The sequence below is a fragment of the Scaptodrosophila lebanonensis genome, unplaced genomic scaffold, assembly GCF_003285725.1.
Source record: "Scaptodrosophila lebanonensis strain 11010-0011.00,11010-0021.00 unplaced genomic scaffold, SlebRS2 tig00000163-arrow-arrow-pilon, whole genome shotgun sequence".
In the NCBI taxonomy this organism is placed as follows: domain Eukaryota; kingdom Metazoa; phylum Arthropoda; class Insecta; order Diptera; family Drosophilidae; genus Scaptodrosophila; species Scaptodrosophila lebanonensis.
In genome coordinates, this window is record NW_022060598.1 from 764970 (window position 1) to 908762 (window position 143793).

The following is a 143793-nucleotide window of genomic DNA, read 5'->3' on the forward strand; positions in this document are numbered from 1 at the left end:
TATATGCGGCAATTAAAGTGCTCGCTTTAAATGGCATTTTGTAATGCCAAAAGGGAAAAAGACGCAAGTTGTAATCATTTCGACCATGACGAGTCCGAGCCGCTGACTTGCGAAACAAAATTTCAGCAAAAAAAAGAAACAAAAAACAACAACAAAAAATGAGCAACGGAAAAAAGTACTGTATACATATTATACAAAAATAATCAACAATGGCAACAACAACGACAGCAACGATGTTGGCTGGCAACAATGATGAGCTTGATGGCGATGATGATGGCGACGATGCTGGCTTACACACACAAACACACACACAGACAGACACACATCCAGGCGTGCGTACATACATACATATGTATATTTGTATGACTGGCAGCAACAGCAGCAGCGATAGCAACAGCGACATTGGCGGCAGCTGCAGCGGCAACGGCAGCAACATCGACCCACACATAAAGGGAAATGGACGTGATGGTGACGATGTTTGGCCTAAGCGGCACGAAGGCACAACGACGGCGTTGTAAACGACGAGCCAAAGTCAGTGTGGAGCAGCATTTTGGGGCTTACAGTTCAAAGTATTGTTTTAAGGATTACAGAGATAGCGGCGCGCAACTGCAGCGCCATACGCCCCATAGCAACAAACGCCGTCGTTACCGTCGCCACCAATGCCTTACCCGTTTGGAAATATGAAAACCAACAGCAACAGCATCAGCAGCAAGAGCAACAACAACAGAAAGGCAAAAACGGCAAAGAAAATAGGCAACAACGCGCAATGCGCTGCGTCGACGGAGGGCCTTTGCTCTGCACTCAGGCTGCCACATTTAACGAAGACTAATTCATTGCGAGCAACAGCAACAGCGACGGCAGCAGTGGCTGTGGCAGCGACTTCGACAGCGACAGCAACAGCAACAACAACAGCAGCACCGACATATGCGAATCTTTATACTCCATTTTGACGCTCACACTGTGCTGCTGTCCGCTGATTGGTCAGCATGGCAATCCAGCTTGCAAGCATGCATTAGAGCGAGTCAGCTATACTGTTGGCATTTCAAACTGTGCTGCCTTTGCTGCTGCCCTTGCTGTTTTGCTCGACCAGCGGCTGTCAAACTGTATGTCAACAGTTCCTCCCATTTTTGCAAGTGAAGTGGCTCTGCCTTCTCTTCTCGCCCCTCCGTCGCTCTCTCTCCCACTCCATCGATTACGATGTCACATCGACTTTTCGCGCCATATTGCGCCATATTTGTTCGCTTTACTCCACTTTGGTGTGCGGCGTTCACAGCATTGCCATTGCCTGAAAGCGCCTAAAAGCGTGCACAACGTTTTGGCACGTTTTGGTCATTTTTCTATCGTCCTCTCTGAGCCGCGCGTCTGCGAAAAATATTAAACAGTCGGCCGTCAACATTTCTTGCTTGCGTGAATATTGTTGTTGTTGTTCTTGTTTTTAATTTGTCTCTGCTGTTGGCACAATTTTTTGAAATTTGTCGCTGTAGCTGAGATTAAGTTTTAGAATTTTGTATTTGTGGGAGGACTGGCATCGCATTGGTTTCCAAACAGCAGTCCGCCTGCTATGAGTTCTATAAAGTTTGCAACCATAGAATATATTTCTACAAATCTGTACACCGATAAATGGGAATTCATAAGCGATCTTCAATAAGATTTTGTAAAAAGGATATTTTAATATATATTTATATTTTTGATACGATTTTAAATTATAGTACTCGTATACATATGTAACACAAAAAGTCTATTCTTTTAACACAAATATTTTAGATTTGTGCAAATTTCACTCCAACAGAAATTAGTAATTTGTAATTCACACTAAGTACGGGTAGAGGGAGACATTGTAAGCCTATATGAATTACTCAAAAACATATGATCTAGATCAGAAGCATAATGGCTATTGTTATAGTGTTACTAGCCTATCTGCTCCAATAGGGTTTTCCAACCGCAGTGGCTAGAAACAGATAACAATGGCTCGCAAATAAATTGCTGCTTTTATTCTGATACACACTAAGATTTGTAGGAAATACGTTCTTTTTGGACGAATTTTTTGCAAGTAAGGGATTTTAAAGTTATGAATAATGACCACAATATATGCATGTATGTACATACATATATTGTATGTGTATTAAGTGAAATGTTCCTTTTTACTGAGGCTATATATTTACTTATAGGGAATATGTGTTATATTCTATTTTTTATGTTCATATTTCACATATTCTATTTATATTCTTAAGTTATCTTTATAAGGACTATATCTAATAGTCTGTTGAATCGAACATTTGTCCTTTGCATGTTACCATATATTGTGCATATATTATCGTTTAAGCCCTAAATAACCCGCTTTCATAATTTATTTATGTTGCCATTGAATTTCAAGCGTGCTGATCGCAGACAGCCCCAACATTGAAGCGTCAGTCTCAATGGACAGCGCTGTCCCTCTGACAGTTTGAGAAGTGCTGCCGTCTGCGCCTAAACGCCATCGATTTGAAGCTTAGGCGTATGTTAAACGCACGTTCAATGCACTCAAAACTGTGCCAAAAAGTTAAATGTATGTATGTTTGTATGTGTGTAGGTATAGGTACTTTTTCGGGTTCAAGTTGAAAATCAAGTGCGATAATTTGCAGTCGCACTTTCACTGAAACGCGTCGTGTTAAACGCGCTGGAGAGTCGCGCTGGCGACGGCGACAGTGGCGGTGACGGCGACGGCGCAACTTGCAAGTGCATTTTTAATAAAAAATTAGCCTGCCTTTGCCTTTTGCGTTTGTAATAAATTCAGGTTGGTCCTGATGCTGCCTCTTTTTCTTCTTCTTCGACTTTTTCTTGATGGCAAAAGCAAAAGTCGACAAAAGCCGGCAACAGTCGCCGTTGCCGCCGCCGTCGCCATCAATTGGAGAACTCCCCAGCGTTGCGGCAATAGCGGTGACGCCGACAGCGACGTCAATAGCGGCAGCGGCACGCTCGCCATAGCTAGAAGGAAGTGTGTCAGACATGTTCTGGAGAATAAGAGCGCGCGCGCGACGTCAGAAAAAGTTTACGTATAATGGAATAAATGTTGTTTCATTTTTACGGGCAAGCAAAAGCTCAGGAAATTTGGCGCGCGGCAGAGCGAGCGAGCACGCAGCAACAACAAAAGCAACAACGGTAACAAAATATATAGCGAGCCTTATTGGATCAAGAAAAACATGGCATACAAATGGGAGGCACACATACGCATTTGTGTATATTTGTGTGTGTGTATATGTGTTTTTGGCTTTCATCAAGCGCAAAACAAACGCGTAGCTTTGACGTTGACGTTGGGTACCAGCTAACGAAATTAAACAAGCAAGATAAAACGGGATGGCAAGATGGGTTTTGGCAAGTGCGCGTGCCGAAGAGAGAGCGCAACAACTTAACAGCATCTCGTTTTGTCACATTCTAGCAACGGTTGTCCTTTGGGCGCGCGCACACAAGCCCACACTTACACGCACACACAGGCATAGACGAGAGTTTCATTATTTTTCAAATTATTAGTACGACTAACGATTCGTGGTCTCACACATGCACATACACACATAAACGCGTATGCAACAAACCACCAATCGTTCGCGCACAACCCGCAATTGTCCCACAAGCCACCACCAGCATCAGCAGCAGCAACAACAACAACAATAAACATGCCATGTCGTTGCTTTTGCAGTCGACGTCGTCGTTGCTGACGTTGGCGTCGGCGGCGGCGGCACCAAGCACATGATCCTTAATTTCGTTATAATTTTGTATGTTGCCTGAAATTGTATATCATTTTAAGTTTGATCGGCCGCGAATACGTACCGTCGTGCGTGCGTGCAGCAGCAGCAATAGCAACAACAATAACAACGATTTAACACAAATAACAAGCACATGAACCAGCACCAACAAGAACAACAACGCATACAACAGCTAACAGACAATTCACAATGGTGTGTGCAGCAGCAACAACGACAACAACAACAACAAAAGCATAAAAAGGCAATTTTTCTTGACGGTTTTGTGGTTACACGGTTGTTTTCAGCTGCCCGCATCTTCTTCAACATCGTCGTCTCTTCCGTTACCGTCTCCGTCTCTGTCATCGTCAGCATCGTGTCTTTTTTGTTGTGTTTGGTGCCGCCGTTGTCAAAGTTTTGCCGCCGCTGTCAGCGCAATACAAACAACAAGCAACAAAACACAGTCGCTTAAACGGCATTAGACATAACGGTACACGTGGCGCATTCTACACACAAAAAGGCAGACAACAACCGCATCAATTCAAATGTTGTTGTTTTCAATTATTCGTCTTTCTTTTGTTCATTAATTAATTACCTACAAATGTGCGGCGGGCGTTGAGTGTAAAACTCTTTTTTTTCATGTGCTAATTTCCAGTGTGTCCACACCAAAAAATGTCATATGCTTACATAAATAAATATGAATGCAGTAGACCGTCGGCTAACAAAGCAGTTGAGCAATGAGCAACAACAACAACTAATACTACTACTACAACAACAGCAGTAATAGCAACGAAAAGCAAGAGGAAGAGAGTGCAGTGCTTTAAACGTATATAAGGCTAACAAAAATGTGTGAGGCCAGGCAATGATGATAAAATATTTGAATTAAACAACGAATTAAACAATTGATTTGACTGCAGCGCTTTGCATTTTATGTTTGACGCAACAAACAATAAACAATGAAATATAATAACATAAATAATTAAACATATACATATATACGTTATAGTAGTGAAGTTTCGCAAATTTGAAAGCTAAACTTATTAAAGGACGAAAAAAGAAAGCAATTTTCTTAATAATTCCTTTAACTATATAGTTGTGGTAACGGCGTGTGTGGCTGCCAACGTATCGGCAGTGCTTTCTTCTTTTTCTTCTGGTTTGAACGAGAACGCGCGCTTAGCACGCGTCACAGCTTCCAGTTGGATTATTCAATAGACTTTTTCAAAACGTATATCGATACGCAGCGTTTTTACGCCGGCCACAAATTGGATTTCAAACATCAAAGTTGTGCCGGCGGCCCTGGTTCCGGTGGTGGTGGTGGTGGAGGCAGCGGCGGCGGTAACGGCGGCACTGCTGCAGGAGTCGTCGGCAACACAACGAGCAGCAATCCAAATCAAACGGCTAGTAATACAAGCAACAACAACACAAGTAACGGCGGCAACGGAGGGAGTGGCGCCGGCAACGGTTCCAACGGCTCCAACTCAAGCGGTGGCCAAGCGCTGAACCACACACACACACACGCACACACACACACACACGCGCACGCACACGCTCACGTGTTAGCAGCGCACGCGGCACACACGCACACACACCCACACCAACTGCACGCATCAGGAGCCGGCGGCGGTTCTGGACTTTTGGGAGCCACCTTGCCCCAACAGCAACAGCAGCAACAACAACAGCAACAACAACAACAGCCGCCAACACTACAGGCTGCAGCACCACCGCAAGCGCACGCCGTGCAACAGCAACAACAGCAGCAGCAACAACAGCTGCAGCAGCAACAACAACAGCAACAACAACAACAACTAGTCACACTAAACAACGGCAGTGGCGTTGCGCCCACACTTCTAATTGGCAACGGTCCGGGCTCGTCGGGTACCGGTGGTGGTCACACAGTCTCCGCTGCTGCTGCCGCTGCGGCCGCTGCAAACGCAGCCGCTGCTGCCGCCAGCTCTATTCCGCACGTGGCGCCACATAGTCTGGGTTTGAGTCCACAGTCGAGCGCCGACTCGCAACAGTTCAACATTTTTCCGGCCATTTTCAGCCGGCAGCTGAATTTCTCGGCCGCTGCGGCGGCGGGCGCTTGCGGGCAAGCAGGAAAGCTGACGATGGACGAGCTGCGTCCGAATTTGGTGGGCGGGCTGCTGGGCCTGCAGCAGGGATTGCTTGAGGATCATGCCAATATGCAGCATGGCGGTGTTGCGCAGGACACCAAGTTCATGTCCTTCCAGGACAATCGACTGATGGGCATTGGCAGCTCGGCGCACGAGAATCGTCTGCTCAGTCTGGCCACATCCGTGCAGGATACACGCTCTCCCATCACCACGCTTGACAAATCGTCATCTTCATCGCTTAACCATCAGCGCAAGTGCAGCAGCACGCCGGAGGATTTTAGTGCTCTCTACTCGGGTCTGCCCACCCCGGGCATGGACTCCTCTTCGCATCATCACACGCCGGCGCATACGCCACCATCACGGCTCTCGGATCACACCATATCGGGTGAGTGTTGGACAGTTTGTCAAGCCACAATGGCCATTAAAGGGAATTAGCTCTTAACCCTTTAGCACTGTAGTCCTTTGTTTCGTGCCCCCTCGAGCCCAGTTCCATTGTCTGCCCCTCACACGCGTTGCAGCTTATCGCCTGTCAATTGACACTCTCTTTTGTGTTATCCTTTTTGTGCTTGCTTGCCTTCTTTTCCGCTAACCACCTTGGCCACTCACTCATCAACGGCTTAGAACGATTGTTTTGACCAGCAGGCGTTCCATGATTGTTCACTCAGCTGGTTTACAGTTTGCCAGATCGCCAGACTGCTGCCCCTATCTAGCTTCTAAATTGCAAAGATTTTCCACCAGGGTCCTTACCATACGTTAAAAGCCAACAAATGTCGATGAGGCTGCTGCTGTGTTTTTTGAAATTTGACCATTAACGCATGAGGGGTTTCAATCTTTCATAAGTCGCATAATTTGGGAAGACTTTTAAGTTGAAAAGTGGACATTTTATTTAAAATCAGGTGCTTGTATAAGTTAGTGAGCTTTTACTGAAATATTTGCTCAGATTTCTCGGAGTGGTCGCTCCAAAGTATGCAACAATTTTATGATACTAGCACTATTGGAATGATAATTCAAACGCTTCCATATTGTCTACAAACAGATCTTTTTAAAGCAGTGAAGGGATAGAAGAAATAAGAACACAAAAGAAATTCTTAGCATACCTGCCGGTTTCCCCAATCGGTTGGGTCGTCTTGACCAGATGTAAAGAAACAGAATAGTAGAGAGGCGAACCAACCTATCGCAATTATACAAGTATTTGTATAGTCAAGTCTCTGCATTCTAAACAGTTGCCGTTTACTTGAAATCGGGTCTATACCATATACGTTTCTAGATTAGATCAGATGGGATTGAATTATAATGAATTTGTTAACAGATTCCCATACTTAATGGCAATATCAGACGATCTACTCAATAACAAACCCAGATTTTATTCAGATTAAAGGTGGAAAGCTATGATCAATCGTTATAGAAGTTTTTCTAATTCACAAATTTGTCGAAATCATCTTCAGATCACCTTCCAACAGCCTTTACTAACTGGCCATATTGAATATATTTATGATATTTAAAACCGATTAGAATATTGTAATGTATTCAAATCATTTCACACATTTGTTATCAACAGCTGTTGAAAGTCGGAACATTGGCAACTAAGGGTTTTTACAATTTCGCAAATTAAATTTAATTCCGTTCCATATTAAGGAACAAAAACGATTTTGTTTATTGTTTTATTCTTGATACGAAATTGTCATGTGGAGCTAACTAATGCCTTAAGTCTAATATGTGTCTACTGAATTCTTCTCTTTAGTATTCAAAACAATTAAGTTGTTGATCTATCATTCCTAATAGCCATTTGCTTTTAATCAAAGAATGTGAATACGTTCCAATGCAAATTATAATAAAAGAGTTTGTTTAAAGCTTCAAAGGCGCATAAATAAAAAGCGAATTTCTATCAAGACATAGCAAATGGGTTAGCTTTACATTAATCGGAGTAGATCAGTCACAGGAATTGCCTTCAATTGCCCAAAATTTCAACCAATCATCAACCAATTCAAATACGTTTTAATAAGCAGTTCAAGGATAGGAATTAATTGTTTTTAGGAAATAAAATCACCAATCCATTCCATTTTCCAATTAAATCAAATCATCTCATTACACCAGGCATCCTAAATAGCTCGAGCATTCATCAAAAATAATATTAGGTCTGATATTTATTTCATATTGCTAAAAAAAAAAAAGCAGCAGCGAATCTTTCTTATTTAATGTTCTTTAATCTTCAGTTCGGAGAGAGTTTATACAAGTGTCGAGCTCGGAAATGGGTCGGCCTTTTAGAAATCACTAATCACTATTTAGCAATTTTGGGGAAAATACAAATTTCGTATAGCTTATAGACAGCTGAAATATGCTCAACATATAATAATAATGTCCTTGACATCTTTGATTCCCTGTTCTTTGATTCCCTGTTCAGATTAAGTTATAGTTTAAGTTATTCAAGAATTTGAATATAAATCAGCTTTGGAAACTGAAAGAACTATTCCAGCAGGGTTTGATGTGAGAAGGAATGTATTCAGAACGCTTTAATTTGATTTTAGTTTTGAGAGGTTCGATCAGAATCAAAACCTAAACAGCACAACTACTATGGATTAGAGTGTAGGTTATTTGATTCCTGTCCATCGACCATATTTCTCTATCAGTATAAAAATACGTTTTTGTTAAAAATATATTGCTTCCAAAACCCTATGAAAGGCTGGAAAAAATGCTAACACTACCTTCTCATTCGTTAGTTGATGAAATTAATTAGTCTACTGTTTCAATAATTCTCTCAAACAGAGAGAATTAGTAACAATATGTGTAGACTGTTTTCATCCTAAAATTGTCTACAAATTTGTGAGACGCAAATTTATAATGTGTACTCCATAGTAATATATAGGATTCATTCAATTAAAATGAAATCAAATGGAGAACAATTAAAAAACAAATCAATTTGGCTTAAGTTTTAAAGTCAATCTTGAAAATTGTAAAAATTGTCTGACCTTTTGGTATTGCAAACAATTTATTGCTTTACAATATTGGCTTACTGACAATAGAAAAAAAAGAGGAAAAGAATGTGAAATTTTGGTAATTTTAAAAATTTCGGTAACAAGCAAAGACTGTAACTTTTAAGAAACCAATGATTAAAAGTTCACTCCAATTGAAAAAACATATAGGATACAAAAGCTAAATTAAGCTTACCAATTTTCAGAAATTTAAGAATTGCAAGCACAGAAGAATTGTTTTTGAAAATATAATCTATCTATATAATCTACAAAGATTGTATTTCAATTTTTCCGCCTAAAAATAGAACAAGAAAGTATGTTGAAGTTATTAAATTAAATATAATTCTGGAAAGAGATCCATAAACAAGTTTAGGTCACTTTCAGTTTTGGAGTTCGCTACCAATTATGCAGAATCGAAATTCGTCAATAAGGTTTTGATATCCAACAAACGTTTAAATACGTTTAAATACTTAGGATCTGTTTTGTTTTATTTTGAAATTATAATTTAAATAATATAATAATATTCAGAATAACAATCAACAATAGCGATTCCATAACAATTGAGCATAAGCGGATACTGTTATAGATTTAGGGTAATTTCGGTTCAACGTTAGGGCATCGATATATATCGCCTAGATCTTTCGTTTTTCACAATATTAAGAGAATTAAGCAAATTCCATTTAAGAGGCTTAAGAGTCTCTCCTACAATGCAACTAACATGAACTCCAATATCTCCACAACGTTAAGACTTGATTTGGGAACAAGTATACTTTCTCTACTCTTTCTCACCTCTTCGTGGCTAGGAACAGGCATTTAATAGTGATAGCTTATTCTAATCATTGTGATTCTAAAGCTGGAAGAATACGAACTTATTCGAACTAAAACGTGACACTAGCCGGAGGTTAGAAATGCAGGCTGGTTTTATTCAAAACAAAATTGAGAGAAAGGTCTCTGCTACGAAGGTACTGATTTGAATTCGATAAATTCACGCACACATCGATTCAAGCGAAATGGAATCGATAATAGTAGTCCTGGAACTGTATTGAATAAAGTTTCGCTTTCGAAAACCAGAAACCAGCCAGAAATGTTCGAAACAAATGCAAACCAACACAACAAATGTTGTTGACCTTATTTGCCTCTGTAACAACAACAACTGTCCACAAAAAAAACAACAACAAGTAAATCAGAAATTCAAGGTCAATTGCATTAGTGCAACAAATGTCAATTAGGGAGTGTGGGCGGCAGTGAGGGAGACAGGGATAGGGAGCGAGAAAGGAAGACTTGTGCGCTTACTTAGCATAAATAGTGGAGTTTTTTCATTCGCTGGTGTGGGGAGGGGGGTGGGGGGAACGCGGCTGTGCTTTTGGTTAACGTGTTATTCAATTAGTGCGACAACCAAATTTATACACATACTTATACATAGACGAACAAATTCTCTCTCACACACACACACACACACACACACACAGATTATTTATGTATTTACATTTAGTTTAAAATTTTGCCTAACGAGCTAAGCGCGCCAATTAAGCGGCCAGACAGACAGACAAACGGACAGACAGGCAGGCAGGCAGACAGACTGGAAGGAAGACAGGAAGCAAGTTAATGGGCGGAGCAAGGATACGTATAGGACAGGTTAGGTCAGGTGCCTACAAAGGCAGTAGTGCCTTGTGACCTTTGCATGTGATTTGCCGCCTTTTGACGCGGCCAGGTGCGCCCCGAAAAATGCCAGCCAGCTCGATTAATGTACCAGAAATTTGCATAAATTATCCCATATTGCATATTCATGGAGCGGCACGAACGGACGGCGCGTGACCCAGCTGGCTAACCCCAAGTCGCAATTTTGCACCACAAAATGGCTGACAATGGGCGGTCGCCATCATCATCAACATTTCAACATCAACAAAATCCTTGGCGGTTGGAGTTCCGCCAACGTCTTGTGGCCGCAGTGTGGTTCACGCTTTTGGCTTTGCTACTAATTATGCAACATTTTCGGGTCGGGCTGTGTCGGCCTGGCTCGGATCAGTTCAGTTCAGTTCAGTTCGGGCCAGGTCAGGTTAGGTCAGGTCAGCCGGATGCGGTTAAACGTTTCATGCATATTAAAATCAGGTCGCTTTTGAAGCGGACGGCTCTTGGGCGCACCACGCACAGTGATTTTCATTTCATTCAAATACGAGTATAAGTAAAAAGGCATAAACGATTCACATTTTCATTCTCTATGCATTTCAGCTGAAGGTGCATTCAAGAAACTCAAGCCGGAACCAAATAGCGGTCTGTCAACGGTTTCCGCCGGTGTTACCTCGCCCGGAAGTGGACTATCCTCGCTAAGTCAGCATGCCGGCCATACTCCAACCACAGCATCCTGCCCAACACCAGCTAGACGACGACATCGAACCACATTTACACAGGTCAGTTACCGTTAAGTGCCTGTGCAATGCACATGCCCAGCCCCTAGAACTATCCCTATACCGATCCCTATCCCTACTACCACCACGCCTTGTTCCCGCCCCACACAGCTCCCGATGTCCGTCACACCGTAGTAGTTAGTCAGTTTAGTCGTTCAGTTTAGTCGTCCTGCTGCCTCCTCCACTTGCCGTGTCCCATCAACTGCACATAGTGAGAAATTTTAATTAGATTTTGTGAAGGTTACGCTGGTAATTAAAACTTTAGCATTCTCAAGTTGTACGACAAAAACAACAACAACAACAACAACTAGAATGAAATTAAGAATAGTCTGCGTCTGGTAACTGATGCCTTAGACACTGCTGCTGTTGTTGGTCTTATTCTTGTTGTTGTTGTTGCCGTTAGCCAGTTAGATTAGATTTGATTAATCCGGCTGCATCAGATTGCTGTCCCACACCCCACCAACAGTTCATCAGCAGGAGAGATTAAATATTTAATATGTAAGTCGCAGACTTGAGTTAAGGACCAATTAACTTCTATAAAGAAAATCTAGTCAATTATTTAGAAATAAAATACTATTTTATTTCGCACTAGTATTGTTAGCTTTAACCGATCCATTAGTATATATTTCGAGAGCATAAATTGATAATAGAGCCTAAAATAAAGTTGCAAGTCGATTTAGAAGAGCTTGCTTTGTAATAAAAAGCATTTCTGTTTTTTCTTTTTACCAGTCTAGAATTTGAGAGTCAACGCTTTTTTTATAACCCAACAAGTCATCTACTTGTATTATTTAGAAATACTTTCCAGGAGCAGCATTTATTACAATCTAACTGATCTGAGCAAACTTAAGAATAACTTTGGCACCAGATCGAAATCGTACAAGTAAATCAATTGATTTTATTTAATAGCTACTCGATTTAATATTCGACGTATCTTCACATCGTTAGGGCACCAACTACCTTTCGCCAGCAGCTGTAATGCGAAACCCTTCTTCTGACACTTCAATTGTGTTTTTAAACGACATTAATTCAGAAAAAAGAAAAAGAATTTAATTCAATACAGTCGACTATTATTTTTTATATTTGTTATGTCAGAACTTTCGACTGGGTGAATCGATTTTGACGAAGGAAAACTCTTCTATATACCTAGACATAATAATACGAGCATAATTTAAGAAATATGTTTGTTTACAAAATACTTTTATATGAAAGGCAATATGCTTGACACTAGCACATCTCACCTATAACCAGTTACAAACCGACTCCAAAAATAACAATAATTGTTCCTATATTATTGTAGAAGAATGCGCAAATGTTTGTTGTACTTTTTAGTGCAAATTAATTTGTTTTGGAATAGTTCAAAGTCGGTTTTTTGTTTATTTAATACGTCTTTTTTGTATCTTGGAAGATGATGGCATATTTCCAATTTTATTATAAAGGGCGTAAAGTAAAAGTCAACTTCTGTCAGTCACTGATTTTAATGCCTGAATTATCTCTTTTTATGACACAACAGAAACACGAACTCTGCCAATTATTAAGCCCTTAATTTATTTGGGGCAGATCATCTTTAATCGACATGGTGGGTTGAAGAAGAATTGCATCTGAGCATTGAGAGCAAGAGTATTGTAAAGTTTTTGTTCTGATTATGAGAATATCCGATATTAAATATGTATTTACATATATGTTTTGCCCAAAAATAATGGGGGGATGGATTATGGTGCAGAGAGCATCCCATTAAGTGGGTAATCGAGTGTGGCGATTGTTGAGCAAAGGCGACTCAACCAACACTTCCTTCCCACTACAACACACTCAAGAGGAACAACAGGAGCGGCGAGAGAAATACGACTTAATTAGCCTAATTTAAATCCGCTTTATTTCAGGAACAATTAGCCGAACTGGAAGCTGCATTCGCCAAATCGCATTATCCAGATATATACTGTCGCGAGGAGCTCGCGCGTACGACAAAGCTGAACGAGGCGCGCATACAAGTAAGTAGTCGTAGTTATACATGCTTCTCTATATACTTATATAGTAAATATATACATGAATATAATATGTATATAAGTACATATGCATACTCTATATATATATATATACTCTATATATATATATATATATATATATATATATATACATTAATGCCCTTCAAACATACCCAAGTCCCATGGAGCCGCGCCCAGTTGGGCTCTCAAATTATTTCAACAGTTGTTTGCATTTGGGCCAATGCCTCAAATGGCTTTGAATGCTGCTGCTGCTGCTGCTGATGATGATGACTGTGATTGTGATTATGATGATGATGATGATGATCTCGGTTAGCGATTAGCGCCTGATTATTCCAAGCGAGTGCTTCACATTCGGGTGTCGCGCTAAAGTGCTCTCGTGGCGGCTACAAACGCCAGCCGGAGCGAGCAACCCTCGGGGACAACCAGGAACAACCAGCCCTGGTGCTGCCGGTCCATCACCATCCACATGTGCGTGTCTGGTGGGCTTTCGAGTGCGCCGCGGTAATAATTAATTTATAGTTTTATCATGACTGCGACTGTGAAACAAGTGTAGTGTGTGTGCGTGAGTGTGTGTGTGTGCGCGTGTGTGTCCTGGCAGGGACCGGAACAGAACGGAACGGCAGGGGTTGGCTTCACTTCAGTTCACAAAAAAGTTCAAATATGCATTGCCTATATCTAGTGTTTGCGGTGTAGAATTACACGTGGCAGGAGGGAAGCAAATACACTAGGATGTAAGAAATGTCAAACGCATGAACCGAAGAAAGGAGTATTGAAAAAGAAAACCAAGAAAGCCAAAACTGAATAAAATGTAAATTCAAGCGATAGAGTATGTATGCGTATTTAAAGAGGATAATCCTTAATTCCAGCACCATTAGTCTGCAAATATGTACTACATAGAGGAAACTTGGTTTAGTTAGAAGATAATCTCATTCCTTAATGCATTCCTCAACTAGTGCTTTATTTGGATCATAGTCTTTAGACTAGATAGTATTTTGTGAAAGCTATGGAAGCTGGCATTGATTGCACTTCGTATTAATTACAGCATTCTTCCACAATTTTCAAGCATTCAATATAAAATCTTTAGGCTTTAATACAAATTTTAAAGCCCGTGCGAAACAGTGTGGACCCAAATCAATAAACAGTTAACAACAACAATTAAGAAACATTAATTTTAGTAAATATTTCATTTTCCTTAAAAAGGAAATTTAAATGCAGTTCTATAAATTATGCCTTTGCATGCCTTAGAGCCATGGCCTTTGTAATTCATAGACCCAAAATTCATGTAGAAAGAAAATGGCGATTTAGTTATAATCCAGTCAAGAGCAATCAAAATATCAAGCTATGAAGCGTAAATGAGTCAAGAGATACTAATTCTAGATACTACGCATTGTTCAAAAAGATTGAATAAAGTTCAGAGATAATTTTATTAAGAAATAAATAAATAAATAAAACTAATAAGCTACAAATTAAATAAATAAAAAAATTAATTTTTCAAATGATAAAAATAAAAAACTATAAAACGTAAATAAATAAAAAAAACAATGTGAACGAAATTAAAAAATAAAATAAATAAATATACATAACAATAAAATAAATAAAAATAATATGATCAAATTTTGCGATTTTTGATTAATTCTATATTGCAAATATTAAAATAAATAAAAATAAGAAAAAATAAAACTAATTAAAAATATTATAAAATTACGAAAATAACACAAAAAAATAAACAAAATTGAACAAATTAAAAAAATAAATAAATATAAAATAGGTGATCATAAAGATTTAAAAAATTGATTAAATGAAATGCTCCCAAGTATTATATATAGTCTACGACGTCATAAAGATCCAATGTATGTACGAAATCTAATAAAAAAGAGTCTTAGCGCTGCAGCTACTCCATTTCTTCAAATCAAATATGTTTACTTTTTCGAATTCAATTAATTTAGATGGAATTGAAATAAACCCAAGTTAAATTCCACACGATTGAGATATTTTATTAAATCTAGTACATGTACCACTAGTTTTGAACTTTTAAGGCCCAAGTCCAAACGGGAATAGGCTTATACCAATAATTCATTAACGAATGCGAACAGAACAGAACAGCGGTTACCCAAACAATCCTTTGAATCATTTCATTGCACTTAGCCGGAGCTGAACCTATCTGATGATTGTGAGCTGCCCAAACAACGGCTCAATGATGATGATTGGTGAAAGATATGGTGGCAGCATATCATGCAACTCCATACGTTGCATTCTCACTTATCAGCGATGCCATTCCCATTCCCATTCCCAATCCTATCCAACTGCGTCTCAATTATCACAACTCTGTGCACGATCAAATGGCAGGCAGGCGGGCAGGGACCTGCTACAGGGAACAGGAGGGATGAGGAGGCGGCACAGGCAAATGTCGCGTTATTAGCGAGCAACATAAACCATATTTTTCCACAAATGTTCAAATATTTATAAATTCGAGTAGATGTGTGCGCGCCACTACCCCCCCTCGCGGCCACAACCCTAATGATACGAGCATATACTCGTACATACTACCTTTTTTTCTACTGCTGTTCGTAATTTGAAGAGTGCGCTTGCAACTTGACTGTGGCACTCACTTAATAGTGCAACAACAAGAACAACAACAACAACAGGAGCGTAACCACGTCTATTTCATAATTTGCTTGTTGCTCTGGTCCCGCACCCCCTCCCCCCCTTCTCAATTCCGTGCTGACAAATTTGTCGTGTATACATTTTATTGCAAATTTGATGCTCGTCCTTGTTGATAATGCACAAGAGCCAAAGGCAGCGGCATGCGGATAATGGTGGTGGTAATGAGGACGGTGATGACGATGATGAGGATGATGATGGTGCTGGTGCTGGTGATGGTATGGGCGTGAGCGACATTGCTTTGCACATCTGCTTTGAAAATTCATAAAAACGACACACGCACGCACACAAATGTTTGCTTAAGAGCAGCACTTTTCATTGCATATCAACAGGCGCACCACGCACAAACGCATTAGCACTCACTTGTTTGTTCTCCCTCTCCCATCTCCCCTCTCCCCCCTTCTCACGAATTTTACATCTTTCCCCAAAGTAACTTTTTATTTCCGAACGCTTGATGGATAATTAGAATAGTCATCCAATATTGTGTTCAGGTGCTGAATATATCAACTGAAACCTATTTGAAAATCAATAAAAGTTTCTTTAAAGAATGAAACCCAACAGCAATTTTCTGGAATTTTCCATTTACCCCCTATTTAAATATTTCAAATTTCAATATTTTTGAACTTAAACTTAAACTGTACCGAAAAGCAACTGTTTTTAAACTTTCTTTAAAATCAAATTTGTTGCCATTTTTGTAATAATATAATTTCTAATTTATTTCAAATGTACAACAATTCTCTTACTTTTTAACAAATTTGTTGCTTAATGGTCTTCAGAATGTACGGCACACATTGTTTTGCAGCTCTCCCTCAGTCAGTTATTTACAAATTCTTTTATATTCTTAGCTATTTGTCCTTTGTTTTTTAGTCCAATATCTCTTTTCTCCTCTTAAACAACATACATGGTTGACATTTTTTCGCTGACAACAAAGCTAGTCTGGGTCGCTTAATTGGTGAGCATATTGTGCTTCATAGAAAATGTGGGAAAAATGGGGTTTTCTATCTTGTGGATTTATGCATTTCAAGTGCCGTTTTGCCAGATAAAAACATTCTTGAAAATTAAAATTGCTTCGATGGATCGTTTGCATAGAACTGTGGGTCCTGTAGTGTATCCGTTTTCACACACGTTTTCCCGTCCATTTTATTCAACTAAATAAGCTACTGCATAGCCTTCAAATTACTATTTTCTCAACTGCGGTTTTTCAGTTTGGTTGATACCTTTTGTTTTAGTATGATTTTATATGATATCTTTAATTTCAACTTTCAATTATAGAGAGACTGGTTTTAAATTTTCAGCCCTAATGTTGTGCAGACTTTATCTTATCAACACCTTTTATTCGACTTGAAGGAGTTTAGAGTAACTGATTTGGCAAATCCCTAATAGAATACAAATCTTTATGCTTAGTAATAATTTTGTAAGCTATTTATGCAGATGTTAAAGCGTTTCACTAATTTGAAATTTAAAATGAAATTAAATCTGTATAATGGTGCACAGATTAAATTAAATTAGACAATATACGTATATGTCCCTTCTTACGCCCCTTTGTGCGACAATACAATCTTTTTATTTAAACTGAATTACAAAAATGAGCAATAATCGGCAGCGGAGAATTTTTTAAAATTTTTTTTTGCAATAGGTTGTCTCTTGATTGCTAAATTTCTTCAAATTTGACGGAATGTTTCGTTTTGAAACATTTGAAATGTAAGAACTACTTCCAGCTAGCAGTCAGCAAAAAAAAAAGATCATATTTAATCAATTTTGATATTCTAACACATGCTGGATTCCATTTTGCTCACTGATTGATTAAAAACTTTTAACGTCATGCCTATGTCTGATTCAAGCTTATCACTAGAGACGCCAAACACTTGCTAGCTGCTCTGTTAGCTTCGATTCGATTTGAGAGCATTGCGGTTTGCTTAAAAGAATGAGAGCATGAGAGTTAACAAAAGAGTTAGACAGCTCTGGATTGATAGGCCGATCTATGTGAGCTATAAAATGTGAGAGGTTAACAGCCAGCTCCAATGGCACTCCGTATGGGAAAGCTGCGCCGAAAAGTAGGCAATGGAAACTGTTTATGTCTGGCCACTTACGAGTATCACAAAAAATGAGCAACTACGGTACGCTGGTTGTGCTTAGTTTCGATATTGCTGGCATAAACAGATTGCATTTGCAAAAATACTGACATAAACAACAACAACAGCAACAGCAACAACAAGAACAAGAGCAACAGCCGCAGCAGTATTGGCATTAAATTACTAAATAAACATTGGCTGGCGTTGTCGCCGTGGTATCGTTTAGTTTATAAACAATGCTGTGATATGACACAAAGCCTGCCTTGGGGAGCCTAATATTAATAATAATAATAAAATCGTATGTGCGTGTGTTGCGTTTTTGAATTTGCGGCGCGCCCAGCCCCCAAGCCCGCCGCAGCCCCCGCCGCGACCAAACCAATTAGTGCAGCATCAAAGTGACCAAAGCAGCACTTTCTAGGTCAACGCACCGAAGCGAAGGTATTTATGAAACAAAGGCAGCAACCACAGCAACAACAACCACAGACGAAGTGAATTGAAAAAGCCAAAAAGCAAAAGGAACAAAAAATTTATATAAAAAAATAAATACAAAAAATGATAGGCAGCATTTGTGCTGTGTGCTGTGTTGTGCTGTGCTGTGCTGTGCTGTGTTGTGTTGTGTGATGAGCGTTCAGCGACAAAATTTGATTAAATGCTGAAAGTAAATTAAATTTGAATACGTTTAATTTTCATATTTCCGACGCAGCAGCAACAGCGACAGCGACAACGACGCGAGTATCTTTGTATCTATCGCTATGCGAAGTTATAATTTGCATTCATCGAATTATCTAATGTTGCACGACTCTGTGCGTGTGTGTGTGTGGTTGTATTTATGTGTGTGGTGCAGTCTGTTAAAGCTGAATGTGTGGCTTTAAGAGTGGCGCGCGTGTAGGCGTTAAAAATGCTAGCAAAGTTTTTATTATTGCTGCTCTTTCTTTTCCAAATACATATGTATAAATAAATGTGTATGTTTGTGTGTGTGTGTGTGTGCCATCAAATGGATCCTTAATTGAGTTACTATACGCGCACACAGTACACAGTACACACACACACACACACACAAATACAGTTCAGTCAGTCAGTCAGTTTGGAAATTGAACGACAGACATTCGAGCATTTTCAACCCTCAGACAACAGCAAGCCAGCCAGCAGACCAAAGTCAGCTCATGGTTAAGAGCATTTTTTAGCAGCACTACACCAACATACACACACATACACACACACACACACACACACACACACACACACACACACACACACCAACACACAGACAAATGGCAACCAACCAAATGAAACCAAGCGAACGACCCAAAAAGTGGGCGCACACAAACAAACCCACCCCCCACCCAGTCAGTGAAGACGCAGAAGCCAGTATTTTCCATTTAAGCACCCACACACATCCACATCCACACCCACACCCACATACTCAGCCACGCACACACACACACACACACATAGCCATAGACAAAGATAATAATAATGATAAAATAAATACAAGTCGCTGAGGAAAGCACCAGCAGCAGCAGGAGAAGAAAGAAATGAGCAAAAAATAAAATAAAGCAGCAGGCAGAGAAAACAAAGTAAAATGACAGGCAGGCAGTCCAAGAACTACCCACAAGCTGCCGCTGTTGCTGCCTCAAGTTGTCTGCGCCGCCATTACAACTGCCTGCCCCGTCCCCCCGTACATTTCTTTTGCGCCTTAAGTAACTCAAAGCAAGCTCATGGCAGCTTTCAAAATGTCGGAAATTTTTACACACACACACACACACACAACGCTCGTCACTCCCCCCACACGCCTGTGCGCCTGCCTGTCCTTGCCATCCAGCACAGCACAGCACACAACACCACTCTACCACCCCACCACCCCACACCACCCATTGCTTGTTGTCTATGCCAGACGCGAGCTCGAGCGTGCGGGCCTTGTGCGGCTTTCATCTTGGCAATTTCTTTTTCGCCCGCCAACCCCGTCGCAATCGTGAGGACCATCTTTAATAACGTCTAAGCAGCAACCCATCGCCATCTTGCCATCTCGCCCTGCCCCCCACCTGCTCCGCCAATGCCTCCATTCCTGAGAACTCTCAAGAAGGTTGCTGCATCAAACAGCGCCGACGTCTTCTCCTCAACATCATCGCCGTCGTCAACTTATTTTCAATTTCAATTTTGTAGATTTTTTCACTCATAAGACGCACACACCCAGACCCAGACCCAGACTCAGACCGAGAAGCAGAACCAAACCCCAAACCCCAAACCCCAACACGGACCCGTCGCCCAACCTGAAGCTACAGCTACAGCTCCAGTCCAGAACTGGCTGCTGCCTTATTTTTATCTTATTTTGCTTCTTCTGCTTGCCATTTCATTTTTGCCCGCTTGTTTTTTCCTTCGCCTTCGCCTGCGCCTTCGCCTTTGCCCACCGTCGTCATCCGTTTCTGCTGCCTCCGCCACTTCCTTGCAAAGGCCAGGCCAGGCCAGGCCAACTCGCAAAGTATTTTCAAAGTGAAATTGCCATTGCGCTTCTCCATACTGCCTGTGTCGGAAGGCAAGTGGCGGAGGAGATGGGGTGGACTTGGGCTTGGATGGGGGGGGGGGGGGGGGGAGTATGGCTTTCTGCTCCTTAAAGTGCTGACAAATTTAATGTCTAATTGTTTCGCTTATACTATGTCATATGTATCTATATACGCATTATTTTGTTGCAGGTCTGGTTTCAAAATCGTCGCGCCAAGTATCGCAAGCAGGAGAAGCAATTGCAAAAGGCATTGGCACCATCTGTGATCCCATCGTGCAACGGCATGATGCGGAACATACAAGGCTATAGCGTTTCCCGTGGCTATCAACCGTATCCACATCACAATACCATGAACCGTTATCCACAGGTAGGTGCCAACACACACACACAAACACACACAAGCACACATCTTACTAAACACACACACACACTTTCTTTGCTCCCCTTTTTCAGGATCTCTTTCAAATGGGCGCCAGCTCCTACCCGGGCATGACTCAACCATTCTCAATGGCGCATGGCACGAACATGGGCTCAGTTGGTGTGCGTCAGGACTCAATGGGTGAGTAGTAGTTGCGAGGATAACCCTCGATTCATAAGTGCTAATAGCTAAGATACACAGGACACGTATTAATTACTTACATACATCGGCTATTTATTTTTCATTTCTCCCTTGATCGAGAAAGCTGTTTTGTTTGCCTTGCTGCAGCTAGAGAGCCAAATAATTTGCACACAAATTCCATTCGATTCCATTCCATCGCATGTGTAATGATAATTCACCCGTTCGACCACGCACTTAAACATGAAATTTTTATACAAAAATAAATCATGCTTTATTATTGAAGAAATAATTCTAATTCATGTAAGTTGTGTTGTCGAACGTCAATGTGTGTACAAATTATTTGGCTGTCTGACCATAGCCTTGGCTAGAATTGAGCAGCGGATCCTGCAAGCTCCGATGGATTACACATTCCTCACTTCATTTCCACACACATACTCGTAATTATAGAGCTCGTCGGGAGCCGTTGCTCAACTCTAAAGGGGAATCTTCACTTATGCCAATCCTTTATTTAAATCACACTATATCTGGCCTTCACCCAATAGGCTGTTAGTCTTTCAGTTCACATTGTTTCGTAGAATTTTTTTTATTTAGAGTACACTTCACAAATTAAGTCGCACTGTTGCTGACGGCTCAACTTTTTGCCAGCAATGCTCCCCAACTAATGAAAGTGCATCGCACAATCGAGTCCAGGCTTTGCTTGACAGCGATCAGGCATTGAGCTTTTGCGGAGAGCGCTTCCGAAGAACAATTGCCGACGCTCTTCAATTCTACAGCTTTTTGCAAAGCAACTTTAAGAGTCACCCAGAAGCTCTTGAAGAAACTCTCGCAAAGATAGGGCAGCAAGAGGGGCTTTTGAAAGCCTCGTTAATTAATTCAAGTTTCTGTCAAATGTTATTATTATATGTAGAAAGTTTTCGATTTGTGAAAGCTTAGCTGTTTAGCTAAAGACTTAAGTCAGTCGATGCAACAAAGTTTGAGGAAAATTCTATATAAAAATATATTCATTCTTCGTCTTCTTCTGGACTTCTTACACCCTATTTTTCCAACAGCAAGATCTTTTCTAAAACTTGAATGCCTGACTTTGTCTTACTATAGGAACTGTCTAAGCATCTTAAGTTTGGCAAATACACCTACCTTTATGCTGCTTAGAGAACATATTTCCTATTTGATTATTATAAGACTAAGCTCATTCAAAGATATGGCAGATATAGTTGTTTGGACTGATCAAGCACTCCAAGCCTATGCCAACATTATCTCAGAAGTTGTTATTTTGTACTCACAATGAACCCCAGCTAAGCCAGAAATCTCAGCAATCGTTTTCAGAATCTAGAGCGCTATATTGAAAGCCATCGCCAACATCTGAGCAAAAGTCTGAGTCTGGCAAGGAACAAAAGCCTGCGCTTGACCCGATATTCCGAAAGTTAACATTTGGATAAGAAAATCGTAATAAAATGTAGCAATAGTCGAAGTTTAAAGCCTATGCCCGGTCAGAAGTTTAAGAAGTTTGAAAATGACAGAAAATTTGTTCAGAATTCGAACCTGAGTCCCTTTTTTAAGCTAAAAAACTGAAGCCATCTCCAAGGGCTGAACAGGGGACTGGGCATTGCTAAAACCTATTTAACATAGTCTATATAGCATAGTCTGATCCGAAACCAAAAAAGCTTCTGCCAGAGAATTGCATTGAGTCTTGGCGAACTCCGAAGGCTGCGTAGAGAATTGAGCTTGGCTGGATATTTTCGATGCTGTGGCCAAACATTGAACTGAACAAGAGTCAGACAATGAATATTAATTTCTAACGCAATTGTTAAAACATAAAAAACAGTCTTGACTCACCCAGAAATCCCAGCAGTCGTAAACAAACTCTGACCAAAAAGCTAAGAAGGTGAAGGTGTCTGAAATATAAAAAGCTAAAGCGATAAAAAAAAGAGGCTACACTTGAAAAATTTTGGCTCATGGATTATTAATATTAGCTAGTGCCGCAATGGACTGAGCAAAGAATTAAGGCTGATACGCCACCAAAACCTTAAAAGCTAAGGGGGAAGGAAGTTTCTTAGGAAGTTTTGACCGAAATCTCCAAAGAAGCTGTCCATACTTGATTAGAGTCAAAGCTCCAAACACCGCCTAAGCTCAGTAAGAATTCTCAGAAGTTGTTAAAAACAAAACCTAAAGATATTATTCAGAGTATCGCTTTAAAACTCAAAAGCTGTCGCCAAACAGTAATCTAAGAAGTTGTTGTCTGTAAACGGCAAAAAGAGCTAAGCTCGGCTTCCGCCCGAAATATCAGAAGCCTGTCATTAGAGCCGCGACTAATCGCCAAGGTTAGCGAGAAGGTGACATGAAACATTCGTCCTCGAAGTCTTTCCAATAGCAACAGCAGTCTATAAACTATAAACAGCAGTGAATTGTTTCTTTTCACACTCGTGTTCAATGAAAAGAGATCATGACTTGTTTACGGCTCTCATATTCATGTTCAATTATTTATTAATTGGATTAGTCAGCCCCGGTGTGGTCGTGCCATTATTTACAGCAGACGCTGATATTCGATTCTATTGCTTATGTTTACACTGCGAGTGCCTGTTTAGCTGTTTGGATGTTGGCTGTTTGGCTGTTGGCTGTTTGGCTGGGCATGGCCATTGGGTCGCTATTGAATTACCACCTAGCGGGAATGGGTGCGAATGCGCCGTAACGGCTCCGATTCTTTGAGTTGCGAAAACAATGAGCACGACTGTTGTAAACATGGCCCATGGCTCAAGCTTCCTAGCCCAGTCGATGCCCAGTCCAGTTGGTGCAGGGGGGTGTCTGTCTGTGTGTGAGGATGCCAAGGATGTGCATAATCATAATCAGGCGCGTCTTGCCGGATATTATCAAAAATGTAGCAGCCTTCTAGGGGCAGCAACAGCAACAGCAACAGGAACAGCAACGTGCTGCGCCAGAAAATTCAGCAGGTGAAATGAATTTCCGCTTCGGCACAAATGTCTTTAAGACGTAAGAAAATATTCTTAATCAACAGTGGCAGGTGCCGGCTGAAGTGGACCTGCGATTGTGTGTGGCGGAAGTGGGGCCAGATATGTGTATGGGTGTGGGTGTGGGTGTGTGTGTGTATAAGTGTGTGTACACACGTATATGAAAATTTCCGCAGCACGGAAATCAAATCTAGAAAATATTATACAACAGTTCCAACTATCCAATGAAATGTGTGTTTTCTCCTTCATTCTATTTCATGCTCTCTCCTCTCTCTCTCTCTCTCTCTCCCACTCTCTTTGCAGGCATGTCGCCGGAGGACGAATGGTATAACAAAAGCCTATCCGCATTGCGCATGAATAGCTCGCATCATCCAAACTTATCAGCGCCAATGCTGCAATACCAAACATAATCAAAAACCTTTGACGACTTCTTTTAAAAATTCAAATATCAGCCAAGGGGGCATATTCTCCATTATTCTGATATTCGAAGTTTTAAGAGCGAGTGCGTCAAAATGGTGCGACCTGTGTCTGTGTCTGTAACTGTGTCTATCTGTGTGTGTGTGCGTGTCTGCCTCTGTGCGTGAATGTGGAGTGCGTTTGTGTGCGAGTGTATGGGTAAGACGTCCTTCTCTCGGTCTGTCGTGGCCTTTACGCCACTAATTGTTTAATTTGTTTAAACAAAAACAAAAGCCAAGCCAAAGAAAAATGCACGCGATTTTTGCGCAATACAAATACCTAAATCTATGATTCACTTGTATATATACACGTATATACACATATGCACATATACATATGTACAAATGTGGCGTAGACAGGCACATAAATACTAGTATATATATATACTTACAAAATATACACAAACACACACTCATTGTAAATGAAAAGGAAAATAACGTAAGTCTTCAAAAAATCCCTCCCACAGCAAATTTGCCTGCCTACGTCACCAAGTATATATAGTATACAATACATCCAATAGATGCAGCCTAGGCTAGTGATGAGAAGGCAACAACAAGAATAAAGAATAAATAATGTAGAAAGCAGTTCATGTTCTGGGCGAGCAAATAGGTATGTCGGTTTAACTGATGGCACTTTTCAAGCTATTGGAGCTGGACTCCTATCTTTATCTGTCATATGCCAATTAAGGAGCTTCCCAAACTATAGTATGGCAATTGATTTAAGGAAATGAGAAGGGCACTCATGCAATTGTTGCATAACTTTTAGGGAGTTCTTGAATATGCTTACATTTCCACAATAAATGAAAGGCACAGAAAAGTACGAAAGCTTAAGCTTTCTTCTGCAGGAATTTTCACATTTCTTCAACAAACATTCCATTCACTGCCTCCATTAGTCAATTTTGATCGCATTTATGCGTTGCTTCAAATTCTTGTGATAAAATTATAAAAATACCTATCGTTTTGTCCGCGACTGTAAAATTTCAAGCCAAACAACTAACCGCCATTAACAAGAACTCTTCACAGCAATCATTTAAGCAATGGCGTGACAAACATTTTTTATAGACAGCAGTCCATGTAGTGGCGAAAACACTTTCTGAACTTTGAACTTGAACTCGAATGGTCAAGACTGCAATCGAAAGTTATTGAAAGACACTCTCAAAGTTTATAGACAGATTTCAAATCAGTTTATTTAGTTTTTTTTTATCCTGAGCAGATTGTAAGCATGGAAAATAAAATGAATATTTCCTTCCAATAAACAGACTTATTTCTTTAGACACAAAATTGATTTCGGAAATTTTATATGTTCGACTCACGGCGCTTCTATCAGGATTTAAAATATTACAAAAATATTATTATAAAGAGTCAAACTTTCAAACTGCAAGCCGACTCCGCTGTATAATACTTAATAATAAGAGAGTTTTTACATTGCCTTTAAAGTTTAAACCACAAGCACTACTTAACATTTTTTGTGGCTTTTTTAGAGACTTACTTACCAGACTATACAGCATCTTGATGATGATGATATGCAGCTTGAGAATGGATATAGAAACAATCTTTTTACTTGAGGTCTTACTCTTTTCATAGAATTTGATTTCTCCTTAAAAATTCAAAATGGAATGCTTCATCTAACTATGGGAAATATTTTTTAAAGACTAATTAACCAGACCAGCTTGACAAATTTCCTTCGCACTCGAAATGGATGTAGAAACAATCTTCTTACTATAGGTTTATGAGAACTGATTTTTAGAGCCCGATGCGAGAATGCTTATACAAACGGTCTAGTTTTATGTGTTTGTTCTTTAAGTACAGATGGCTCTAATATTTGTAGGCAGTCTTTCTCTGCGCTTCTCAAAGCAATATTTCGGCTCGATATTAATTTTTGGTCTTAAGCCCTACTTGGGCTCAGAGTATATAGCGCTTGAGCGAATCAGCAGTAACTTAAGCCATCACTAAGCCTCTTAAGATGCGATTTGTATTCCAAAGATTGCGTGCAAAAAACTATTCGGACTTGGTATTGTTTCTAAACTATGGATGGGTCGTCTGGTGTGCTTATGTGTAAGACTTGTTGATACTCTTCTGCATGGGTTTTTTTTATTTAGTTTAGTTTTATTCACACATACGAGTATATATATATATATACAATATATATTTTTTTTTAGATATTAAAAGAAGTGTTTTTTATTACGAATAGGCTCGGAGGTAAATAAATGCAAATTGAATATAAATAACGAAAATATTTATATAGCAACTAGTCATAGCGAGTAAGTAAACTATAAATTGAGATTTTAGCGTGACACAGTAAAATGTATTGTATGATATATAAATGCTATATATATATATATAAAGATATGTGCATACATATATGTATATGTATGCAACGGCCTACCATAGCGACATAATTGTAAGACGGAAGGAGGATAGGAAGCAGGTATTATGCAAACGCATCCAAAACTCACTTTTTGGTTCGCTTGCCATTTAGCCACGTAACGCAACTAACTTTTGAGTTGCCCGATCGGACTTCAAATGCCTACCAACTCTAGCAATACGCATAAATAAAATACATAGTACTTATATACAACGTACATAATGCATTCGTTCATTTCTCGCATGAAACACTCAAACAACAAACAACAAACAAACCAACATACATACATACATAGCTAAATAACCAACTGGAACTGCAAATGCAACATCAACAGCGACAACAACAACAACAGCAATTAATGCTACTAAAAGCTACCTACACAGGGCTATCGAACTCCTCTACTATATTTAAACTTCTGTAAACTAAATGTAAGATGATTTTTTTTAGCTACACAATGCATTAACGAGTTACACTTTAGTAATTAATTATAATATAATTAGACTCGAAAGAGAAATGTCGACAAAAACTAAAAACAAAAAACAAAAAACGAAAAAACAAAAAACTATACAAAACCAAACAAAGCCCCAAACCCCTCTACAAATAAATAAACTATATATGTATATTAAAATGGAAAAACAAAAAACCAAAACATGTTTCAAATTATGCGCAAACCACAACAACAACAACCACAACAACCAAACAAAACTAAATAAATGGACAAGATATATAAGAAAGAAAACTGCGAACCTCCTCAACATTATTATTACTTTCAAGCCCAAGTCTCAAATGCGCACTAACTCTAGAAAATCTCAGAAAATCAACAGAGAGGTAAGTCAGTAATACTGTACTATTATTGAAGAGGGTAGCAAGTAGGGAAAGAAGATTGGGAAGATTGGGAATCCACATTAAATTTCGCTACTTTTCCAACTAATGACATCGGAATCGTCGGAAACTTTGATGCTCCACACCGAAAGGTAAGCAAGCCATACTGCTAATTATTAGTATTATCTGCGCTAGAGCGAGTGGGGAAATGATATTTTCTGAAGATTGAAAATATGTAGATATTGTTAAGATTTTGAAATTTTGCAACTTATTCAACTGAATAAAACGTAATCGGAAGACTCTGGAAAGGTAAGCAAGCCATGCTGCTAATTATTAGTATTATTGAATAGGGTTCTGTGCTAGAGCGAGTGGGGAAAAGATTCCATTTTAAATCATCGCAACAGACACCTTTTCTGAAGATTGAAAATAGATATTTCTAAGATATTTAAATTTTGCAACTTTTTCAACTGAATAAAACGGAATCACCAAAAGGTAAGCAAGCAATACTGCTAATTAATAGTATATTTGAATAGCGAGTGAAAAAACAATTTGATTTGAACATCAAGAATTGATATTTATTAGATTTTCAAATTGAGCAAAAGTCTCAACTGATTCTAAAAGTTAAATTATGATTATTGTATTATTAATGAAAGCAGAAAAAGTCTTCAGAAATATGTCGCATATTGTTCTTCCAAATTGTAGAAAATGTTTGGAGCCAAAAAAAATTTACCCAGCTTTGGGCTATCCAGAAGTCATATTATCAAAAGGAAGTAACTCAAATTAATTGCACCTAAAATATAACCTTGTTATGTTATGGAAAGAAGTCGGGAAATAAACCTCTTTGAGTTCGATTCGCAAAGATCGCTCTTTGAATAAACAAAAACAAAGCCAGCTCTATGCTGGGCCTTCTCTCTCTCTCTCTCTCTCTCTCTTTATATCTGTCTTTATCTAAGCAACGATTTATAAAACGATATATCTATTTGTTGTTTTAATGTAAACTTTTTTAATAACTAATCATAATAGTTGGGGGAATTTTTTGAACTCACCAGCCCCGAAATATAGATAAGTTATTAGACCTACAAGCAATTAGCTTAAAGAAAAAATTATAAAAAAAATAAAAGTTCATAATGATCAACAAAACAACCAAATTTTGAACTAAAAGCAAAAAATAGTAGAAATATAAATACACAAGAAATATAGAAGTAACAAAAATATTTCAAATAGCAAATCAGTTGTAGTTTCCAAGAAGTGTGCTTTGACATACGATTCGTTTATGTCTAGACAAGTTTAGCTTTCAATTGTTTAGTTGAACAAAAAAAATTGGTGCGTTCTGTAGAAAGTTTTTTATAAATACGGGCTAACAGTTTTAAGCAACATGGCCAGAAAAGTTTGTGCAGTTCAAGTTCTGCAAACACTTTTGAGTGCTTGCGAGCCGATTTCGCGCGGCCAACTGATGTCGATGTTCACAGCGGATCCTGTGGATGCAAGCGTAAGGAAGGAGTTGGACACAATTCTGTCAACTTGCAAGGAATTGGGGATGGTGGTGGAAGTTGACGACTGCTTCTACAACTCCAAGGTGGCACAACTAATTATTGAGCAGTCGAGCTCAGAGGACGGCAGCTCAATCCACAATAAAGGAGATACCGACTAATGGTTGGGGCGTGTCGCTTCTATGTGTTAATTCTGAAAACACTTCCACTGTCCTTTCATTTCAGATCCGTGACATGGCTTCGCTCGTTTGACCAAAAAGCTTCATCAAATTGTTATTCAAATTTAATAAAATCGTAAGATACTGACAAGGTTTGAGTCTCCTTGTGGATAATGGGGAATGGTTATGCATAACCATGGGGAATAGAAAGAAGTTCCCTTACAAGTATATACAATATTCATGGGCAGCCAAGTTGGTTCTTACAGATCTCCGGGTATTGGAGATTATTTTGAAGAGCATTTTTTTGACCTGTCAACATCCTGCTTTATAAGTTTTTCAATCTCTTATAGTATGAGTGTCCATGACTTATGTGTGTCAGTAACTTATACCAATTAAAAAGCGTTAACAATGCTTTAACCAAAGGATATTTTCTAAGTAATTCTAGAAATCAGTTTTAGTTATCTTAGGAAAAGGCGTTTAATAAATCTCTTTCAACTGCAATTCCAATAAGTTCCAATTCCAAAAGGTTTCCAACCAGTAGCGTAACATTTTCTGTCTCTGTTTCGAGGTACGAGTATATTGAACTATTGATCCGGAAATGCTTTTAATGCTTAGACTGTACCTTTTTTGAAATATTTTTTCATTATTATGATAGTCCCATTTAATTTCTTGTTAATGAAAAATACGAATGAAATATTATTTTTTTGGTTGGCCCAAATTCTGCGAAATCGGAGCTTTTGGTTGGGGTTCTCACTCAACCCGAGCTAAAAAAACTGTAGAGATTTGTCAGAAAGCTCTGTACATCCAACATCTGCGCTTACTGAGATTTTCGCCTAGCCTAACAAATACACCTAACTCTGTTTTTACACGGTCTTTTTTACACGATTTTGATATAAGACGGTTTAAAAATTCGAAATTGCAAATACATATATTTCTTTAGAGATAAAGAACCAAACACCTATTTTTGCATATGATCAATGTCTTTTTTTCCACGGTTGTTTTTGGAACCAGTCCACTGTGTAAAAACAGAATTAGGTTATCTTTTCTTCTTGCTTTGATGCGTCCTCATTACACTACAAGTAGTATGTATATACATAAATTTAAAGGAAGTGATTTATCTAGCCCATTAATGATGCCAAGAAGACTCTTAGAGATGGCAAGCCATATCCAAATTTTAATTTTGAATTGCCCATCATCTTGTTTCTAAGGAAGTGGGGATAGAAGAACAAGCTGACTTGTTGTATAGTATTTTTATTTCAGGTGTTATTATTATTCCATTTTAATTTTGAATTGTCCATCATCTTGTTTCTAAGGAAGTGGGGATAGAAGAACAAGCTGACTTAACCTTAATTCGATCTCTCCCCTTTGTTTATTATGATTTTACGGCTCGCCTTTCTTCAGTCTCTCTCTCTCTCTCTGATAAGAAAGAATTGTTGTTGTATAGTATTTTTATTTCAGGTGTTATTATTATTCCATATTCATTGCGCTGGATTGATGGCAAACATACACAATTACATCAATTTATTGAACAACTACAAAATACAAAGGAACAACTGACCGAAAAGCAACAATCTCGCTGCGATTACGAACTTAACGCGTGTGTCGTTCTTTTGGGGGAATACGGGGGGGAAACAGACGCTCGCTCGACAACACCACGATCTTGAAGCCAAACGACACTATCTTTACGACGTCGACTGCGACTGCGGCTGACGCTGGCGGTGCTGGCGATGTTTGCGATCTGAGCGATGTGTGGTTTGCTGGGGTTGGGGTTGTTGTGGAGGTGGTTGTGGTTGTGGTAGTGGTGGCTGGGGCCCATCATCCTGAGACGGAGTCATCCACTCGAGCGGCAGGCAGCGATGTAAGAACGGCACACAGGTAACAAAGTATGCCAATCTGTTGATCCAGGGTGGTATTTCCTGGCCGCACAGCACGCGGGTGAACGTATTGGAGAAGTGATTGCAGTTGTTGTTCGTCAGATGGTAGCAGTCGCCATGGAACTGATGTCCCAGATCGTCGACAATGCGATGCACCTCCTCACAACTCAGCTCCGTATAGCCGATGCTAATGCTCTCGCGATATTGAAACTGTTCGCCCAACTCGTTGCGATTGTTTCGGGGCGCTATTTCGAATATGCCTGTGACTGGATAGCGATGGCCGCCATAGGCGAACTCGGTGTCATAGACCTGCACACCCGAATGGAACACGCCCAGGCCTAGGGGCGTTGTGTAGTCATTGATGCTGAACATGTCATAGACGTTTAATACAACCGGCTCCTTGCCGACCACATTCAAGGGCAACAGCTCATCGCGACAGCTCTCCTTGGATGTTGTGAAGCAGCTCAGTATGGGAAGACGGTGGCAGAACATGTTTCTATTCGCTTCTCCTTCTTCTTCCTTTTGTTGGTATTTGGAATGTGGAATCAGCAGCAATGACCATGGGCTAATGGGTTGGAGATGGGGAATTACAGAGCTGAACATCGCACCCGTGGAGCACGACTTACCCTCCAGTTCCCCTTTAGTCTGTTATTAGTGTACTTGTGGCTGTTGCACAATTTTGACTTAAAATTTTATTCGGTTTTCTATTTGTACTCGTCTGACTGACTTCCTGACACAATGAACGATTGACATTTCATGGCAAAGACCACTGGGGTGGATGCCTATATCAATATGCCTAAGACAATCCACGACCGTTCCAGCCCTATACTCGTATTCTATCTCATTCTATCGTCTTTCTGTGGACATGACGGTCGCAATCGACAGCCGTTCCCCCCACATGCACTCACTCAAGCGCTTTCCAAGCAACTGAAAGCTCTAAGCGCTGTCCCTCAAAAGAGCTCGTTCTACGCGACGATCCGATTTAATGCTCTTTCGCTGACCAGCGAGCGGACAGTGCCTGCAAACTGTATGCTCTCTTGGTCATTAAAAGTATTAGCAACAAAAAGCTACCGCCTCAATCAAAATCTCTTAAGCGTGAGATCAACTCTACGCGAAGGTAAGTGATCGAACGAGATCTGACTATATAGCTGGCTAAAGGATTTATCTGAGCTTTAAGCAATTCTTGATTTAGCAAGCACTAGACTATCCCTTCCAAGCTCTAAAAAGTAAGACCAACTCTATAGCTAGATGAAAGATCAAACGAGATCTAACTGGGTACGCAAATGTAGGATGGACATATCTAATCTTCGGATATAGCTTTAATCAATTCTTGATTTAGCAAGCAATATACTGTCCCTCCGAATCTCTTAAACGTGAGATCAACTCTATATCTAGATGGAAGATCAAACAAGATCTAACTGTGTACGCAAATTGTAGGATGGATTTTTGATTTAGCAAACACTAGACTATGCTTTCGCATCTCTTAACCGTGAGATCAACTCTATACCTAGATAAAAGATCCAAATTGTAGGATGAAGGACATATCTTATCTTCAAATATAGCTTTAATCAATTCTTGATTTAGTAACCCCTAAATTATCCCTTCAGGTCTCTAAAGCTTGACATCAACTCTATAGCTAGATGAAAGACCAAACGAGATCTAACTGTGTACGCAAATGTAGGATGGACATATCTTATCTTCGAATAAAGCTTCAATCAATTCTCAATATAGCAAGCACTAGACTATGCCTTCGAAACTCTAAAACGTGAGATCAACTCTATACCTGGATAAAAGATCTAACAAGATCTAACTATATAGCTGGCTAAAAGATTTATCTGAGATTTAATCAATTCTTGATTAAAGTACGGGGCTCAAAGAGGAAGTCAGATCATTGTAGTGTGTGCTTTCATTAACGTAGTTAATATATATATTTTTTATTCCGAACGGAATCGTGCTATATGTGACTTCTTTATGTACAATTTCAACACTATATGGTATTGTTTCTCAGTGTCTTTAGTTGCGCTTCACCATGCCTAGAGCGACGATCTCCTCGTCGGTGAGAACACCGCCCCGCAACGTATAGATGAGCTCTTTGGGCTTTTCCATGAGTATCCGTATACGCTCCTCGGATATTTTGCGATCGTTTTCGGCTGCCATGGCGATTATGGTACGTTCCAACTGTTTCTCCTCCTTATAGGTGGCGGCGCGGCGTTTCTCACTCTCCTCGACTATGGCTGTCACTTGGGCACAGGCATCCTTTTTGATTTGGTGCAGGAGCTTCTCGCGCGCATCTTGCATTTGATATTGACGCTCAAAGAAGCAGGTGCTGTCGTGGGGGATCATCAGGTCAAGCGCTTTCTCCCTCTTCCTGTGGAACTCTCTTTCCTTGCACAACAGGATCAGCTCCTGACGCACCCTATTCTTCTCCTTCAGCTTGTCCAGCGTCGCATGGTAGAACTCGTGATCATCTTTCTCCCGATGCTCGCGCACCAGCAGATCTGTAATGAGCTTATCGCGCACATCCTTCTCCTTCTTGATCACACTGAGCTGAGAGCAGACAACAGCGCTGTTGGCCTTTCGGGTCTCCACGCATTCTACGCGTCGTCGCAGTGCCGCCTCCTCCTCGGTCTTTGTTTTCTCGTGCATGGCGTCCAAGAGGCCGACTTCGGAGCGCACCATCGTCACCCGATTCGACTCTTTGATGTTCTTCTGCATAGCCTCAAACTCGTCAAGGGACTGCTTGAGGGCTTGGCGATGCTTGAGTTTACGCTCGGCAGCCTGCATTGTATCTCTGGCGAGGCTCATTTCGTCTCTGCGTCGCGCCAGTTGGCACTCCTCCACTTCGGCCATGCGTTGCAGGCGTCGACGGGTGCGATTGTCCTCCATTTGCTTGATCAGCTGACGGCGAAAGGAGTCAGCCTTGCTGCGCAGCGCGATCTCCTCGAGTCGCATCTCCTCGTTGATGCGCTCGCGCTGTTGGCGGGCCTGTTCCTTCTCGCGAAGGTACGCGTTGCGGCGCTCCTGCACAGTGGTATCTGCCTGGTTTCTAATCTTCAAAGACGTCTGGGCGCGCTCCAACTCGAGGTCTAGGGCGCGCAAATTTTGACTGCTTTCGTGCATCTGTTGACGGACGCTCGTCTCAACCATTTCCCGATTGCGCTCCACCTTCATAGCCTTGGCCACAGCGTCGTCCACTTGCCCCTCCTGTAGATGGGGAAAGACTTTGCTGTTGCGTTCGGCCGCCAACTCCACCACCTGCTTCTTGACAGTACGGAAGATAGTCTTGATGGCATTACTCGGGTCCTTAACCAAGGGATCGGCGGTTGGATCGGTGTCTGAAGAGCCAAAATTCAGAGGCTTCATACGCCTCAGTATATTGTCCACCGGCTCCTGCTCGACGGTGGCAAACATGGAAACGCCCGGCTCGTCCCAGGCCCCATACTGGATGTGTGGCACCTCCAAGAGCCGCTTCGGATCCTTGACGTACATTCTGCAGCCAGAAACCAAAATTCCAGCAAAACGTGAAACCTAATAACCTAATAATAGAAACAAAAACCCTGAAATGTGTACTATGGACCGTATAATACACGTCCGACTCAGCGTCTCTTGCGTATCTTTTTCTGCTTTTGCGCTGGCAAGTCGAATCGAAATCGTGTGTTAACGTAACGAAATATGTTGATGAACTGATAATGTGTCTCAGAGAAACTTCAAACTGCTGACTTGTTATTTGAAAAGCAGGCCACTGGGATGGAAAGGAATAATAAAGTGAAGCAACTAAATTTTAATAATGATGAATAGGTTTTCAGTAACCCATTCAGCCAAAGGAACAATTGCGTGATAGTTGCCTCAGCTGGGTCTAACCAAGTAGAGGCCTTGACTCTCCACACCTAAGCAGAAAGAATTCGTCGGAATCTGTAATATACTAGCCAATGATCTCCTGAGTCGGTGAACACTAATTGTTAACTTATCCTTTGAGGTTCAAGTCCACTTAAAATATAGTTCGTAGCCTGCATACGAAAAATGCTTAAAGTCTAGACCAAAGCAATCTAAAAAGTTATCGGCGGCTAAGTACTTAGATAGTCGCTACTCTCCATCAAGTACTCCAGCACTTTTGACTATTAACACATTTATGGGAACTTTGGAACATCCATGAATATGGACGCTTCAGAACTCTATCACCATATCTCCTGCCACAGAGCAGTTTTACAATTTTGTTCATCAATTCGGATCAAATAGCCTTATAAAGAATGAATTTTAATTCTCAAAAGACTCTTTAATAGCTGTATGATACATACATATAGTCAGTAATTGTCCAAGAGGGATTTATGATTGGAACAGACAATAAAATATATACAACTTAATCATAAATGCACCTAAACAATAAAAAAATATATAAAATCGTTTAACGACAGACATTTTATATTTTTATAGAAGTCTCCTGGTTGGTTAGTTGGCTACAGATTGTCAGATAAACAGACTTAGTCCATAAAAAGAAAGTCCAGTTCCATACCTTAATGAATAACTTTTCATCTCATAGAGTTCTGAAAAATAAATAAATACAAGAATTCGATGAAATATTGCAGCTGATGTTTATTCATAAGGAATGATTCAACAAATGTGAAGAGTTCAAGTGAGATATCGCCTGAATATAAACCTGAATGTTAAGTTGTTTAGCCAAACAGCTTCCCTACGATGCTCTCAATTTAATTAAAAGAAAAAAAAAAGTTACTATCCCAGTCTAGAAGTAAATCAAAGAAAGAGTTCTGGTGAATGATCTCTGAAAGAAATAAAGAATTGCTCTCGTTCCCGACCAGCCACTTACAAATACCTAAGCTAATTATTAAGGCTAAGTTTAAAAAAATTGCATCGTTACTTACCTATTTCTACTTGTATTTAGAACCAATCGAACTGATTTGATTCTCCTTTTTGGATAGACTAGTATGTGACATTTATAGTAGGATCAGCTCGACAATCAGAATTCATCCAAATCTTCTAAGCCAATGGGTTCTATGTGTTCGTAGCCGATTTAATTTTCAACCTCTACTGAAAATACTTTTGAAGTTCACAGTTCAGGTATGTTTGGCTTTTAGTGTCAACCTCAAACATTTCTCGGAAAGTATATTCATATTTCTAGAAAAAATTGTTTTTTTTTTTCAAAAGAAAAAAACAAAAAAAAATATTTTTATACTCTTTACAAGTATTCATCCTTCATCCTTCCATCTACGATGTGGTGCTGGCGCGAATGCAAGTTGGAATTCATGTTCCGGATTCCGGCAAATGTGCGCAAAGTTATGTTACGGCGCTACTATTGGGCCACATGGCTATGTGCCGGCTTGGAGTACGCGCTACTGAGCCTATTTTTGTTGGTCGCCCTGTTGGACAGCGAATATCCGGGCGACTGGATTGCGAATGTCTTCCAGGCGACACTCTATTCGCTGTATACCTGGGCGGCGATGCAAGGCGTGGTTGTGGGCGTGGCTTTTTACGGGATACTGCTCTTTAAGGCGCACAATCTACGCCCGATCTTATATCGCACTCGATTCGAGCGACTGGTTGGGGAATTGCCCCGAAAATGTTTACTACTCGCATCGGTTATCTACATGGGCGTCTGCAGCGGCTTGCTTTATGGCAGCTTCCTCGAGGATGGGATGTCCTTTTTGCACTATTATGGCATAGTTTGCGCCTTAATTTATTTTATACGCGTCCATCGCCGTTTCCGTAACTTTGTGAAGCTGCCTGTAGTGCGGTTCGACCAGAGCCACACATTGCAATGGATATGGTGGAGATCCTTTCAGCTGGCACTCCACGAGAACTGTGTATCTTTTGGCATTCTGACCATCTGGAACTGGGACTTGTTTTGGGAGAATCCGCGCGTGTCGCTTTATGCTTATGGGGTGGGTGTCCTGATCACAGCGAAGCTGCATATTGTCCGACAGATGTATGAGATGGTGCTGTACCTACAGCTGCCGCTGGTCCTCCAGAACTGGGAAATCGAAACGAAGAAGGGCATATCCGTGCCTGCAATGCTTTCACAATTGTTGCACCGATCTGTACGCGGGCTGTTTGGGGAGCTATTTGATTGTGGCTTGGAGGAAACACGCCAGGAGTTAGGCTTAGCCGAGGCGCTAAGCACCAATCTTCTGTACGGATTTCAACTGCAGGCGTCTAAGGACTTTTACGACATGATGTCCTGCTGCGAGAACACAAGAAGTAAAAACATTTTTCAATTGGATTGCGTCAGCCGATGTCCTTGGCTGCCAGTACGCGACCTTATCTTCGACATGATTGAGGATTTTGTCAAGAAAATGGAAATCTGCTGCCCCCAACCGAGTTGGCCGAAAAGGCAGAGATCTCTGGCCGAGATGTTGCGTGAGAGCGAGAAGCAGGCGCGCTTACATCTAGGGATGCGTCCCCTAGTCCCACCAATGCCGAAACTATGCCTATGGAAGCGCGCCCCCGACCAGGAGCCCCAATGCGAAAGCCTGAATGATGCACCGAATTCCCGGTACAATCTTTACGAGTATCCGCAATCGCTAATGTGCTGGCTGAAGCTGATCCTGGAAGTAGTCATCCAGAGTTTCATTAACTCGGTGCCCCCCCTAAGAGCCCTATTCGTGGCCGATATCTGTGCGCCAGTCAATTATGAGCTACACTGTGCCCAGCCGTTGCGCTGGCTCTTGCAGGGACTCGTCTGCGTCTGTGAGCGTTCGTTGCATGAGGACAAGTACGGGATGTTGCAGAGCGATCTGAAGAAGATATTCGACCTACTCCTGAAAGTTGAGCGACAGCTGATCAATGCTCGCGAGCTGACAAGACCAAGTTTGCAAAACATACGTCCTGCTAAACTGGATAGGAGCTACTATCTGCTGTGGATCGCTGCAGAGCGCAGTCTTAACAGATTGCTAGAGACATTCGATCCTTATTTGAATCACATTTTGGACATGGGGCTGCAGCAGAAACTCCGAGAACGATCGTTGAATTCTCCTCTGACCTAAGATATTAATGAATTGCGTTAAATTATTTTGGTTATTTGTTGTCGATTCTATATAGTATACAAATTATAATTTACATGTTCTCTTCTCTTTTTGAGAAACTGTCGCTCTTGGCGGATGCTTAGGAACATGACTCGCAAGGAGTTACAATCTGCTTCCATCCATACTAATTGGAGAAACTATAGAGTCGCGTTGCGAGACTTGAAGTTAAAACTGGGGAGTAGAAACTTTATCTAAAATGAAACGTTTTTTTTCTCAATTAGATACATTATTTGTATTTCTTTATTTTGTTTTTTATTTTTATTTTTTGACGTTACAATTATTGCAGTTTCGTTACATACTTAATGCGTTGCTTGAAAAATTCATATTTTAGATCCTTGAAATGACAAAAAAAAAAATGAAAAAAAAACGAAATCCTATGAATATGGAAATGAAATTGGAGATTTCGCTATCTTGCTGTTTCATAAACTACAATTTCTTCTGAATTATTTATGCACATTGTTGCAATATAAAATGCTGTGCTGTGATTTATTTTATTTATAATAATTTTTTTTTGTTAACTTTTTTAACCAGACAAACGTACAGCATGCTTGGATCTTCGCTTATTGATATTGTTATTAAATTTTTTTTTATATAATTCGAATTCGAATTGTGGCAACTTTTTATTGAGCGTTGAGCAAACTTTTTAGGTAGCTTGAGAAGGCTTGAGCTGCCACTGAGGTATTCGCCAAGCGTCTTTCTTTCTATCTTTCTTTCTATTCTTCTGTGTTTTTGCATTTTTTGGGGAAATCAAAAAATAAATAATTTGAAAATAGTCGTGAAGATCGTTTGAAATCACTTTTCCGCAACTGCCCTTCAACCAAAAGAAACTTTGTTTTACCAATTATTGCCATGACAGCTATACGATATAAAGACTCCGATTTTGATAAAACTTCAGAATATCATGAGACACTACAAAAACCTCATTAATTCTCAATTTGGTTATGATATCGGACTACGAGTTACGTACGAGTTTTTAGTACTATATGATATTGTGGACCGATTTGAATGAATCATTAGAATATTATCATAGTTGGCAGAGTTGCTTCAGATATCTTCAAAAACAAAAAAGTGAACCCACTAAGATTGACTTTTCCTTCGATCGTTCCTATGGCAGCTATACAAAATAATGAGGCTATCTATCATTTGTAATAAACTTGCTCTGCATTTGGATAAGACACGTCTACATACCAAGTTTGGTGTCCTTAGTTGTTATGGTGCACGAGTACTCGATGTTCATACAGACGTACATATATGTGCCTATAGTATGGGATTTACCACGTCCGTCTGTGGCTGGTTTATGCCTTTTAACGCTTCGGGTACAGAGTATATAATGAGCGGAAAAACAAGATTCGACGGATAGTACATCTACAACTTAAGGCATACAGTAAAATAAAATATATAGATGGAATTAGATAATTATGTTGGTATGCTTGTCTTCACAATTCAAAAACTCAAAACAAATTTTATTTTTTTTTTTTTTTTTGATTCTCTCAAAGGTCGTAAATTAGCTCAGTTTCTTTCGTTTCTGTTTGTTAATAGCGGCACAAATACAAGTATGGGTGTTGTTTTTTGTGGTTGTTGTGTGTGTGTTTTGATTTAATTCAATTTCTTTGATTTGCATTTCTTTACAAGAATCTAACAATTGTTAACAATAAACTTAATAGATAGCATAGACACCTTGCCGATTTCAAACAGTTAATAACAATTGCAAAATTTGCTTAAGCGTAATGACTGAAAACAGTGCTTCGAGTTAAAAGCAAAAACTATGCATTACTTATTACTACAAAAAAAAAATTAATTGATTGATAACTTAAAACTGTTCTCTTCACCTCATTCTTCTTATGTGTTTTATATAAGTAAGTGTTTATGTGTTATTTATTTCATTTCTTTTCTTTTGTTTGTTTGTTTTTGTCGAAAAACTCTGTATGCTTCGGTGCTATAATGAATTAGTTTTAGAACAAGAGCGATAGAGAGGGAGAAATTGTGGTTAAGATAAATGTTTGTATGTATGTATGTATGTAGTCGTAAGTATATAGAAGAAGTTTGAATGCAGGTTAAGGCCTATGTGTGGCAATTGTTGTATTTTTGTATTCCTCTTTAGTTCTATTGCGGAGTGCTGACCACTCCCTTCATTTTCTAAATCGATGCCAGACTATATAGAAATTTCGTTTATCGATTATCTCAGCTTAATCGTCTCTCTGTCTCTCTGTGTATATAAATGTTTAAATGCATTTGTGCCACATACTATATGTATATGTGTGTATGTATGCATGTGTATATGTATGCTTGTTGAGCTTTAACAATATTTGGTTTCATTTTTTTTAAATATTTGTATTAATTGTTCTCATAGATTATATAAACAAATTTAACATTAGATGCTTCTGCATTTTTTGCCTTTTTTTCTTTTAGTTTTCATTAAATGTGTGTTGCTGGTTTTGTCTTTTGCTTTTAGATATCAATAAACATTTCATTTAATATTTACCTATATATTTATATAATATAAATATCAATTTCTTGTTATATTCAGTTAATTTTCGATTTTGCAATTGAAATCTTTGGCTAAACAAATGAATGCAATTTCTGTGTGATACTTAAAAATCGTCGTTTTCCTATGCATGCCTGCCTATCAAATGTTAACAAATTTTATTTAAGACTATATAGTCTTATATATATATATATGTGCTATGACTTTTTTCCCCATATATCGTTAAATGTATGTATGTATCTTCGTATTTTTTGTTGCTGTAAATCTAGTAGTAGAGCTCAATTGGCCAGTACTACAACGTCCAATTCGCAGAGACACTTAAGAGCTATGTTCATAAGATAAATTGATGTGGTAGATGCAAATGTTACAGAGCACTGAACAGAATATATGTAAGTATATATGTATACGACGAGCCTACAATACAATACAAATCGATGTTTTAAGACTAATTTCAAAAGTTCAATTCAAAACACAATTGCGTGGCTGCGTTCGATTAGAATTCAAACTTACAATGCAAACCAAATTTGTATCTTTGGAATTAGCGTTTGACTAGAAATTTAGACATAAATCAAATGCAATAACATATTATAGTTTTGAAAATATTCCAAGGATTAACACAATTTTTCCAAAGACATACATATGTATGGTTTTGTGTAAGCGAGCATTTTGTTTCGAATGCACAGCCTAATATTTTTTCCGTTTTTTGTTCTGTTCTGTTTATGTTTAAAACTAGACAATCTAAAAATTCGACTGGCCCGTAATGGACCTCACTAGCAACGTTTCACAATTAAAATGGTTGGTTTAGTTAAATGATCTCTATTTTGGATTTATGCTTTGAACAACTGCGGAAATTCGTTTGCTATTTCGCGCACCAACTGCTGATCCGAGGCGCTGCATTCGGTCTCCTCGCAAAAGATTCGCGTGAAGATCTTCATGAGGTCGTGTTTGCGATGCTGATGCTCCTGATAGTTTGTATTTCGCAAGATGCGACGACACAGCTCCAAATAGCAGGGACGTGTCTGCCAAACACAATTCAAGTATATTAGTGTGCAAACAGCAGTGATTAACACTAATATTGTACTTACCGGGCTGCCTGCATCAAGATCCGACAGCTGACGCACCACAATATCTATAAGCACCTTAATGTCGTTCGTGTAGAACATGCCCGCCGTATCCGGATGGCTGAAAATGTCTATAAACATGCGCAGCACCGTATTCATATGCTCATTGGGATGTTTAAGCATGCGCGTGGGATCATCTGCAACAGACAAACGACAAATACAGATTAGAGATCTGTTCCACTGCCCTTGAAAATAAGTGCAACACACCCTCGCGATTCAAGAGTAACAGCAGCTTCTCTGTGAACACCTTAGCCGTGGGTAGGTTCTGCATCGCCTCGATGATGACGTTCACCGTATGCTCGCCGAACTGCTGATTGAATGCCAGGATCAGGGCAATCACCATATCCACCAGCACCTCCGGATTGTTGCCCTCGACTATTTCGAGCAGGAAACTTGCAAAATGCACTCCCAAGTAATCTACAAGCAATCATTAATTAATAATTATGTTAAGCAAGAGGTACAATCGATCACATACCCTGATGATTAACCGGCATTGCCTGGCCTAGCGAGAATATTATCGTTAACATATTCACCAGCTGCTTAAAACGATCCAAATTCGAAAAGTGGGTCTTCATGTCTTCTACCTGCAAAGAGAAACGTACGTTAAGGTTTTCGTAATAACATTTTCAGTTCAAAAACTCCATTCTATTTTGTGCTTAAATATAAAACATTATAGAACATAGTGGTAAGATGAGATATATTCATAAAAACTACAATGATTTCGACCTTTGACTAGCCTTTTTATACCCTATGTTCGTAAGGTAAAAAGGATATACGTATTAGGTTTGTGCAAGGTATGTATCAGGCAAGCACATACAAGTATAGACATGTCCGTTCGTGGGTCTAGAACTGAAGCATCTCCATATAGCTGTCTAAAATCGCGTTTCACAGATCTCCCTTTACTTTAATCCCCACGCAACAACAAGTTAGAAGAGCTGCCTTAAATATTCAATCACCGCTAAGGAAGGGGTAAAAATACTTACAATCTCTAGTGGCAGCACCGAAGTCAGCAATATGTCCACTATAATGTGGTCCAGATGACAGGCAGCAGTGAAAGTCTTTAATAGCAAGCGTTTGATGGACCAGCGCGTCTCCATTTGATAATACTGTACGAGGTTGATGAACATCTGATATTGATCGCAGGACATCTCATAGCAGCTGATATTTTCGTCAGCATTATTCTGTAAGGCACAACTTAGATTTCGAGTGAACATTTTCTTTAGTGTTGACTCACCAATATCTCGACTAGCTCCTCGAGAAACTGTAAAATGTCCTCCTCGTCCTCATAGAGCATCCAAGTGCGCTGCTCCGTATCGTTCTTGCAGTCGGCCAGCTGGGAAAACAAATACTGCAGACGCTTCGAGTCGTGCGTGATGCCCAGCAGCTCCTTGGGGGTGGCCACCTTGCCGGTGACATGGACAGCCACAGCCTCCAGGTAAGGATTGATGGCACCATTGTATAGCTGTTCCAGGCTAGTCAGCACCACGCGCAGTGCCTCGCAGGAGAGGTCAAAGCTAAGGTTTGTATTGCGACGCAAAGCGTCTACAATCTGATAAACATCTGAGGACTCCACTTTGAGCTGAGCACTCGCATGGAGGCCACCACGATGCGAGGGACTCTCAATGCTGTCCAGAGCTTGGCTATTTTCGGCACTGTTGGCAAAATCCCCATTGCCATTGCAACCCTCGTCGCTGCCATCGGATTTGTCGGGTCCACTGTAGACAGTCTGGCTGAGGAGTTCGCCGGGAGCGGCACCGTTGCTGCTGCTGCCATTGCCCGAGGATTTGTGAACGCTGCCGGTGGTTGACGCCGCCCCAGCGGAACGTCCGCCGCCTGCGCCGTTTTTATTATGCGCCTGATGGCGGCCATCAGTGGCACTTAACTGACTAGTCTCCTTGTAGGTGGTCACCACATCTTCGCTGGTCGTGGTTGTGGTTGTTGTCGTCTCCGATGGCTCCGATGTAATGCTGTTGTCCTGCGCCACATCACTGGTCTTGGCAGCGGCAACGGGCGGCGCTGGCAGTGGCAGTGGCTGTTGCTGCTGTTGTTGCTGCTGTTGTTGCTGCTGCTGTTGCTGCTGCTGAGGCGTCTGTATCGTGCAGCTGCTGCTTTGAAGCTGCATGGTGCCCATACTGGGGGACTCCGGCATGGCTTGCGGCACGCTGGCGCCCACTGCGGGACTGGACATGCTCTTTCTGCTCATGTCCAGACGTTGCGAGGCGGGCGGACTGTGCTGCTGCTGCTGCTGTTTGTGGCACTTGGTCAGTTGCTTTTCGCTATAGCTGTGCGAATAGCTCAGTGAAGAGTCGCCATCGCGTTCCGAACTCTCCTGCAGTTCAAGTTCGAGTAGATATTGGTGTAATGTTTGGGTTTTGGGGTGGACTTACCGCATATAGCTTTTCCATGGTGTGCTTCTTTTCACGCAAACGCTCCAACAGCTCATCTTTGGACATAATGCCATTGATCTCGAGCTCATTGCACTTCTCCAGCGACTCAATGGACGAGTTGAGGAAACTGATGAGGAAATCATGTTCCACCTGTGTGTGCAAAGCAATGAAGGAAACATTACATTCTGTCTAACTGCTAACTGTACATTTGTCCTTAGAGCGTGTAGAAGTGTGTGTGTGTGTGTGTGTGTGTGCACACCCTCGAGACATGGCGCACACTTGTGGCCCAAGCACTTCAACTACATTGTGCATGGCAAAATCCTAAAGGCACTTGAAGTTGACGATGATGTCGATGTCGACGAATGCTTTTAGGTACCCCCCTCCCCCCACTCCCCTGCTTAGCACAACCCAACCCCTTTGGCGAGTACTCACCTTAATCTTCATTACGTAATTCGATGGCACAAAGCCAATGTTGCCCTTCATGCTGACCACTTGCCACCAATTCCTTTGGCGTGCCGATGTCTGATACAATATAAAATATTCGCCCTCATCGAAGCTGATAGTCTTGGGATAAACCGCTTGAAAGTCATAGAGCGCCTTAAGCATCTCGATGCCTTCGCTTGAGGATGCTGTTCCGGCTGTTGTTGCTGTCGCTGCTGTCGCTGCTGCTGCTGCTTCAGTTGTTCCTGTTCCTGTTCCCAATCCTGTTCCCGTTTCTGTTGTTTTTGTTGGCGCTGCTGCGGCTGCTTAGAAGAAGCACAAGCAAAAGAAAAACAAAAAACAAACAAAAAACAGCACACGCGCTTTTAATAATAAAACCTTTTGAATAATAAACGCGTACGAATTTATGTTTTGAAGGACGATATGTGGGCGTGGACACAACAAACGTCAAACGGGAAACCAAAAGACAAGTCCGGAGTTGATTTTTTTTTTTTTTTTTTCAAATAGGCAGTGGCAGAAAATTGCAGGCGTTAAAAGTTCGCTGCCGAGGGCCAACTGGTGACTGACGTTGGACTCTGACTCCGGGCCAGGCTCACACACACACACACACACACGTACACGCACACACCTATGCTTCAGCACATACACAGAGACATTTACTCACGGGCTGGCGTGCACGAAGCACGTACGAGTGCGCTTGCAGGCAACAAAAACAACAACAACAAATTACCACAATGAGCAGTAAAATGCAATTTTTCTTTTCTAGTTCTTTCTTGTTGGCTTTTGTTTCCTTGGTTGTTGTTATTGTTTGCGCTTTTTGCTACTTTCTGCCACACAATGTTTACTCACGCACACAGTTGCAGAGTTCTACAGTTACCGTTATGCACACACACTTATGTATACACACACCAACAACACCATTAAGAGCAAAAACATCTCCTGCGCGCGTCGTCCTTGTTGTTGCTTGGTTTGTTGTTGTCACAGAAAATTGTGTGAAAATCTCGACACGAAGTAGAAGAACAAACCGTTTCGAAACAGGACGCCCCACTCCCAGCTTATTTTCTCTCTCTCTATTCCTGGCCCACTCACTCTCTCTCTCTTTATTCTGCTGGTGTTTGCTTTGACTCTCTGCTCAATTTTTTTTTCTGCTTTCGAACTAGTTCTTGCTTTGGCTGTAATGCAATTTCCGGGCCAGCCCAAAAGCATGCAAAGGTGAATTAACGTTACGAGGGTAGACCGAAAAGTTTCCCAACAAATTTATCTTTTTCAATTAGAGTAAAAATTTTATAATAAAAACCTGCTTCAAATGGTGCCCACAACTTTTGTTGCTACTTTACAACCAATTACTACTTGAGTATAAATACGCAATTGATGCAATTAATTAATTAATTGACAGGCAGTTCAAAGCTCTGAGATCATCACGAATTGGAAGTGTATGCATTTATTTAAACTAAAAAGAAATATGGCAACAGCAAAGAAACAAATAACAATAAATCTAATGCATTTCATCTATTTGCTTGTTCCCAATATTTCTTCATTTTATTACAACACATTATAGGTAAGCCCCAAATTTTTGGTTTTCTAAAAAAACCAATAAAAAGTAATAACTCTTGTAACGAAATAGGCATGAATGTGTCTGAAACGTTTATCAACATTAATAGCAATTTTTAATTGGCGAAACTTTCAAGGTAACCCACCAATACCTGAAAGTATGATGAATGCGATGGTTCGAGGGTAACTGAATAATAAATATACTACACATACAAAACAGCCTTTCTCAGAGACCATCCTTAATAATAGTGTCATTCATTTCATTATACATATGTATAATGGGAAAACATAATAAAAGGAGACACATACATACATACATACGTCAATATTTATAAATGTGTAAGGTCAGATGTGAATCAAAATCCTTGTCCTGCAGTCTCATTGTCAAATACACACATATCCTTTTCATAAATACACACATACAACAACATGTTTGTCTATATAAACATATGTATGCAAATTGGGCAAAAAGAAAACAACCCACTTACCCATATTTTCAGCGCCAGCTCAGCACTTCAATGTGTGTGAGTGCCGTTCGTGCCTATTTATATTTGTATATGTATGTATGTGTACGAGTGTGAGCCTTTCGTGTCTCTTCTTCCTATTGCTTTTCCTGTGCTTTGTCGTTCTGGCGCTTTACCGTTAACCAAGGACGTTTACTGTAGCTTGCCTTTGTTGTGTTTTGCTATTGTCGATTGTTTATACACACATGTGTGTGTTTGTGTGTGTGTATGCTTTTGGGTGTGGAGCTTGAAAAATTAATCACTTCCAAGTTGGTCGACACAATTTCTTTAATCACTTGTTGTTGGCGTTGTGGTTGGGCGACGCTGGGGGCGTTGCCAGTCACTGCATATTTACAGTTATAAAAATTGCAACAATTGACGCACACACACAACTACACGAGAATACACGTTAATTCAATTTGTTTTCTTTTTTGTATCATTTATGCTGCATTTTGCATTGCACTCCACCAAAAGGCACAAATCTACACACACATAAATAAATGAACACATGCGCATCAATTTACAATCATACAAATGTACGTGTACCTACGTACATGCACATGTATATGCAGGAATGTATGTATGTGTACGCGCGCGCACTTACTATTTGTTTATGGTAACGGTGCTTTGCGTTTGTTTTGATTGCATGAGCGGTCCATTATGAGGCACGAATTGTGTTTTGGCAGCAACAAAAATCTGACATTACAGCACACTCACACACATACACCGAATGCCGATGTCCCTGTTGCCCTTCAGCTGTGTGAGGGGCAACCGGCAAAATGTTAAGGTTCGTAGTGACAGCGACGACAGTAACAACAAATATAGCCACAATACGAATCTAATTACAAGTAAATGCACACGCGCACTAGTTTATATATATTCTAAGGAAATTTATCTGGAAGCTGCAGCCATGCCTATCCAGTGTCACCATATAACTACTTGCAGTTATCGTTTGTCAGCTGTGTGCGACTCGATAAATTTTGGTGCTCAAGGCCTATTTATCGTTTTATCGCTTATTGGGGGAGCGCGCGTTTTGTGGCAATTTAAAAATGTTGAATGAAAAGCCGTACTTAGCATTTGCAAACTTCGTTTACTTGCATTCTTTGTTAGGGTTTGTGTGTGTAGATACATATACATATATATATATATATATATATATATATATATATATATTATATATATATATATATATATATATATATATATATATATATATATATATATATATATATATATTGTGACTTTTGTTGCCTGCTAAAATACTGTCATAGGGGCAAAAGGTACACAAATGTTCTTTTGTTTTAGTTAGTTTAAACATTCAGGCGAAACAACAGTTTTCGTTTTATCTCTTCATTTAATACAACTTAAATGCGTATTGCGTACAAAATTGAATCATCTATTTAGTTCAGTTGAATTGCAAGGCATTCTAATATTATGATTGCACTATTAATTCTATTTAAAATACATCCATATGTCATGCTCTGTAGTTCGTTCATTCACAGTTCGATTTTTTAAATTTTGTTTTGTTTTGTTTGCTTTTTAATAAGTACACCTTTTAACATATTTTATTATGTACCTATTTGTGTATATCATATGCTTCTGCACAAAGGCATTCTATAAAAATGCATATACATGTGTATATGCGTTTAGTTATTTATGAAACAATATTGAAAATAAAAAAAGTTGGGGGCTTAAGTTAATAGCCAATTGTAAAGTCACTTAATAATTAGAGGCAATAATCAATTGTTTAGCATTCACATTCGCCTTATTTGACGCACTTATACAGCATTCCAAATACATATGTACATTTTTTTTTTGATTTCTTCGATTCAACAACAAGTCCGACCATAGTCGCATAGTTAAGATATAACAATGGTTTTTCAATTTATTTTTTGCTTGCCCTCTTGAGTCAATCGTGTTGCAATTATAAATGGCAATTGTAGCAAAGATAAAAGTGTTGATACAAATACATAATAAGTTAGCACTCGTGATTGTTTTATTTATATTTTGAATTTTCTTCTTTTTTTAGTTGCTTTGCTTTGTTTATTCTTTTTTTGTATGTATATAATTAAATAACATCAGTTTATTTTATTTATCGTCTACCACGCTCGCCATGAGCCTCACACATACATCAACCATGGGCACAGCGCCGCGTTACAAAAATATGCACGTTTACAAAAAAAAAAGTGGAGAAAAAAATGTTTGTATATAATGTATGTATAAAAATAATAATTATTTAAATTACTCATTTGATGTCTATTAAACAATTATTTCAAAGATTGCGTCATTGCATTGTACTTTTACTTGGTTGAGATTAAAATATAAGTATACATATATGCATTGCCATGCTAGTTTTGCTGTTTTTGCTTTTTGATTTCTATTGGTCATGTCATCGAATGTTGCACAAAGTCAGAATGGGTTAAGTGCTTCCATTCGCATAGGATATACATATTAAAAAAAAAAACATAATGTGGCTCAGGATAATACATACATTTAAAATATTTCAGCGATAATAAGAATATATATATATATAATAATAATAGTATTTTTTTGCATCTAGAGCCCCGTTTGCCTCCTAAGTTGTCTTTCGTTTCCGTTCATGTTGCCGTCTTCTGCGTTCCAGCCCCACTGTGCCACATCCCCCTCCCCAATAGCCCGACAATCTTCAGCTGTGCCTCAAAAACTGCCAACCGACACGACAAATGCACGCCTAATTTCTCTCCACTTCGGTTCGCTAATTTGTTAAAATTAAACTACAAAAATAATATTGATAATATTTTGCTGAACATGTGCGTCACTGCCGCCATCATCTTCCTCCTTTTCTGTCATATTCTCCATTTGCGTCGAGCACACATATTCCAATCACACAAGCCAACGCTCACATGCCACGCCTACGTCCGGTCCGTCTTTGCGCTCCTTGGCAGCAACACTATCGACGCGATCATTTATCCTCGCAGCATCCGTTCTTGGCCAGCTGCTTCTGCAGAGCGGGCGGAATGAAATCTTTCGTCTTGGAATGATTTCCCTGACCCAGCAGCGCTGGTTCCACGTGCTTGCCCTGTTGTATGGACTGTATGCGCTTAAGCAGATCGTAGTTGATCCGCTCGCTCACCACCGAGTCTTGCCTGCAATGAGCAAACAAAAAGTATATTAGTCTTCGGCAATTATTATTTGGAGATCGACGATTGAATGATTATAATGATGGAAATCCTGGGTAAAAGTATTTAGAAATAAATTGTTTTGTATTTTGACAAATCAAATACTATCTTGAAATTAACGATTGAATGGCTGATAAAACAAAACTGGTGGAGGAAGTCTTTAGAATTAAAAATACTTATGTACGGATATGTTGAATTAAGCTCTAATAATTCCTTATTATGTACGATTAGTCTGTTGGAAAGATTTAAATGCTTAAGTATTTAACGTTAATCATCGCTTGAAATCGATGACTAAACAATTCACTAAAATAATACTGTGTGATTTGTTTTAATTGATAATTATGAATTAATCTTTAATCGCTCCAGATTATTTACAATTCGGCTTTTCATAAAAGGCTTAACTGTTTCAATATTTAATTTCAATCCGCCACTCATTAATCCATTACCTATTATTTTCAAAAGTATTTGCTTAAATATTTATAAAAAAAAAAACAGCAGAAAATAGTAGTTTAAGATTAAAGACCAAGATATCTTGGGTGAAAATTAATTTCATATTATGTACAATTAGAGTCTTTTTGAAAGTATCAATTGCTTAAATATTTAAACAAAAAGCAGTAACGTTTATGGGAAGGGTCGAAGGGAAGGGTAGTTATGCATTTTGTGCATTAAATAGGGTTAAATATTAAAAAAAAATCCGCAAAGTATTCTTGACACTTTTTCTAATCAAGTTAATCTATTTATTCAATTTGTGTCTGAAATTTTCATCTTTAAGCAATCCAGCAACTAATCAGCCTTTTGTGAAGGACTTTAATTTACAAGTATATCTTTAGCTTTCTTTAAATAGTTATTTAACCATAACTGCAGTTGAAGTCTTTCTCTTTCTAATTCCATCATCTTTCATATGTGCATTTACAGATCATTTTCGTCGAGATTAAGACTTACTTGTAGTCGGGATGACTCAGCACCTGTTCGCGCATCCAGGTGGCTGTTGTGACCAGTTCGCCAGCTGCGCGTTTTTGTATGAAACGCAGATACTGTTCAATGGTACAGTGCGTATCCGTGTCCACCTCCATGGACTGCAAGTAGCTGCGAATGAGCGGAACTAGGCCGGGAAAAACGTTGGGCTGCCAATAAAAAAACATTTGGTTATTGGTTTAGCTTTGAACAGATTTGTCTCTAAGCTTACCTTTCCATTAAAAATCTCATTGATGGTGAGCAATTGGAACAGTTCGTTATCCTCGTCATCCGTATCGGTGTGATCGCTATCGATGCCGTTTGTGCCGATTCCGTTCATTCCATTAACTCCATGACCGTTTAGCTTGGGCATGCCATTGCTCCAAGGCGCATTGCTGCCGTTCGTTGTGGCCTTGTCCTCCTTGTCCTTCTCTTGGACAGCAGCCTTTGTGGAGGTCGCAGCCGCCGCGGCACGTTGCTCGGTGGTCTTGGATGAGCGACGGAACCAGAATCTCTCCTTGCGGCAAGCATCGCGCTTCTGAGCCGTCTGCATGTTCTCGTCCACCTTGCTGATGGGCGTCAAGAAGTTCAGCTGGTAGGACAAGATGACGCGTGTCAGCAACACCACAAAGCAGACAATGGCCGCGTTCTCAAAGTCGCTGATCTGGGCTTCGCACGGACGAAACTCGACACGCCAGCCAATGGAGCTGTTGGGTGGCGGCGGCTTGAAGCGCATGGTTTGCCAATTGGTGGACTGTATGTTCTCGAAGTGGTCGGTATCCTCGTTGTCGTCCTGATTGACCTTCTCGCTGAACAGAGAGACGGTGTCTCGTATGAAAAGATGGGCAACATGTTGGGCCAGCAGATGATCAATGCCTCCATCGATCAGACGCTTATAGACGTTTTCATCGTAAGTTAGGGGGACATCGTTGTATTTTGCGCCCTCGGGCGACAGATACGAATCAATCGAATCGTAGCGTGATTTCGCAATCCGAAATTTGCTATTCTGCAAGGGGAGGAGACCACGCTCCTCCTCATTGCGGCAGTCCACCGACGAGCTTATCACATTCCAGCGGCAATCGGATTCGGTTAGGTAGCCGCGATAAATCGGCGAGGCAGCACTTAGAGCCAGCATAATGGGACATAATGGCGCCAGCTGATCGTACAGGCGTCGAGCTTCGGTAATGTTACAGGCCTGGAAAGTCAACTGCAGGCAGCAACAGCCCATTCCGAAACCCATGGCATCCAACAGCACAACGTCTGGCTCACCGGGCGGAGCACCCTCCACAGGTAATTTTGTGTTGACATCTTTGAAAACTGTAATCGAACAGGGAGTTTAGCATCTAGCAGATAATGATTAAAATTGTTCAAAAATTGTAAATATCTTTGCAAAAACACTTGTATTTAGGTTAGGTTGCGATATCTGAGGCATGGCCTCTACTTGGGCCATCGAAAAGTTTGAACTGGAAGTCTTCGCCCGAAAGTACATTCACAAAAGGGCTACGTTATATAAGAACCGGAACACTTCCTACACATAAAGATGTAAAGGGGTTTCACATGTTTTTTTATTTTTCATTTCAATTGTAGCTCGAATGTTATCCCTTGAACTATTCCGCTACTGTGTCTACGGTTCTGGCCTAAATGTCCCCCCGTAGGAGACTGATGAGCATTCATTTATACTTCTTTCAGAATAGGTGCTCAGAAGTGTCTTAAACTTTCAACATAAATACAAAAAATACAAAGTGTTGCTAAATAGTTTTGTTGTTGTTGAAAAAAAAAAAAACACGAGGTTTTCTCCTTTAAGCTGTTAATCAATTTAAATATAAATGGGAAATCGAAAATATCCCACCAGTCAGAATTGTCATCTCGGATGAGAACTTACCCTTTAGTTTTATGGATACTTTCTCCCCACGGCGCATGCGTATGTTGCGAGTCAGAGTCTTGAAACGTGGATGTCCGGGAAAGATGGCCTCATCGGGGAAGTAGAGGGAACGGGCGGCACTCGTCGGATCCTCGGGGTGTGGCTGGCAAAGGGGGTATGTGAAGTTGGGGGCGCCCAGTCGTGGAAAGTTTGTTATCGACATGACACACTCGTCGCTGGCCAGCAGCTCGGTGACTTCCTCTCGACGATAACGCATGTTAGCTTCGACCAAATTGAAGTGGGCCATGAGGCCGCCAAATGGTTTGCCGGGTGTACCCTCGATCATATAGGCACCATATTCGGGACGCCACAGAGACTTGACGCCCTTGGGATCGGCCAATTCCTTCTCATTTAGTTTGGCCAGCAGGTCCTTCGCCTTGAGGGCAACGCGCGCCACCTGCTTATCATCATCGAACTTGACAATAATGTACTCGACCTCATCGCCCCACTTCAGCACATCGCCCTGGCGACTCTTCAGTCTGTGATAGAGATTTATAAACTGATTGACGCCATGCTCGCGGACATGATCGGCCAGTGCCTTGGTCTCCTCCCAGGATAGTGGACTGCCCTCGCTTAAGAGACCCATTGCTGAAACAAGAAAGAAAGAGAGAAGGAAGCGGCTGGTTAGTTCAGCAAATTCATTTGTTTCTGGCGGCCGTCCTCTGCAGCTTTGAATTTTGAACTTATCGCATCTGGCATATAAACGAGGGCTCTATCAAACAAAAGTGTCAGTGCTGGCTTTTGTTGTTTGCAATGACTTGAGAGCGAGCAGCTACTGCGACACAAGCTCGCACACCCATCCATATCGGACCGTTGCTCGTATTGCCCGTTTGTCGATCCATTGGTCGGTTTGTCGGGTCGCTCGTCTAATCGTTGGACTCTAACGTAATAGCAGCAGGCCCGTCTCTGCCTCTGTCTCTGTTTCTGTCTATATGCCTGCCTGCCTGCCTGCCTGTCTGTCTGTCCATCTGTCAGTCAGTCATCGCCGCATTGTGCAATGAATGTTCAGCATAAAAAATTGCGATGTCGTGAGACTGAACGGGTCGGACTGAACGGACGGAGAGCGACAACAAAATTGCAAATAAGCATTAAAGAATAATTACGAATTACGTAGAATTTGTTCAATTACGAAATGCAGGCAGCCAGCGACTAAAACAAACCGCCACCAATAACTTGCGACGAAGATAGCTCGATTTTTATTTCAACTCTTGGGTAGTTAGTATCTTCTTCTTCTTCTTTTTTTTTTTTTTTTTGTATAAGACGTTACCCAAATGTGCAGCATTTTTTTCGGTTCCTTCTTCGAATATATTTACTCTATTACTGCGCTAAAAATATACAACATTTCGCTCAACAATTAATTGATAAGATGGGCGCACACGCACAATTGAGAGCGCTACGTTAGGCGTACTAATAATAATCAAATAATTGATAAGCGTACGTTTTCTATAGAGATTCGTACATACAGACGAGTGTATATGAATACATACATATGTATGTATGGTAGTATATGAGTATATAAAGTATGCCTATGTAGATATCTATGTCAGTATGTCTGGTCGTATTTGGTATCCATGTCTGCCTTAAATATTCCACTTGAAGAGTAGTTTACCATTCTGGCGCCTTACTTGGGGCATTAAAAAGCATACGAATCGCATGTTTGTTTGTTAATGCGCATATTTTATGAACACTCAACGATTTTCAAGCACTTAATATAAAACAATAGCAGTCGCAAACTTCAGAGAGCTATATAATACATTCACGATACAGACACAACTGTTGCCCTTAGAGCAGGAATGCTCTCTACCTGAGGTCGCACACAACAATGAGAAAATATATTAAATAGTATCTGTGCAACTGCACAGTTCCAGTTCTCGAGATATTGTTCAACTATCTCAAATAGAGCGATTAAAGTTCTATCTATCAAGAAATATGAGTGAATGAATTGGCATATATTAAATAATTAACGTTTTCCTTTCACATGTGATACAATATCTGCTTTATTCGACTAACTTTTCAAAGGTTCTGCAAAGCGTTGTGCAACTTTTGGACTCGCATAAGAACGAAGGACGATGGGAAGGATTAGTCCTAAATTTAAAAGTTGAAGGAACTACACCTTTCAGAATCTGAATTCATCTAGACTTTTCTCGAATCGCAACTCAACATCGGTAAGACATGGGAGAACGAATATAACTTAATATATGGGGGTTCGATGGAGGTCCATATCGCCAAAGCACAGCAATAATAATAAAATCCACTGATTGCATTTTGTACTTTGTGACAGGTAATGACTAACTATTAGCTACACATAACGTGTGCGTCTGAATAGGAATTGAAATATAAGTCGCAGATAATGCCAGTTAAGAGCCATTACAAAACAGCTTAATGGTTTTATGGCACCCCTATCGAGTTCACAGCGGGGGCTGCAATTAAATGAAGCTTGTTTTGCATCACTTGATTTGTAGAATCATAGGAATGTAGTAATGCCGCACACACGCACACACACACACATCTTTTTCAATTATACAACATTGGAAAAAGTTTATGGACCGATCCGGTCATGTCTGGTTCTTCTCTGAAGTCGTTAATTGATTTTCTATGATTGGTTTTCTTCTTCCTCTTTTATTAAGAGAGAAAGTGGGGATTTACCCCACAGAAGTTGGATTTGAAATAAAGAATAAAGATCTTAGCTTCGAAATTATTCTATGTTTGCAATCCTTTAAAACGATTCATATGTGTATATAGCTGAAGGATACAGCTAAACATCACCTCAAGCTTGAAAGTTAACTGTAACCGAGGAAGAAATCACACAACACACGTCCGATTCAACTGTCGAATACTGTATTACTGCCTCCAGCTTAAAACTGCAGTACCTTAAGAATAAAACGGGCCTGCCCAAGAATAGCCCACGAGTTAGCCGAGCCCCATAGACTTTCCAAAACAAAGCGAGAGCCGAATGTCAAACGAAGTGTTGTTGCACTTGCTCGTGAGACGCGAACAGCCAGCTGCCGCCTGCAACGAAGTGGAAGCACGTGATCCGCTGAAACGATTCTACAGCCCACCCCCGAAACTCCACCAATACATCTGAACGATTAGTCGGATTATGCAAGCTAGATGGAATAAAAAAACTGCTCCGACTTTTAACATTAAAACCTAATCATCACAGATTTGAGAAGCGCTTCGATTCGACGATTCTGTTTCCTCTTACCTAACCATTAAAGTAGCTTCTTCTCGAAACGATCTTAGCGACAAAATGTTCCTTTTTTTAAGAAAAAAAGGATATTGATTCAAGGTTTAATTTATTTCTAGGCTACGATCATATTGATGTAAGATTTTTAAGCGTATTACAAAAGCACACATACACGCTTTTATCTTAGAAATGCTTCATTTTCGGATCTTCATTTAAAACAATCGATCAATCGGTAATCGGAAATAATTTAAGGATTAAGTGGAGAGCCAGTCGATCAAAGTAAAAGGAAAGCTTAAGAAAAGGAATACTTAAATTCTCTGCATTCTTAATAATAAACCGTTATTCATTATAAGTTGTGAACCGCGAACAAAAAAAAACCGTTATAGGAACATATGTCTCTTATAAATTTATTTGAAATACATTCGAAAAAGCGGTTCCTATTTTCAACATTGGATGCGACTATACTTGTATATAGTAGATCAGACGCAATACAGCAAGCAATTTGTCAGCCAAGTATGGTGTTGTTATAGAACGTTACACAAAATGGTTACTGAAGCACACTTGAAAACATTTTAAAACTCTCATACCGATTATAATTATTAAGTGCACCCGAAATATGAACTTTAAATTGCTTCGCTGTGCAACCAGAACGACTGACTAACTATTGTCACGACCAGACCACAGGCCTTTATGTAGAGGTAGCGCTGGGTACGCCATAAAGCAAAGGCACGCCTCGATCAGCCATATTTATAGCCAGTCATAAATGAGCGATTTAACAATAGATCGGACTACTATGATTCCTGAACGGAGCCTGCACAACACCTGATCGCCAGACGGGACCTCAGACCACTCGACCAATTTATTGGGGAGCATTTAAATTATTTTCACTGTAATTTATTATATTTAATAAATCGACCAAATAAATATATATGTATACATTTGTTTTTCGCTTTGTCAGTCAATAAACCGGGCCAATAATCTTGAACTTGGGGCGGCAATATCAGTGGGCAGGAACAAATTGGCGTTAAGTTACTAGGGGGGACATAATACCATAAATAATACCAACAATCTATGTATGGAGGGGTTGCAGATTTTTTTAAAATTTGACACCAATTCGAAAAAGGAAAGGGGCACTCTGAAGGTCCCCATGCTGTAATCAATTTCTTATCATCTAGCACCGAAGGCTATTTAGCGGTAACTGGACCCAATCCGATTTATACTCTAATAATAGAGAATATGAAATTCCGTTCATGGAACTACAGCTGCAGCCGCTGCTGCATTAGTTCTAAAAACAAAGCTGTATGGACAAGTTCTAAAAAATAAACAATACCCTTTGTTTACAAAAATTATGGCGCCGCTTTTTATAACGAATTTCGCGACTGGCATACTGTTGCACTTGTTTTTCAATTTTATCGAAGTGGGAAGTACGAGTAAGACGATTTTATTTCAAGTGCGCAAAATTTTTTCTTCATCATTCTTTTCATAATAAACAAAAACAAAGAAGCAACTAAATAGTGGAATATCAAAATATCTCTATCCTCCATGTACTTAGGAGGCCTGCCTAGCATTCTGAAAGTTTTGCGAACATGACAATTTTAGTACGATAAGAATTACCGATCTTGCCCTAGCTCTTTAGCTCAAGCAGTTCGCTAGTAAGTCAATCGGTTTCTAGCAAATGAATAAATAAGACTTGCTTTTGGATGGAAACAATTGTACACATTTCAATTGCGTGACTGTATTGAGTTCTTCTTTTGCCAATTGCTTTATGGACATATTTTTAAAGAAACGGCACTAAATTCGTGGAAGTTATTGTTGTCTAATTATAGCTCAAGTTTACCCTTTTTTGTTTTATCTGGTTCTGTACGAGTATATTTAAAACATGACACTAATACAAGTATGGACACATAAAGATAAAAGCACCATATTAATAACGTTCCAAAGACGCAATTAGAAAGACATTATAAAAATCATTTGAAAAGGTATTATCATACAACTAAACGATAATTTTTGCATCATAAACATTTTTAAAATGGCTCCGGATAACTAAGACGGTAATATAATGGTAGATCTTATCTAACTAGCTCATGGCAAATTCGAACAAAAGAGTTTGGAGTTCGCTGTTGCAGACCAGGCTTGTTTCAGACTCGAAATCGTACATACTTGTACTATTATAGGTTTGGTCTTTTCATATATTTTAGAATTTTAATTGGATGTAGTTTAGAATTAGGAATTGTTGAATTTTTTATTTAAGTTACATAATGACCGACTTGTTTGAAGTGAATTTTCGGTGCTTAAGAGAAATGTTGAGATGCTCTGTTTGCTAACAGCTGTAAACAACCTTGATTGTTTGTTTGCTTACTCCTATAAGTTTGGTCATTTCATATATTTGGGAATTTTAATTGGATTTAGTTAATAATTGGGAATTGTTAAAGTTTCGCTTTACATTACATAACGGTCGAATTGTTTCAAATCAATTTAATGTCCATATGTTCGTATGTTAATGTTAAGATGCGCTGTAAATATGTGAAATGTTGAGATGTTCTGTCTGCTAACAGCTGTAAACCACCTCGTGCTCTCTTGTTTGTTTACTACTACATACATACATACATATGTATATGTTTGGTCATATCATACATTTGGGAATTTTTATTAGATTCAGCTAACAATTAGAAATTGCTAAAGTTTGGATTAAAGTTACATAACGACCGAATTGTTGGAAATGCATTTTATGTGCTCATGTGAAATGTAAATATATGCGCCGCCTGCTTACAGCTGTAAACCACCTTGTGCGTTTGCTCTCTTGCGCTCTCTGTTAAATATGTCCCACAAGCGCCTGAGAGTAAGCATGAGCATGGGCAGCATTTTTAACAAACGCCTTACTGTGCTTCTTCTTGAGTTTTGTAATAACAGTGCGAGCCAAAAGCAGTCTGCCATTTTGTGCTGCGTTTCGAAGTAATTTTGGCCTTACAGACCTTTGCTTTTGCCATATCCGCAAATTGCCGAATTAAGCCATTCACTATATATGTATGTACATATAAGCGTAGTCTATATCAAATAACAGTTGTCAAAAGATTATCCCAAGCTTATTTAGAAAAAAACCCTGTCTGTGTAATGCTTAAGTTTTTCCATTACTACTTACTAAAATGCAATCAACTGGAACCCTTTTTCGGAACAGGGTTCCAGAAAGCAGATGAAGAGGACATACATAGATAATTATTATTTGGGGCCATCAAGACAGATTAACTGGCATATGCCTTTCTTTACATCCCCTTAACAATGTTTGCTCTTCTCTCAGGCATGCTAATGACACTTAATCAACTTATTGTTGCGGATGATTGTCAAGTTGGAACATTTAAGCGGTGGAGACCACAAAGACGATGATAATAATGACGATGTTGATGATGACGTTGCAAGTTCGCTTAGATAAGATTCAATTGCAATATGTATGATTGGATAAGCGGCCCATGTGCGCCCACTTGTCGATTGTTGTAGTGCTGAGTGCAGAATATACACATGTCCTATTGTATACTATAATCGTCATTATCATATCTACATATTAGATGAGTGGAACGAAATAGCTGGGTTCTAATAAATTACGAAATCAAAGGCGAAATTGTTGACAACTTTTTAAAGATTATACCGTAATTTTTGGGAAAATTCTGTTCCTCTGTTTAGATTTTATATTTCTTTCGGAACATTTCTACTCCATAATTTTATTCATAGTTTATCGATTCAATATAATTTTACAATTTAAATGCATTTTTTGGTTTCGCTTTTAATTTTTATAAAAAGACACCTTGAATCATATTCTTTCAGTTGAAAGACTCATATTTTGAAACTGCCGATATAGGTAATAGGTAAATCTAGGTAATATCTAGGAGCAAGTCAGCTCAAAATTCGAAACACATCAATAGGAAATCAAAAACAGACCTACACTTCTTGTATATTATTGTGACTGGTGATGAAACGTGGTGTTCTTAATATAATCCTGAAACCAAGATAAGAAAGGAAAATGCTATAACGACTTCGAAACTATTCAAACTAAAACTATATGTATTCGATTTAATAAACTTTGTTGAGAAGATGTGCAGAGTTCTTGCAACCACTAAAATATCAATAGGTTTCACGGCTTGCTGTGGCTAAACTATTGGAACTCTGTAGAGAGTTTATTTCCGACGAAAACTAACAACTATTTTGCGTGAATATAAATTAAATACAAATATACACTTTTTAGTCAATAAGCAATCTCTAACGAAAAGAGTGAATGAGGATGTGTAAATAATAAAGAAATGATTGCTATTATTAATTAATGTGCTCAAAATATACATTTGATATTTTATGGGAATGTGGCAATTTTTGAAAGTTCTTTCCGATCCCACGGTAGCTGCCTATTCCCAATTTGGATCTGATCGCTTCTAATTGATATGGATGGCGTGTCTGGCCCTCTGATGTCATGGGTGGCACAAAAGAGCACATTTGCGCTGATCAAGTCTAATTAGCATAGGCACACAGAATGATACTTTATAGGCTGGTATGTTGGTATGTGTATGTGTGTATGTTTTGTCTTAATCATAGGTTTGGTTGTGCTCGCTTCCACAGCACCAACACATCACAGTACAGCACAGCCTTTTGCACACTGACCCACGCAATTGAAACTGACGAAGGGCAGCGGCAACAAAGCCAATTGCGCGATGTCATCAATTCAAACAAAAAACAATAGCCAAGTGTTATCTGGGATTGTATGTGTGTGTGTGTGTGTATGAGAGAATACATATCCACATATATGCATAATAAAAATAAAAAAGCATATTGCTAGTTTCATGATTCATTCCCCCCACACGAAAATCGCATTCAAAGACTTGAGTTCTCAGTATCGGGCGAAAAGCGATAAACTAAATTGATGGATACGGGAGCAACGACGCAGCCAATAATTCTGATAAGAATGTGGTTAATAACAAGGCATAGTCAAACCAGTTAAGAATGCAAACAAATATATAGGATGGGGAGGGAAGGATAAGTATAGGAAATGGACATTCGCACAAATCACACGGCACACACACAGAAGATGCGCTTTGCTGATTATGATGAGCTTGTCAACGTCTATTGCTAATGCTGATGCCAAAGTCTACAAATTATAGTATTTTATGTCTCTCGCTGTCTCTCTCTCTCTATCTCTCTCCGACCCACCAATCTCTTTACCACTAGCTCTCATGCTCAGTTTTTCATGTTCTCATGTTCAATACTTGATTTCTCGTACAACAAGACGTATGCGTAATGTCCGGTAAAAGCAAAGCAAAACAAAACATATATAAACACACACACACACACACACATAAGCACAAAGCGGAAAGAAGCTATAGAAAACTACTATTATGGGGAACGACGACAACAACAACAGCAGCAATTATTGACGTTGCATATTTTCATGTTCAGGGTCGTCGCAACGCAAATAAAATAGAAAACGTACAAAATCAATGGATTCATAGCTAAACAAACATAGAGAGATATGATTAGATCTACAGTCGATCCTCGATATAATTAAAAGAGATTCCTTTCATACACAGCTGCGGCAAAGTGTGTCAATTAACAGGCCCACAAACTAATATCACACACTGTTCACTTTATTTTTTATCACGAACTGCTGTTTTTGTCACTGACTGTTACTTTTTTAGAAGTGATAATTTGGCACCGATGGCAGCAGCACATCCGTGTTTTGAAAACCAGCAACAATATGAGATCAACGGGTAAACAAGCGAGATCAACGTTTTCAATATAAATTTACCCCTCATCCGGGTTGAATTTTACAGAGCCATTTTTGAAGACATGGCAGCCCGACTCTGCATTATATTGTTCCCACACTTTTCTGCCCTGCAACTATTGAAGTAAACAAAAAAATGTTTGTCCTACAAATCACACCTACACGCTTCAGACATCTTCATAAGCAAATTACTCACTAAAAATGATTTTTGCACTGATCCGTCCGGTCCAATGGAGGCTATATAAAATAATGATAGAATCTATAATTTGTAATTAACTTTTCCTTGCCACTATTTTTCGAAATTTGCGATTAAACGAATTCATTCAATTATAAAAGTATTTAGTTTGAATTTATATGCAAAAACTTAAGGACTGTAAATATCCTTAAAGGTACGTCCAAGTAGAAGTCACGAAAAGTATACCATGATGCTTATGTTGTAAGAATATAACCATTATTTGGTGCGTGACAACGCAAGCTTAAGAACTCAACAGAAAAGTTCTGGAACACTCTTTTCAAATAAGCTTAACTCTTTAAAAAAAATACATAGCTGATCAAGTAAGTATATATTATCTATGATACATTTTCTGTAGTTTTTATTTTGCACATAGAAGTTCTACTGTAATATATTGGTGGATGGAGGCCTAGATAGAATCCACCATATGGGAGAAACAGCTGTTCAGTCATTCACTTTGAATATTTTAACATTTAGTTTGTGTTTGCATTGAATTGAATTTTCATAGAAAAATATATGTCGTGCTGCTCTTGAGACAACACACACTACATTATTATACAAAACTATATGTATAATACACTATATTATATGCTTTATAGTTAGATTCACGACTTTAACGAACTGACGACAGTTGGCAGTTCCTAATGCCATAAATACGAGTAAAAATTGTACTTTAATATTGTTAAAAAATTGATTTTGCGATTGTATTGGCAACTGTTTGTGCGGAAATGCACAAGAAACGAGACGCAGCAACGCAATCTACAAGTGCAAACATACAAGTATTTATATTATGTATGTATTCACGCTGGTGCATAAATAAATAAATTATCACTATATGTAGTATTAGGAAACTTACAAAGGCACATCCCCTGTCCTCTGCCAGCTAACCGTTACAGTATGGAGAGGACAGCTGCCTTTGACAATTCTGCTTTCTTCAAATCCATTCGCATATTTATTTTTATCAATAAAATTTAAATATAAATTCTGTTTTTGTGTTTCGTTCGTCCCGTGTTGCAAACTGGTCTCAGCAGCATTGGATCTACTGGCAACCAAGCAAAGCAACATTGCTGCAACGATGTTGATAGCGGCTAGAGTTAGGACTCTTAGTGTATTTTAATCAATAAGTTGAATTGTTTTCCACAGAAATGTTTTGAACCTGTTAACTTTTTAATCATCTATGTTGCGTTTGACGATTTTCATTTTTTTAAATGAATTCACAAGCATAAATTCTGTTTTTCATTTGTCCCGTGTTGCAAACTGGTCTCAGCAGCCAACTTGTTGCCAACTAGGCAGAGGATCTACAGCAACACTGCTGCCAACCGGGCAAAAAATTAACAGCAACATTGTTCCAAAGCAGCAGATTATTTCAATTGAAGGAATAAAGACAATTCGAATTTTCCACCATGGTTCGAGAAAAGAAAAAGGAAAGACTAGGTTTCAGATCGTTGGTGTCTTTGTATCTCTTGTTTGTATTGATTAAAATCTAAACATTTCTTAGAGACTAGTTTTCATTTCTTTAATAGAATATTTTGGAACTCTTCTGAGTAATCAAATTCTAATCTACTTATCTAAACATGGACTGAAACATTGAGAACTTAGCTCTGGGACCCAAAAGCGATAGTAGAAATGTTGGTGATTACACTTTATTCCTCAACAGATCGGAAATGTACAATATTCCGATTAAACATGTTTTTAAGTCATAAATAAATATACTAGAATGGTAACGTTATTATTTCTTTGCTTTCGAATTGCATTATGTTTTGTTTTTCTTTAATTACGCTAAACATGTGTCACGAGGATGATACTATTGTTCAGAACAAATTGATATATATTTGTATACACTTAGTATTTCAATTGCGTAAACATTGTGTACACAATTGGCATTTGGCGTAACTGACGTGAAAAAATGATAAAGGATTAGTAATTGACTAACCAATATGACGCAGCCAAGCTAAACTATAAGTACTATATATAGTTTGTATTATTAATTGATTGCACAGCCGTTAAACCACTCTTTTGTGGTTAAACTCATGATTAATTGACTGACGCATCTGCAGATGCAGAGATGTTTGGCAAATAATCACACAGAGATATTTATACAATTTGTTTAAATGTACTTTCCTAACTTTTGTTAAAAAAAAAACAAACAATTTAATTGGTTTTTTTTTTCAGTACAAAAATGTTACTATTTATAGTGCATTATTGTCTTGAATTCTATTTAATTAATTACCTTTATTTTAGTATACAAATGTAACTATTTATAGTGCATTATTATCTTAAATTCCCGAAAACCGGTATTCAAATTCGAGCTGCTGAGGCAATTTTATGCTGTTCATGAAGATATGCAAATTATAGAAAAGCTCCTAAATAAATCTCTTGCCTCACGCCTAGTCAACAATAATCAATTAACATTTGTTGAAGCATAGTGACAAACCATAGTTTTAGCCCAGTAATGACTTAACAATTATTGAGGAAAGAATACGCTCTATCATCATTACTGATCGATTTATATGTGTTTTGAGATAAAGCTGCGAATTAGTCACATCCATTTTTCTACCGTATATATATATACGATATAGATATAAATACATATAATAAAAAGACCCACATCAATCGAAATATATATTTCCTCAAGAGTGTACATTTTAAACTCAAGTTGATGAAAAACACACTTGAGTCGAAGTGTTTTCATAATATAACCGCGTTCCCATTACCGAGTTTTGTAAAAATTAAACATTTATACGAGTGGGCATTTAATTAGACTGTATCCAGTAATCCTGAATAACCTCCGAATATAAGTATGAGGAGCTTTTGCAATACATTTTAGACATTACTATGGCTGGGAGTATTAGAAGCATCAACCGATTTGCAGGTCGAATTTATTTTAGCTGCACTCTATGATATAAGCTGTATAGTAATATTTCTTTTTTTAAGACTGGGAAAAAGAATATAACTTCCAACGTGATGGGCTGCAGATAATCTAGAGCCGCACAATAGCGAAAGATTTGAAATAGTAAAGCAACTACATAAGTATTCCTTATCGAGGGCCAACGTATGAAATATTGCAAGTCGATATTAAAGAGGAATTTGCGTTTCATAAACTCTGGGCTCATGTGACAGCCTTACCTAGTCCTAAATTGGCAAAAAAATTTAATGATTTTATAAAATGAAATTAGTACCATTCATATGCTTATACCTTGAACCCTTATCCTTCGGGAACATATAAAGAATTAGTTAAATTTGTAGTAAACCCCACAATATACATACATATATATTTTAACCATATATACTTTTATAATTCGAGGAGGACAACTTTATAATTGTTTTTCGATGCATATCGAAATTTCTCAAATTCTTTAGGTTCGAGAACATTTTGTAATTCAGAAAGTGTGTGTCTTAAGCCTAAGAAACGGATTATGTTTTGAAGTCTGTATGAATGGCATTTGTAATTAGGGACTGAGATTTACCAGATACTCCTCTTGGTAGCTTTATGACATGACAGCTTTAAAAGTTCCCCCGAAAAGGCTGTGAGAATGTACGACAATGCATCACGTGGTGTCACGAGTATACGAGCAAGTGCATATTCTGAGCTGGAAATGGAGAAGCTGCGTCATTCTCAGGTGCATAAATTAAAGGGAAAATAAAAACTCTGCTGCCCATTGTTCAAACTTATCGCAGCGACAAACTTATTTCCTTTATTCACCACCGGCGACAGCATTAAATTAACAACTGCACTCCAATCTGCCTACTGACAAGTTGCCAATTGAATTATGAGTAACACACACACACACACATCCACACACCCACACAGACACCTTAAAAGGCAGCTGCTATTGCCTAATTAAAGTTTAGAATTTGCGGTTTGTGCTTATCTTTTTGTAAGTGCCACATCGAAATGGCACGGAAAGATACTAAAATGCAGTTACGAGTTCAATTGAAAAAAAAGGTATGGTTGGCGGGTAGGTGGGGAGGGGGGGGGGGGCCGTGACAGAGACGGACTAATTAGCTTTTAATGCGCCTTCAATGCGTCTACCAACTACCAACCTTGCCCGAGGTTTTGCCATTACCCTTTATTACTAAGTACTTACGAATACTCGTATTATCGTGGGACTGGCTTTATGAGGCATCATCATGAGAGCCTTACTACACGTGTTTTGTGTGTGTGTGTGTGTGTTTGTTTTGTTCACATACTACTTATATACTCGTATATTGACATTGCGATTAGGCATAACAGCAAACATTGTAACAGCTAGGATTTCAGGCAAGGGCAAGGTCATGTTATTGCCACTACAATATGCGCATTAAAGTTTGCACACTTCGGTTCGTAAATAAATAGCTAATGGACTCAATTCAGCAACAATACGAGTATTATGATTTCCAATCGATGATCGCAGTTATGCAGCCGTCTCTATTATAGTACTCCATTTAATACCCACATACAGATTCAAATACTGAAAGATCTGAGTGTTAAAAGACATAATTTCCCAAACACAAAACCAATGAGACCTCCATTGATTTGATGAAAATTATAATAGTTTCCTATTGCTATCTATGACCGTCTCAGATTAATAGAAAGAATGTCCCAAGAAGGCAAGCAAATTGATTTTTTAAAAAGATCTATCAATATTTAATTTATACAAAATATGTTTTATTTGCAATTGAAAGCCAATAAGTAATGCTTATCCATGTATTTGTTTGTCCAGCAAATTTCAGATTTAAAAAATGGCTTTGAAGTGCGAAAACGCAGATGAAATTCAGTCTCCAGTAATGCTCATATAAAGTCTCAAATATGGCTAGTAGAGGTTAGTTCCCACGTTTAATAATGAGAAACAGTAATGCCAACCTTATTTCCCATAGAAGGGAACAAGTTCAACGATATCCCTAATAAATGTTGCTCAGCTATAGTGGATCTAGATGCTCTATAAATTGTATTTGCTTAAGACACCAGTAGCATGCAGCTAGAAATAAAGATCAAGTTTGTTGAACGATGAAACGTAGTCTTCAATTTATTTATAATTTAATCAGCTTTTAATAAAAAATTATTTTCATTCGTCAAAAAAATCGGTAAGCATAGTGCCTGATTAGCTAAAGCTTGGAAATGTATAGCTAAAGGATAGGTAGAGCAACTAAAAAGCCGATGATGAATCCTGAACTTAAAATACCTTCCACACTCTCAGGCCTAAAAGCACCTTTGCTGACTGTGTAGGGGAATAAGTGTTGCTCGGGATATTTTCGTACTTATGGGTTCTGGTATTTTCTAGAGCCTATACCATTTCACAACTTTCTGTAACTTGTTCACTTTATTGCCATGTAATGGACGCTAAGTATTGACTGGCTATTTTTGATCCATTTAGTTACGAAACAGTAGTTCGCTAATAACATTTTGGCAAAGTTGGCTGCGATTCTTTTGAGCGGCCTCTGTATGTATGTTTTGGCCTCTGGCGCACAATCAACAAAACAATTATGTGCTGGCTTAGTGCTTTGTTTTATGGCTAGTCATCGTGATAACGCATGGGCCCATGTGACAGTGCGCACTCCGAAGAGTCGACGCAACTAATTAAGTTCAACTCGCGACTCGCCGAAGCCATCAATAGATCGACGGTATGACAATGAATATGCATTCAATGGGCCGCCATGGCCCACTACTGGCTATACTATATTTCTATTGAAATACTCAATACTCAGTTGTTTGTTGGGTGAGTCATGGTCGAGATGTTTCAGATATAATCTGCATTTTCATGCTGATTCTGTCTGTTTTAAACTGGTGCGGCATGATAGGCAAATTTGTGTTTGCCATTTCACCTGTTATCTTTTTTGAGTGCATGACGTCATCAGATGGACTGTCGCCATCAAACGAAATTTACTGAAAACACACACACGCACATATACATAAATATACATAATGTGTTTGATTTTGAGAAAGTAAAATTTAAAAACAACAAAAAATGGGGTTCTCTCGTTCTTTGCAGTGCTTTCAACCCCAGTGGCTGATTGCATTAGAATTCGCGCGCGTCACACGCGACGTATGAGTAATGCGCCTACAACCCCCTTTCACATATGACGTCGTCAATGACTTTGAAATTGCATTACGCTGTTTAAAGTTCAAGGGGGAAAATTTTGAGAATTCTGTAAAGCCTTTTAGCAGCAACAACAACAACAAAAATGAAAAAAGAAAGTAAGACACAGTTTTGCAATTAATTAATTAATTAAGACAATGGAGGCGAGAAACAAAAGCAAAACGAAATCAAAAGCTTTGGCGCGTTGGAGCGGCTCAAGTGAATGACTTGATAAAAATGTGGTCGGGCAGAGCCAGACAATGTCAACAACAACAACAACAACGACAACAATATGTGTAGTTTGAAATTGATTGGAAATCGAATTATTGGTGTTTCTCGTTTTTTTTTTTTTTTTTTTTTTTTTTTGTTAAAATCCCAGAAACCTTTTACACGTTCAAGGCCAAGTTCGTACACGCTTTTTCATTTGCCTCTCTTTGTTTCTTGATTAGCGCGTTAATGGACAAGTACGTGAGGTCAAGCCGAGTCGATTGCGTGTGGCCGGAAAGGGGTGCCTCACGCCTAAGAGTAGACGCTCACGCGCACGCACGAGAAATTCGAAAATCAAGGTTATAGGTCAGACAGGTTACGTGAGCAACGAAACATGACAATGGCGTCCAACGTGGGTGAGAAACTAAATTGTCATATAATTAACAATAAAGTCCAAAGAAACGCAAGATGGACGACTAATGAAAATGTTTAAGTTTTGTCTACAATTATCAACTTATCGATCATATCGAAGAGATCCCAAACTATCCAAATATTCAAATATAGTAGAGTGTCAAAAGTATTTACTGCCCAAGATCAGCGAAAATAAAACAAATAAATACAATTTTTTCTCCACATTTGATAGACACCTTCTGAAAAAACTGTATAATATATCACGTGTCATGCCAGCCCAACTCTTGAATACCCTGTACCCATTCCTTTTGGTGCAACTGTAACACAAACATAAATTTCTATAAAATACATATGGCTTGTTATAAACTCGCTTGAGACAAGTCTATATACCAAGTTTGCTATCGTTAGCTATTATAGGTTTTAAGTTCTCGGTGTTCATACAAGCAAACAGACATCTTGACAATTGCTCCATATTCAATTAAGTAATGTGGAATGTGCAATGTTAAATTTAAAAAGAAATCTGAATAGATTTGCCATATTGTTTAAACAGAATAACTCAATTGTTTCCGATTATGGAAGCATTCACTAATTAAGCGATTGAACTCGGAAACGGAAGTAGGCTTAGTTATTGAGATTAACAATAAAATGTAGTATATGATTTGGTTGGATTAAAATCTAGGTTTTCATTTTTTATATTATCTTTCAACCATACCATAGTTTATATGGTTCATTAATAAATTGATGAAATTCACAAAAATGATCAAACTTATACATAGATTCATAAAGTCATGCTGATCAACACTACTATATATTCATAAAATTGGCATTTGTTAAGTCGTCTGATGATTAATTTTAGGCCGATTTTGACTCACGACTGCCGGCAAGGCTGCAAAGCGCACTTCCAAAAAAATTAAACTAACAATGCTGATCCAAAATGTTAGTAGAACCTGTTTTAAAGAATCTTCCATGATTGGTGCAAAATGAATTTGGAAAATTGTTGCGTTTGCGACTATACTCCAGCTTCAGTCATTTGAAGAAAAACCACTGAAAATCAATATAAATACATAGTATGTATGTATGTATGTACAAGTATGTACGTACAAGACAAATATAAAATTAAGGCAATGGCGGCAGCTGTAATTACGCATTAGCTGGAATTACCATGGCCCAAGGTCAAGTCAAATGGCAAAAGTGCAGCCAACGTCAATTATTGAGAATTGAGTACATATTTGATTATAGTCATTGTCTCAAAATAACCAAGAAATTAATGCTAGAGTCGTGCGGCCGACCCTTTAAAACCCTGCGCCCACTTTAAAGAAAAAAAGTACTAAATATATGCATATGCGTATATTACTTTTTAATTTCTGTTTAAAACTAGAACTGATTGAAAAAAAAAACAGTAATTACAACAATAAGATAGTATGTATAATAGCTCTTATACTTTCTGAGATCTAAGCGTTCATACAGAAAGACAAGCGACAATAGGACTTGACTAATGGGAATAAACTAGTATGCCAATTTACTCTTTGGGTACAGGGTATCAAAATGGAGAGAAAAAACAAGTGGAGAAGCTAAAGTCGGGTGTCCCGACTTTGAAATAATCTGTACATGTGTGTAGGGGAAATTCCAAAATACACATTTTCTACGTGTTCATATAAGGTATCTTGGAATAAATAAATTTGGTGTTCCTAGGTCTCATAGTCTCCGAGACATAGGTGATTATACGAACGGAAAATCGGGAGAAGTGGGGGGAAATCAAAAAAATAAAACAAACTTGCACAGCGTACACACATAACGCATCTTTGTGCAACATTTGGAGTCTCTAGGTCTTATAGTCGCTGAGATCTAGGTGTTCATACAGACGGACGGACAGGCAGACAGGCAGGGCTAGATCGACTCGTCTTGTCATGCTGATCAAGAATGTCGTATACACTTTGTGGGGTCTGCCGCGCCTCTTTCTGCCTGTTACATTTTTCACCTCCTGCAAACCTAATATACTCTTGAACATTTCATGTATAGAGTATAAAAATGCACGATTCGGTCACGCGTACGACATGAGACGCCGAAACAAACTTACCGGCAAGTGTAAATCAAAAAGCACAGGAGTGTCTGTACTTGTATGTGTGTGCGGGTAGAAGAGGTAGCAGAAGCAGAAGCAGAAACAGAGGCACCACTCCAATGAAATTCTTATAAATAAATTATATTGCAGGCGGTCGCTTTCGCACGTTGTTGTCGCTGCTCGCTCAGCTGAGTGTTGTTATTGTTGTTTCTTGTGATGTTGCAACGTCGCTGACGTTTTGGGCCGTTCCGCTGTCAACGTCGAAATTGGAAACTAGTGGCACAAACAAAAATGACCTGCTTTGGCCGATGTTGATTTGTTGTTGCTATTGTTATTCTTGCGTTTGTGTGTATGTGTGTGTGCATATAGTATGTGTATATGTGTATGTGCTTAAGACTACCGCCGCGTGCTGCTTTTTGCTCATATGTTGTTTTTGTTGCTGGTGCTGTTGTTGCTATTGTGTTGTTGTTCTTGGGGGTTGTGTAACCAATTGAAAGAACTGACCAGTGTCAATATATGTGCATATATATGTATGTCTGTCTGTATGTATGTACGTATATATGTATGTATGTACTTTTAGCCGCTGTCACTTGCTGCTTGTGTTTATTGTTGTTGATGTTTTCACAGCTTGTGTCTCTTTTCAGTTTCGCTTTTTTTGGGGTTTTTAATTTTTTCTTTATTTGTGCTTTTGCCACGCACGATTCCACAATTTGCTTGATAATTAACACAAAAAAAAATTAAATATATAATATATAAAATTGACTGACTCTGCCTCGAACAGTGTCGTTTTTTTAATAAGTAATTCGAATTGAAAACAAAAATTTAGCTGCTACACATATAATTATAATAGGTATGTGTATGTATGGGTATCGCGCTTCGACGCTGCCCCCAACACCGATGTTGTGTGGGATTTTTTTCTTTCCCGTTGTTGGCTGAATTGGCCGCCACTGCACAACGTGCCGGACCGGAAAAAAGAACACACCAAAATATTTATGCAGAGCGTGGCACGAGAACGGACACAGGGACGAAGGCGAGGAATAAGATTCAGATTCGTTGTCTTGATATCTTGCACTGGCCAGCGATAGCAAAGTTTTCTTCTTATTAGAAGAAGACGCGCTCCGTTTGAGTGTGTCGGTTGATGACGGTGTGGGTGTGTTGATGATAATGTTGATGGTGTTGCTGTGTGTGTGTGTGTGTGTAAGTTTAATAGAATTTCACAACGAATTACAATTGAATACACACTGTATTTACACTTAATTACACACTAACTGCGCGTTAATTTAGACTCGAATTGTTGATTTTGCCGCTGCTCTAGCTGGGGCTAACACGACGATATTAACACAAACTGTTTCCAAAAACTACAAAACGTTTCACTTTAACTGCGCGGCTATTTATGTAAAAAAATTGCACGCGTTTCGGCCGGGAGTTGCCAACTGCTTGACACATGCGGTGCTGCACAGCTGATATGAACACAATTTCACAACTGCGTAGATAAGCGCACACAAAATCAATTGTCATGCACAATTACAAGTGCACATTAGGCAATTGTATAAATATACACAAAATTACAATGAATTCAGTACACAAAAAAAAAAAGAAAACAAACACATGTGCAGCAACAAACACATGTGGTAGTTCTGAGAGGTGTTTCATATGACTGGAACAGTGCTGAACAACGCCATCCCAATTTAACCAACTAGGCGCCAATTCAAAGATTCGTTTAAAGGGTTCATTGCAGCATTAGTTGCTTTATTTAGACTGCAGTTGGCATGAAGCAGATTTTAACAGCTGACCGAATCTGAAACAGAAATCATAAATATCCCTATTCCGTTGAATTGAAACAGCTCTGGTATTTTCCGTACAAACTAACTAATAATTTAGACCAAATATATTTAATGTATTAAGACGTCACTTGTATATATAGAACAGCATGTTCGGTCAGCACTGTAATAACATTGGCTGCTGTGGTCATGCCCAGCACTTCGCCCACCCCTGCTTCCAAAGTAACAAGGCTCTGTTTCCCAATTACCACCTGAGGCCCATTCCGTTTCCGTAATCCATCCGCTGTATCGTATCGAGGCTTATATATAAAGACATTGCGAATAGTCTCACATATCACCGCATAATCTAAATCAGGGCAGCAATCGACGAATTTACGCTGTTCTTTGGAGGCCTGGACATATCCAAAGGCATGTAACGTACCCTCGTGGCGTACACCCCATTCGTTAGGCTTGGCGGGATTGTAGACCTGCAGCCAGGCAGCTGCGTCAACGCCTTGGCGTGTTGTGAAGGCCGCTGGGAAACCGGCTCGCAGAGATGTGGAAAATAATGGCGGAGTCGACCCTAGGAATATGGTGTGGGTTATACTGCGAGCAGGCAAATTGAAGCGCACTGAAAACCAAATTATAAATTAGTTTTTATATATCTTTGTAGAACAAATTTTTATGGTTATTACATACCCATCTTTACTTCTGCATCAGACATGCCCAATGGAAAGTCGCACTCCTCTATGGGATCTTCCAGATTTGGTATGGGCAAGCTTTCTGTGGCAGTCGGTTCCTCGTTTTGTCCGTATCCATTGCGGCGCCATTCGGGAATGGCATCGATATTGGCCAGCAGGTTTGGCCAATGCATTTGCGCTTCTTTCATCATCGTCATCTTCAAGCAGTCCGTCTCCACTGTCCACGTAGTCAGTTCGTTGTCAACTTCGGCAAAAAGTGTGCCATCCAACAGAGTCTCTGACAAATACTCGACACGTATTTGATGGTTTGTACAACGTATGTTGAAGTCATTGCGTCCAGCACCTGGACGCAATGGGAAGTTTATAAAGACGTCCTCATCGCTCTGGGACCATGTGTAAGCATCTGTTCTCTCCGCCTGCTCCCCATTTTGGTTATGTACTTCGTTTTGGTCGTTCGCGTCGGCTGCAGCAGTTTCTGCTGCCTCTGCTGCTGCTGCCACCGCCGCAGCGGCTGCTTCGGCTGCAGCTTCCAACATGGCACGTCGATTTTCGCGTGTCAGCAGTTCACGATTCGAGCATATAATCAAAGATTCAGCACGTGGCTCAAAAGCGCAGTAATAAATTGAACCCTGGGTCTCCAAATGCTCACATATTCTGTATTCCCAACCTGCATTCAACGGATTTCCTGTTGGCACGGTGGTCTGTGCCCAACGGCCCCAGACCAGCTGCATAATATATGTGTATGTCTGCGATCTGTTGCTGGGATCTTGTCGCGCCACATGACCACAAACTGTGGATATCTGTTTTTGCTCCTGCACCACATCGAGGCGGGCATCGTACAGCACATAACCGCGCTCATTACTGCCATCGTCAATTGTGGTGCGCGAAACCAGCTGCCACTGATCGGCACGATCGCGATTTCCAGTGTCCAGCAGATACAGTGTGTTCATGCCATCGCATAAGACGCAATACTTTTCCGAGATGAAGCGCAGCGAGTAATTGTAGTCTCCAATTCGCTGACTTGCACCATCGCCATGATCGCGACGCTCCACGCTATAGACAACGTGCTGTGGCGTTGCACGTCCGTGCTGAAAGTCGTATGAACATCTGACGACATCGTGGGCTGAATTCACATAGTAGCTGTCGTTGCGCGCCCACGGATCAGAGAAGAGCAGATTGTGCATGGCGAACACCTCCACGTGCAACAACGAAAACTGATTCATGTGCGGCTCCAGTCGCAATGGGAAACGAACGCAGTCTTGACGAAGCACCGGCATCGCATCGAACGAAAGCTTATAGCCATCAAAGTTGGGGCACAGCAGATTGCGATCCACAGTTAAGTCTACAACCGGCATGATGTTTTCAGCGAAATGCAGACTGAAAATAAATATATAAAGAAATACGTCACTACGACACTAAATTTTGCGCGAGCACAACAATTTAATTTTTATATTTGTTGGTAGAGTTGACTAACGTCTGTTTTGTTTTACCGCTGCCAAATAAATGAGTGAATCAAATTTTTCATCCAGAAAGACAATCTGGCAGCGCCAATTACGATGACATGGATTCGAAATGAAATGTAATAGGAGGGTTCAGAAAAAGTAGACCCATCTTTAATTATTTTGCAAAATAGGAATTATAGAAAATACATATAAGAAACCATCAAAAGCTGCACTTTGAATACGATTTCTTAATATTGATTGTAATAGCTGAGAGACAGCTGATTGAATAAATTTCTATAGCCGGTGAACTATTGGCATTAGTTTTATTTAAAGACTTCAATTAATTGTTTAGAATTAATATCCAATTTTTCAATTTTTTACTTTGTTTGGAAGTTGTTTTAAGTACATTTTTTTCATTTCGCTTTAAATTCAGCGCCTGTGTGAGTGTGTACACAACTAATCAGGCTTACGTGTTCTTTGGGCCCTGTATAGGCGCGCAGCAACTCTAGGTGCGCAGTGCTGCAAAAGTCTAATAAAAAGTGTTGACACGTGTCAGAACATTTTACGGGAATAGTTTCAGTACCAATTAGTCGAGCCCAAAAAAGCAAACAAAAAACGTAGGTTCTTATCATATATTCAGGTAAGCAACGAAGTAAATCGTAGTTTTTATCAAACTAACTTCTCCCATACGGGATATTCTATTTCACTGAATTTTTTCTGGCATATTCCTGCTAGGGGCGCTCACAGGGCCAAACGCCGACGAAGAGACAGCAACGGACATCAGAAGACATTGACGCTGCCAGATGCTGCGTGGCAGTGGATGACAAATAGTAGCACGAAATACGTACGCTTAATAAGAACTAAATTAAGGCTAGCAATATACCAAATATTACCAGAAGGAGGATTACGCAGACAATATGGGCGTTAACTTAAATGTTCACACAAGAAAGCAGAAGCTCCGCTGCGGCAGCTCCAGCAAACTCGCGATGCTTTCGCTGATGCTCGGAGTAGCGCTGTTGTTGCAGCACGGTGTGGGTGCCGTTGAGTTCACCTTCGATTTGGCAGACAATGCTGAGGATTGCTTCTATGAGCAGATCAAGCGTAACACCAGCGCCTATTTCGAATTCCAGGTGTCTGCCGGTGGCCAGCTTGATGTGGATGTTGTCCTGAAGAACCCCGAGGGTCAGGTCATTTACAAGCTGGATCGTGCCACTTTCGATAGCCATCAGTTTGTGGCGGAAACAACAGGCGTGTATAGCGCGTGCTTTAGTAATCAATTCTCGACCTTCTCGCACAAAATCGTCTACGTGGACTTCCAGGTGGGCGAGGAGCCGGCACTGCCTGGTGTTGATGAGCATGCCACTGTGCTCACGCAAATGGAAACATCGTCGCAGGCGATACACAAAGGTCTCAACGACATACTCGATGCCCAGACGCATCATCGCCTGCGCGAGTCGCAAGGTCGCAAGCGTGCTGATGAATTGAATCAGCGAGTCATGGTGTGGTCCTCATTGGAGACGGCTGCCATTGTGTTCATCGGTCTGGCTCAGATATTGGTGCTGCGTAACTTCTTTACGGATCGCAAGCCCAGCCAGGCACACTATGGACGTTTGTAAGCGGCTGACAGACAAACACACACACACATATATAGTTGAGGAATGATGGTGTTTTTTTTTTGTTTGCAACTAGTTAAGGTTTCCTTATAGTTGTTTTCACGCTTTAACTTAATGTATTCATTCCCTTAGTTTTTATTGCAAATTGCTGTTTTTTTTGTGAAATTTTATTACTTCGTAATTTGTTTATCTAAAGCAACCTCCAAAAACCATACGATTAATCATACAAAACAAATCTCCAAGCAAAAATAAACGCAAAATGTCAACAGAGAGTACTTTGATGTGTTTAAAACAAAGGCCTAGATACTTAGAATGTAAATGGCATATAAAAATAATGCATTTTTTTGGTAAATGACTATACTACTTGTGTACTTATGTTTGTATATAGTTTTTGTGAATATCGCCAACTTTTATATCTAAATAGTTATAGTACCTCCTATATGCTGCACATCTCTGCTATTTACATATATGTACAAGTATTAAATATTTACTAAACCATTCTAAACGATTGCCAAACGAATGGTGGAGTGAAAAAGAATTGCTCTCTGTTAGTGTTTAAAATTATACCCAAATAGATGTTGGGGGGTAGACGTTTAAGGTATCTTATCATCGCATTCACGTATCTAATCACAGCACATATTTCCACTTTCTGTTTATTGAATATGCATTTGTGTTTAAAAGGCTACAGTGATTTTTTTCTTATATGTATATGTAGCTGTATTATAAAGTCCGCCATTAGAGCCTGTTGTTATTTTCCTACCAGACAAATTTTAGGAGCAAGAGAACGCTTTATGCTCAGCATTATTTTGACTGATTGGGGTAGTATTAATATAAAGTCCATTTTTATAATAGTTCAGATGACAGCACTTAGTTTGCATCCGCAAATGAGTGATATATTTTTTTATGTTGGTTACCACATCTACGGAATTAGATCTATTTTTCGAATGGTAATTATTAAAATAATTAAATTTATCGATGTGACGGTGCTGACATATTTAACTATAAAAACATAAACTTGGATTAAAACAGACTAGCATGTTTAAAGAGTTGGATTAATTTGTTATAGCCTGTAATAGAATAAAGGCATGTAACAGGCAGAACAAAGCACCTCCGGACCCATAAGGATATATGTACATGCATATACATGTATTAATAAGCATGGTTAGACAAATCGATCTACATAGCTGTCTGAATGGGCTTGGCCATTCCCCTTCCTTTCCCACGCTAAAAATGTTGATACTTTCCACACCAAAGCTATGTTATTCAAATCGCTTAATTCGTTGAGGAACAACCATCCTCGCCAAGGAGAAGGCGAAGAAGCAGTACTTTCTTTAAACAAATTTTTAATAATTCAAAATATTGTTTATGTATCGTTCGAGTAATTCTATATAATTCAGATTTGTCGAAATCGATTTGGCTTAGTTTTAAATATCTAAAAAAAAATGACTTACTTAAATTAGTTTCAATACCATTTCTTGAAGTGAGTTTCTTTCACATGTCCTTAGGCATTCGATGAGTTAACAAAGCATTGGAAAATTCGGACTTTTCCGCAAATCGATTTCGACTTATCTGAATCTGTTTGATCCACTTCTATCGCATTTAAACAAGTAGACTAAAAAATATTAGAAAACAAGAGAGAACGCTACAGTCGAGCAAGCCCGACAGTGTAATACCCTGTACCCAGGTAAACTTCCGTCACTGAGTTATATGCGCCCAAAAATAGGAAGAAGAAGAGCGAACTTGTTGCTGCAGTTTGTACTGTAGAGAATTTGTTTCGCTAATAACTTTTCTTAGAATTGACCGAATTAGATAAAAATTTTGGTTTGGTTTGGTTTAGGTAGCATTTGAAATATGGACGCTATTGACGAAATTCTGTAGCAGGGGAAGGGGGGGGGGGAATCCAAAAAATTAAATAAACTCGTCCTTTCTCGGACCTAGGGGAATCTGGATGCCAACTTTGGTTATTCTAGCTTTTATAGTTTCTGAGATCCTTGCGTTCATCCAGACGGACGGAAATACGGACAGACGGACGGACGGACGGACATGTCTAGATCGATTTCTCTCGTCATGCAGATTCAGAATATATATACTTTATGGGGTCGGAGATGCTTCCTTCTGCATGTTCCATACTTTTGCACAAACCTAATATACCCTTTTTACCCTACGGGTACAGGGTATAATAAATGAGTTTAGACATATCCGTACATAAATACAATGTTTGAACATTTATGAAACACAAGCTCAAGAATTGTTGTTCAGGTTGTGTTAACATATAACGATTTGGGGAGTGCCTCAAGAAATCGGTTTTCCATTTACAAGAGCATACATACATAACTCCCAAAGCCACCATTTAAAGCCAATTAGGTATCTATTTGCGTTTCTCCCCATAAATGCTGCCTTTTTTAGTAACCAATCAGTTGCCAATTGCCAGAGTCGGACATACTTGTAACTTGAAGATGAGTTGACGATGAGCCATTCATTATAATTACAAAACGTTGGCCGTCCCCTGCTAATTGACATCAGGACGAGCTCAGTTTGCCCTGCGAGCAGAAAGCAAAGTTACGAAATAGGCGGAAATGGGCGCAAGGAGAGCGCGACTTAGAGAGCGAATTATGGCTGGGTATGCCATAAAAATCAGCGGCGAAAGTCATAAAAAGCAATAGATTAAAAGCTTTGACGAGTTGTCTGGCCCACAAGGCCCCCCTGTTGCGTGGGCTGCGGGGAGCGGGGGGGGGGGGCGAGCTACCAGACTCAAGCTAAAGCGAAATATGTATAAACAAAAAGCCAACTGTATCAACAACATTGGCAAGAGACACACAAATGCGATCACTTTGAAGATTACACTGCATAACAAAGCAAGGCAAATTGGCCGTCGAGTTCACTTGTTCGCTAAAAACACGTTATTTGATGGCGACTGGTAGGGCAGGCAGCAGGGAAGGCCGCTGACCTGCTGCTCCACTACTACACCAGACAGACAGCGAAACAGACAGATAGACAGACTATGACGATGACGATGACTGTAGTATGACACTGCAGACGACGACAACGTGGCTGTATATCTGATGCGTCTGCAGCGTGTGGCAAGTCGCGACGCCGCGGAACCACCAGCACTCGCTTACTCGCTTAGGTCGAGGTTGTTGGCTCGCTTCTTCCTCATTTCCAACCACAGTTTGTTGCATTATGGCACACTGGGCCAGTACAGTGCCTCGAGCCTATTTGAATCGCTTACATTTTTTTCATTCTCCTGATCTCCTCTCTGAATTGCTTAAGGTATTATTTACCGAGCTAAGCAGTCAGCATTGTCTGTGGATTAAACAAAATCGTTTAACTTGCGAAAAGAAATCTTACATTTTCAATTTCAATTCAAGCAAATCAAAGAGGAGATTGTCTGGATTAAATGAAATCGTTTAATCTACTTGGGAAAAGAATTTTAAAAATAGTACCTTTTACATTTTTTTCCCTTGCAATTTAAGCAATTCAAAGAGGAGAGATCTTTTAACTTACTTGGGAAAAGGATTTCAGAAATCGTATCTTTTAAGGGGAGGAGAAAAAAATCGTAATTAAAATCATTTAGTTTTCGAACGAAAAAACTAATTTTTGTTCAATCAGAAAAAAAAAATTATAAATAAGAAAGAACTAGAGCTTAAGTACGAAATAACACATTAATGAAAGTTATTGTAATAATAACAGCAAAAGTAATATAGAACAAATATTTTAGGTAACCCCTGACAAACAAATTAAGTAAGAAAATAAACAAATTTTCTTGTATATTTTGTGGCAGGTTTGAAAAAATAAAACCATCGCTACCAAACCTACGATCTTTTGTGGCAGCTGTTCCCCACTTGTGGGCTGAATTTCTAAGGACTTTACCCATTTTCCCATCCACACACATTCTAGTTTAACCGACTGAAGAAGGCCTGCGGTCTTTCTTCGCAATTATTCCCTGCTTATGGAGCTCAAGCACATCTACCAAGTACGCAAATCGAACAATTTTTTTTGTATATTTTGTGGCAGCTTTGAAAAAATAAAACCATAGCTTAGCGACTAGAGGAGACGTACGATTTTAAGCTTACAACTGCAAGCTGAATTATCAAAAATGTTACTCATTTTCCCAATCAACCACATTTCAGCGCTCGATTTTGATGAATGGAGAGCTACGAAGCAGTTGAAGAAGCTCAAGAAGGAAAACGAATCGCAACATGTGCCTCAGTTGGAGTCTGCCATTGAATGTTGCCCGATGTTGTGCGGCGTGTGAATCTTTAAAATGGTTGCGCGTTGAGCGATTATGGCAGACACTCCACTCCAATAAATAGAAAATGTAGTACAGCTGCACGGTCGGAGTGACTCCTTGAGACACATACGCTTGCCATTTTTGCTGCAATTCGGATTTTGGATGATGAGTGGCGCGCGCCTCGTATCGTGGTATTGTGGCAGAGGGAGAGGACACATGTATGGCACAACCATGCCACTTCATTTATGTTTGTGGCTCGGTCCGCAATGACTCGGCTGTTGTTTTTGCCAGTTTATTTGTTTTGTTGGCGACAGTCACCGCCACCGCCACCACCACCTCCACCACCACCTCCAGCACCACTGCCACCGCTACAGTTGCCAGTTGCTGTCCCATGATTGTGTAAGCGCGTCTAAAGTTGCGATGAATGATTGCATTTGGCCAAAATCGTAATTTGAATTGTGAATGTGTGTATGGATTGTCACACACCTGCAATTAAACTTATATACAATATATACATACTTGTATACTTGTATATGTATAAACTATACATGTGTCGATTTGTATAAACCAGCCAAAGGCCCACCGACTCCATGTAATCAACGGAATTATAAATGAATAATACTCAGCTTAATAGTTTAAGTTTAAGTTAAGTTCAGGTAAAAACTAATGCTGTGCCCAAACGATGTATCAGATGTAGAGATCAATCGACATGTTCGTCCGTATGAGCCCCGAGAATTTTTGAACCATAACAGCTAGGAAGACCAAACTTAGCATTTAGACTGGTCTTATCCATATGCACACCAAGTATACTACAAACTATATATAGTTGCTATATTTTTTATTGCTGCCATGGAACCGCTATCGGCTCAGAAATAAAGCTAAAGTACTTCTCTAATTCTTCACCGAACACTATTAAGAATGAATGAAGTATTAACGAGTATTTCATTTGCTTGCTGGTAAATTCCCATTGAAGAAAACGATAGTGGAAATGCATAATTGCTTTAAAAAGATGTGCGGAACTCACGAACCACCAATTAACAGGTGTGAGATTTGACGCGGGCTATTAAATGACCAAAACACTGTGGTTAGCTGTGTTTAAGATGCCATAAGATGAGTCGGCGGTTAATGGACTGCCTTTTCATTCGCAGTGGCATTAGTGAAATATTGTTGAGTTCAAACTTTGTACTCCCTTTTAGCTCAAAAAAAAAAAAAAAAAAAAAATGTTACTCAAGAAATCAAACAGAATTCTATTGAGTAGGGCGGACTCAAAGATTTTCTATGCCAACTTCTTCACAAGCAAACTGACTAATTTTGAATAGTTTTTGCTATTTAAGCTAATAGTTTACAAATAGCCTGTAAATATATTTATATTTGTAGTTCCTATAAGAATATAAACAAGAGAAGTCTTCAGACAAACCCTACGTACGAATTGACATTGAAAAACCAATACTCTGGTGATGAAGAAACTACAATAAAGGATTTTAAAATATAAATTAGAAATGATAAGCGATCGAGTTTTCAAGAAAATAAAATTGATCAATAGAGAAAAAAAGTTAATGGCAAGTAACTAAAAAAAATCGGATTGCGTCGGCCGGGAATCGAACCCGGATCAACTGCTTGGAAGGCAACTATGCTAACCACTACACCACCGACGCCACCTAATTACTCGTTAAATTCTCTACAATAAGTATAGCACATATTGACACATATTGTTCAGAGACTGACACAAAACACAAAGCTGAAGAAAGTAGCATTTTTTTAGAGCATTAAACCAGAAGAACATCGCACTTTCAAATGCATTCTTTTTTCTTTTGCAGATTGTAAGTTTTTTTTATGGAGTATTACGAAAGAATATTAGTTCTTAAATTTTAATTTAAATTCTGTAAAGAATTTTAATATGAACTGAAATTCTGTTTCGAAAGAATTTTAATTATTTAATTTTAATTTTGTAAAGAATTTTAATATGAACTGAAATTCTGTTTGCTTCAAAAATAATAGATTAAAAGGCTCCAGAGGGAGAAAAAGAACATAACATAACATAATATCTAGAAACGGGGAAGCTTAGAAAAAATATATTTTTCTTGTATATAAGATTTACTAAAATGTTCAAATAAACGCATAAAAAAAACACTCATTTAAGCTAGCAGAGAGCTAGTGCCTTAAGTAATTTTTATGCTTGTATGTTTTGTGAGATGTTAATTAATTTCAATTTATTTGATTTATTTTAGTTTCTTCTCCTTTATTTTTTTTAAAATTTAATATTTTTAAAAATTTCTTTTTCAATTGAAAAATCTAGAATTTGCAGGCACCCTTAAGTCCCATAAAGAAGGTTGGAAAGTGTTTTATTTTATTGCGCGTTTGCTTGCATTATTTTTATTTGGGAATTTTTTTGGTTGCAGCGTCGAACCGATCCAGAATAAAGCCTTATGGCTGATCACTGGACGCGACTGGCACATACGATGTGTCCAATGACCTAAGTCTGCTGGTCTCGAATCTAGACTCTAGATCGAAAGGCTCACCAGTAGGCCAGCCATTAAAACTTAGCACAAATTGTTTGCTTAAATGTATTGTACAAGAAATTGTAAATTGTTAAAAAAATTGCAAATAAAACATTTTGCATTGTGGCTGATTCACAAGAAAATAAAGAAAACAAAAAGAGACTAAAACAAGCAACAAAAATTACATTGTTTTCGTTACCTTTTAGATAGAAAGCGAATTCCCCCATTTGCTAAAATATGAAGCATACGCAACGTGTGCCACAATGTGGTGCCTCCTATTTAGACAAACTTTGACTAACACGGTGGTGCTGGTTACAGACCAGACAAGCAACCACAACAACAACCGTAATGTGGTCATATATGTAAGTTATCTACACACACACACACACACACACATACATACATACAAAGATACACACAGATACACACACTCGCGCAAACACACACACTTAACCCCTTGAACTCTGTTATCAGGTCAATGAGCTGCGACGAACGAAGCTTAAAATGCGGTGCGGCATAAATTGCAAGCGAGTCGATTTTTCGGCTTTGGCATTTAATGCAACAACAACAACAAAGAGCCGCAACTTGTCGTCAAGCATTGTTGGCTGTTGGCTGATTGTTGCTTTTGTTGCTGCCGCTGCGCCCAAATGGGCTGCTGTTGCCGCAATCAGTGGCCAAAACGGCAGCTGGCGGCACCGCCGGCACCGCCAGCACCACCAGATGCAAATCAAATAATGGCAAAATTTTACAGCAACTTAAATGTGGAAAAAACAACAGCAGACAACAGACAACAGACGACAGAGGAGGCAGAAAAAAAAACATATATATCTAAATATATATGAATGTATGTATGGACGCGGCAACAAGTTGCAAGTTTAGCTTATGTAATGGGAAAGGTGCAACGAATTGTCGGATGCTACACAAACATAAAGCACAAGGTGGCTGAGTCGAGTGGAGTGGAGTGGAGTGGTGCTGGCTCTGAGAGGGCATCTGTGTGTGGCAGTGTGGCAGATGAGGCAGCAATGACTGTTGCTCGCTGTGGTGACTTAACTTTCGCCTTAGCACCAATCGCCATGATGATGCTGCACCATTTGGCCCACATTGCCGCCCGCTCGAAGAGCAGCACATAACTCTGTGAGAGAGAAATGGCTGAGCACGCCTCCGACTTCGACATCTGCGCGACTGCGCATCGAATCAGGCGAGCGAGTGAGTTAGCGAGCGGGTAATGGAAAATCGCTTTTCCGGTTAATAATAATGTGCGCAGTCGCCCCAACCAACTTAGCTATTCCCCCCCCTTCCCCACCCCACCCATCTTGCCTGAGTCGGAGGCTGCGACTGCGCTGAATTGGTATAAAAGTTTGGGCGGCCGCCGTGTCTTTGTCAGTGCGAGTTTGTGCGACAGACAGACGAGTTGTGTGCCTCGAAAGCATTACGGATTAAGCATTTCAATATGAAAGTATGTGTTGCCTCTGGAATATTCAAAGATTCTCCTTCTTATTTTTTTTTTTTTTTTGCGTGAAATGTGAAGTGTTTCTTTTGTTGAACATACTATAGTTGTATATATATATTTTTTTTTTGTAAAACGTGCCTCTTATTCGTTGCAGGCCTTTGTGTGTCTTCTGCTCATTGGAGCAGCCAGCGTGTCGGCCAAGCCGAAGCCCACCGGTGGCTGGTCCTCAGGCGGCGGTGGCGGTGGCGGTGGTGGCTGGTCCTCGGGCGGTGGAGGTGGCGGCGGAGGCGGCGGCGGTGATGTGCAAATTATTAAAGTTATAACGGAGAGCGGCGGCGGCGGAGGTGGCGGTGGCTGGTCTTCAGGAGGCGGCGGTGGCGGTGGCGGTTGGTCCTCTGGTGGAGGCGGCGGAGGTGGCTGGTCTAGCGGCGGAGGCGGCGGCGGTGGAGGTGGTGGTGACATAAAGCTCATCAAAATTATAAGCCTCGGCAGCGGCGGCGGTGGTGGAGGACATGGTGGTGGTGGCGGAGGTGGCTGGTCCTCTGGCGGCGGTGGTGGTGGCGGCTGGTCTGGAGGCGGTGGCGGTGGTGGTGGCGGCGGTGCTACCAAGGTCATCAAAATTATTAAGCTGGGCAGCGGCGGCGGCGGCGGAGGCGGTGGTGGACATGGCGGTGGCGGTGGTGGTGGTTGGTCCTCTGGTGGGGGCGGTGGAGGTGGTGGTGGTTGGCAGCCAGCTGGAGGCTGGGCCTAAGCTCCATCCCCCAAAAACAAGAGCAGGCAGAGAAGCTCACCATCCTTTGTAAATATTGTAAATACATATGTATGTAATTTTTTTCCATCGCATATTTGTTGCCAAATTGTTAAATACATCGCACTTTGTATATTTTTTGTATCATAATATTTGTATCTTCGGCCAAAACATTGAATTGTATTAAAAATATATCGGAAGTCGTTATAAACACATTTATTTATTCTATTTAATTATCTAATTATCCTAAGCATGGGACTTTTCCTATCAATAGACAGCAGCTAACCCTTTCAAAATTTCTGCAGGCTATTCCACTCAAACAAAATACCATTCCAGCTGATTCCAACGAACTACTCTCTCGGCCGATGGTTGCAGATAAAGCTACTTACTTTAAATAACAAATATTAATTAGGTTATGGTCAGACATACAAATAATTTGCTCACCCAAATGCCGAGTTTCAAAGCATGTCGCTTTTACGAAAACCATTAAATTCTCTACGAAATTATAACTCTGCTACTACAAACATTTTTGGGATTTAGCTTTCAAAAGAAAAAACAAAAAAATTGTGTGCAAATTATTTGCATGTCTGACCATGGATTCACTTACTATATAATATAAAGAATTGCAATTGAAATGTCTTTAAAAATAAACACAAGTACGTTCAGAGAGAGAATCTAAACTGAATCGCAATAACAGAGGTATGCATAAAGCCACTCACTTTAAGGAACGAGAACCATTCATGAGAATAAAAACACACAAAAATTGTGTGCAAATTATTTGCATGTCTCACCATGGCTCCACTTATAATGTAAAGAATTGCAAATGAAATGTCTTTAAAAATAAACACATAAGTACGTTCAGAGCGAAGAATCTAGACACAATAGCAATAGTAGAGGGCTGCATAAGCCACTCACTTTAAGGAACGAAAACCATTCATGAGAACAAAAACACACAAAAATGGTGTGCAAATTATTTGCATGTCTCACCATGGCTTCACCTACATATAATATAAAGAATTGCAATTGAAATAAAGACATTTCAAAAAAATTAACACATAAGTAGTCACAATCGCAATAGTAGAGGGCTGCATAAAGCCACTCACTTTAATTACGAGAACCATTCATGAGTGCCACCAACTGCACTCATGTAGCGCTCATACATGGTAAAAGGAGCTAACTGCGAAGCTTTCTTTTTTAGAACTTACAGCCAAAGCCATTATGAATTGATAACAGGAACTAAAGCAACTGTGATTCCAGTAATCAGCGAGAGCTTGGAACAGAACTGATGAATTGTGACGTAACAACTTCAGGAACGTCCGATTACCCTTCGGTAATAAGGATCCAGCTTGATAGCAGACCGATGGAAGAACAAAATCAATTCACCTCATGTACCCTGTAATGTCCTTATCCCTCCCCAAAAGCAAACTTCCAAGCTTTTCAGAATCAAGTATTAATTAAAAACTCCAGAGGTTTTCGATTTCTTTTACGCATTCGATTTTATTGAAGTTTCATTTCATCGCCAAACTATGATATAATTGTGAACAACTTTCGCAGTCTAGCCGCATATGGAAAGTCTCCTATAATGTGGGGAAAACGAAATAGTTTTATGCCATTCTATTGGAGGACTCGAACTTACCAATAGAGTACAACAACAAATTCCGTCTGATGTATCAGATTATCAGAATTTAAAACTTGTAACCATTTTTTTTTTAATATTATTTTTGTACCCTTTTGATGTAATACCAGTGTCTTTTTCATTACCAAACTTTTACAATATTACGAAGAACGTTAGCAAACCGCAATGCCAATGTCCTGCAATGAAATGAAAAAGCCGATATTATTTGAAAAACAGCACTAAAGGAAGACTCTTTTTCCACTTACCAATAGTTTCTTTTTTTCTTTTTTTTTTTTTTTGTTAATGCTGCTATTATTTGGTTACTGGTGTCCAGCGCTCTGCTCGAGTTCTGACTGCTCCTCTGCTACGTCAGCGTGCTCGCAGCTACAGAAGCAGTCGTTAGTTTCCAGGACAAGTCCCAACTCCATAGCGGTGGACAGGATGGTGTCCAGCTCCTTCTTACCCGCCTCATCTGCAGGATCTCGGGAGAAAATCGTGATCAAACGGCTACGCGGCACTGGCTCGCGCGCATCGAAAATGAACTGCAAAACTTGCTCAGCACACACTTTCCTCGACATGTTGCTAAAAATTTTTACTCGTATTTATGGGAATGTCTTTCCGGATCGAAGAAAAATTTTAAACTGCTTTCAATTCGGAAGCTACGATGACCTTATGATGTACTTTCCAAAGCCAACTACTTAAATGAAAATTCTATCAAAAACTTCTCTAAATTCTATTTCTATTTCGATATTGTTGCCAAAATAGGAAAGAATATGTTTTCTATACTGACTCAGCTTAATTTAACGATTTTTTTTTAATTTTTCGGTAATCCAACGGTTATTTTAGTTAAATGGATGTTGCGCAGAAAAGGTTGGATACAGGCTACTTAATGTTTGTCGCGTTTCAAAAAACTTTGCTCACACTAGCTGGATCGGATAGTCAAAATATATCATGAACATATATCTAAGAAAGATTCATAAATAGATTTAAGCTCGTTCTATTTGGCGTACAAGTAAGTAATAGGGTTCTGTTCTTGAAAACACGACTTATCAGCTCACAAGCTCTGAGATTTTGTGATTTCTTGTGTAGAATCCTTTTGAGATCCTTAAGAGATGAATCAAGTTTTTGCAGTATAAAATTATGTGAAACTTATCGATAAGAAGGAGAAGCTATAAGAAGGATAATCAGACCAGGTAGGTGGAGAAAGTGACTAGACTATGTTTTTAAAGTTCTTAGGGGAAGTTATTTTCTTACTTTTAAATCATACTCATATTTTTGCGTTTCTATTCATGTTGCCAATACTTTTTTGTAACTCTCAATATAACGTGTTTTTAGCCAGATTTGATTTTGAGCTTCCATTACACAGAAAACGATTAAAAGCCTCTGATTGCTCTGTAAGGCTTCCGCAGATCATGCTCCATCAATCAATATGTGCGAGTCTTGGCTTCGCCGGTTCAGAGCTGCTGCCTCAAAAACGAGGGCTAGTAGGCTATGATTAAGTGCTGGAAAGTCACAAATTTGTAACAGGAAACCATTCGGGCATTTCAGTCGTGGACTGAGCAAATACGCACTCGATCGACTACGAGTTGTCATGATTGCTAAAAATAGACTCGAAGCTACTTGTATTGAGGTGCGGGATTTTGTCGGATTACAAGTGATCCATTGAACACATATTTTTGCCAGCAGTGTCTTTGCACTCATTGTGAAATAATCTTCATATTAGCTTACAACATGAATTAAGGAAGTGACGGTTAAGTGCTGCGGATGAGAAGCGCAGAGGACGGTGAAATTTTCCATGAAGTCCATCACATATGATGATGCAGTCAGTTATTGGTGATTCAAAAGACTTCGGTTAAGTACTGCGTATGAGAAGCGCAGAGGACGGTGGCATTTTCCCTTGAGTTGTACAAATTCATTTAGTTATGATGATGAAGTCGGGTATTGGTGCTTAAAGATTCTTCGATTTAATGCTGCGTGTGAGAAGTGCCGATGCTATCTGTATTAATATTTTAAACATCAAATTGGTTGATAAACTATTATTATTTTTTTTTATAATAATATCTATTTATTTATAAACCTATCCTAGCGTTACAAATATCAGATTACTTTTAAGTTATTACAATAGTCAATACAATTGAATATGAATTATTCAGTTACTGATATTCTAATTAACTCTGGCAACGTGATTTGTATTAGAAGCTCAGTGGAAGGCTTCCCAAATTATATTTTGTGCTCCCATTATATTAGAGACAAACAAATTTTTTTTTTAAATATCAAAATTTTTATGGAATGCATTCAGCTCATGTTTAACGAAAAATATTAGATTTTGACTTTAATTTACTAATATTCTAAGCAAAATTTTGTATTTAAAACGAAAAAGTCTTAATGGTAACGGAAGGTTCGAAGTTCGAGAAGTAGATCCCTCCTTCAACTATGTCTCCAAGCTTGGAGCCATCCGTTAATACTTTGATTGCCTTGTGTATGCCGAATGGAAGACCTTTCCGTTCATGTCGCATTGGAATTATATCGAAATGTTATCAAACACCAAGCTGAGTTTTTAAAAATGATTAATTGTTGTTGTTTTCAAAAAGAGTCACCAAGTGTTTGAAGATGAAAGACTCAGTAGGCAACACTTTTGTACTAGATATAGCGATAATAGAAAACCCATAGGTTAAGTAGGCTTATCAAATCACTTTTTATTTTATTATCTAAGGAAATATTAACTTAATCTTTCTTGTCGCACTAGGAACTAATAATAAAGAAATAAATAAATCAAATTTCTCTCGAAAACATACAAAAAAGTCTTTGAAAATTTGGCAAATCAAGCTGCAAACGGGGCGGTCTTCGTTTCCGTCTCATCATTAGCCATAGCTGCTGCCATTATCGACTGAAAAAACATATGTACATAAGTATGTATACAAAGGTGGCAAAACTTTAGAGAAATACACAAAAGCAAACAACGTGAATATAGTAAATTTGATGTTGGTGGGGCTTGCTCGCTTTATTATCGCTGCATACCTAAGCTGAATCGTGTGGCTATTTGTCCGAAAAAGGGTGAAAGGGAAGGTGTGCGTGTGAAGGACATGTGTAAATTAATTGGTCACAGTTTTGCTTCCATTCGATTCGCTTCGCGCTGATCTGCGACCGATTTTGATGAACCGCTGTGATGACATTTGATTGATGCCAAAATGAGGTTAATCATCATCATCACCAACTTCAACATCATCATCCATATCAACATCAACATCCACATCAACCTCATGAATGGGACACATGTGTCGCATAATTAAGATTTGCGATATTGTAGCCTCGTTTTGCACAAACAATTTATTTGAGATATGCTTGTATGTATATATGAGTATGTGTGGAGCAAGGTCAACCGGACAGAAGACTGCTAGAAACCAAATCGAAAATCAAAAATTACAAATTTCCCCTCACACTAAACACCCCATTTAAAATGGATAATTGATGCCTAACCATTAAAGAGCCACACTCTCGAACCCTAATGCTGACAAATTCATGAGAAAAAAAGACACGGCTGTCAAAACAATTTACATACGACATACTCGCATATGCAGCGTATTTCCAAACACCTTGTAACCCGTTTAGATTTGCATCTACACATCTATCTGCCTTGGTACGTGCAGTCCCAGTCCCAGTCCCCGTTCCAGTTCCAGCCCCACTCCCAGCCACTAAACCACTCAAGGCAGGTTGTTGTAATATCGGCATATCGGCATCGGCATAATAGATGAGACAGCGGGATACACGAATGGGCCACAACCCAAAGCTGAAGACAAACACAGCGACAAACTCTTAAACGCCGCTTAAACTTCAACTTCAAAAAAATTCGAATGGTCGCAGCACAACAACAATAACAACAACAATTCTGTGGTCGCTTTATGTATCAATTAGTAGCCAACTACTGTGGCATTACGAGGGCCACACGAGTCGAAACCTGGCCTCATCAGCCCATCCATCGCCAGGGCATAGCATGTATCAGCAATACCCTGCATTTGGATATCAATTCCGCTCCAATGCGTTCCTCTCTATGACTGTGTTGAAGATATGGACAAAATAGGGTACTTGTCTTTCTTCTCACATATTTCCTCGTTCTTTGGAGACAGATTCTCCAGACAGATTGTTATTATACCCTGTACCCGTAGGGTAAAAAGGGTATATTAGGTTTGTGCAAAGTATGTAACATACAGAAGGAAGCATCTCCGACCCCATAAAGTATATATATTCTTGATCAGCATGACGAGAGAAATCGATCTAGACATGTCCGTCCGTCTGTCCGTCTGTCCGTCTGTCCGTCTGTCCGTCCGTCTGGATGAACGCAAGGATCTCAGAAACTATAAAAGCTGGAATAACCAAAGTTGGCATCCAGATTCTCCTAGGTCCGAGTAAGGACGAGTTTATTTTTTTTTTTTTAATTTCCCCCCCCTTCCCCCGCTACAGAATTTCGTCAATAGCGTCCACATTTCAAATGCTACCTAAACCAAACTTTGCACACACAATTTATATATAATTGTCTATTGTTGTTCAAAATTTTATTCAATTCGGTCAATTCTAAGAAAAGTTATTAGCAAAACAAATTTTCGCCAGTACAACCCCCCCAAACTGCAGCAACAAGTTCGCTCTTCTTCTTCCTCTTTTTGCTGCTGCTATGGGCGCATATAACTCAGTGACGCAAGTTTACCTGGGTACAGGGTATTCCACTGTCGGGCTTGCTCGACTGTAGCGTTCTCTCTTGTTTTTTGTGTAAAAAACTATATACGCATAGGTATGGACAGATAAACTCACAGAAGAACAGGAGCACAGATTAAATGAATTAGACTGAAAGCTTATATACTATTTGATATTCTACTCCAGATAGGAAAGCCTAGAAGATTGTTCATTATTCTATAAAGATTGGTCATTAACAATGGAAGACATTTTTCTCTTTCTATTGAAAAATAATAAATTGAGAACGAGTAGAGAGATAATTTATTTTAAGGATAAATATAAATATATTGGAAGGTAAAGTAGGTATATAATAATAATAAAAATAAAATAGAAGACCTTCGCCTCTCTCTATTGATAAATACTTATTTACTTGTATACTGAACAAAGGTGCTGTGGGTATAAATTTCCTTTCATCCACAATGTAGCAAAATCGATTTAATCAAAACCTATACCTGCATAAAAGGAAGTTTAAACTTAGATGGCCCTCTGAAGAAAATTAATGCAGTATATAGTAGAGCTGATAAAGGAAATATCAACCGTTCCACAAACTATGAAATCTGCTTATTCTTAAACTCTTGAAAGGGTCTTAATGGGATCTAAAGTTCTTTAATTCGACACTTCCGTTACTTATCTATATTAAATAAGTTATATTTCAATCAAATACCTCTAATGGGATATACTTGTATAAAAGGAAGTTTAAGCTATGAAAATTAATACTATAAACTCTGCTGATTAAGGCAACATCAACCGTCCCTCCGAGCTTTGAACTCTGCTTATTCTTCAACATTTGAAAGGGTCTTAATGTCTTAACGAGAACAAAGGATTCTTAAGTTCTTTAATTCGACGCTTTACCGAATAAATCCTCATTTGTTGCTTATATATCTTTAATATGTTATATTCCAAACACATATTAACGGAACTACAAGATACGAAAGCTGCCTATTGTTTATGCTTATATGGGATCTGAAGAGCTATGCCATGCAACCGATTCTCCAATTCGTTCCATAAAAGTTATATCCCAATCAAATATCAACCGGCCTTAGCACGAAAAGGCCAGAAATGTGATTTTCAGCTTTGCTGAATTTACGAATGGACCCTCGATAGTTGCTAATCCATCTTTTAAAAAGTTATATCCCAATCAGCTACGGCAAACATAATGCTGCCGCCGATCGACCGGACACACATTTTGCGCCGCTCTTGTTGACGATCAATATTTGTTGTTTATTTTTCTTTCCACTTCTTCGGCGAATTTACAAAATTGATAAATGAGCTCCGCATAACGATATCGCCGCATGTAGCTCGTCAATCGCTCCAACTTACATATTAAAAATTATATATTGTATAGTATAAATAAATAAATATATACATAGATATCACTATATAGTAGATGTGCGTATTTATGAATGCCATTCGAGTTTCCCGGCGCTGTAATGGGCGGGTATTTGTTAATAAAAATTAATTTATTACGATGCATATGCATAATATACTATATACTCGTGGTATGTTAAGTTATGACGATCGAATGCACAGAAAGAAATTCAAATCGAACTGTTTATATGCTAATTCGCTAATTGAATACGAAAGAAAAAACATTGTTATTAAGCCAAGAGTTACATACACACTACATGGGTCGCGCCCCTCCTTCCGTACACTTAGGGCTAACAGAGTGGGTCTTTAAAGCTTCCCTCAGCATTGTCTTTGCCCAAAGACAAATCAATACTCGTAGTTTGATAACTTCATGCCTTTAGTTGCCTCCGCTGCCTTTGTTTGCCGCTTTTATTTGAGCCGTTAAATAACATTTGTGCATTTAAATAAATAAAGGCATTCAAAAAAACTGATAGCTCTGATAGGTCAAGGTCTGGCGTGTTTCCCAAGTCTTTGTAGAGAAATTTGATGTAAAAATGTATGAGCGCATTAGGTTCAATGATTTTAGAGCGTTTAAAAGCAGCATTGAAGACAATGCTTTAAAATCTAAAATCTATTTGGTAGGGCTCCCAAACCTCCTAAACAATTGCTAGTCATGTCAAAGAAGTTTCTGCTAATATTTACCCAATTATTTAGCAAGAACTGTTAGTTAGAATAGTTTTGCCATAAGAGGTCAACTAAAAGCTGATCCACTTCTTCTCCTTCCTAGTAGGCTTCCTATCTTTATACCCAAATGTGGTGCAAAGTATTCCCCCACGTGCTCGTCACTCCAGCAAAGATAGATAGATTTTTGTTATTTTGCTAAACAAAGTCCATAGTTAAGTTTCGTAGCTAAGTTTCTGCAGATCTTGGCATAAATCTATGTGGAAAAGGAGAGGATCTCTCGAAGCACGTGTCGCTCAAATATCCCCAAGAACAGCCTCATCAGGCATGGTTCCTGTCTCTGCGCCATATACTTGTATATAGATAGTTGAATATAGTATTTTGTGTAATGTGATTTGAATTGATCAAGAAGCGGCTCTACATTTCAGTTGTCTATCTTTATCTTTTGGCAACCGTTGTGCTTCTTTGATCCCGCTTGATACGCCCGATGATGCCAATGTCTTGAGCATACGCAAGGAGTTGTGATAAAAATGTTGTCTGAAGCCCCAAATACAAATAATACCAAAAAATTAATATCTTTATGAACAAAAAACTGTTTAGTACTACGATGGAATTTTCCAAAGATCGTTCCTATGGCCGATTTTGATAAAACTTCAGTATATCAAGAGACACTATAAGAAATTGATTAATACAAAATTGGCTTCAGATTGCTTCAGAAATAAAGATGCTATGCTCCTATGAGTAATTTTTTCGCCAATCATTCCTATGGCAGGTATATAAAATAATGTAGCCTCATAGGGTTTGAAATATACTGGTTCTGTGTAGGGATGGGAAAAGTCTGCATACCAAGTTTGGTGTCCCTAGCAGCAAAAGTTCAATAGTATTCGGTGTTCATACGGTCGAACAGGGTGAAAGGCGGACGTGTCTAAAGCGATTCGTTTATCTTGCTGGTCGCATGTGAATCCTTCGACTCTCACATGTATTTGGCCTCAAGACATTCCATAATAATTGACCTTCCCAAATTGTTTTTACCATTTTAATATCATAATTACGAGTATTAATATGTTTATTGTGTTTTAATCGAAAATATCACTTTAGTCACTTGGAAAATTTCAATTCGATAGAAATATAAATACGCAACAGTTCGAAATGGATGGCTACATACTTGTAGTTACATTTTGATAATTGTTTAATTGAAGTCGAAGCATTTGTGTCGCTGGAAATCTAATAACTCATCGAAAAACAAATATGCAAATACATTGTATTAATGGACACCTAATATTAACTTAATTAAATCAAATCAATATTCATAATTTAGCTGTAGGGCTGCACGTGCCTTGCGCAAGGCGCCCAGCCCCGAAACCTGACATCGCCAAATCGCCAGTTGTAGGCCAACATACATATGTTAATATACGAGTATAGTGTATGTATAAGTAAGTATCTGTATGCTAATGCTTTGCCAAATGTTGGCAACAGCAGCAATCACACAAATAGTTCAAAGCAAATCATTAATTAGCTGATAATCCGTAAAGCTGGAACGTGACGCTTCCCTAGGCCGTCAATGCTAATGACATAATAATTTGTTGCAACGAAAAAGAAATAGAAAACTAAATAGCGAACATTTTGCAAGATGTTGTAATCCCTCGAACCCCAACCACTCATACATATGTATGTGGTTTTGTGCGAAAAAGCAAACGCGATACACAGGAAACACAAAAAGCTGTGAAGACAAACATTTTTCAAAAGATTTCCTACATCAACAATTTATACGAGCATATACTATATAGTATATATTTATGGTCGGAATAATTATGTGTACGGGCAGGGGACAACAGAACAGGGTGCAGGGTGTCTCCAAAGACGAAGAAGAATGCTTTCTACTGCACCACACTCATCCAAGCAATTATAGCTTTATTGCACTAAAATCTGAACATTTGGTTTAACCTTTAGCATATACATATATACACTTATAGTACAGTTTTAGGCTAAAAAAAAACTCCTTAAAAAAATATTTTCAGGCAGTATTATAGCTTGAGTTCTATTTTTTTGATCAAAAAAATTTATTATTTGTTAAGTTGTAAAGTAAAACTGAAAATAATCATTAAATTTTAAGAGAATAAATAAAAATTAAAAATGTTAATTCCTGGTGAAAATGCATAGATAATCCTATAAAGGGTGTATTGGTAAATTCCTCGCTTTCTCAAAGTTACTATACAGTTTTTTCGTTAAAAAAAAAACATAATAATCTTTATTTGCGATCCCTGGATATTATAGATAATTCATAAACAGCAGAATTGATTAATATATCTTTATAAGCAAAAAAGTGAATCATATTTACAAGAAATTCAGGCAATTGTAGTTGTTGTTTTACACCCCCATTAATAGTCCATTTATTACCCCAATTATACAGAAATGGACTACACTGCATTTTCTATCAGACCTATAAAGCTTTTTTCCTCAAAAAATATGTAATTTTTCCATTTTTTTTTTTGGGCCGTAGTGCTAGCTAGTATAGTATACTTGTAATGGGACTAGTGATTGCGTTGAAAAAAATTTACTTGAATTCAAAATGTTTAGTCATTTAAAACTCTGCTATCGGTTATGTTGAAAAACAAATTTGATTGAGTATCTTTAAGAAAATGCCCCCAAACAATGTGCTTAAAAAAAAAGATGATATCTCAGATGGCACATTTGGGTAAAAAAAAATTCAAGCTCTTATGGTTCGAAAGCTATCGGTGTTCATACAATTTGATTCATCTTGTAATATATAGTATATATAGTACATATATAGTATACTTATCAATGGAGAACCACGAAGCCATCTTCTAGCTGTTACGTATGTACATTCACACTTTTATTTTTATTTGAACACTGCAAGTAATTTTGGAAATCATTCGAACCGAGTCATATTTCCACTTATATTTAATCATGCAGGAACTTGGAATCGCTTTAGTGATGAACCAAAAGTTCCATAAACTCCGAATCAATTCAATTTTTTTGAAATTAATTTGATACAATTATTCAGTTTGGTGTGATCGACTTCACGCTGCAAAATTGGATTATGCGATCAAGATAGAAGGGATGTGGGAAATGGAAAATTTGTCTGCCACACAAGCTACATTATTAACATCCGCCCATTAGGAAAAAGAAAAAATTGGTCTGTTTGTTGATGTTGATTTTATGGCCAATCGATGATAGCTCAATGGCAAATTTGCATTTTAAAGGCATCTCAGTCGCAGTCGCAGTTGCAGTCGCAGTCGCTGAGGGCATGGATTGCGCATGCGCAGCCGCACGCTGCTGAATTAATGAACGAATGGCCGGCATGAATCAATGGTACGTGGTCGGCTCATTGATGATGAGCAGAAGAGGCGGCGGAGGCAGCGACGAATTAGCGAAATGCGAGACGAACTGACGCTTAAATGGCTCCCTTGTATAAAATGCGTGAACGGGTCAAGTCTGGCCATCATTGACTGTTGGACAACGAGGGCTTAAGCACGACCAACGCGACGATGAAAGTAAGTGGCCAGGCGGCGTTCAAGTGTAACAAAATATTCAGTGTTCAAAAAAAAAAAAAAGAAGAAGAAAAAATGGTGCAAGCAATTTGTGGCAAAGGACTTAAAAGTGCATTTATGTGACATTGTGTGACCAGCCAGCCACCTTTTTGATTGGTTTTGCGTTTAGAAAATGTTTAATTAATTTTTTTTAATTGTGTGTTGTTTTTTTTTTTATTTGTTGCCGCAGCTCATCTGCTGTTTACTCGCACTTGCCGTTGGCGCGCAATTTGGATTAGCCGCCGCGGACATATCGCTGAAGCTTCGTCAGCAACAACAACAACACCAGCAGCAGCAGCAGCAGCAGCAACAACGTGGACGCTACTTGCCGCCCGCTCCAGAGCGTGTGATTGTCAAGGAGCAGTACTATAAGTTGCAAGGACAGCAGCCGACACAACAGCAGCGATCGCAGCAAGTATTCGAGGAGGCCAGCTATGGCAACTCGCGCTATCAGATCTTTGAGGTGCACAACCACTACGAGGCGGCGCCACAGCAGTTAAAGGCTGGCTATCTGCCGCCACCGCAACAGCATCTGCAGCAGCAGCAGCAGCAGCACGAGGAGATACAGATTCACGAGCATGCGGGCGCAGCAGGAGCGCAGGTGGTGCACAGCAGCGGTGGTTCAAATGATGATAATTTGGATTTATCCTTCTTGAGCTTCACCGATGGTGGCAGCGCGCATGCAACACCTGTTCCCGTGCCCGTGGCCGTGCCCGTGCCTGTCTCGGTGCCGGTGCCCTTCCCCTCCAATTACAAGCATGATTTCCAGCGCAAGGCGCCACGGCAGCAGAGTCAGGCAGCCTACAGCGCAGCGGCCTACTTGCCACCCACCACTCAAGCCACACAGCCACTTACCTATCAGTCGGCCGTGCAACCACAGCAGCAGTCCGTGATCTCGACGGCATCCACAGCAACTGCCACCGCCCAAAGCTATCAGGCAGCTGGCTACTTGCCGCCTACAGCTTCGAGCGTTACGCATTTGGAGCCCGTGCAGCAGCAACAGGTGGTGCCACTGCCCAAGCCAACATACCAAGCACCCATAAGTTCCATCAGCAACAACTATGCGCAACCACTGAGCAAGCCCGTCTATCGTGGTCCTAGCTATTTGCCACCAACCACCAACGCTCAAGCGCCGCCAACTGTGCAAACCACAATCGAGCAGACGCACTCCCAGAGCCAAGCCGATTACAGAGCACCTGGATATTTGCCACCTGGCTATGACTTTAGCAATCCAGAGGTGAAGGCGCTTCAGCAGGCCCAGGTGCAAGCGCAGTTGCAGCCACAAGCCGAACAGATTCAGGTGCAACCACAAGCCCAACCACTGCAAGTGCAAACGCAAACGCAAGCCACAAACGGCGAGTACAGTGCTCCTGGCTACTTGCCACCCGGCTACGATTTTGCCAATCCCGAACAAGCGCCACAGCCTGTGCCTACACCACTGCAACCACAACCACAACCACAACCACTGCAGCAGCTACAGCCACAATTGCAAGTGCAGACTGATGCTGTGCAGCCAGCCAGCAACGATTATCAAGCGCCTGGCTACCTGCCGCCAGGCTATGAGTTCAACAATCCTGAGCTGCGACAGGCTCAACCACAGCTACAGCCACAGCCACAACCGCAACCACAGGCCATTGTGCAAACACAACCCACCATTGTGCAGACACAGCCCATTGTGCAACCACAGCAACAGGCCGTCAGTTATCAGCAACAGCAGCAGCAGCAGCAACAACAAATCGAATACCATCAGCAGCAGCAACACCAGCAACAACAACAAGCGGTGGTGGTGGCGCCCACGCAGCCCACACTTCGTCATCCTGGCGCTCTGCCAGATGGTTACGATTTCATCAAACCGGAAAATTCCGAGGCAGCCATTGCTGAGCTCCACAGTCTGCAGACGCAGACGCAGTTGCTGAAGAAGCAGCACCAACAGGCGGTTCTCTTGCAGCAACAACAACAACAACAGGGGCAGCAACAGCAACAAATTACTCAGCTCGGACCACAGCAAGTGGTGGTGCAGTCGCAGATTAATGTGGCGACACATGGACAAGGCGCTGATATTATTTATGGTCGTCCCAAGGCAGCGCAACAACCACTTGCACCACTGGCACCACAGACAACAATTGTCACCGCCACCGCAACAGCAGCCACAACTGCAACAAGCTATCAAGCTCAGCAGCAGCAATACAATGCACCTGGCTATTTGCCACCAGTGGCTCCGGTAGCTGCACCACCCGCACCAGTGGCTGTGCCTGTGCCTGCACCGGCACCACCACCCACCCAAGTCACCCACATCCACCCACTAAGCAGCTACATGAACACAGTGCAGCCATTTACGCGTTACGCGCAGCCAGCACAGCAACAACAGCTGCACCACCACCAGCACCAGCACCACCACCACAACCAACAGGTGCACCAGCAACAGGTGGTTCAGCAGCATCATGTAGAGGTGGCGCCCATGTATCGAGAACAGTCCAAGCGACCACGTTTCTATGCGCCAGCCATGTCTTATGTCAGCAATGCGGTGCCACAAGCCTATCAGCACCACCAGCACCAGCACCACCACCAGCAGCACCACCATCAGCAGCAGCAACAACAACAACAACAGCAACAGCAGCGCATTGTGCAGCAAACATTTGTGCAGCCACGAGTTCAAGTGCAACCACAGCGGCTCTTGCCGGTGCAGAAATTGCAGCCCGTTGCACCACACAGCACCACCGGCCCAGTGCTGAGCATTGCCGCCCAACAATCGTTGCAAAAGTTCATGCCCAAGGAGGTTCAAATGGCGGTTAATGTGGCTGTCGCTGCTGCCACGCCCACGCCCACCCACGCCCACGCCCACGGCGCCACCACACGCGTGCGCACCGTTCAAATCCTCAAGTCGAACGGTGTGCGCACCTTTAAGGTGCTCGAGAGTCTCGATCAGGCCGGGGTCAAGACCATCAAGATCTTGGGCGCAACCAATGAGCAGCCGATCGGTCACCATCAGGTGGTTAAGGTGGTTACACAGAACGCGCACAGCGGTGTCGAGAATCATGTGCAGACGGTCAAGATTTTTGATGATCAGAAGGAGTTTGTGGTGCCGCCAACACCAACAATAACAACCACACAGACGAGCAGTAACAGCCATAACGGTTATTTGCCACCACGCCGACCCAGAGCCAGCACCACCTTGAAGCTACAACGTTACTGATCGCTCTAGTTGCAGGCATTGCACCATCCTAGCACTGATTAGTTATAGATATTCGTCGTACCTCCATTCGTGACCTCCATTTGTTGTTATAATGTTTTTGTTTTTGTTTTTTTTTTATATTTTGTTTTATTAATCGCTCGCTCGCTATTAATTTAAGCGCTGGCTGCTTGTTATATTGTTTTTGCATTCAGCGTTTAAGCATTTGATGTCAGAAAACTCGAAACGATTGCTCTTACTTAATAAATTTATAATATATGTATATGAACATAATTGGAGTGGTGTTTTCAATTTGTTGTGGGTCTGGTTTCTCGTTTCTGATTCGCGGGTTACGCAAAACCCTCCGCCAATTAATGGCAGTCGGTTCCAGCATTTGAAAACCTTTTAAGCCCACGACACTGGCCTTGCCCAATAGGTTTTCTACAAGTATATAGTTTTATTGCGAATCGATTGGCGCTTCCGCTCGCTTGCCACATTCCCAGCCGAGCCACTCCACTCCACTCCACTCCCATCTTCCATCTTCCACCTTGCATCTTTAGTCGCGCTTGTTACGCCCATGTAAGTTGACTTTTAATCAAATAGATTGTTTTCATACTATAACGAATTAATTAAGACGAACGGCGAACGAAATGATAAGCCGAAAAACCGGCTATATCGGCCCTAATCGAATGACATGATGGAAGCGCTTATTGATTTCAAATGTGTTGTAATCGCGGCTCGTCAATTTTATGAATTTTGGACGGCTGCTCATCAGCATTAGAAAGCAAGTAAATGGAAATCTATAATGGCCGGTGGTGACAGCCACGATAAACAAGGAAAACAAGACAAGACAAAACAAATCAAATCGAAGCAACCAACAGCAGCCAACAAGTTGTGGCAGGCCCAGATCTCTGCCGAGACCGAATTGGGCAAGGGACTGGGGGCTAGGGGCTGGGGGCATGGGCATGGGTATGGGTTGAAGCAGCTTCGTTTGAATTGCATTAATGCGCTTTTGATGGCCTGTCGCCGTTGCTGATGAAGTTAATGTAAATACAAATTGCCAAACCCATTCACAGGTGACATAAGGTGGCAGTCAACAAAGAGCCACCACTGCCGCCCGTCTAACATCTAACACGCACACTCACACGCTCGCACACCCAATACAACAATAAAATAGGCCAATGTCAAAGAGTGGTATTCATTGTGGCATCTCCATCTTCACTTCTTACTCGTACAATCGTGCCGAAAGTTTGTTTATTTGTGTTTACCAAATATTTGGAAAGTGTGCGACTAAACAGTTTACTAAACAAATCGCACATTTTGTACTCTCTTATATGAGATTACAGTTACCTCACAGTCGCTAGCCACCATTTAACTGAAGGGTGAAAGGGAGTGCTGCGACTGTTTGTCCGTCTGAACACCTCCATATCAAATACCTTACAAGCTGAAGACTTCAAACTCGACATGCACATTCTTAAGTTTATTTTATTTATTACTGTTATCAGCAGCTCTCTAGAAGTTTCTTATATGACATTACAGTTACCGCACAGTCGCTAGCCACCATTTAACTGAAGGGTGAAAGGGAGTGCTGCGACTGTTTGTCCGTCTGAACACCTCTATATTAAATACCTTACAAGCTGAAGACTTCAAACTCGACATGCACATTCTTAAGTTTATTTTATTTATTACTGTTGTGATCAGCAGCTCTCTAGAAGTTTCTTATATGACATTACAGTTACCGCACAGTCGCTAGCCACCATTTAACTGAAGGGTGAAAGGGAGTGCTGCGACTGTTTGTCCGTCTGAACACCTCTATATCAAATACTTTACAAGCTGAAGACTTCAAACTTGACATGCACTTACTTCACTTTATTTTATTTATTACTGTTGTGATCAGCAGCTCTCTAGAGTTGGGTCTTTACATTTCTACTTCAAATGCTGTAAAAACTAAAGACTAAGCATGTGCATTCTTCTCATAACTAAGCAATTTGAGTTTGTTTTATATTTGAAATACTTAAAGATATTTGATATATTTTCCTGTTATGATCAGCAGATGGGCATTCAGTTCACTTGTCCAAACAAAACACCATATGTATTAGAGACATCACATCTTGCATGAGAATTTTCCTGATATCGAAACGGATAATGTTTGCTTTATATGGGTGGTGGCAGTAGCTGGATATTTACTGCGGGGCGGCTACAAGTGTTTGTCCATCTAAACACCTCCTGTTTTCTTCGCCACCAAATATCTTTTTACACAGGTAGTGCTAATAATCGTTCTTACCTTTAAAAAATACTTTAAATTCAGGGCAAAAGTAATTCTTCTTTATTGGTATCTTGGTACAAAGTCCAGCCAAACGCCGCCCTCATGCATGGCAACAAATATGGAGGGATCGAGACGAATGCCAGGCTTGGTTCGTGGATTGGCGCGCACCTCAAAGCGCTTCACAATCGCTGCTATGGCCGCCTTAGATTGGACTAACGCCAGTCGTAGTCCCAGACATTGGCGTGGACCGTCGCCAAAGCCGAGAAAGACACCCATATTACGATATTTCTTGACGCCACCGTTTTCGGGTAAGAAACGTCCGGGTCGAAATAAACTCGGCTCAGGATAAAATTCCGGATCGTGATGCAAGCCATATATCGGTATCATAACAGTATCTCCGGGCCGCATGCGCAGTGGTGTACTCTGTCGGCAGCCCTCGAATGTGTATTCCTTTGTGCAGATCTTAGCAGCCCACAGACCAGGCGGATATATACGCAAGCTCTCTGCATTAGAGAAGAAAATGTAAGTGAAAGCGATGTGGTGGGGGAAAAAGCACTCACCATTGAAACAGGCATTCAAATAGGACATCTCGTTCAGCTCTTCATAGGTGGGTAGCTCCGAGCTATCGATAGACATGAGCTCTTCTAGTAACTGTTGCTGGCAATCAGGATTGCGTGCTAGCTGGATAGAGAGTCCAAACATCAGTTAATTTTGAATACCATTTTGGGTAAAATCGATCTGACATGGCTTGATGGAAGTGCCCAGCTTAAGCTGCTTTGAACTAGAGATGATTAGGGGTCGAAGGTTCCTATGGCAGTGTTACGATATAACAGACCGATCAGGAAAATTATTTAATGTGAACAATATAAAATATAAAAAAAAAATATATTAATGACAATACATACACATTTATCGCTAAAAATATACAGTCTATCGTTTCTGTTCAATGTATCCTGATGGCTCACTTAACCGAAAATAGCTGTACAAAAAAATTCATATTTCCAACACTTAATACTTCTATTACCTAACCATTTTATGGAGTAAGAATATGCGGGCATTCTCCTAACAAAATCAGATGATTTTAATATATGATTAGAGCTGACAATGTTCAGTTCAATAAATATTACAAGAGTTTTTGCAAATTCTTAGAACTTGTTTTTCTCCCTTTTTCATTAAGACGAGCAGTTGTCATTCCAGCAGAAAGTCATGATATGAAGAACATGCTTCGTTTATGCCAACCAACACACGCAAATTCAAAATCACAATATAGAATACGCGATTGTAAATACTTAGCAGCTGATCTATCATCTCTGCTGCATTTTTGCACAGCTTGGCAGTATGTTTTTTTTTTCCAAAAATATCTAGTAATTAATGAAGAAGAAACTCGAATAAAGATAATTAGCTTTATTCTTCAGTTTATTTTATTTATTACTGTTATGAACAGCAGCTCTCTAGAAGTTTCTTATATGACATTACAGTTACCGCACAGTCGCTAGCCACCATTTAACTGAAGGTAAGATAATTAGCTTTTAAAATTGGCATCCAATGGCGGAAAATGGGTTCTTCAGTGTGTAACACAAAATCATGATATCACCATATTTTGAAATAATGTGCGCCACGCATAAACGTGTAGAAACAAACAACAACTTCTTTAAATGAAAATAAATTGCATTTAATTTCTGCATTTCGCGAAATCCAGTTCTTACTCGTAAGATCGTGATCGCGACTCACTCACCAGAAGCAGGCAATGGGCGATGGTCGCTGCCGATGTGTCTAGGCCGTCAATTAAAAAGGTCATAGCATGTGAGACCAATTGCTGGTCCGTTAGGGAATGTTGTTTCTGCAGCTCCAGCAGTTGATTCATAAAGTCATTCCTCTCCATATGGACGAGCCGACGCAGTCGAATTGACTCGCCAATCAAATTAGTGAAGAACTTCTCGCAGGCATTCGGGAAGATCTTCAGACGATAATGCTCCAGCAGTTGTGGACAGAGTCCGCCCAGGGCGGCTGCGGCAACAAAGGCCAAATTATCCTCAGATAGTTGGCGTATATTTTGCGAAACGGGTAGCGCCTTCGGACTGAAGCTTTGAGCCTGCAAGCCCAGCACACAATCGCACAAATTATCGGCGGTGAAGCGTAGAGCGAGCTGAAAGAATAAATGTGGACTTGTCAACATTATTAATGGTCTAAGCACACAGTAGACTAGGAATTGAAAATGCAAAAAGTATGAAATCCAAATCGAAATCTATTCTAGAACTCCATTTTGGCTATTAGTTTATTAGTCATAGCTGCTAAGGTTGAGACGAACTGACAGATAGTGATTTGAAAGCTACAAGTTTTCTTAGCCAGTGTAAGTCCAAATTAGGGGAAGAACCAAAAGGAAATATTCCTCTCAATATTCTCAAACATATTTACCAGAGAACTCAACAAGATTTTATAAATAGAATAGTTATCCAATATACATATATTTAACCTAAACCTAAGAATAATTATTCGAATTTATTGCTGTTAGAGAGATAAGAAATTCGAGTTGAAGCTAGGAAGTTAGGATCTATTAGCTGAGGTTAGACTCAGTTTTTGGTCGTTCAACAGATCTGCTTCGCGAGACCTCTCAGTCAGGCACTTCCATGTTTATTTTCCTTTCTCTTTAAATTGAAAACGGTCCGAAAAACTCGGTAATGTCAGAGAGTTGTAATCTACATCTATTTTCGACCTCATTTAGCATAAGCGTTAACATGTTCTATTGAATTACTAAGTAAACATACCGTGCGATTATGAAATTCTAGAAAAACGTGAGAGTTACTTACATATATCGATTCGTCATTAACTATATGTACTGATAATATGGGGACTACCACATCTTCATCCCAAATGGAAATCTCCCCCCAATATACGTACACGACAAGGGCGTAGGCAGCTTTTACCAAAGGGGGGGGCCAAAAAACTTTTAAAAAAACGTTTGCATATGATCAATGAAAAAACATCAACAAATCCAACTCAGATCCGTTTTAAGGCGAAATAGTGCGTCATAATGATGAAAAAATTTTTCCCTGCCCCCAACCCCCCTTCCTACGCCCTTGGTACACGATATCGGTCTGAATGGAAGCAGCAGCTATACAGATTACTCACATCTTTGCCATCGAGTGGGGCATTATCGTTGCAGCGCTGCAATATATAGTCGCAGAGATCGGCGCAAACACGTCGCATTATGCTGTAGGCCAAGCGAATACGGGCGCTTCCCAGCATGGGCGTGATAAGGGCACGCTGTTCGCGCCACTCCTCGCCCCTGAGCACGAACGGATTGCAGGCGATGAGCGCATCCTTGCGCACATCGATCAGCCTGGCCACCTCGTTGTCCTCGAAATGCTTGAAGGCGCTGCCAAACAGCTCGTGGACCAGTTGCGGCTCCAGAAGCAGCAGCTGGGGTTGGCGCAGCATAAATACGCCCACATAGCTCTCACGATCCCGGTATTGCCTGTGCGGCACGATTGGGCAATTGGACTTAGATGGAACCCAAAACCACAGCCCAGTACCAGTAGCACTCACATGTAAATATCTCGTAAATCGTCTGCCAAGTGCTGTCGCGGCATCAACAAATTCGGATAGCTGCCCAGCAATGGCCACGGCCTTGGCCCCTTAATGCCCCTCTCCCGCCAGTACCCGAAATGCCAGGTGAGGTAAATATATCCCAAAATTAGAAGAGCACTGCCGGCACCCGAGAACACAAGCAGCGTCTGGTATATGGAGAAGAACATCTCGTTGCCAGCACTGTTGTGAATCAACTGTAGAGTCATTTTGTTGGGCACACACTTTCCGACGCACGATCTATCTTAAATGGTTATTGTCAAATATTAGTTGTTAAATCGTCTGCGAGGTGGGGGAGGGGTTGCGGGTGGGGGAGTTCGAGGGGGAGCACCCATCCCTTAGACTCTATACTATACTAGTATAGCGTTGCGTAATGATCCGATGTCGTGCCGAGTGCCCGCAGTTTCATGCACTTTGCACGCTCTATTATCGAATTATAGACTTCGGCACTGGGGGACGCTTGGCTATGATATTAATTTATGGATGCACAGAAAGAAAAACATAGCAATATCAATTAATATCAATTTAATGCCTCAAAGCCACTACAATTTTCGAAAATGTTTGGGAAATGTAACATTACTTCAATATGATATTAGTATACCCTTGCCCATTTCTTGTAAAGGGTATGAGAAAGATAAAATCTTCTGTTTATCTGTCACTTGTTTTTACATACATGGCGGATTTTATAGTTATTTAAAACGATGTTTCTAGCCATTTGCTGGCGATATTTTTATATATTTTTAGTGGAGTTCCTAGACATTTTTTGGCAGATTTGAAGCGGATTTTCTACTTGTTCTGCAGCTATTTATAATTATTTTTCGAGCCATTTTCTAGCTATTTTTAGTGACATTATGTTACGAAAATTTGACATTTCAATACGATACCTTTGCACATTTCATGTATAGGGTATAAAAAATATAAAATCTTCTTTCAGTTGCTTTTAAGCATGGCAGGCTTTCAATCTATTTTGTAGCGGTATTTATAGTTACTAGCGATCTTTCTATCTATTATTAGTGGAGTTCCTAGACATTTTTTGGCGGACTTTTAGCGGATTTTCTACTGGTTCTCTAGCTACTGCTTTTCTAGCCATTTTCTAGCGAGCTTTCCAGCTAATTTTACAGAATTTCAAAGCCATTTTCTAGCGCTTTTTAGCTAGATAACCATTTTCTAATCATTCTTTTCAAACCAAATGCACATTAGCCATTATAAAGGCTCCTCTCCTCAATAAAAAAAAAATGAACTCAAATTAAATCAATCCAATTCAAGCATTAAGTTTCACTTCTAACGCGTGTTCTCTCAGTGTACATGCAATACACACATATATGTTTTCTCATTTCGAATTGAAAACAATTTCCAAATGAAAATAATATGTCTGCTGGTTACTGTTTAGGAAGCTCTCGTTATCGTGTAACGCACGTGTTTTATTTTAATGAATGTATATTGCAAAGACGTATTACAAGTACAAGTATATGTTTATTACCAAACACTTGTCATCAAATTTGTAGAAGATTTTCGATAAACAGGCTATGTCAAAGACATAATGGATCTAGACAATGCAAAGTAAAAGTTATATCTCTGAACCACTGAAGCATGCGGTTCCACAGCCACCGTATTCGCATATATTTCATAAATTGAAAACCGCACTCAGCGGAAACGTTTTTCGACACGATTGAGCAGATTCAGGCCACATCGAAGAAGGTACTGACGGCCATTTGAGGAATGCAGTTTTCGGACTGGAGGATTGAAAAAATCGTTGCTGATGATGCTTTTGACACAATTTCGAAAGCGCTTTTGTGCCTCGTAAGAGTCTAATCTCCTTTGGTTCCCAAAACACAGAACCACTGAAGCATGATGTTCCACAATTAATAAATAGAAAACAGTACTTTTTGTACACGATTAAGGGGATTCAGGCCGAATCTAAGAATGGATTTCTGCTTCGAGGATTAATAAAATCGTTCACATATGTAATAATATTTCAAAATTATTATAAACAGGTTATATTTGTTTTTTGTTTGTTTTTTTTCTCATGTATTTATTTATTAAAATCCTTTATTTCTGTTTCTGTTGTAACATACGATTTATGACACATTAAAGTACTCAAGTTACATTACATTATGTAGTGCAGTGTAATAATAGATACAAAATACACGATCCACTCATGTAGTACACTACTTACTTGTAGTATGTGTGTGTGTGTGTGGTTTGTAATTTGTTTTCAATATATTTCTCTGAATTAGCAATTTGCCGCATCAGAATTATGTTAACTAAGGCAATGGGAAAGACACAAAACAAAAAAAAAAAGACACCTCCAATGAATGCAATTTAAGTAAGACTCGCAATTAAACTAGAAGAGTAAAGCCAATATGTATGTAACTATATTTGATTATAAGATATATATATTTCATTATAGTATTATACTTATACAAGTAGTTAGGCATTGGGAGAGGATATTGCGGGCGGGTCCCCACAAATATGCAGAGATTTTTGTCAGTGTTTTGTCAAGAACCCGACTGGAAATCCCGCTGCCCATCTCTCGTACCAGTACTCCCACTCCAGTATTACAAGTATGCCTAAACGCAAGCTCACATCCAAAGAGTCGGTGCTACAACTGGGAACCAACGACTTAGCTTTAGCTAATCTATAATTATATTTGAAATATATGTAGTATGTACTCGTATGTATATGCATGGGGACCTCGTCGGTCGGGGATCGGGGGTCGGGGGTCGGTCAAATAGCAGACGCCTGTATAAAAAGTTCACTGTATAGTTAAGCGATATAAAAGTAAATGTATGCCTTTGCATATCCAATTTGCACTTTTCCAAAAATATTTTTTTTTGCATCAACCTGTCCAGCAGTCGTCAAAAGCTAATATTAGTCTAAAAAAAAAACAATTAATTAAAATATATATGTATATATATGTATATTTATATGAAAGTTTCGGTTTCGATCTGTCACTCTATATTATGGGATTTCAAAAGGGGCAACCAACACTTGCTATTGCTATTTAGTTTCTTTGTTTGTGTGTGTGTGTTTTATAATTATCTCCATATACTATATAGTATATATATATATATAGTATGTATATGCTGTCTCTAAAAATAGCATATTGCAATACGTAATATGTACAAAAATATATGCTTGCATGTGTGTATATGCATATGAGTTCTCCCTGGTTACGTTATTATGTTTATCTGATTCTGATTCTGATTCTGATCCTGAACTTGACTCGATCTTATTTCGTTCTTCATCTTCATCTTAATGGCCAATTTATTATAGTATTTTATTAGTTTTTGTATACATACATATATAGTCGTCGACTCAGCGAAATGTATTACTAAAGGCCAGTGTATTGAAAACTATAAAGAAGCATCCATCCATCCTACGAGCACGTTTTATAACACCCTCTAAGCCTATTGCTCTAGACATAGGTAGAAAGTTCTAAACATCATGAAATCAAACAAATATTAGGTTTGAAAAAAAAGTGGAAATGGAACTAGGACTAGGAAAGTTTGAACTTTGCTTAAAAGTATTCCATATTATCTGAATAAAGCAATATACTTGTATAGCACCATTTATTGGCTTGTTCTGCAGATGTAAGCGTACACAGATTAAAATATTAGTATGGTATATAACATATGGGGATATATTCCGAACTGCTAACAAACTTTTTGACTGCATTTGAACATTCTTTGTCGACTAGACTAACTCCTAAGTAGTAATATATTTTAAAGCCTTTACTTTTTAAAATGGTGTCTCTAGTCCTGAAGTTTCCGGAAAGTAGGAGTTGTCAAACGTTGAAGATTAGAAAATCTCCCACAAATAGTATACATAATGTTTAGAAATCTTCTAAAAGGGAATTAATTTTGTAAACAACCTAGATCAGTATAACCACATTCATCGGCAAAGTGGAGTGTTGCCATTAAATCAGTTATCGAATTGTTTTGAAGAAAGCCAGAAATGTTTTCGAAATTATGCATGAGAGAAAGAAAACCCTTATTCCTTGAGTTCAGGTAGTACCTGTACATATTGGTAGAGTTTGTAATCCATTTGGATGAAATCATCAAATTCAAACCGTTTATAGCTTAAGATTTTGTTTTTAATCTTTATTCTATTTTAATATCTGTCCTGAGTTGGACAATTATTCTATTTCATGATAACTTCAAAATTGCAATCATAATTGAAACAAATTCATGCCTGAATGGCAATAACTGATATGTTTACAGAATTTGAACAATTTTGAAACTGGAATATTATTGTAGGGCAGATATAGAATGCTTCAAACTATGACATTGCACTTCATATCCATATAGCTGAAGAATTTTGAAGATACATTCTGCCTTTAATTAAATAATTTCGCTGAGTGTACGTGTGTTTAAAAAAAATATTGAATTCTTGTAAATGGATATGTGGCAGAAATTGTCGGTCGAGACCAGTGTATATATCTGGCGAGATAATGAGAGTGTGGTGCATAGAATATGTTTTTGGAATGGAATCGACGAACTGGGTTCTGCAGTTGTTGCCCATTGAAACGCTGGAAACTTTTATGGAATAGGTTCATGTGGGTTCTAATATACTCGAAGCTGGTAAACGTTTAAGATGTTTTCTCACTATTTTGTTTTTTTTTTTTTTTTGCTTTTTAATGTTTATTATATTTTTTTTGCATTTTGTAAAGAGTGTTTAGGTACAAAAATTTTAAATGTTCTTAATATAAAGAGGAAAAGGTATATTACGGAAAAAAAATAAAAATAAAAACATTTCTCTAGACTAACAGATAACTCCCTTTGCTTTACTTTCATTTTCCATTTACTAAAGTTACGGAAGAGAACAAAAATACGATGTCGCATAAAACAACGATAGTTTAAAACTTGTTTCAAAAATATCGATATATACATATACACTATGTAGTTATGGGTTGTGCATGCATGTGTGTGTGTGTGTGTGTGTGTGTGTGTGTGTGTGTGTGTGTGTGTGTGGGTGAATGTGAGTGTGTATATAAATGTATATAGCTTATGTATGCAGTTATGCGAATATCGATCTTTTTTGTAGATATAGCAGATATATTATTTGTTTGTTGTTGTTGTTTTAAATTGTATTTTAAATATCACGGCATTCAGCTGAGGTCTGATTTGATACATGTATATATATGTGTGTATATATATATATATATGTGTGTGTGTATATATTTTTAAAATATGTTCGCTTATTGCATGTACCTAGAAGGGTTTTGCTTTGCAGTTTGTTTTCGTTTCGTTAAAAGAGAAAGAGGAAGAACTAAAATGTGTAAAAACTATTAATTGGAACCGAGCACAAAATTAATTTCTGTTTTCTGTTTGTTTGTTTGTTTTTTTTTTTCAGCTGAAAAGTCGGTTAAACCAGTTGTCTGTCTTTCTCCCCAAAACGATCAAATGTAGCTGTAAGAAGAAGAATAAAACCAAAAATGTTGAAATCGACAACAAAAAACTTAGACAAGCACCACAATAAATTGTTAATTATATTAAAGTTTCTGTTGTTGTTGTTGTTGTTGTTGCAGCGACTACTGCAATGAAGTTGTTGCTGCTGTCGCCGTTTTCGCAGCTGCTGCTGCTGCTGCTGCTGTTGATGATGTTGTTGCTGCTGCTGCTGCTGTTGTTGTTGCTGTTGATGTTGGTGCTGCTGCTGCTGCTGCTGTTGATGTTGCTGTGGAACTTTTATGGGAGTTCGCGCTATGAAATAGATTCGCATAGATCCTACGCAAATAGAAATGTTCACCCAGCACCGTTGCCCGCTGCTTGAGACGTGACGACGGCTTGAAGAACAATTCTCACAAATTCTCCGTTGCATCCGCCCCCCCACCATCCATGGTGACAACGCCAACGCCCGCGTTCTCACTGAAATGCATTAGATTCGTGTCCATCAGGCCATTGGTGAGACTGAGCGGTGGCGACGATTGCGAGGGCGGACCCTCCAGCGAAAGCCGACTATTGGTGCTGATGCTGCTCATGCTGAGGTCGTCGAAGACATCGATGTTCACCACTGTTGCCAGTTCGCCGTCTATGCCAACGGCTGCTGTTGCTGCTGCTGCTGCTGTTGGCGGTGGCAGCTTGTTGTTAGGCTCCAGGCCGGAGGACGATGAAGTTGTCGGTGGTGTGATGCTCATCCGTTCCTCTTCCTGCTGCTGCTGCTGTTGCTTTTCCTGCTCCTCATCTCCCTCCTGCTCCTGTTGCATCTCTGAAGGCTGTGGAATGGCGGCATCCGCAGCTGCATCGCCAGCGGCACTCGATTTGGCATTGACCTTGATGGGGTTGCTTCGGGCTCGATTACCTTTGACACTGCTGGCAGTGGTATTGGCATTGGCATTGTTGTTGTTGTTGTGTGTGGCAACACCATCGAGCAGGTCGCTGCCAAAGAAGTTCGCTGTAAGCAAGACAACAACAAGAAAAGCAAAAAAACATTGTTAATAATCTAACTTATAGTAATAATTTAACTCCACCAGCTGGTAGTACCATCTATACGATGGGTTTTTAATGATAAGTAGTGTACATATATGTAGTGCTGGGAGCATGCTTCCCCTTCATCTCAGATCTGGCATTATTCGGATAAGTTATGCCCATATGAAATGAGTTGAGACTAGACGGTTGTATTTCATTTTATGAGCTACCCAGGGTTCGGATTCCGTCTTGCCCCATGGGAATATGTTTTGGGTGTCTCCATTCAATCAAAAAGAAACCATGCTTTTTATGGTAGTTTTAACTAAAATTGCATTTATTTAATTGTACATATGTTTATATATAATTAAATTAATTCTTTCTTCTTTTTGTTGTTGTGTGTTTTTCTTTCCTCATTTAAAAATCATAAATACTGCAAGTTATATATTTATGTATGTATGTACAGAAAACGATACAAAATTTTTACACAATGCCGAAAGCTTATACAGATATTACAAATTCTTCTTCTTCGTTTTTGCCAAAAAAGCACAATAACAAAATAAACAAACAGAAAAAAAAGAGGGGCGTGGGGATGGGGACACAAATGTATATATTTTATATCTACGTTTTTTTTATAAATTGGTGTTTCCTCTTCTATTTTAAATTTGTTGCAATAAGTTAACACAGAAACAAACAGAAAGGATTTCAAACAGAAAAATTGAGAACAGTATTACAGTATGTCTGTAGTATAACGAGTCCTAAACGAGGCGATTGCTGGATCGATCTATTGATCAGTCATATATATATAATCTGGCAATACAAGTAAAAACTAACGAAACTTAACGAGAACCTAAAACAAATATCTATTGCTGTTGTTGGTGTTGATTTACTACTATTATTAGTATTATTATTATTATTATTGTATTGTGGCGTTAGACAGTGTCATAGTTGGTAGATAGAGTTGATAGCTGCATAAAAAGTCATGAAATTGCCGAGTACTAGAGTAGAACCAGCCGCACACACATTCCCGGGATAAGCAATGCAATTGGAACCATTTGAATATATATACACTATCTAGAACGATATCTCCCTTGTTTTCAGAACAAGAACACATTCCGGACAATCAGAAACAAATGTTCATCAATAGGAAAAGAATACGATTGGTTCGTAAAGATAATAAGAAGAAAGTATATTTCTGGTTCTGTACGTTACGATACGATTGGTTCGTACGATTATTTCGGGACCAATACAAAAGAAAAGTGAAATATTAAATGTTAAATTCCAGAGTACAATACATCTGGCAAATCATCAAGACGTGTAGTCTTTTCAGTTCCTGACCAAACGTAATGTATTCTTACTAAGCATATATCGCTACACAATCAATCAATATATATTTTTCAATGTTTAATGTTCATCAATAGGAAAAGACTACGATTGGTTCGTAAAGATAATAAGAAGAAAGTATATTTCTGGTTCTGTACGTTACGATACGATTGGTTCGTACGATTATTTCGGGACCAATACAAAAGAAAAGTGAAATATTAAATGTTCAATTCCAGAGTACAATACATCTGGCAAATCATCAAGACGTGTAGTCTTTTCTCAGTTCCTGACAAAACGTAATGTATTCTTACTAAGCATATATCGCTACACAATCAATCAATATATATTTTTCAATGGCTCCCAGCTGTGCAATCCTTGTTTCTTTCAAATGGTTAATGGTGGAGCTGGCACATACATGAGTGTGTAAGTGTGTGTGTGTGTGTGTGTGAAAAAATCGTACCAAGGCTGAGCATACGTTTTGGATGGAGAGGGGGATACAAAAATTGTTGTTCTTTTGTTTGGGTTTTATGTACAATGTACAACAAATAGCGACCAATTATTATATAATTTATGTTGTTTTTTGTTTTTTTTTTTTTTATATATATATATGTATATATATATTTATAGTTGTAGTTAATTCTAAAGCTAATTTCTTTTATGTATATAACTTTGCACTTAAAAATTGTTAGCGTTTTTTGTTTTTTTTTTTAATTGCAACATACTATGTCTATGCTGCTGTCGATAATCACATTTTTTTGTAAGGTTTTGTGGGGTTTTGTTGTTTTTTTTGTTTTTGTTGTATTTGTTGTTTAAATGTTTTGCACGCAATAAAAATTAGGCTACATAATTAGTGTGAGTGTCCGCTGCAGTGTTCATATATTTGTGGGTCTGGTCTGTCTGTCCGTCCGTCCGTCCGTCCGTCTGTCTGTTGGTGTTGGCTGTAACTTGAACTTTGTTACTACTTAAACGCTAAGAAACTGTTGTTGCTTTTGCTGTTGTCGTTAATATGCTTATGATGTACATATCTATGTCTGTATGTATAAAGGGCCTATATATGTATGTATGCATATAGCTGTATGCGCACACGCTCGATATGATCCAAAAATAAATAATATATGTGTTTAAAATGAAAAAAATATTGCAACACTTTTGACCTCGTTTCCAATTTTGATCGCATAGTCTTGTTTGTTTAAATATTGCCAGTATTGTATGGAAAAATCAGAAGAAAAAAAACAGCTCTAATTTAAGAAAATCAAGAAGACAAGCAGGTTTATGCGAATTAAAAAAAAAGTATAAATATATATTGTATATATATAACAGGTCTGGTTTCGTTAGAGATTTGGCTTAAGTTATGGTCAGGCGTGCAAACCATTTGCACACAAACTTGTCGCATTTTACAAGTACTCTTTGAATATAAACCTCCAAAGAGGTTTTTGTTTTGTAGCTAGAAACTATAAATTAGTATCGAATTCTTAATGGTTTTAATTGACGAAACATTTGTGAAATTTCACAAATTTTTGTGTAAATCAATTGCCAGTCTGGACATACCCAACATTTTCCGATGGTGGAAAGACATTTGACCTTCAATTGATTTCGAGAGAGTAAGACGATTTGTGGGCATTCCGCCACATCAATTTCGAAATCAGATCTAATCCTATACTAGTTGAAGCAAAGAAAAGAAAATCTCGATCATTCATTAGGTTCTTCTACAAAGTTGAAGATATCGAGCTATTCAATCAAATCTTGAATGATTGTTTCATTGTTAGTTCTAAGTAAACTTTCAAATCTCATTCCTAAGTAGCAAATGTATGTTTAAAAAAAAACCTATGTATAAAATACAATTTATAAGAAAAATGATAATAAAGATTTGCTGGAAGTTAACCAAAGTCCGATAGTATTTTTTTTTTTTTTTGTACATCTATCATATCGAGCGCGCACTTACTGATTTAGCATCAGCCTTTTCACACCTATTTCAAATAACTGATTGTTTTTTTTATAATTTTGTATACTTAGATTTTTCATAGCAATTTCTTGCCCTGGCCTTTAGAAAAGTGCAAACGTATAGCTGCTAGTTGTTGGGTAAGGTGAATCGTGGTCCTATTTGAAGAGTATGGGGTAGAACGTGATCTAAAAATCAAAGAAATCTTCATCATCTCATTGCTGTTCATTCCATTGCTGTGTTGTTTGTTGCCGCGTCATCCTCACTGCTTTTTGGCTGTCGTCGTCGTTGTCGTCATCATTACTTGGCCCTGATGGCGCCGCCATCGTTGCCGGTTCCGTGCCCTGATGGACGGCTCTCTGCGCCATTGTGGCCCGCATATAAATGCCAGAGAACAACGAGACTGAAAACGCACAACAAACAAATTGCTAATTCTTATCTCTTGCGGCGTTTAGTCTTCTTCTTCGTCGCACTCGGCTGACTGCCGCCCACACCCACGCCCACTCCACTGGACGTAGTTGCTCCCCCGCCAGCAGTCAGGCTGGTGGAGAGCGGCAGCGTCGTTGCCAATAAGGCGGCTGCAGCTGTCGCACCACTCGTCGAGGCTGTTGTGCTGCTTGTGCCCAGCAACATATCGATTCCCGATTCAGAAGCCAATGCGTTGACAGCGGCGGTTGTCTCCACGCTGCTCTCCTCGGCCGAGGATGTGGAGGAGGAGGTGGCCGCCTCAATAGCCGCTATTAGATTGATCTTATGCTCCAGCTTCTTCGTCTTGAGCTTGTGCGGTGTGCATAGATTGGCCATTGTCGTGTATATGGCATTGTCATCGGAGGTGGTTGCCGGCACGGGTCCTTCGCTGTCTGTTGTCGTGGAGGATTGGGCCAGAGAGCAGGCATCGGCGCTGCTGGCAAATTGCAGCAAATCCGTGCCCTCTTCGTCATCGACTGCTTCGGCCCCGACTGGTGATCCCATCATGTCCAGGTCCAGTTGGGAGTCGCACATGCTAATCAGCGGACGCAGTTCCTCATCATCGGGTGGTGGTGGTGGCAGTGCAGCCTGTTGTTGTTGCTGCTGCTGCTGCTGCTCTCGTTGCTTGGCGCGTTTGTGCTTTTTGTTCAGCTTCTTCGGCTCCTCCATAACAATTATCTCCTCGGAGCCGGAGGAGTTGTTTGAGTTTGTTGCGGCCGTGTACTTTTTTGTTGCTGATCTCAGTGGCTCCTCCACCTTCGTCTCCGCCTCGGTTTCGGTCACTGACTGCGTTAACTGAGCATATTCGTTCTCATAGTGTATGGAGCCGCAGAGGGCGAGAATTAAGTTCTGATCAGCGAGTACGGCCGGCAGGGTACGCGGCGTCTCTGTCGCCTCCTCCTGCAACGGACTCTCAAAGTTAATTAGACTCATCGAGGACGACTCACTGGACGCGATCACACTTTTTGGCAGCATTTCGAGCGGCTCAAGTGGCTCGAGCGCTGGCAGCGGAGGCAAAGCTTCCAGTGGTTTGAGTGCACTTAAAAAATCATCAAAATTGGTGGTGGCTGCTGCCGCTGCTGCGGCTGAAGCCGTCGACAATGTTGTTGTGCTGCGCCTCGATTCTGATGGTTGAGTGGTAGTCTTTGTGGCTTTCCGGCCAGGCGAAGCAGCTAGACTGGGAAAATCGGTGCTAGAAGTCGCGGTCATATGCTCTGAGCTTCGGTCTTTATTGCTGTTATTGGAGGAGGAGCTCTGATCAAGTGGTTCGGCAGTGGACAGACTACGCCATGGACTGGACAGTTCGCGAAACGATGGTAGGGCCACCGATGTCGTTGTCGGCGGTGTCTTGTTGGCTTTCTTGCCACTAATCGCCTGCTGCTCCAGCTCCTGTTTACGTATCGGTTTCGCCTCTAACTTCTGCTCTTTATCATTCTCCGCTTTCTCGTTCTTCATTTCGATCACCTTCACCGTGTAGCTTTTGTGCGTGGGTGTCGCTTCTTCAAAAGCACTTTTCGGCTCTTTTTTTGGATCGCTTTTCGGCAGGTTCTTCGGCACACTCGCCGCTGGCTTGCTTTCTGGCGGTCTCTCTTCACTCTCACTTGGCGTTGTGGTCTTTGGCTTTACCTCTGGTTTTCTCACCACTTCCTCACCATCTCCTTTTGTCGACTTTGCTTGTATTTGTATTTCCTCGTTGAGCTTGAGTTTTTCTTTAGGACCCTCTTCTTTGGGCAGCTCCTCTTCTTCTTTAGGATTTTCCTCTACTTTGGGCTTCTCATCGTCCTTAGACTTTAACCTTTTGGTCTTTTCCTCCTTCATCTGCTTTGTATTGCTGTCTGGCTGCGTTCTAATTTTCGTGGTTTTGGCCGGCATTTCTGTTTCCATTTCACCGGACACCCCTTCGGTCTCCAATTCTACAATTGGGTCCCCGGCCGAAGTCTCAACATGCAAACTCAATCCCTGGGCACTGGCACTGTTCACCATAACAGCCGCAATGCTGGTGGCATTAGCCAGTAGGCTGTCTGCATGATCATCATCCGCCTCTTCATGGTCCTGCTCCTTTTCCTGTTCCGACTGGGCCGGCTTAGCCGCTTCGTTTTTTACATCCGCAGCTGCAGATTTGTCTTTGTTATTGCTTCTCTTCTCGCCCTGTAGCTCTGCAGCCGCCTCCGACTGTTTCAGGACCAGGCTTTCGCTTATTCCAACTTTGGCCTTCTGCTTCGCCGCCTTCGATTTTTTCGATGACTTGCTGTTGGTCGCCCGCGTGCTTGTGCTCGACATTATCGAGGTTTGCAGCTCATCCTCGGTAGCCTCGCGGTCATCCTCGCTAGTTGTGGCTGAAGCTGAGCTCATGTTCCGGGAAGGTAACGAGCTCTTGGCCAATTGTTTGGCCTTTTGCGGTTGTGGCGTTGTGGCAGCTTTTGTCGTATTTTCAAGCAACGATTTTTGCGGCTTGTTTAGATGCGATAGTTCGGCAAACTTTTGCGCATGGGCCGCATCCTCTTGTTGCGCCGCAGCCGCGGCCGCCGCGGCCTGGGACTTTAGCTTTCCCTCGCGCTGGTGCGACTTTTGTTTCTCCTTTTGCGTGAGCACCTCGTCCACCTCTTTCGCTATGACGGGCACAATCAGTTTGTTAACCAGCACCACAGGCGGCGTATTGGTATCGAGGTGGTGCTGTCCTTGCTGTTCCTGTGACTGCTGCTTGGGCAGTTCCTTTTCGTGCTTGCGCTGCTCGAGCAAATCATCACAAAAGATGGCGACAACGGGTCGGAACAGCGCCTCATCACAATTCTCGTGTATGACACAATCCTCGGCCGCCAATTGGCCCACAACCTCGTCCAACATGTCTGTCTGCAGCTCTGCACTCCGACCGGAGTTCACATTCGTAACTGTGCCCAGTGGATTCACAATTTTTTCAATTTTAGCCGCTGCTGGCTGACACTTTCCCTGACCTCCCTGACCATGGCCCTGACTCTGATCATAGGAGCAAATATTGGGCAGGGCCGAGGCTAGGGCGGCCATGGCCATGGAGCTGGTTGCTGGCAATTGTGAGCGATTCGTTGTCATTGGCAAGCGCTTGATTTCATCATCATGGTCGTCGACAAGAGCGGCTCCACCGTGGCCCTCCACTGGCTCGTCTTCATCATGCTCGGCAAGGGCATCGTAGTAACAGGCATTATCGCTGGCTGCTTGCTTGTTAGTTCCCAGTGTCGCGTCGGTATTTCCCGCATTTGGAAGCAACAGATGCGCGCCTACGGTTGCATTTGTTGTTGTTGTGGTTGTGGTTGTTGTTGACAACGCGAGGGGGAGACAGAGAAGAAGAAGAGAAAAAAAATTTTATGAGAAAAGCGCATTTCATACAGGAATAAACAAAAAGCCAAAGGCGGGGTTTTTTTTCGTTTGTAATAACTCGAAAATTGAATTGCTTTTAATTTGAAAAGTGCGTCTTCAAAATTGAAACTAGAGCGAATAATGTTGAATTCATTTGTATTTCTTTAAAATTGAAAATATGACTATTTGAAATTGGCAGTTGTCGATAAAGCAGTGCAAAACGAGCGCTAAAAACACGCAATATTAACATTTTTTATTTATTTATTAATAACAAAAACAAATCATAAATGCTATTAGAAACAACTTTTTCAAACGCAATGGGTTGCAACTTAAAAAAAAAATATAGAACGCTAACGAAGTCTTCTTTTATGGTTGTTTTTAAATTTTGTTGAGCAAGTGGTGTTTTTGGTGTTTTGACTAGCCAGTAATGCTACGAAATTTTAGATGATAATTAGCAAAAGAATGGCGCTATTTTATATTAATTATTTGAATATACATGTCAAAACGAAATCAAAAAGCAAGAAGAAACATAAAAGAAATTATAAGAATGGGCGCCATTGCAAATGCAATTTGTCTTTTAATTTGAAATGAATTTTGAATTTAGTAGTTTGTTTAATTTTTTCTTATTTGACAATTTCAATTGGCTTTAAAGAAAATTATATGGCTTTGGCTTTTTTTAAAACTCATGTATGTGCTCTCTCTCTCTCTCTCTCTGTCTTTTTCTCTCTCTCTTTCGCCTCAGCTGTTAACTACGTTCATCCCTTTTTTCTCACGCTCTCTCTCTCTCTCTCTCTCGCAATCGTTCGCTTTCTCACTCTCACACCATGAATTGTTGTGCATTGGGAAGAGCAGCAACAACAATAACTCCTAGAGTCATTTTAAAATTTCAGAAGTAGAAATAACGGGAAGTGCCCATAAAAGAGTCAGGATTGGAATTATTGTTGCAAGCAAAAAGAGAAGTGTGGTCTTAGAGCAGGGATATATGGATATGAAATGCAATGTGATTAATGGACAGCCTGAGGTGATGAACTACATATGGAAAATATTCAGAATACAGATCTTGTTATTGGTTATACTTGCTGAAAAAGAAGCAAAAGTTTATTGATCTAGGAGACATTCATGCGATCTTTAGAGCAGTATGGATAGATGAATAGACGATAGATGTATGCATATATGTATGTATGTTGATGAGAGGTGAGGATTATTGGGGACCACATTTGGATCTTTGGATTGCCCGTTATTATCAGAGTCAGAGGATTTTTGGATCATTGAGTAAAGCGTTTGAAAGCCAATTTTTAGGTAACTGTGGTTGCTTGGTTGGTTGGTTGGTTGTGTGTGTTTATTTGTTTGTTTGTTTGTGTGCTAAGTAAGTATGTAGACAAACGAAGTCCGAAACATTTGTTCATTTTTGTAGAGTTCTGAGCTGTGACAAAAATGTTGTTAGCTTAAATTTAGATCATATACAGAAAATATATATGTAATAATATATATTTAAAAGATATTTTAAGATTTACTTTTTATTTTTCTTGTTGTTGGGAATGCTTTGCTTAAATTTTTAATATAGTATGATGTAGAATGTACGCTACAAGAACTAAAAGTAAAGGACTACACACACAAATACGAATACAAATATAAACACACACACGCACACACAACATAAACACTCACAGAAACGCACAGACAAACAGCAGAAGTAGTAGTAATAGTTGTTGTTGTTGTTAATATGTTGTGGAAGCGAAGCGTAGTGAAGAATAAGGTGGGTTTTTGTGGTGGCATGCAAGCGAGTGCCGCCCAAGGGTCGAGTGTCACGCTGATCACAGATCGGGTCACTGCGTCTACAATTCCAACTGCTGTTGGGGGGGTGGGGACTCAACAACTTGCCAATTTCGTGATGTCAAATATTTCACAATTATTCAACAATTCAATTTTTAATTAACCATATATTTTGTTATGTTCGTAAACGGGTAAAAGTTCAAGTTAGGCGAAATTTAAATTTAAAAAAAAGAGACGCCGCGCACGGTTTGAACTCAAACGGGAAGATATAGAAGAGTTACAGACACAGTAAGCGGTAACGGTTAACAGTTAACTGCTGGTAATAAACAGTTGCTGACAGGAGTAATGGTTCACGTCTAACGGTTCTTAGTTTGTTAACAGATAATTAGAATTGTGGTTACAGAGGTACTGTTAACAACTAAGCTTCAACTGTTAATAGTTAGCGGTTAACAGCCTAGAAGTTTTTAAAAGCTTAGACTTTTTCAAAAGTTATCTTAAGTCGGCCTCACATTGTCAACAGATAGGTCGAATTTGTCATGAAAGCATGACTGTTAAAGTCCTAACATTAACGGTTAAGCTACAACTGTTATTAAATATGAACTGTCACCAGTTTAGTTTTCGTTAAACGCAAACTTTTTATAGATTACTACAGGCCGGCCTAATACTGTTAACAATAATTTGGAATAGTCAATAAGATATGACTGTTGATGTTTAACAGGTCACAGTTAGCGGCTAACCGTTAGACGTGAAAGTCTGAAACAACTAACTGACCCCGATCAGCTGTTTTCCGTTTTAAGCAATATAATCGTTCCTTTTTTTTTTTTGCGAAATTCCAGTCAACAGATAGCAGTCTGTATATTACAGCGAGTCAACACAATTAGTTTAGTGTAAAGATATATGCCCACTTACCTGGTTCACGGCGGGCGGTCGGTGGTGCCTCACGCATAGCATCAGCTAAATCCTCTTTCAGGCGCGTATCGCCTGGGCCATAGTCCGAGTCCAAATGCCCATGGCGAAAGCGATCCATCAGCTTAGGGCTCTGCTCAATGCTGCCTGGAAGTGAAAGGCGAGACAGGAAGTGGTTCGGATATGCTATTTTGGATGAGTATTAAACAGTTGTCACACTTACTATACGAGCCCGATTCAATTAGTACTGGCACGCCGCCACGTGAAGCGGTGGTCGACGTTGTGCCTGCATTCGGAGGCATATTTAGCGGACTGGAACGTTCCGCTGCCGGTCCACTTGAGATGCTGGTTAACGAGGTGGCTGACGATGGCATCGATGAGCTGGTCGTCTTGGTTACACCAATTTCCACAGCTTCCGCATCCACGTGATTCAAATTGGAGCTGCAACAAGTTCATGAATATTAATCTACTACGTTGTCAAGGCATGTCTCGAAAACTCACCCGCTAGGCGTGTTATAATTCTTGAACACAAACTGCGGACCCATCCACAGACGCCGATGCGGACCGGCGTGAGTGATTATCTCGACTTGGGCAAGCCAGCTCTCCGCACGCTCATCGGGCTCATCAAAATGATGTCCACTGTCCATTAGCAGGCTTGCGTACCGATCCTTGATAAGCCAATTGTCCAGCGCGAGCGGTGGTATGATTTCTTGAGATCCATCCTTGCGTCTACCAAGGTTCCACTGAGCCTTGGCCTCCACCTCAAGCTCAATGGGCGTGTCATCACAAATCTTCTCTTTGGCAACATCTGTGTAATGAGGCGTTTTACAAATAATTTTAAATGAAAGGTTTATGACACTCACTTGAGGCTAATTTCGTGTCCAGGTCGTACTGTATAAGCGCGCCATGGCCGGCCATGACAAAGAGCGAGTCGACAGCCTTGCGCTGCATGCGATGGGGCGCCTCGCGCGTTGCCGTCGGCGGGTCGAGAAGCCATGAGCGTGACTTCGCAAAAATGGCGCAAACGCTGAGTGGCTTGCCGCTATCATCAGATAGTGAAGAAAGTCGCTGGCGTTGAGAGCCGCCTCCAGATCCGCCGCCTGAGCCACTGGATGCACCACCACCCAGCGCTGTCGAGCCGGGCGGTGTGCCGAGGACAAAGGGTTGACGCAGTTGCGCTAACGGCTGCACCACAGACGGCCGCGGGAATGGCGGCAGCGTTGGATTGTGGTACGGCTGCAGCGATTGCACGAATGTTGTGCTCTCCGAGTGCGAGATGGGCGAACTGGATCGTCCATCGGCGCCGAGGCCGGCGGAACGATGGAAACGTGACAGCTTGTTCACTACATGGAGCGAGCTGTGCGTGCGCACGCCCATGGCACCGCCGTAGGGCGTGATCGGGAAGACGTGCGTGGTACCTCGCAGCGTGGAGACCGCCGCCCAACGCGAGTCCAGCGAGAAGGCAATGTGCTGCACCTTGGCGCTAGTGTCGCCGCGATGCAGCACATACAAATGATGTACGGCTGCTAGGCTGGCGCCCACCGGGTGCGGTTGAATGCGAAAGACATGAAAGTCGTGACCCCGACGATCTGCGGTTAGCAGCAGCATGCCCGAGCTGTCAAACTCCATGGCCACCAAGGCCTCACTGTGTGCGATAAAGTGCGCCACAATGGGGTCGCCGACGCCACCGGCATGCGCGGTCGATGGTGTGCCTGTCGTCGGGCTGTATTCCTTAATGGGGTGCTGCAAATACTTAACATTGATCGACTGCTTTAGCGGTGTGTTTATCTCCAATACTTACCTTGACATCAATTATAGTCACCACACCGGACTGTTTGGCATCTACCCCGGCCCCGCTGGGAGAATCGAAGCTGCTACTTTTTGAACTGTTGCCGCTGCCGGCACTAGCACCAGTCAGACCAGCGGCTACCTGTTCTCCCAACTCACGCAGACCCTTGCCAAGAGATTTAGCCGCATTGAGCACGGTGGCTGTGTAGCTGGGTACGCCCTCGCCATCGCAGCCACCACCACTGCGCTTTGAGTGCAACAGTTTGTGTTCCGCATAAGCCAGCCAGCGTGGACCCAACGCTATTGGGTTAGGATTAATGCTGCAATTGAGCGAGATGAACAATCAATTAATCAACATACGAGATAACTAGATAGTTGTTAACCGTCCAAAACCGACCATTGAATACGAACTAATTGGTGGTTTAAATAATTAACCATGAAGACTAGACGTGTGTAATTAGTAGATTGGGGGATTGAGGACTGTTTCTTGCTATTAAGAGCTCTTTTCGTCTTAAGAAAGAATAGGAACGGCTTAAATAACACTGTTAGCAGCCAGCATTACTTTGCAAAGCGTCAAACAAGGAACCTGAAAAGGTTTCCGAAAAAGCTACCATCAACTGGATTCGAAAAAATGGTTAGTTTACGCAATTACCGCCTGTAATAAGTAGAATACCTTGCGGATTATTTCTACGTCATACAGTTTACATATAATGTTCCTTTCCTCAAGAGTAGTTTATAGGACAGATTTAGCCACTAATACTTCTTCCCAAAGCATCAAAAGACTGTCCTGAAAAGGTAACGACCTCGACTCTACTCAAATTAACTCTCAGATAGAGGAAAGATTTGATATTATTGTATCACATTATCTATTTTGAGCGGTAAAGGTAATTCGTTTTTCACGGTTCAGCTGGTTTCTTAATGTGGCATTAATGAAGGCAACTAAGCCGTTTTCGTTTTAAAGTTGAATGCTCTTAAATCGTAGAGACTTCTACTTACCCTGGACTTGGATAGCAGGTGGTAACCGTCAGACGATCCTCAAGTGTACGCGCATCGAAGACGGCAATACGCTCGTGAAATGTGATGGCCACCGCTGTGCGATTGGCCAATATGTCGAGCACCGGATTCTTGAACTTGATCGTCTTTACCTGTGCACCCGTTTTCAGGGACACAAAGTTCACTGCGCTAAATTGGGGCCCCGTTGCTCCACTGCTGCCGACTGCACCAGATCCTCCGCCAACACCACCGGCCAAAACACCGCTAGCAGCTGCACTGCCGCCATCGACTAGCGCCACTAGTGGACGCTTTTCAGCAAATGCGTCGACAGGTTCATCGGCACGCCCATTATCGTTAAGTGCCGCTGCAGAAGCTGGTGTGGGTAGGACACGCAGGGCAGTAACGACGCCATGGCGCCAGGATAACACCTCGACAGCCTCACCATTGGCGGGTATGGCCCACACCTGGACTCCGAGGCCATAGCCCAAAATGAGAAGTAGCGGCGGTGCTGCGTTCCCCTCCAACTCCCAGTCATCACCAAAACGTGGATCACTGACATCGGCACAGGTTTCGAAGCGGGCCCAGGTGATGGTATCCTTAGGATCGGTCACCGGTTGGTGCACAAGCGTCACATCATTAATGAAACCGATGGCCGAGTCCAATATGGAGCGATCACTAACTGTCTGCGGTGGCACAATGGCCGGTACGGCCATTCCACGCTGACCACCACCACCACCGATCATATTACGGCGCGGCGAGTCCGCTGACATTTTTGAATTGCTCTTCCTCACCAGGAGCTTCTTATCTGGGCTCGAAAGGCTCCCAAGCGTTTGGAGCAGCGGTTGCGGCCCCGTCCGCTGTTGTTTGACCCTTGCGCGTCACTGTTGCCCTCTCGCTCGCTCGCGCTCAGCTGTTTGATTGGAAAACAAATTGCTGTCGCTGCTTCTTCTTCTGTTGCTGCCGCTGCGACGCTGGAGACAGACTGTCTGTCTGTGGAACGACGACGCTGCTATCGTCGATGTTGCTGCTGTTCTCTTTCTCTTTCTCTCTCTCTCTCTCTCTCTTTGTCAGTTCTGCCGCAGCAGCTGCTTCTTCTTCTTTTTCTCCTTGTTCTTTGTTGTTGTTGGCGCTACAACTGCAAATAGAAAGAAAAATAAATACATGCATAAGTACAAATGTATACGTGTGTGTGTGTGTTGGTGCGTGTATATGTAAATAAACAAAGCTTCATTGCAGTGTATGCGCTCTTTACGCTCTCCTCCATTTCGCTCTTTATACACTAACATGCATTGGAAAACCATTTTCAAATCTGCATGCCTCTTGTAACCATCCATATCCATAAAAGGCAAAAATCCAGAACGTAATTAACGATGCCCCCGATGTCGGTACGTTTGCATTTATCTGTTTGTGTATTATTGATATAATATTGATAAGATAAGACAAAGTACCATCAATTTGTTTCAGTGCAAACCAATTAAAAAAGTCGCTGAAAGGCTTTTTCGCCTTTGTTCACATTCCTTGGGTATTCGCAACCATCTGATAGCTTAAAGCTAAGTAAGATTTAGTCTAAAAATCTATGTATGATAAATTAATTATCGCTCTGCCGAAACTATAATCTTAAACCGTCTTATTTGGCATTAACCTTCTTATAGAATAAATTCCAAAATATTTTGGGTTGTATTACAAATTTTTATGTAATATTTGGTTGTATAATTCCTTGAATAAAATTCCAAGAGTTTGATAGAAAAAAGGTTTTCTGTTGTCTTCCGGTTGTCTTTTAAGGGAAACAGAATCAAGTACATTACCGGTTCCAAAATTGGTAACCCCCTCGCAAAGAAATGTGTTACTTTCAGTTTCATTTTAGATTTTGATTCCGCATTATTTAAACGAATAGGAAAATGGGAATATGCTAGAAGTTTGAAATCCAAATCATAGAAATCATTAAAAAATAATTTTCGTATCTAGTATTTAAACTAATGAGATAGGGTTTATATATTGGAAATCATTACATTAGAATTAATATTTTTCGCTCTCGTACATTATCTTTTCATTCACACACACTAGCACTAGTCTAGTTTATAGTCTAGTATTAAGACTGATGTCATAAGGCTTTTTATATTAGAAATCAGTTGAATAGAATATAGTGTATAGAGAAGAGTATATAGTAGAGAGGGTTCACTTCTTCTTCACCCTTTCGCCCTGCCCACCCCACAAGCGTTCTTCCCCAACCGTTTTGTTTCGCTCATTCCACTCACATTGCTTGTGTATGTGTGTACGGTTCAATAAAACTGTTTTAATCTTTGCACACTCGTGTCGACTCCCCGCGGCACCCCACCGACGAGGCAGGGCACCCCGCAGAAAATCAAACGTGCGACCACTTTTAACTTTTATTAGCGAATTACGTGTTCTTTTCCTTGTTTATTTTATTTAGTTCTTTTTGCCATTATTATTGCTGATGCTCTTCACATTTTTTGCGCTCTCCGCTCACACACACACACATATGTACATAGTTAGCTATCCACATGTATGTATGTGTGGGAATGTACATACATATATACATATGTAAATGGCACATTGCCTTGCATCATTCCACAGGGCTTAAATTAAGTGCAATAAAACAAAATATTCACACCCCTCAAATCCGAGTATACTCGTAGATACATACATATGCATGTATGTATGTATGTATGTACATATGTTACGTATGATGTACATTTAAAAATAGTAGTAATTGAAAAAACAAATGCGATATGTTGGCCAAGCAATTGCTCGCAAATTTGCAAGCTATTGTACACTTATTTATGTATTATATTATATCCAGCTCTTACAATATGGACGTACATACATATGTACATACTTGTATGTACTTACGCACTTTTCTCAAACAACAGACACTCCTCACACGCACATCAATCTCGGCGCCCCCCAGACCCACAACAAATTGAAAAAACAAAAAGCAAAACACGCGCAAGGCAAAATCCACACATGCATACATACATACATATACATATGTTATATTTATGCATAAGCTCGTATATACAGACATATGTATGTACATATGTATACACAAGCGAATAGCAAAAACAGCCAATGAAACGTCATAGCCATAAAAGCAAATTAGTAAACAATTTTTTCTCTAACTTGTTTGTTTGTAAACTGTAAACGTTAAGAAAACAGAAATATGTGTCAAGAGGACATGAATAATGCCAGCAGGTAAGTCGATACCGATACATGGTCGATGGTTCCAGACGCAGTCTAAGAACTCAAACGATCAGCTGAGTCATTTCTCTACTTAATGCCTTCCAAGTGGAAAACCCCAATGGTTTCAATTAAATTTTTTTTTGTGATCAATTAAAAATAATAATTATTTGCTTAAGCCCTTGTTACTCGGAATTATTGAATTCCGTTTAAAGAAGACAAAGAAAAGGAGTAAAACCTTATGGTCCCACCCTTTTCCTAAATTTTACCAATCATGCCTATGACAGCAATTATGTAGCTAGTTAAAAATAAATAAAAAAAAACATTACCAAAACAAAAATGCAATATCAAAATAAAGCGAAAACTTCTTACTACTAAGACCGAAGGTGGTACCGATCGTTCGGATGGCAACCATAAGATATAGTAGACGGACTTTAATGAAACTCCAAAACATTTGCTTTAGATATTCTTATCTCAGTGAAAAAGTTATTTTACTAAGAAACATTTTTTCAATTGATCTGGCAGCTATATCAAATATTTATATCAAATATTTAACAAACTTGCTCTGCGTATACAAAAGACGAGTCGGCGTAACAAGTTTGGTGGCCTTAGCTGTTATGATTGAAAAGTTATCGATGTTCATACAGACGGACGGTCTATATCGATACCGATAACAATGGGTCTGGCACGATTCCATCCACTTGTTGCATATATGCATACTTTTTAGGTTAGCCTTTTACCCTTTGGATAGTTTCGAATCTGCATTAAAAGATTCATCTGAGAGATGTTACAAAAAAAAGGAACTCAATAATAAAAGCAGGTCAGTAACATTTACTGTTTTATTGTTGACACACGGCCTAAGGATTTAAGGATTAGAATTTCTTAGGTTGGACCAGAAACCACATCCTGTGGCCTCACAGAGAAAGAGACCCGAAAGAAAAGGTTTACGGGGTATAAGGTGAAGAGAAGAGAGCTTTTCAGTTGGCCCCAGAAACCACATCCTGTCACCTCACACAGACTTCTCTAAGCTTCCTGAAAGAGCCCCAAAATTCAGGGCAGATCAATCACTCAACATCAGCATCAGACCACGGCCCAAACGATGGATTGAGTGTCAGCACTTATCGCACGCAATTACATACATATGTTTGACTTAAAATTCCAAATAGTTTTTTTTGAATCGATATGCCAGCTTTGCAATACATATTTTCAATTGAATATTGCAAAGTTTTTCAACAACAACATTGGATGGGAATTGGTTTAATCAATTCAGTTTATTTATTGTAATTCACTTTAACTATCAAATCATAAAATCCACACACACACGCATATACTGAATTTATTTCTGTACAAGTCAACTGGCCAAGTTGCATAGCTCTAACTGAAATACTTAGTTTGCAAAATACAGACGTTCAGATGGACAGACAGACAAGGGAAAAAGGATACGAGCTGTAAATACCTTTGGAATTTTGCTATGAATATTTTATAGTTGTGCATAGCTTTGGTACAAATTCTGGCTTAATTAATGATAGTAGGGTATACCACAAGCATCAACGTACACTGACTGCATTCCTCAGTTGTTTTTCCACACGCGCGAGCAATAGAACACGTCCATGCAAATAAGTAAGAGTTACACACAGACACACACACACACCTGCTTGCATACCAGCTGCACACCCACCCTACTCTACCATACCCTACCACCGTACATCCGCACATACTTAAATGGTGACCCAAAACAGGGGAGGCGCAATACCCAACGCATTTGTCTTTGTTTAGCAATAATAAGCAGCAAAGTTTTTACGCTTTGTGCGCGACTGTTTTCAATGTGTGTGTATATATATATATATATATATCTGTGTATAGGTGTGTATGTCAATGTTAATAAGCAAAGCTGGACAGGCAGTTCAACTAGCCAGTCAGTCAGTCAGTCAGTCAGTCACTCACTCAGTTAGTCAGCTCAACGTTTGTTCAATTTCTTAATGCACGCAATATATACAAACACACATGCATCATGCATACATGTATACATATACATACATATATACATTATCAAGGCGTGTGTGTGTGTGTGTGTGTGTGTTTGTGACATTGTTTATATTGTCCGTTGCCAAAGCCACTTGACAAATCTATACAAAAATCTACACAAAGAAAACCACAAATACACGCATATGCAATAATTATATTGCGAACAGGTGTTACTAAAAATAATAACAATACATATATGCACAAATATATGTGCTGTGTCTATGTGTATATGCCCGCCTACGGTATTTCAAAAGCGCACGCAATTACACAACAACAACAACATCATAAGAGCAGCAAAGGACGAATTTTTCAAATGACGCTGCCTCAGATTGCAAGATCCGTCCGCCCACCTCCCTCCACTCACGACCATTAACTCTAGTGCCTAGAAAACTGCGAGTGCGTCAGCAACCGAAACCAAACAAACAAACAAACACAAACACACACTCACACACTCACACACACTCACTAACTATCCCAAAGTGGGCGGGAATGGAACGGGTGGGCCAGCGGGGCGGCGGAGCAGCGGGACAGTAGTTGGCTTAGTTGGAATGGGGGGCAAGGGCAAATGGCAACTTTATTATGAAATTGACACAGAGCTCGACAGCGGCTAAACTAAAGAGTACGTGGCAGGGTGTGGGCTTACAGTGAACACTCACTAACTATGACACTACACTAAACACTGGACTAACAAACGAATAATATTGCATTTCTATTCTATAGTAAATGAAGAATGTATGTATCTTGTGATTCCTGCTATGAACCTTATTAGGAAAATTGTTCAAATGTGGGCATTAGTTTTCAGTCTAGTATCCACTAGATATTAAGCAATTACTCCATATTTAAAAGCTCCAAATAATGTAATATTACAACGCTAGCGAAATGTAAAATTTTGTATTTTCCAAAATTTCTATTTGGCTCAAAACGATTGATTACTGTTTTGTAAGCATATACTTGTACTTAGGAAGATTATTATGAGACTTATCGTAAGCTTAGCACATCTTTAGTTAATTCCTGCAGTGGATATCAATTATTGGATTAATATTTGATAGATTCAGATTAGTCAGAGAGTGTGTTTGCTTGGGAAACTATAAAATCTAATGATCGTTCCAGTTTCTCGACCATGGTGGTTTTAAGAAAAATCTTTTTATACTAAAAAATTAATATAAATCAACGAGTTCTTCAAAAAAAAAAACATTATCCTAAAACTAAAACTAATACAATTTGTGCCAAACGTTAATTGTTATTATTATTCGTTAATTGCTATTACATATTTACGAAATCGAACGTCAAATTAAAGAAGATATTCTTCTTTATATATCTTCTTTAATTTGACGTTCGATTTCGTAAATATGTAATAGTAATTAACGAATAATAATAACAATTAACAATTCATGCTTTTCATCATATAGAGTACACTTCTTGGGTATAAGGTATTTATAAGTTTGATTTAGCAATATTATTTGCTCTTTAATTTGCTGTTAAACACAACTATTAAATATGCACATATATGATCGCTACTATTGCTCTTTTAGAGAGAATAATAATTTGTGCATTATATACTACACATATCTATCTTTGTATATATGTATGTATATACATATATGCAATCAGCAATCAGCATCAGCAATAACCTCCCAACAATCCGATCCACTCCCACAACATTTTTTGAACATTTTTGAATATTTGGCAAACATTTTTGCACAAACATACATACATACATACATATGTACATTAATGTATGTATGTATATAATACGTATGTACATACATATATAATCGCAATGGCAGAGTGCATGGCATGGCAAGGCAAGGTGATAAACACAGTGGGGGGCAGCATTCAATAATAACATTGTCTGTTTCTTCTCGTTGCTCTTTCGGTTCTGTCTGTTTATTTATTTGATTTTGAAAGCTTTATAAACTTTTGACATTCGCGCTATTCGTATAGATTCATTAAAATAGCGTTGAAGTGCCTTCAACTCTTGAATGCACAATAATTGGAACTTAAAAACAGAAAAAACTTCTTGTCATTCTGGTTATATGTATGTATGTATATATGTATGTATGTATGTACATACATAGGTATATGGGTTTTGCTTAGTTTATAATAATACTACATACATACATAAATATATGTATAATATGTATGTGTGTAGATATGTAATTATTTGAAACAAAGGAAACCAATTATCAAAAACTTTCAAGGCACAAAGAAAACAAAATTTGAAACGCACACACACACAGACTCGCACACACACAAGCACAATTTAATGCACAGCTGCAATGAAATTTTTTCTGTTCCTTTTCCTCTACGATTCCGTGCAGTGTGCATGCACAGTGGGTCTACCATAGTAGGTATTGTGCTAAAAAACGTGTCCATTAATCTTGTATTGTCAATCGAATATTAATGCTTTCGGTATTTTAGTAATAATAAACATAATAATATTACTTTAGTCAAATATTATTATTCTTATATAATTTTAACAATAAGTTATGAAGGCCACATGTTTCTAGCCATAGCCACAGCTAACAGGATTTGTACTTTATATCTAAAATCCATTTTATAAATTTGATGTTTTTAGAAATTGTACAATAATTGAATGTTTTCTAAATTTGTATTAAGCCATATGATATATGAGTGACACAACCGAATTTCTGAAAAATGTACATGCCATTCAGAAAGAATGTTTCTATTTTCATTATTTAACAATTTTATTAATATAATATTAATGTAATATTAATATAATATCTGCGTATCCTTCTTTCATTATTTTTTAATGTATTTTTACAATGTTTTCGATTGGAAATCATAAAAAGTAATCATTTAAATTAAATATAAACGTTCTTTCCTATAGCAGCAAGTATGCTAAATTAGTTAAGTTTGGCTTAAGCTTTGCAGTATCATTAAGTATAGCAAAATCGTCAGAATTATTGCAGAGCTCTGTAGAGACGAGAAGCGTCACTCTAGCTTCAATGTTCTTTTTGCAGCTGTTTTTATCTGAGAGCGTGCAGTACGTCTGCATAATTATTAATATAGTTTAAGGTATGAAGATTTTTAAGCACTATGGTAACCAACTATACTTAATTATTTCCTATGTAGAAGCCACTGTGCATCCGTGTTTCACTTATCAATTTATTTCCAATGGTTTCGTTTCCACTGTTTTTGTTGCCATCTGCTAGCTGTACCTGTGTGCGTGTGGCTGTTTGAGCATCTGTGTGTGTGTGTATTTTTTGCCTCTTGCTTTATTGTATTTATTATTATTTTTCTTAAATAACAATTCACAAGAATTATGCAAATTTGACAACAAATTATGAAATCGGAGTCAACATTTTTGCGCTCCCAAAAAAAGTGACACACACACACACACACTTGCAAGTGAAACTAAATGCGTGTTGTGGGTTTTCTTTGTTTGTAAATACACACAAGCACACATACATACACAACATAGCTGCACACTTGGTTTTTGTGTATTTGTGCGAATTTCAGATACTTTTGTAGCTATCTTCATACATACATACATAAGTGTGTGTAAGAAACTTAAAATCTACACTATTTTGTTTGCATAAATATGAAAATGAATTCGTCTATTGAGAAACTGCTTTTGTTTGCGAACCAAAAAAAAAACAACACTTACCAGTTTCTGATATTGTTGTTGTTATTGTTGGCGCTGTTGTTACGCAGCAGCGATGTCGACGTCAAAACAGTTAAGGCAGCAAACCACCCAGCACACCACCCACAAAACAACAACTCTCTCCCTCTCTCTTTCTGTCTCTCAGTTGCAATCTCTCTTTTAGTTGCTGCGGTTGTTGTTCTTGTTATTATTGTTGAATGCGCAGAAGAAGAAGCGCGCAAAGACAACAACACAAACAAAAATCATATGTTTTAGCTGCTGCTGCTATTGGTATTGATGACGACAATGTTGACGTTTGTTTCTCTCTTTTCTTTCTCTGTTTTCCTTTGTCTTCTTTTGTTATTGGACAAAGTTAAAGGCAGCGTTGGTTATTGTAGTTGTTGTTATAGGCGGCAGCAGCAACAGTGGCTTCAACTTTCAACTTTAGTTCCTTGTTACTTCCTCGTTTTTTGCAATCCTTCCCAAACTGCGTCTTGCGTCTTGGTTTTTTGTTGTGCGCTGATGCGTCAATGACACGCCCACCGCGTGGCTGCGCCTGCCGAACAGTAAAACTAACGCTAACGCCCACACACACACGCGTGCTCGCACACAACTAGACCAGCAAACACAAAGTCGAGCTTAGAAACAAACTTTCAACGAAAAGCTTGTGTCAAAATCGTCGACGTCGTCACAGATTGTGATTGTTGTTGTTGCTGCTGCTGCCGCCGTCGCCTTCGCTGCTGCTGCCGCTGCGACACACCAAAAACGCACACACACACAGAGAAACAGAAGATACCCCACCAAAACGACGAAAGGGAACAACCGTGCGTCCGCCCGACCGACCGTACGAACGTCAGTCACCAGCTAGCGCTCTCTCACTCGCACGCGCGTCTGCTTTCTCGCTTACACTCGCACACAAACTAAACGGCTGACTGTTCCACAATGCGAACGCGAACTTCGTCTGCGTCGTACGTTCTTTTTTTTTTCGTTTTCTGTTTTCCTCAGCTGCTGCTGATGGTGTTGTTGCTGCTGTTGTTGTGGCTCTTGTGTAGCACACAAATTAACTGCGACATTAAATCTCTACTTTGACGTTGTTTTGTTGTTTTGCCTTTACTGCTTTAAATTGTGGCTCCTCTTTGTTGTTATTTTGCTGCTGCTGTTGTTACTGCTGGTGCAGCTATTGCGTTTACTTATCGATTTCACTTTTTGCGAGTCAAAAAAAAAAAATTAAATATATAACTTGTAGAAAATTTGCCTTGCCAAATTTGAACACAACTATGTATTTATAACAGATTTTTTTCGTTTTCCTTTGCCTTTTCTTAATTTTTTTTGCACACCTTTACACAAACAATTTTTGTTACAGTTACTGTTGCTATTGTTGTTGCTCTACGTTCTACTGGCAACTGATTTGTCTGTCGTCGTCGTCTTCGCAGCAGTTTGCTGCAATTTGTCTGCCATATGTATGTATATATGTAGCTAAAAAAAATTGTTCCTCTCTATGTGTGTGTGTTTTTAATTCTAAAGTGTTTTAACTTTAACCGTCGTCGTCTTCGTCTCATTCGTGTCTTTGTCTTTCCTTTAGTGGTGGTGGCAATGGTATACAAAACAACATCGCTGCGTAGAACACATCGATAACGCACTGCACTATCGATATTTACGTGGGCGAGATATTTAAGCGAAATAATATATAATAATTTTCTAATTGTTATTGCTTAGTATGCAAGTTTATTTAGAATTTTCTAACATTGTGCATCATAATAAAAAAATTTCAAAAATTAACGATACATAACACGTTATTGTTGTTTTGGGCAAAGCATTATTGTGCAATATTAAATGAAAAATATTGCTTGAATTTAAGCAGTTGACTGAACATTAAAAACAAAGAGTAGAATTATAAATAATGACTTATTGCACAATGATCAATCGCTGATAGTGTGACATCCCTAAGGCGCTTTTCAAGTTCACCCTATCCACCTATAAATGTATATACATACATATATAGCTGCATACATATGTATGTATAAGCACATCCATGGCACATGCTTAGGAAAAAATATTCGCCATAGCTAATTTTGATAACAATGAAATTTTCATTTTTACAGCGCTGCCATCGTATATTTAAATTGTATGTTTCGTCAGGGTCTGACTAAATCAATAATATTTAGCTGTTATTATTTTTAAGCACTTGACCCTGGCGCCAAGCGATAAATAACGATAGCTATGAAATATATCGACTACAAACTATTGTGGTGTTTCTGAATGGAAAGGTATAAGACCTTTGTTATGGGCACACATAGATATTGCAGTCCTTTTTGATGATTTATTTAAATAAGTGCATAACAAAAAACCGTTAATAAACATTTGTCAAAGGCACATCGATTACGCGATATGTATTGATGAGTAAGTGGTGCTGCCAGACTGTTGGTGTCAACTGTGCTAAGCAGCTGTTTCAATTGATTGGCGGGAAGGTTCGAGTTTGAAAATGTAGCAAATAAACTATGTAGATTTGATGAGCATAATAGATTAAATTTAAGAAATTAATTCATATTCGCGAAATAAATGAAATAGTTTATTTAATGAGAACAAATTTCATAGTTCTCGAACAAGTCTTTATTCAATAATATTGAATACTTAATGTAAAAACAAAGCTGGATTTCTATATCAGATTTTTATTGTACTTGGAGATTAGTTTACTTTAAAATATATTAAAAAAAAAAAGGATATACATTAGGCCGGCCCATTGGAGAATAGCAGTTATTATCGTAAAAGCTATTATCCCACAAGTATATAATATTTGCATACAAGTATATAGGTTTTCGAAAGAAGATGACAAATTAGATAATGATAAGCCCCGCTCAATAGTAAGCGACATTGGTGTGCTGGCGAATCCAATCCAGATGGGTGGTTATGCGTGTGAAGCCAGCTGGGGCGCCGGATTTACAACCGGCTACGGACACAAAGGACGTAACGCCCACTAAAATGGGGTTGTCGTGTGTGACGAGAGGCCCGCCGGAATCGCCGGCGCAGGTCGACTTGCCGTTGGGCGTTCGAACACAGATAATACCATCTGGCAGAGTTCCATAGCTTCTGCCGCACTCGTCGTTGGTCATTATCTGGACATCGACGCATTGCAGCCAATCGGGCTGAGAACTGGCATCGTGGGTGCGGCCCCATCCACAAGCCACGGCCCACCAGTTCACGAACTTGTTGTTCCGATCCTTAAATTTGGGGAGCTCGACTTTGTTGACCATCGACCAGAAATCCACGTGAGGGGTACGGATCAGTGAGATATCGTTGCCATTGTTGTTGGGCCAGTACTGGTTCTGGATGAAGTTATTACTGGCCACCCGATGGGTGTACTGGGCCGCAATCCGCCAGGTGGCGCCGTAATAGATGGTCACAAAATTGGCCCCATTGGTGCAATGTGCGGCAGTCACCACCCAATTGTGGGCAATAATGGTGCCACCACCCCACCAACCACCGCTCCCATTCTTGACAAAACTTAGGCCCACAGTGTAGGGAGCCTTGCCGGGATACGCGGGATAGCCACTAGTGATGCGTCCCTCGATCCTTGGCCCTTCCGGCAAGTCCTTCGGATAGACTTTCTCTAGCAATTCCGCACAGACCTCGCCAAAGCCAATCCCAATATAATCAACACCTGCATGTTGTGCCAAGTATCGCTGACTATTCTAACTAATTGGGGGGGCTTATTGGCTTTTATAACAATTTTGAAGCCAACGGAATCCGCCTAGAGCTGTGAGCGTGATCGCGAAATGCCTTAAAAAGTTATGAATTTGTGTAAATTGGTGACGAAGTTCTTCACAGAAACAGACGCCTTAACCATCCTGAATCCGAGGCCAGAATTCGGGTCAACCGATCAGTGAATAAGACCTCTTAAGAAGGGAGAATTACAGACCTATTAAACTATTTACCTAATTAGTTTAAGCCCTATTCGATCTCAACTGTTTTAATGAAGGAACAGTAATCCAAAACCCCAATAACAGTAAAACCCCTTACCATCATTCAACAAAATCTGTGCTTGGTTCCAAATAATTGATAGAATTTAAATACTCTTCTATAACTCACAAATCCATCAAGATACGATTTAAAAAGTTGCCAGTTCTTTCGAAATTCTGTGAGCTTGCCGAATTCATTTCCGCATAAGTTGCTTGAGTTCGGAAACGGGAACAGTTCTTTCTATAAGCTGACTTCAAAATTAAGTTCAACATCTTACCAACTCTTCAATACGATATTAGTGAACAGTCATTAGTAATCAATAGTAGTTTAAACTATCTTTTGAGTAATTAGTGGTACAAGCAATATCTGCTAATTGTCGTCAATTTTTGTTGTTCACCAAATAATTTCAACCAAGAACATACACTCGTAACTCACACACACACTGCTTCCTACAAATTTCCAAGGAGAGTTCCTGATCTGCGAATATATACGTACATATTGGTAGATGAACGAAAATTCAAAAGTTCGTTATATTTGGTTGGCAGTTCTGCGTTCGTTTTTTTCGCACCGTCTGGCAGCGCTGCATAAAACATACCAAACGGTAAGAAATGCTTGGCAATTGTACGCTGTAGAAACTCACCATATGGTGATTTGAGTAGAAAATTAAACACAGTCCGTTGTCACAAAACTGTACAGTTTTAGAGCAATAAGTGATTGCCAAATTAATAAAATAATTGTATAATAATTCCAATCAACCAAAATGAGAAGAAGTTGTAGGAAAATATAATAAAAAGGTAACTGAATGAAAATTAAATACAAAGTAAAAAATGTATTTAAAACCTCAGTAAAAAGCTAAATTAAATAGAAAAAATATTTTAAAAATATTATTAAAAATTCATTACAAAATAAATACAAATTCAATAATCGTTAAAAAAAAGACGGAAAGAATGGAAACACATTGAATAAGATTTGAAAACAAATTTAATAAAAGTTGAATCGAAATTGAAACATAAAATTAAATAAATTGAAGTATAACTAAATGAAAATTGAAATAAAATTAATTGCAAAGTTGAATAAAAAACGAATCAATTGAATGCATATTTAATAAAAATTAAATTTATTTTGAGTAAAAAATGGAAAAAAAACTTTAATTAAAGAAATGGTAATTGAATAGAAATGAAAACAAAATTGAATACAAAATTTAAGAAAGCTGACGAATTTTAAATCAAATAGTTTTATTACCCAATAAAGGTACATATTTCATATTTTTCTTTGTTCTCTGTATTTATATCTGTTAATTGATGTTTGAGGATTTAACTTCAGTTTTCTGTCTATTTGGTTAATTATTAATTTCTTTGTGAATAGTCGATTAAAACAGAAATGTTAGGTGATATGAATGACAAAATTTGTTTTGAATAATTTAATATTGTTCACGATTTCCTAATCAACACAAATGAGTTGCTTAAAGTAATATAATTGATTAATCTTGATCTAATTTCAATTTTATTCGACTGCTTATTAATCAAGAAATGATATAATTATTAACTAACCTACTGATACGTTTGAATCGCTGTTAATATAATTAGGAAATATTAATTTATATGTAAATAGGTTCTACATTTCTGATTAAACTTCAGATTACTTATTGTTACCCCTTTTTTCAGCAACGTAGTTGAGATTTAAGGACTGTTTTAGAGTTCTGTTTAAACTAAGACAATTTATTTATACGGGTTACTCATTTTTATTGTGAAGCACTTGTTTTTTGTAATTCCGAACTAAAAACTTGTTTTAATTTCGCAAAGAAATTAAAGAAATAACTTTACAGAAATACCTAATAGACTTATCTTCAGCTATTTAGTTTTGGAATAGTGATATCAATGATAAGTCGCGTATTTCGATATTTATGTGTGTCATTTTTTTATTTTGATCATTTCTTATTGAATATTGAAAGGAAAATACGTTTTAAATTTCCAATTTGAAATAATTCGATAGCGATCCTGTTCTAACTGGTATACAGCCACATATGATGGGCAGCACTTTCGATAGCGGAAAAGTCCTCGATAGCCCGCAAATGTCCCATTGGACAGGCGACTGAATAAGAGAGAGAGACAGAGAGAGAGAGAGAGGATATCCCAGTTGGAAGTGCATGCTACGCTCAGGCGACAACGTCGCTGCTGCTCCTGCTGCTGCCAAAGTCGCTGTCGCCATCGCCATCGCTGTCGCAGTCGAAGTCGCTGCCTTGCCATTGCCAGTGTCAACTGCTGGTGGCGCTGCGTTAAGAGTTCTGTTGGCTCTCTGTGTGTGCGCTGGGAACGTAAACGCGTGAACGTGAACGCGCACGCTGGCAGAAAATGTCAGTAGGCAGTTAAACGTAAACGAAAATGGTTGTGCTTGTTGTTACGTGAACTTTTATTTATTTATGCATCATCATAATTTTTTTTCCATTTTTTTTTTTCTGTGGTGTGCGCAGCCAAAGCAAAACAGCAACAACAATAAGAAACTACTGTTATATTTGTTCGCGATAAAGTGCGTGTGTGTTAGTGCGAGTGCAAAAGTGCAAAAGTTTATTAAGTATCGCAAGAGATAAAAAGAAGTATATAAACGACAATAACAAAGCATCGGCATCAACGTCGACATCGACGTCGTCGGCATCAGGCATCAGCGGCGGGCCTACAGTGTTGGCCGAAAGCGTGCAACAACACAACGTAAATATGAATAATAATATACCAACACCAACAACAACAGCAACAAAAATGAAAGAGTTTGCGGTATTTCGTTCGTTCGCTCTATTTTTGTTTGGTTATTACTATTGGGTTTGCGGCAATTGTTTCTTTTAGTTAGTTTCGGGCAATGCCAATTAGCATTTAGCCTACTAGTACGAGAAATGTGAATTCAAAAATGTTTGCGGCATTTTTTTGGTTCTCTTTTACTCTGCGGGTTATTCCAATTGGACGTTTGTGCAATTGTTGCAGTTAGTTTTAGGCAATGCCAATTAGCATTATTGTTGTTGGTACGCTGTGGGCTTAAAAAAACGAAAAATATGACAAAGCGGTGCTAAAATAACATGATAAAATAAAATTGTAGCGTAATAAGAAGCAGAAAAAGCCGCAACGCTGACGTTGACGTTGTGAATGTGGGGAAGCGCGCGTGTGTGTGTGTTTGTGTGCGTGTGAGAGAGAGCGCCCGATTGTGTCTGTATGAGAGTGTGGTACCATGAAGTTGGCAAGCAACCCAAACCCAACCAAATAAGTTAACAAACTGACGACGTGTGTCCAGCCATCCTCCCTCCACCCCCTTCGTAACATGTGGAGCCTACATGCTGTCGTTCTCTGCCACTCGCGCTCTCGCTCTCGCCTCTCTCTCCTTTGCGCTCAACCACGCTGTTACTCTCTTCTTGGCATTCATTGATTTTTCCACTTTATATCGGCCCAACTGCTCGGTAACAGTGCTGCCTCATCGTTGAATGCCAGAAAAAGCCAGATAACAGCTGTGGAAAAAGCTTGAAATAGCTATTTTTTTTTTGCAAATTAAAAGGAACAACTTAAAAAGAAGAGGAAACTTCGCAAAGCCTTCAGTTCCATTGGTGTAAGAGCAGTTTCTTTTTATAGGTTCTGGAATAACTTGACTGCCTATGTATTTAAGATATAAATAAATAAAAAGCAACTACCTTACTCATTCACCGAAACGCGTAAAATGCAATTGATAAGGTTTTACCAAAATAAAAGAAATCTTAAAAAAAAACATGCAGTTTCCAAATTCAGGGTCTTTATCTCACTTGTGTTATAAAACGTAAATGACGTTTTTTTCAGCTCTTTTTTTTGGCGAAACAGCCACATCTCACAAATTTCCCCAGCAGTCGGCGTTAGAGAAACTCCAGAGCTGGTGGGAAAATAGCTTTATTGGCAGCACTGCCGCTCACCAAGAGCCGCTCTTCGCTCTCCGCTTCGTCGCACTTCTCTCTCCGTTTTGCCGCCCATCCCTGCCAACCAAGCTAGCAAGGTGAAAAAATAAAAAGCAGCCAAAAGGCGTGAGAGTGCGACGAAGCGGTGGAAAACAAAGAAAAACTACATGCGTGTCCTGCTACTGTTGTTGTTCTTCTTGTTGGTCGTTTGATGTTGTTGCTGTTGCAATTGCTGTGCGTGTGTCCAATTGGCAATGAGACACCAAGAGCCCAACATAATTTGCTTAGCCAATTTTATTTTGTTTAATTTAATTCTTTTTTTTTTGGTGGGCGGCTGCGGTCATTGTTTTTGTTTCTTAAGAAATATTTTTTATTGGCTAGTTTAATGTTTATGAACAACAATTTCAACGAATGAGTAAAATAAGTGATTGTTATTCTTGCGTCAAAAATAAAATTGGTTAGCAAAACTTTCTTATAAGACAAGCCAAGCAACCAACCACCCAGCGAGCAGAACTGCTGCCACCACTAACAAGACAACCAACAACAGCAACAACAACAGAGACAGCGCCACGAATGAACGAACGTAGAGCAGTAACAGTCGTAGCTATGTTGAGCGCGAGAGCGTAACGCAGAGGAGAGAGTAGCAGCAGCAGAACGAGAGAAAAGCGAGAGCCAAAAGGCAAAAACAACGACCCGGTGGCAAAGTTGATGAAACGACATCAGCGACGACCCAAAGGGCCAATATCGAGTGTTTTTATATGCAGATGTTAAGTACATGCACACATACATACATATGTGTGTATGTCTATGCATGCATGTGCGCATTGTTCTTGTTGTTGCTGCCGCTACTGATGCTGCTGTTACTGTTTCCAAGACGCTAACTGAAAATGCTGCCAAGTTCGTTACGCACACGTGCATTTGGCTTAGTTTTGTTGAGAGAGAGAGAGAGAGAGAAAGAGAGCGCTCGCTTGATAAAGTCAAAACTTCTTACAGCCGTGGCCTATGCAATACACACACACACATACGCGCGCTCACGAGGCAACTCATTAACACTAGATTGCACAACATAGTCTGATTAGACCCATTTCGATCAAAAGTGGTGGCAAACAAACATTTAAGGTCTCATAGCTTACAGGCGACAATCCGTTGCTTTTAAAACTCCTATAACTAAAGATAACGAATTATATAAATATGTAAAAAAATTAAATTACCCTGAGTGGGAACAGTTCAAAATCAACAGCATATGCATATTTGTTTGATTAATAAACTTACTTCTAAAATTATTGTAAAAATCTATCATCTATTTGCATCACTTTAATTTAACTTTTTGTTACTCTTACCTGACCTTTCAATAATTATATAGTTTAGACAGTGCCTAAAAATATCTATAAATATTCGTAAAATTTTATAACGCAAAGTAAAACTCATAAAGGTATATTTTCTTATTGTAAATTTGTAAAGTTGTTCGCAAACTATTTGTCAGCCCCAGGAAGCTATTCAATTTTATACGTACACAATTATTATATTTTATCTTTAAACAATTGCTTTACTATATATTTATAATTTGTAGTGCATTTCTCAAATCAATTTATTTATAATGGGTCCAGAAAGTGAATAGGAGAGAGAAACTGTCCCAACTTGTTTCTTTGTACTTGTAGTACTATAATCACGTAAAAACTTATAAAGGGTGCTCGCTCAACTTGATAATTTAAATATGAAATCATTCAGGCTTAGCACAATCTCTGTCCATCTCTAAATATAATAACACTTAGTAAAACCTATGCCAATAAAAGTAACTTTATCTATGATGACGGTTTTTCGGTTTTATGTGCTTTTGATAAAAATTCGTGTGCATGTACGAGCATAAATCCTTATAGTACACACTATATCTACAAAGATTTGGGTCTAACAAAAGTGAAATTATATTATTCTTCTGCAATTATACTGAATGTTTATTATTCAATATTAACGAGTTGACTGAATAAAATGTATTAAACCTTACTTGCCCTCTCCATTCAAACAACTTACTCAGTCGTTCACTCTCATGGATTAATCAGCGCTTTTGAATAATCAATGTTGATGAATTCTTTTTTAATGCTTCATAATTTGAATATAAGCTTAGGGACAGGATTTTAAAATAGAATAGAAAATATAACTTTTGTAACTTTTTCAAAATAATTTCAAAGGTAGAAATTTAAACAAAAAATTGAT

At 39.5% G+C, this 143793-nt stretch overlaps 12 protein-coding genes, 2 long non-coding RNA genes, 1 other non-coding gene and 1 pseudogene across 21 annotated transcripts; 6 read left to right on the top strand and 10 right to left on the bottom strand.

Moving 5' to 3' along the window:
* The first annotated feature begins 456 nt into the window (after positions 1-456).
* Positions 457-24369, top strand: LOC115629709 (muscle segmentation homeobox). The gene is made up of 9 exons (XM_030526228.1): positions 457-511; positions 591-753; positions 4810-5201; positions 5328-6215; positions 11029-11207; positions 13082-13189; positions 20628-20804; positions 20891-20996; positions 24263-24369. Exons 1-9 carry the CDS (start codon positions 457-459, stop codon positions 24367-24369), a joined length of 2175 nt encoding a protein of 724 aa, XP_030382088.1.
* Positions 24370-28963: 4594 nt separating this feature from the next.
* Positions 28964-29400, top strand: LOC115629756. Its single transcript, XR_003995946.1, has 2 exons — positions 28964-29254; positions 29317-29400. It is a non-coding gene; the product is annotated as an uncharacterized LOC115629756 (long non-coding RNA).
* Positions 29401-30740: 1340 nt separating this feature from the next.
* LOC115629748 (deubiquitinase DESI2) lies at positions 30741-31857 on the bottom strand. The gene is made up of 2 exons (XM_030526284.1): positions 31750-31857; positions 30741-31688 (listed from the first exon to the last, which is right to left on the bottom strand). Exon 2 carries the CDS (start codon positions 31613-31615, stop codon positions 30932-30934), a length of 684 nt encoding a protein of 227 aa, XP_030382144.1. The 5' UTR covers positions 31616-31688; positions 31750-31857; the 3' UTR covers positions 30741-30931.
* Positions 31858-33014: 1157 nt separating this feature from the next.
* Positions 33015-34751, bottom strand: LOC115629746 (eukaryotic translation initiation factor 3 subunit A). Its single transcript, XM_030526281.1, has one exon. The coding sequence runs from the start codon at positions 34610-34612 to the stop codon at positions 33137-33139; it is 1476 nt and encodes a 491-aa protein (XP_030382141.1). The 5' UTR covers positions 34613-34751; the 3' UTR covers positions 33015-33136.
* A 1597-nt stretch (positions 34752-36348) lies between these two features.
* LOC115629710 (nucleoporin Ndc1-like) lies at positions 36349-38118 on the top strand. The gene has a single exon (XM_030526229.1). The coding sequence runs from the start codon at positions 36349-36351 to the stop codon at positions 38116-38118; it is 1770 nt and encodes a 589-aa protein (XP_030382089.1).
* Positions 38119-40588: 2470 nt separating this feature from the next.
* On the bottom strand, positions 40589-47519 carry LOC115629717 (NCK-interacting protein with SH3 domain). Its single transcript, XM_030526238.1, has 9 exons — positions 46631-47519; positions 44583-44893; positions 44151-44300; positions 42998-44092; positions 42747-42944; positions 42239-42347; positions 41971-42180; positions 41728-41900; positions 40589-41661 (listed from the first exon to the last, which is right to left on the bottom strand). Exons 1-9 carry the CDS (start codon positions 46632-46634, stop codon positions 41470-41472), a joined length of 2442 nt encoding a protein of 813 aa, XP_030382098.1. The 5' UTR covers positions 46635-47519; the 3' UTR covers positions 40589-41469.
* A 1100-nt stretch (positions 47520-48619) lies between these two features.
* Positions 48620-71979, bottom strand: LOC115629764 (glutamate--cysteine ligase). Of its 4 annotated transcripts, none has more exons than XM_030526316.1 (6): positions 71831-71979; positions 70607-70884; positions 52640-53266; positions 50990-52074; positions 50746-50927; positions 48620-49770 (listed from the first exon to the last, which is right to left on the bottom strand). In XM_030526316.1, exons 3-6 carry the CDS (start codon positions 53262-53264, stop codon positions 49587-49589), a joined length of 2076 nt encoding a protein of 691 aa, XP_030382176.1. In that variant the 5' UTR covers positions 53265-53266; positions 70607-70884; positions 71831-71979; the 3' UTR covers positions 48620-49586. The 4 variants fall into 4 exon arrangements, with proteins under 4 accessions (XP_030382176.1, XP_030382178.1, XP_030382175.1 ...); XM_030526318.1 differs by having other exon boundaries at positions 71858-71929; XM_030526315.1 differs by lacking the exon at positions 71831-71979 and having other exon boundaries at positions 70607-71295.
* A 459-nt stretch (positions 71980-72438) lies between these two features.
* LOC115629734 (nudC domain-containing protein 1) lies at positions 72439-74451 on the bottom strand. Its single transcript, XM_030526268.1, has 2 exons — positions 73048-74451; positions 72439-72979 (listed from the first exon to the last, which is right to left on the bottom strand). The coding sequence occupies exons 1-2, from the start codon at positions 74402-74404 to the stop codon at positions 72489-72491; spliced, it is 1848 nt and encodes a 615-aa protein (XP_030382128.1). The 5' UTR covers positions 74405-74451; the 3' UTR covers positions 72439-72488.
* A 567-nt stretch (positions 74452-75018) lies between these two features.
* LOC115629733 (transmembrane emp24 domain-containing protein 3) lies at positions 75019-76459 on the top strand. 2 transcript variants are annotated; one of them, XM_030526266.1, is made up of 2 exons: positions 75019-75131; positions 75227-76459. In XM_030526266.1, exon 2 carries the CDS (start codon positions 75409-75411, stop codon positions 76105-76107), a length of 699 nt encoding a protein of 232 aa, XP_030382126.1. In that variant the 5' UTR covers positions 75019-75131; positions 75227-75408; the 3' UTR covers positions 76108-76459. The 2 variants fall into 2 exon arrangements, with proteins under 2 accessions (XP_030382126.1, XP_030382127.1); XM_030526267.1 differs by having other exon boundaries at positions 75057-75131; positions 75239-76459.
* A 5459-nt stretch (positions 76460-81918) lies between these two features.
* On the bottom strand, positions 81919-81990 carry Trnag-ucc. Its single transcript has one exon. It is a non-coding gene; the product is annotated as a tRNA-Gly (tRNA).
* Positions 81991-83096: 1106 nt separating this feature from the next.
* LOC115629711 (glycine-rich cell wall structural protein 2) lies at positions 83097-85034 on the top strand. The gene is made up of 2 exons (XM_030526231.1): positions 83097-83195; positions 84438-85034. Exons 1-2 carry the CDS (start codon positions 83097-83099, stop codon positions 85032-85034), a joined length of 696 nt encoding a protein of 231 aa, XP_030382091.1.
* Positions 85035-86501: 1467 nt separating this feature from the next.
* Positions 86502-87276, bottom strand: LOC115629754. Its single transcript, XR_003995945.1, has 3 exons — positions 86913-87276; positions 86668-86843; positions 86502-86608 (listed from the first exon to the last, which is right to left on the bottom strand). It is a non-coding gene; the product is annotated as an uncharacterized LOC115629754 (long non-coding RNA).
* A 9632-nt stretch (positions 87277-96908) lies between these two features.
* Positions 96909-100143, top strand: LOC115629712 (alpha-protein kinase 1). The gene is made up of 5 exons (XM_030526232.1): positions 96909-96914; positions 97141-97452; positions 97720-98201; positions 98316-99563; positions 99663-100143. Exons 1-5 carry the CDS (start codon positions 96909-96911, stop codon positions 100141-100143), a joined length of 2529 nt encoding a protein of 842 aa, XP_030382092.1.
* A 2302-nt stretch (positions 100144-102445) lies between these two features.
* Positions 102446-104414, bottom strand: LOC115629713 (probable cytochrome P450 28c1; the record flags this gene model as incomplete). The annotated part of the gene is made up of 3 exons (XM_030526233.1): positions 102446-102888; positions 102946-103066; positions 104121-104414. Coding segments are annotated over 3 exons (858 nt in total), but the record flags the coding sequence as incomplete, so codon positions are not given.
* Positions 104415-104490: 76 nt separating this feature from the next.
* LOC115629749 (breast carcinoma-amplified sequence 3 homolog) lies at positions 104491-135270 on the bottom strand. 3 transcript variants are annotated; one of them, XM_030526287.1, is made up of 8 exons: positions 133749-135270; positions 124898-126029; positions 123915-124221; positions 122977-123856; positions 122615-122921; positions 122337-122554; positions 122117-122260; positions 104491-104531 (listed from the first exon to the last, which is right to left on the bottom strand). In XM_030526287.1, exons 2-8 carry the CDS (start codon positions 125662-125664, stop codon positions 104506-104508), a joined length of 2649 nt encoding a protein of 882 aa, XP_030382147.1. In that variant the 5' UTR covers positions 125665-126029; positions 133749-135270; the 3' UTR covers positions 104491-104505. The 3 variants fall into 3 exon arrangements, with proteins under 3 accessions (XP_030382147.1, XP_030382146.1, XP_030382145.1); XM_030526286.1 differs by lacking the exon at positions 104491-104531 and adding an exon at positions 111752-112363; XM_030526285.1 differs by lacking the exon at positions 104491-104531 and adding an exon at positions 112772-119355.
* A 1309-nt stretch (positions 135271-136579) lies between these two features.
* LOC115629737 lies at positions 136580-137388 on the bottom strand (annotated as a pseudogene).
* Positions 137389-143793: the final 6405 nt, after the last annotated feature.

Excerpts from the sequence above, each read along its gene's own strand:
- LOC115629709 (XM_030526228.1), top strand. The coding sequence starts at position 457 with ATGGACGTGATGGTGACGATGTTTGGCCTAAGCGGCACGAAGGCACAA. Across the intron at positions 6,216-11,028 it reads CTCGGATCACACCATATCGG|CTGAAGGTGCATTCAAGAAA; the intron begins GTGAGTGTTGGA and ends TATGCATTTCAG. Across the intron at positions 20,805-20,890 it reads CCATGAACCGTTATCCACAG|GATCTCTTTCAAATGGGCGC; the intron begins GTAGGTGCCAAC and ends CCCCTTTTTCAG.
- LOC115629748 (XM_030526284.1), bottom strand. The coding sequence starts at position 31,615 with ATGTTCTGCCACCGTCTTCCCATACTGAGCTGCTTCACAACATCCAAG.
- LOC115629746 (XM_030526281.1), bottom strand. The coding sequence starts at position 34,612 with ATGTACGTCAAGGATCCGAAGCGGCTCTTGGAGGTGCCACACATCCAG.
- LOC115629710 (XM_030526229.1), top strand. The coding sequence starts at position 36,349 with ATGTGGTGCTGGCGCGAATGCAAGTTGGAATTCATGTTCCGGATTCCG.
- LOC115629717 (XM_030526238.1), bottom strand. Across the intron at positions 44,093-44,150 it reads CCATGGAAAAGCTATATGCG|GAGAGTTCGGAACGCGATGG; the intron begins GTAAGTCCACCC and ends CTTGAACTGCAG. Across the intron at positions 42,181-42,238 it reads AATGCCGGTTAATCATCAGG|ATTACTTGGGAGTGCATTTT; the intron begins GTATGTGATCGA and ends GATTGCTTGTAG.
- LOC115629764 (XM_030526316.1), bottom strand. The coding sequence starts at position 53,264 with ATGGGTCTCTTAAGCGAGGGCAGTCCACTATCCTGGGAGGAGACCAAG. Across the intron at positions 52,075-52,639 it reads AGTATCCATAAAACTAAAGG|TTTTCAAAGATGTCAACACA; the intron begins GTAAGTTCTCAT and ends GTTCGATTACAG. Across the intron at positions 49,771-50,745 it reads CTGAGTCATCCCGACTACAA|GCAAGACTCGGTGGTGAGCG; the intron begins GTAAGTCTTAAT and ends TGCTCATTGCAG.
- LOC115629734 (XM_030526268.1), bottom strand. The coding sequence starts at position 74,404 with ATGCCGGTTGTAGACTTAACTGTGGATCGCAATCTGCTGTGCCCCAAC. Across the intron at positions 72,980-73,047 it reads TGATGCAGAAGTAAAGATGG|TGCGCTTCAATTTGCCTGCT; the intron begins GTATGTAATAAC and ends TTTGGTTTTCAG.
- LOC115629733 (XM_030526266.1), top strand. The coding sequence starts at position 75,409 with ATGGGCGTTAACTTAAATGTTCACACAAGAAAGCAGAAGCTCCGCTGC.
- LOC115629711 (XM_030526231.1), top strand. The coding sequence starts at position 83,097 with ATGTGGTGCCTCCTATTTAGACAAACTTTGACTAACACGGTGGTGCTG. Across the intron at positions 83,196-84,437 it reads ACCGTAATGTGGTCATATAT|GCCTTTGTGTGTCTTCTGCT; the intron begins GTAAGTTATCTA and ends TATTCGTTGCAG.
- LOC115629712 (XM_030526232.1), top strand. Across the intron at positions 98,202-98,315 it reads CCAGAGGTGAAGGCGCTTCA|TGCTCCTGGCTACTTGCCAC; the intron begins GCAGGCCCAGGT and ends CGGCGAGTACAG. Across the intron at positions 99,564-99,662 it reads CAACAACAACAACAGCAACA|CACCACCGGCCCAGTGCTGA; the intron begins GCAGCGCATTGT and ends TGCACCACACAG.
- LOC115629749 (XM_030526285.1), bottom strand. The coding sequence starts at position 125,664 with ATGTCAGCGGACTCGCCGCGCCGTAATATGATCGGTGGTGGTGGTGGT. Across the intron at positions 124,222-124,897 it reads ACCTGCTATCCAAGTCCAGG|CATTAATCCTAACCCAATAG; the intron begins GTAAGTAGAAGT and ends GCTCAATTGCAG. Across the intron at positions 122,922-122,976 it reads GGACACGAAATTAGCCTCAA|ATGTTGCCAAAGAGAAGATT; the intron begins GTGAGTGTCATA and ends CTCATTACACAG.